Here is a 144179-nt window from a genome sequence, read left to right as displayed (position 1 = left end):
TATTGGTCTGAAAAAGACTGGAGAAACCACAAGACTATGGCCCCCGGACATGCTTTTCATTAAGTACTAAAGTCACTCCTGAGGTTCGCCCTTCAGCCAAAGATTAGACAGGCCCATAAAACAAAATGAGACTAAATGGGCACATCAGCCCAGGGGCAGGGGGTAAGAAAGCAGGAGAGGAAAGGAAAGCTGGTAGCGGGGAATCCAAGTCTGAGAAAGGGAGAGTGTTGACATGTCATGGGGCTGGCAACCAACGTCACAAAACAATAGGTGTATTAATTGTTTAATGAAAAATTAATTTGCTCTGTAAACTTTCGTCTAAGTACAATAAATAAATGGTGCTGGGAAAATTGGATTTCCACATGCACAAAAATGAAACAGGATTCGTGCCTCACACTATACACAAAAACAAATTCAAAACGGGTTAAGGATCTAACTGTGCAAACTAAAACCATAAAATTCTTAGACGAACAAGCAGGGGCAACGCTGTCAGACCTAGCTTTCAACAATGGTTTATCTAATACAGTAACAAAAGCACGAAGAGCAAAAGACAAAATAAATAAATAGGACCTCATAAAAATTAAAAAGTCTTGTTCATCAAAAGACTTTACCAAAAAAGTGAAAAGACAATCTTCCAAAATCTTGTATTGAACAAGAACCTAGTAACCAAAATATGTATACAACTTCAATGACAACAAAAAGACAAATAACCCAATCATAAAATGGGCAAAGGACTTGGATAGACAGTTCATCAAAGAGGACATTTAAATGACCACTGAACACATGGAAAGACGCTCAGTGTCATGAGCCATCAGAGAGACGCAAATCGAAACCACAGTGAGCTACCAGTTCACTCCCACTATGATAAGATAAAACAGCAGAAAATAACAAATGTTGGTGAGGATGTGAGAAAATAGGAACCCTCATCCATTGCTGGTGGGAATGCAAAGTGGTACAGCCATTGTGGAAAAGAGTGTGGTGGTTCCTCAGAAAACTAGAAATAGAAGCAATTCCACTCCTAGGTGTATACCCAAAAGACTTGAAAGCAGAGACTCAAAAAGAGACTTGAACACCAGTGTTCATTGCAGCACTATTCACAATAGCTCGAAGGTGGAAACAACCTAAATGCCCATCAACAGGTGAATGGATAAATAAATGTAGTACATACATACAATGGAATACTACTCAGCCAGTAGAAGAAACGAAGTCTTGATACTTACTACAGTGTGGATGGAGCTTGAAGACATTATGATGAGCAAAATAAGACAATCACAAAAGACAAATATTGGATGACTTCGCTTACATAAAAAGACAAGAAAAGGCAAATGTATCAAGGCCAAAGTTTACTAGTGGTTACCAGGGGCAGGAGGGAGGGGAAAAGGGGAATTAACAGTGATGCAAAAATTGCATTGATTAAGGGTAGGGTTGCACAGCTGATTATTGTAATTGCTGTCAGTAAGTTGTAAAAAAAACCCAGTGCCGTCGAGTCGATTCCAACTCCTAGCGACCCTATAGGACAGAGTAGAACTGCCCCACAGAGTTTGCAAGGAGCGCCTGGCGGATTCAAACTGCTGACCCTTATGGTTAGGAGCCGTAGCACTTAACCACTACACCACCTGTTGTACACCTGTGAAAAGTTGAATTGTCAAAAGTTGTGTGTTAGATACATTCACAACAATGAAAAAAAAAAAAAGAAAAGTAGCTGCTGAGACTGCTTACATACAACCAAACACCTCATGAAACTTGGTTCCTTGGTTTGGAGGTTTTGGTTTGTCATGGTTTCATGGGACATCCCAGTTAATTTGGCCAAATAACATGTTTAGTGCTTCTGTTCTACCACCTAGTTTGTTGAGTAGTGCCTGGGGTCTTAAAAGCTTGCAAGTGACCATCCAAGGCATGACAGTTGGTCTCTATTCACTTGGAGCAACAGAGGAAGAAGGAGAGTCAGGGATAGGAGGAGGATATGGAATGTGTGGCTAATTGCCTCCATGAACAACTGCCTCCTTTGGCATGAGACCAGAAGAATTGGATGATGCCCAGCTACCATTACTGCACATTTTGATCAAAGATTCCATAGAAGAATCCTGATTAAAATGGAAAATGCAGAAAAGAATTTCATATTCTCATGGACTCTAGACTTTCTGGAGCCATGAACGGTAGGTGAACCCCTGAAACTATTGCCTTGAGATAATCTTTAGACTGTAAATCAAAAACATCACCTGAAGTCATCTTAAAGTTTAGCTTTACTAGTAAAAAAAAAATATCTGCCTTGAGCATTATGCTTTTTTAAGAACTATCTGTATGGGATGACAACAGCAACTTGAAAGATTAGATAGGAATCTTAGGAGGCTGTGGGTTTATGTTAATGAGGGGGGAGCAATTCAATAAAGGAGGGTGAGAATGGTTGCACAATTCAAAGAATGTAATCAGTGTCACTAAATTGTACATGTAGAAGGTGTTGAATTGGTGTGTTTTGCTGTGTGTATTTGCTGTGGATTGAATTGTGTCCCCCCAAAATATGTCAACTTGGCTAGGCCATGATTCCTAGTATTGTGTGCTTGTTCTCCATTTTGCGATCTGATGTAATTGTCCTATGTGTTGTAAATCCTAACCTTTGCCTGTGGTTAATGAGGCAAAATTAGGTTATGTTAAAGAGAATTAGGGCAAGATGCAAGACCTTACTCAGGCCACAGCCCTGATCCCATGTAAAGAGAGTTTCCCTGGGGTGTGGCCTGCATCACCTTGTATCTTACAATAGATAAAAGGCAAGGGAAGCCAGCAGAGAGAGGGACGTCATACCACAAAAGAAGGAGAGCCAGGAGCAGAGCACGTCCTTTGGACCAGGGTCCCTGCACCGAGAAGCTCCTAGACCAGGGGAAGATTGATGACAAGGACCTTCCCCAGAGCTGGCAGAGAGAGGTCTTCACCTGGAGCTGGCACCCTGAATTCAGACTTCTATCCTCCTAAACAGACAAACAGAAGTGGGAAACACTTCTGTTTGTTAAAGTCATTTACTTGTGGTATTTCTGTTATAGCACACTAGATAATTAAGATTTCTAAACAACAACAAAATAAATAAATAAAATTTAGAAAAAAACCCAAGTAATCACGGACATTCTCTTTATGGATACAGTCATAAAAACTATGTTTGCAGCTGGTTTAAACTGCTTCTAAGGTTTCAAGGTGAATTCAATAATCTGAGACTGCAAAAGCTTTTCTCCAGCATATCCTTCCTTGGCACAGCCACAGAGAGCAGAGCTAGTGCTTTGAGCCAGAAGGCACTGGGCTGAAACCTGGTCGCCTCAGTTATCAGCCATGTGACCTTGGATACATTTCTTACCTATTCTGAGCCTCACACAGGTCTGAAGAAACCTACTGCTGGAGTGTTCTGAGATTTAAGTGAGATCATTCATGTCAAGCACCTACTGCAATGCCAGGATTTCATAGAAGCTCAAGTTGTTATTCTTCTTCCTATAATTTTCCTGAAACCCAGATCAGCTCCACTGGTACTGTATCAGTCAGAGTTCCACCACAGAATCAGAACTAGTAGGGCGTATGTGTATACAAAATGAGAGAGGAATGGCTTATGTGATTGTGGGGGTTGGCTAGGTACATCTGAAACCCGTATCACCGAGCCAAAATCGAAGTGTCTGCAGGGCCATGTGCTTTCTGCAGAGGCTCTAGAAAAGAATCCATTCCTGCTTTTTCCAGCTTCTGGTGGTTGCCAGCATTCTTTGACTTGTGGCCATATCACTCCATTCTTCAAGGTGAGCATGTTCACAGCTCTCTCTGCTGTCTTCACATTGCGTTCTGCTCCATGTGTCATCAAATCTGCCTCTGTCTCTCTCTCGGAAGGACACTTTTGATTGTAGTTGAAGCCCACCTGGATAATCCAGGACAATCTCCCCATCTCAAGATCCCTAATTCAATCATATCTACAATGACTCTTCTTCCATATAGGGTACCATTCACAGGCTTTGAGAATGAGGATGTGGGCATCCTTGAGGTCTATAGTTTAGCCTACCACAGGCACATACTCCAGATGGATGTTTTTAGCTCAGTTATCTGCCTGGTACCTGTAGTTAGCTGCTCCTTCCACAAGGCAATTGTTTGGTGAATTCACTTCCAAAAAATTGAGTTTGGGTGAATTGAGTGCTTCCACACTGACTTCAGACACAGAGGCCTTGGGACTTTCTCAGGATTTTCTCCAGATCTCACTCATCCTTAGCAGACAAGCTCCTCTGTGGATCATGCAGCCTTAGCCAGGGGTGTTGGGGAAATGGTGTTTGTCTAGGTACCTGTCTTAGGCTGGGTTCTTCAGGAGAAGCAAAGCCAGTTAAGCATATATATATATATATATATATATATATATATATATACACACGCAGAGAGAGAAATTTATATCAAAGAAATGGCTCACGCAGTTGTAGAAGTTGGAAAACCAAGTCCAGGGGTCAGACTGAAAGCTGAAGGCTTCTGACTCACATAGCTGCAGGGGCTGACAAACCCAAGATCAGCAGGTCAGAAGGCAGGCTGCTGGCTTAAGTCCTAAGAGCCAGAGTTCTGATGATGACAAGCCAAATGCAGGATCCAGGGCGGAGCAAAAGCCAGCAAGCTTTGCCAGAAAGTTCATACATATTGGATGCAGGCTACAATCCCAAGGAAACTCCCTTTCAAATGATTGGTTTCTCACAGCGGATCTCATGATGGAGGTGATCACATCATTATATAACTGCCAAATTACAGCATAACTGCCCAGCCACTGGGAGTCACGGCCCGGCCAGATCGACACACAACCGGACCGTCGCAGTACCTAGCACACAGAAAAGGCACTCGATCAACTACTGTCTATGTGAGTGTGTCTGAGGGAAGCCTTCCAGAGACTGCACTTAAAAAAAAAAGCAGTTGTTGAGTCGACTCCAATCATGGTTACATCATGTGTATCAAAGGAAACTGTGCTCCACGGGGCTTTCAATGGCTGAATTTTTGGAAGTAGATTGCCAGGACTTTCTTCTGATGTCCCTGTGAGTGTACTTGAACCACCAACCTTTTGGTTAGCAGCCAAGCGCATTAACCATTTGCACCATCCAAGGACTCCTGGGCTGTACTGCAGCCCCGCCGATGCCAGTGCTGTGGAGTTGCTGTATTCCAGGATGTTTATTACCGTCCATGCATCATTTTATTATTAATCTCAATTCTCCCCAACCTGGTCGAATGGTCTGATTCCTTTTCAGAGCTGAGAGAACTATCTACCCCTTCCCCATGCCCTGCCTGCTTGGAACCAGGCAGCACTGACAGTGGGCAACCTTGGGCAGAAACCTGGGAAAGCTTCGGCCCCTGTCCTTGTCCACACGTGGCCAGCACTCTGCCGAGGACTCCAGGATGGCTCTTCCTGAGCCTTAGTTGGCAGTGGCCATCCCACCAGGCAGCTGGCCCACAGCACACAGATACCATCTGGCTCCTCTCCCTGTACCAACCCATCTGCTAGATCAGGGTGACATCGGGAGAAGCTGGCCAACATACAAGAGGGGACTAGTGTGTGTGTATATTGCACACATGATGAGAGAACAGGGAAGGGAGCTGTTGGTAAGGACACCTTGCTTTCCCCAGAAAAACGGGCAGGAAAGTCTCCCTTTCCATTCCCCTTTCTAGACAAGCTGATACTCGAATTCTACCCTTTGGGAAACTTACTTACCTGTCTGAGCCTGAGTTTTAAAAGCTACGGAAGATCTTAATTAAAATTCATGTTATTAGTACTCCAAACAAACAATATTAGTACTCCAAACAAACAATAAATATTCACGTTATTAGTACTCCAAGCAAACAAGCCAAAGGTTGGTTTTCCGAATTCCTACCACCTTGAAGATAGATCAATGAGACCTATTAAGTTTATTACAGATGATGGAGCAGGCAAGGGCTACAGACAGCCGACTCCTGCCAAGGTAAGGTACCGAGGTAAGCCCATCATGACCTTGGATAACTCTAGGGGAGGAAGGGGCTGGGAGAAAACTGCAGGCTACCTGCAAATTTCCATCCCCAAAGTCTTTCGGGCAGGGGCCATGAAATATGCTGCCATTAGGCTCCAAGCAGATAAGGTAAATGAGAGAAGCACGCTAGGGGTTTGCATGGTGAACACCAGCAATCTTCCTCAGTCCCACAAAGATGCTTTCTCCCACTTGCTGGTGTGTGTGCACTCCTCTGGGCATAGGTTTTGTTTCCTCACTCTCACTCTTCATAAATTCATAGGCACAGAGGAATATTTCCGTACTATAAAAAAAAACCCACTGAAAGACAGGCTTAAGTAATGACTGCACCAGGAGGCCTGGAGAACTGTGGGGCAGAAACTGTGAAACCCCAGCTAATCGTTGTGTGGGGATGGGAGCCCAGCGTCACCAGATCTACTTTTTTTTAGCTGAAACAAGAAATCCAGATTTAAAAAAAAATATAGAACCTCCAGTTTTTGCTGTTCCTTTTTTTTCTTCTCCTGTTTTGAAGGTGTGATTTTGGTTGTTGTTTTTCTCTATTTTTTTTATTGTGGTAAATATGTAAGTAACAAAACATATTCCATTTTAACACTTTTCACATGTGAGAGGGTCAGTGGCAAAGTATCACTACTAGGGTTCCAGTTCATATATGCAGGGGTTTCTTCTAAACAAAACGTGTTTAAACACGTCTCTGCCGTCAGTGGATGGCTGCAGACAAGTTCCCTCAGTGATACACTCGTCTTAGTCTCCTTAAACCAAATCTTAAACCAAGCCATCAAGTCGATTCCAATTCATAGCAACCCCATAGGACAGAGTAGAACTACCCCACAGGGTTTCCAAGGAGCAGCTGATGGATTCGAACTGTCCACCTTTTCGGTTAGCAACCATACTCTTAACCACCGTGCCACCAAGGCTCCCTGCTGGGGCGCCTTCGAAAAAAGGATAATTTTTGTGCCATGGAAAAAAACGATTTTGAGGTTAGGGCTAATATCAAATTTTTAACAAAACTCAAGTGGGCATCTTTCCAAACCATTGAAGCTTTGCAACAAGTTTATGGCAATGCTGCCCCACATAGAACAACAGTTTTTAGACATTTTAAGGAAGGTCGGGAAGACTCAAAGATGAGCCAAGACAGGAAAGACCTCACAGGAGGTTATGGTGACTGTTTTTTGGGATTTCAAAGGGGTAATCTTGATAGCTTCTCTCAAAGGACACGGGACGATCACAGGGGCATATTCTGAAGAAGTTTTAAGAAAACTGAAAACTGCACTGGTGAGAAAAAGGCCAGGAAAGTTGCACGACACTGCATCTGCTCATTCTTCAGGGGTAGCAAGGGCTGTCCTACGAGAATTTCATTGGGAAACTTTACCCTATCCACCCTACAGCCCTGATCTTGCCTCTTCAGACTTCTTTTTGCTCCCCAAACTCAAAGAACATTTAAGAGGATCGTGATTTGAGTCCCTCAAGAGTGCCAAAACTGTCGTTTTTGACTTTGTGTAAATCCAAGTACACAGAAACCCGTCATTTTGACTTTGCTTAAATCAGAGTGCGCAGAATTCTTCGGGGAAGCGTTAGAAATAGAAACACTGCCTTCAAAAGCGTATAGAGCTAGATGGAGGATATGTTGGGAAGCAATAGCTTCACATTTTGATATTTTTGTTTAATGAAGGTTTCTATGATTTTGTAGTAATATTTTTTGACTTAGCCTTACAGGGCAGTGACATTAACTTATATTCTTCATGTTGTTCAGCCATCACACTTATCTGTTCCTAAATTTTTCCATCAGATAGAAATTTGCATCCCACCTTTTACATAGCACCTTGAATGTTGGAGGGTCCTTGCTAAATTATTCCAAACTTGGCTTTGGGGGTAATTCTCCTCATGTAGCTGGGAGCCTGTGGAATTCTCAGTGGCTGGGAGGGCCATGTCTTTGGCCTTGACTTGTACCTGTGTCTTCAGGGGATGTGAAGGAGCTGGTGCAGCCTGGACAGAGGTGTAATCTTTTCTCAGCTGAATTTCCTTCCCAGTGTCTTTATATCTTTCTGAGTAGGACCTCCTTCTGCAGCCCACCCCCTGGCCTATCCTTGCACAGAGTCTTGAAACCCTGACTGACTTCATGGGAGAGATGACAGACCAGTAGTGCTGGGACGAGCCTTAGAGGAGTCTAGGTCAACAGCTCATCTTACAAATAAAAAATTGAAATGCAGAAAGCCACAACTTCTTCCTGGGATCCACAACTGGTCAGTGACAGGTAAGGGGTGACATCCTGGACCTCCTGCCTCACCCTCCAGTGCTCTGGCTATCGCCCTCTGAGGCTCTGGCTCCACCATTGAATACACTTGGCACCTCCTGACCATCTTGAGAGTTTCATTGGGTATTTGCACTGACTGAATAGATGAACTTCCGAGCTCAGGCAGGGAAACTGGATAAAGCCAGAGGAGAAGCTGAAATGGGGAAAAATGTGGACTATCTTCTTCATTTTCCTCTAGATGTGAGCAGAATTCACCTGAGACCCATCCAGCAAAGGGACTGTTGCCTATCTTGTCACCAGAGTCTGGGGTCCCCCATACCCATGATGCCTGCGAGGCCACGCCTGGCAAACCCGGCCTGGGCGCAGGGCCGGTGGAGGCACTTCCAAGAGTGTCCACCTGCATTCCCAGGACTTCTCCAGCAACCAGGCCAGGGAGAGGAGACCTCTCCAGGCCTCTCCCTGCACCCTCGAACCTCAGAGGGCCTTCGCGTGCTTGAGATTCAAATCCGCACAGCTCTCTCTCCAGGTGAAGGATTTGCTCCCCTGGTGGAATATACTGTGGCAGGGAAGTTAGGCCTAAGAATTGCCTGTGCTGCGCCTGCTGGCCTGTCTCGTTGTTAGTTGCTGTCCAGCTGGCCCTGACTTGCGAAGAGTTTATGTATAACAGAGTGAAATGTTATCCGGTCCCGTGCCATCTTCATGATCATCGGTATGTTTGAGGCCGGTGTTGGCAGCTACTGTATCGGTTCATCTCATCGAGGGTTTTTCTCATTTTTGTTGGCCCTCCGCTTCACCAAAATGATGTCCTTTTCTAGTGACAAGCAAGTTGAAGTCTCACCATCTTGGCTTCTAAGGCACATTCTGGTTGTATTTATTTTAAGACTGATTTGTTTCTTCTTTTGGACGTCCACAGTATATTCAATGTTCTTCACCATCTCCACAGTTCAAATGCGTCATTTCCTCTTCTGTCTTACTTTCTTGTTATCCAGCCTGCGTGTTGCTGTGATGCTGGAAGCTATGCCACTGGTATTTTAAATACCAGCAGGGTCACCCATGGTTGGCGGGTTTCAGCAGAGCTCCCGGACTGAGAGAGATGAGGAAGAAAGCCCACGTGATCTACTTCCAAAAATGAGCCAGTGGAAACGCTGTGGATCTGCTATTTAATCAAAATACATCATTTAAAAAATTACTGTGGGAAAACACATAGAACAAAAAGTTTGTCATTTTAACCATTTTTTAAATGTACAATTCAGTGATATTAATTACATTCATCAGGCTGTCCCACCATCATGAATATCTATTAACAAACGTGTTTTTGTCACCCCACTCAGAAACTCAGTACCCCTTCAGCAATAACTCCCATTCTCTCCTTTTCCAGTCTCTGGTAACCACTAATAAATTTTGTCTCTATGCATCTGGCTATTCTAGATAACTCACGTGAGGTGATACGATATTTGTCTGACTTATTTCACTTGTCATAATATTTCAGGTTTCATCCATGTCTTAGCATGTATCAGAACTTCATTTCTCTTTATGGCTGAATAAAATTTCATTGCATGGATATATCACATTTTGTTTATCCCTTCGTCTGTTGATGGACACTTGGGTTGTTCCCACTTTTGCCTATGAAGAATAATGCTGCAATGAACATTGGTGTAAAAGTATCTGTTTGAATCACTGCTTTCAAGCCTTTTGGATATATTTCTAGGTGTAGAATTACTGGGTCATACGGTAATTCTATTTTAACTTTTTGAGGAACCACCAAAATTTTCTACAGCAGCTGCACCTATGTAACTCATTTTTAAATCAGAACTTCAGTTTTCTATCCAACAAGACCTTTTTTTTTTTAAGAAACTAATAAGAAAAGGGAAAATGTATGGATTTAGATTTTTTTTTTCTCCTTATGATTGGGCTGAGAGAGTAGCATTTATTGAGCTCCTAGTTGTACTCTATTGTTCTTGTTGTTAGTTGCCATTGAATCAATTCTGACTCATGGCGGCCTCCTCCTGTGTGCTAAGTAGAACTGTGCCATAAGGTTTTCAAGGCTGTGACCTTTTGGAAGCAGATCGTCAGGCCTGTCTTCCAAGGCTTCTGGGTAGGTTCGAACCGCCAACATTTCAGCTAGTAATCTGGTCCTTAACCATCTGTGCTACCCAGGGACTCTGCTATATTTTACCAGGCACTCTTTTTTCTTTTTTGAATATTTTATTGTTGTTCAGGTGAAGGTTTACAGAGCAAATTAGTTTCCCATTCATTGGCTGCACCCCCCTGGATGTGTCAGCACTCTCCCCGCTCCCTCTCTGGGTTCCCCATGTCCATTCACCTAGCTTTCCTGCCCCTACCATCCTTCTGAACTTTGCTTTTGGGCAAATGCTGCGCTTCAGGTCTTGTATAGTTGATTGTTCTGAGGTTTACATTCCTCACTGGTGTTATTGTTCATTTTATATGCCTGTCTGTTGTATGGCTATAATATGATCTCTGGGACTGATTTCAGTTCCAAGTTTGAAGGGTGTCTTAGGGCCATAGTCTCAGGATTTCCACCAGTCTCTATCAGACCAGTAAATCGGGTCTTATTTATGAGTTTGAAATTTGTTTTACATTTCTCTCCCACTCCGTACCTGACCTACTATGACCTACTATTGTGTCCCAATGAGAGCGGTCAGTAATTGTAGCCAGAAAAAAAAAAACACCATTTAATTCTTTTGTTGTCAGGTTAGTGGAGGGCGTCGCTCATATGGTTCATTAGTCCTTGAGTCTTTGGTTTTCTTTACTCTTCTTTGCTCCAGACAGGAAGAGACCAATTGTATCTTGGATGGCTGCTCTCAAGCTTTTAAGACCCTAGTCGCTACTCACCAAGGTAGGATGTAGAACATTGTCTATATGGATTAGGATAAGGCAATTCACCTAGATATCCCCCAAGATTATGGTCCCTAATCCTCAAGCCCAGTATCTGAGTCCCCGGAGGCATATGGCTATGGCTAAGAAGTTTTAATGACTATGTCCCCTGTGTGCACTATTACATACATGGGTATATTTGCAGCATTTACATATATATGTACATGGGTGTACTTCCACATGCCCTCTTACCCCTGTTCAGCTTACACATCTACCTGTGTACCCACTTTCACGTTAGTTATTACTGTTGTTGCAGGATTGTATACATATTAGTATTTACCGTTGTTGCCTTTTACTCTTGAGTACCTTTCAGTGTCTTCCTTTGCCTTGATTATGTAGTGCTGACTTCTACCATATTGTGTATTATCTCTCCTGTCACCAAAGTTAGTGCGTGTCTGCTATCTAGTTGGTGGTCCCCTCCCCCACCTTCCAACCCTGGCAACCATCAAAGAATGTTTCTATCTTTATGAAAAACTTTTCTTGATTTTTTATAATAGTGGTCTCTTACAATATTGGTCCTTTTATGACTGCCTCATTTCACTCAGTGTCATGGATTGAATTGTGTCTCCAAAAACTATGTGTACCAATTTGGCTAGGCCATGATTCCCAGCGTCATGTGCTTGTCCACCATTTTGTCATCTGATGTGATTTTTCTATGTGTTGTAAAACCTGCCTCTATGATGTTAATGAGGGGGGATAGGCAGCAGTTACGTTAATGAGGCAGGGCTTAATGTACAAGATTGGATTGTGTCTTGAGCCAATTTCTTTTGAGATATAAGAAAGAATTGAGCAGAGAGACAGGGAGGCCTCATATCACCAAGAAAGCAGCACCAGGAGTAGAGCGTGTCCTTTGGAATCAGGGCTCCTGCGTGGAGAAGTTCCTAGTCCAGGGGAAGATTGATGAGAAGGACCTTCCTCCAGAGCCGACAGAGAGAAAGCCTTCCCCTGGAGCTGACTCCCTGAATTTGGACTTCTAGCCCACTAGACTGTGAGAAAATAAATTTCTCTGTGTTAAAGCCATCTGCTTGTGGTATTTCTGTTTAAGCTGCACTACCAGTCAGCATAATGTCCTCCAGGTTCATCCATGTTGTGAGATGTTTTGCAGAGTCATCATTATTATTTAAAAAAAGAAATTATTTTCTTTTTTTTAGTATTCTATTGTGTATATGTACCACAGTTTGTTTATCCACTTATCCGTTGACAGGCACTTAGTCTGTTTCTGTCTTTTTGCTATTGTAAGTAACGCTGCAGTGAACATGGGTGTGTATATGTCTATTTGTGTCATGGCTCTTATTTCTCTAGGATATATACCCGGGAGTGGGATTGCTAAACCATACGATATTCTTATTTCTAGCTTTTTGAGGAAATGCCGTATCATTTTCCATAGTGATTGTACCATTTTACATTTCCGCCAGCAGTGCATGAGAGTTCCAATCTCCCAACATCATTTTCAGCATTTGTTGTTTCCTGTTTTTTTGATCAGTGCCATGATTACCAATGTCAGATGGTATTTCATTGTAATTTTGATTTACATTTCTCTAATGGCTAATGACCACCAGCATCTCTTCATGTATTTGTTGGCTGTTTGGATGTCTTCTTTGGTGAAATGTCTGTTCGTGCCCTTTGCCCATCTTTTATATGGGTTGTTTGTCTTTTTGTTGTTGAGTTGTTGTTGGAGTTTTCTATAAATTTTAGAGATTAGACCCTTGTCAGATATGTCAAAGCCAAAAATGTTTTATCAGTCTGTGGGTCCTTTTTTTATGCTTTTGGAAAAGTGGTATGTTAAAGCCTCCTACTACTATCGTGGAAATGTCAATTTCTCTTTTCAATGCTGTTAGAGTTTGTTTTGTGTATTTTGGACCTCTGTCATTGGGTGCTTTGATATTTATTATGGTTATGTCTTCTTAGTGAATTATTCCTTAAATCATTATATGATGCCCTCCCTTGTGTCTTATGATGAATTTTGATTTAAAGTCTATTTTATCAGAGATTAATATTGCCACTTCTGCTCTTTTTTGGTTACTGTTTGCATGATATATATATTTTGCCATCTTTTGACTTTTAGCCTATTTATGTCTTTGTGTCTAGGGTGTGCCTCTTGTGGGCAACATATTGATGGGTTATGTCCTTTATCCATTTTGACACTCTTTGTCTCTTGAATGGTGCCTTTAAACCATTTACATTCAGTGCGATTTTGATAGGTATGAATTTGTTGTCACTTTGTTATGCTTTTAGTTGTGGTGTTGCCATTTTCCTTGTTCTATTTAATTTTTCTGTGCTGAGTTCTTTTTGTTTATGTATTTTCTTTTCAATTCCTTCATTGTTGATTTAGTGTTTAGTGAGTCTTGATGGTTTTCTTCTTTATTTTGGTGAATAAGTTTATTAACTTTCTTTGCGGTTACTCTGACATTTACCTTTATCTTCCTACATTTAAAAGAGTGTTATTTCTTAATATCATCATGGCTTCCTCTCCATATGGAAGTTCTATTTCTACACCATTTATTCCCCCTTTTAACTTTGAAGTTGTCATCACTTACAGATTGTCATCTCTGGATCCCTGATTTTGGTTCTGTAACTTAATTTCATTTTTTGAGGTTTTTCTACCTGTGTTGGCATCTTGGTGATGCCATCATGCGACTTACTCTCAGATTGTTGTCTGATGTCATTGATTCTCTATCCAAAGGATTCCCTTTAATATTTCTTGTAAGGGTGGTCTTGTTTTTACAAATTCCCTTAATTTCTGTTTATTTGACAATGTCTTAATTTTGCCACCATATTTGAGAGACAATTTTGCTGGGCATATGATCCTGGGTTAACAATTCTTTTCTTTCAGGGTTTTATATATTTCACCCCCATTGCCTTCTTGTCTGCATGGTTTCTGCTGAGAAATCAAAGCTTTATCTTTATTGGAGTACATTTGTAGGTGATATTTCATTTTTCCAATGCTCCTATCAGAATTCTCTTTTTATCTTTAGACTTGAAACTTGAAAAGCTTGGTTAGGATATGTCTTGGTGATTTTCTTTTGCGGTCCATCCCATATGAGGTTTGTTGAACTTCTTAGATGGAAATCTCATCTTTCATGATATTGGGGAAATTTCCCTCCAATTGTTGTTAAATTGTTAGGTGCTGTTGAGTCAGTCCCAACTCATGGTAACCTCATGATCAGTCCTGTGCCATCCTCACAATCATTGTTATGTTTGAGCCCATTGTTGGAGCCACTGTGTCAGTCCATCTTGCTGAGAGTCTTCCTCTCTTTTGCTGACCCTCTACCAAGCATGATGTCCTTCTCCAGGACCTGATCCCTCCTGATAACATGTCCAAGTATGTGAGATGTAATCTCACCATCCTTGCTTCTAAGGAGCATTCTGGCTGAACTTCTTCCAAGACAGATTTGTTTGTTCTTTTGGCAGTCCATGATATATTAAATATTCTTCGACAACACCACAATTCAAAGGCATCAGCTCTTCTCCGGTTTTCCTTATTCATCATCTAGCTTTCGCATGCATATGAGGCAACTGAAAACACCAGGGCTTGGGTCAGGTGCAACTAAGTCTTCAATGTGACGTCTTTGCTTCATAACACTTTAAAGAGATCTCTTGCAGCAAATTTGCCCAGTGCAATGTGTCTTTTGATTTCTTGATTGCTGCTTCCATGGATGTTGATTGTGGATCCAAGTAAAAAGGAATCCTTCAGAACTTCAATCTTTTCTTCATTTATCATGATGTTGCTTTTTGGTCCAGTTTTGAGGATTTTTGTTTTCTTTATGTTGAGGTGTAATCCATGAGGAAGGCTCTGGTCTTTGATCTTCACCAGTAAGTGCTTCAAGTCCTCTTCACTTTCAGCAAGTCCTCTTCACTTTCAGCAAGCAACAGAGGCTGTTAATGAGTCTTCCTCCAATCCCGATGCCCTGTTCTTCATATAGTCCAGCTTCTCAGATTATTTGCTCAGCATATAGATTGAATAAGTATGGTGAAAGGAAACAACTCTGATGTACACCTTTCTTGACTTTAAACCATGCAGTATCTTCTTGTTCTGTTTGAAGGACTGCCTCTTGATGTATGTACAGGTTCATCATAGCACAATTAAGTGTTCCAGAATTCCCATTCTTTGAAATGTTACCCATAATTTGTTATGATCCACACAGTTGAATGCCTTTGCATAGTCAATAAAACACAGGTAAACATCTTTCTGGTATTCTCTATTTTCATCCAGGATCCATTTGACATCAGCAGTGATGTCCCTTGTACCACATACTCTTATGAATCTGGCTTGAATTTCTGGCAGTTCCTGCCTATATACTGCTGCAGCCACTTTTGAATGATCTTCTGCAAAATTTCACTTGCATATGATATTAATGATGTTGTTTGATATTTTCTACGTTTGATTGGATTCCCTTTTAGGCATAAACATGGATCTCATTCACTCAGTTGGCCAGGTAGCTCTCCTCCAAATTTCTAGGTGTAAATAAGTGAGCACTACTAGCGCTGCATCAGTTTGTAGAAATATCTCAGTTGATATTCCATCAATTCCTGGTGCCTTGTTTTTTGCCAATGCCTCCAGTGCAGCTCAGACCTCTTCCTTCAGTACCACTAGTTCTTGATCATATGCTAACTCCTGAAACAGTTGAACACCAACCAATTCTTTTTGGTATGGTGACTCTGTGTAACCCTTCCATCTTCTTTTGATGCTTCCTGTATTGTTTAGTATCTTCCCTATAAAATAGAGTCCTTCGATATTGCAACTTGAGGCTTGAATTTTTTCTTCATTTCTTTCAGTTTGAGAAATGCCGAGCGTTGTCTTGACTTTTGGTCTTCTATCTCCAGGTCTTTGGACATGTCATTATAATATTTGTTTTGTCTGCTCGAGCTGCCCTTTGAAATCTTCTGTTCAGCTCTTTTATTCATATTTTCTTCCTTTCACTTTAGATATTCAAAATTCAAGAGCAGGTTTCAGAGTCTCTTCTGACATCCATTTTGGTTTCTTCTGAATTTTTGAAGATCTACTGGAATTTTTGAAGATTTCTTCCACTAGATCTTCAAAAATTCTCTCTGTGCTTCCTTTTTTTTTTTTTTTTTGGTCTCCTCCTGTTCTGAGATTCCAATCACATGTAAATTATTCCTCTTCATAGTGTCCCACATAACTGTTAGGCTTTCTTCATGTCTTTTCATTCTTTTTTCTGATAGCTCCTTGAACAAATTGGAATCAAGGATTTTGTCCACTTTTTGCTAATTCTTTTTTTTCCCATTGTTTCAATTCTACTTCTATGTCCTTCTTATTGAGTTATCTATTTTTGATAATTTATTGTTAGTCTTCTGGATTTCTAGTTGCTGTTTTGTATGATTTCTATTTGTCTATTTAATTTGTCATTTTGTTCTTGTATTGTTTTCCTGAATTCTTCTAGGATTTTGTCTGTGTTTTCATTGATCTCTTTGAGGACCCTGCATATAAGCCTTTTCAATTCCTTGTCGGACAATACTATTACCATCTGTTCCTCAGGAAGGTTTTCTGCCCCTTTATTTTGATCACTTGGTTGAGCCATATTGTCTTGTTTCTTTCTGTGATTTGATATATTCTGCTGTCTCCAAGGCATTAAGGTGCTATTTTATTTATTTATGATTTTTGTTTTGATATATCAGAGTGGGTACTCTCTCCAGTGGGGGAAGCGTAGGACCAGCAGCCAGTGGTCATGCACGTGCTCTCTCTCTGGTGGGTGAGAGGTAGGGCAGGTGGCTGGGGCTGTGCAAATGCTACCTCCAGCTGGGGATCACGTGGGCCCTTTTTGGTGAGAAGGAGGTGGGTGGATGGCTGGGAGGTGCATGGGCACTCTCTCTGGTGGGTGTGAGGGGGGATGTGGGAAGGGTGGGGCAGGTGGCCTGGGGGTGCACAGGTGATCTCTGGTAGGGGAGAGTGTGGTGAGTGGCTATGGAGGGGGGAGAGAAAAAAAGGGGATGGGGCTTGTCTATTGCTGCATGTTTGCCACGTACCGTATTGGTCAGCTACCTCTGCTCTCTCTGTGCCCTGATTTCCTCCCTGCTGTGTGTACACTAGGATCCCCGAAGCTCTTGTCCTCCTTCCCGTTCTCTCCCTCCTTAGCTCCAGTTCACGTCCTGCTCACCTTGCTTCAGTCTAGGTATGTCTTTGCAGCTTCTCTGTCTCCTGTTGGGAATTCCGTTATGTCGTCTTCCTATGCTCCTCACGCAGGGTCACTGCTGGCTTTGTTGCAAGATGCCCATGTTGTGCCAGGCTGTCTTGCAGGGCTCCACCACTCTGTATCTCTCTTCATTCACTGCTGTCATTCAGTTTCTCTTTCCAATTGGTGTTTGATTTAATTCTATATCTTTTCATTTGATGCTCAGAGTTCCAGGGTTGTCATCTTTATCTATTACACTTTGTTTCTTGGGTCTTTGCCGTAGTGGGACACTGTGAGGTATCTGACCAGGCTACCATCTGGAATCAATCTCTCTACTAGGCATTTTATTTATTCCTCAAAACAGTTCTGGAAGGTATGTATTATATATTTACTTATTTTTCCCTATGTAACAAATGAGGGTATCAAGGCTCAGAGAGAGTAAGAAACTTACTAAATTCTATACCTCATCTAGGGTGGAGACTACATCTGTCTGGTCCTGCCTGCATTCTTGGGCCCTTATAATACCAGGCATGGAAGAAGTACTCAACATGTAGTTGCTGATAATATTACTTGCCAGGGGAAAAGCCAGTAAGTGTTGAGACATTCATGAAAGATGAAAAGAGCCCTTGTGGGATGAAGATGGAAAGAAAGGGGTTTGCATAGTTAACAGTAAAAAAAGAAAGAAATTGATTTGTATGTCATCACATTTTCCTTCCAAGAATTCTGAGATACTTGATATTTCACTTGTTTCATCAGTCCTGGCAATATTCATGGTAAGTGAGGAGAAATGAGGTAAGGAAATGATTTAGTAAAGGCCAAACACACAATTCAAGGACTAGGCGCAGTCATCTCCTGCTCTTGGTCCAGCTTATTTCTGCATCACTGGAGTCTTCAGGAAAAACTCTTCATGCACCTCTAGGGAGAGGGACTTCCACCTGCTATCCTGATCTACCACCTAGGATCACACCAGCATTAAACTCAGCATCAGGATTAGCCCAAATTTCACCTTAGGCCATGTATTGGTTTCCTCATGCTGCTATATTATTATTGTCACAAATTGAGTGACTTAAAACAACAGAAATTTATTGTCTCACAGTTCTGTAGGCCAGAAGTTCAAAATAAAGGTGTCAGCAGACCATGACGTTTTTCAAGACTTTAGAGGAAAAGCCTTCTTTGCCTCTTCCTAGCTTCTGGTGGTTCCATCAATTGTTGGCATTTCCTGGCTTGTGGATGCATCACTCCAATCTCTGCCTCAGTCTTCACGTGGCCATCTTCCCTCTACGTCTGTGTCTCTGTGTCTCTTCTCCTTTTTTTGTAAGTACATTAGTCATATTGGGTTAGTACTCACCTTACTCCACTATGACCTCATGTCAACTTAACCGATAACATCCTCAAAGATCCTATTTCCAAACAAGTTCACATTCACAGGTACTGAGGGTTAGGTCTTCAACATATCCTTTTAGGGGAAACAATTCAATCTATGAAAAGCTTTTAGTTGATGGGCAAATAGAGAGAAAACAGCTTAGAAAACTGACTGGGTAAAATATTTTCAAAAAGCAGGTAAAATATTTTTCAAATCTGTCCGCTCTCAGATATGACCTTCAACACATACCATAATGTCTAGAACATTGCAAGAAACTCATCTGAAAAGAAGCAAAACCACAAATATTTTTCTCAGCATTTCTTTATTTTTTATTAATTAAAAAAATTTTTTTATTGTGCTTTAAGTGAAAGTTTACAAATCAAGTCAGTCTCTCATACAAAAATTTATATACACCTTGCTATGTACTCCTAGTTGCACTCCCCCTAATGAGACAGCACACTCCTACCGTCTACTCTCTCTTTTTGTGTCCATTTGGCCAGCTTCTGATCCCCTCTGCCCTCTCATCTCTCCTCCAGACAGGAGCTGCCCACATAGTCTCATGTGTCTACGTGATCCAAGAAGTTCACTCCTCTCCAGTATCATTTTCTATCCCATACTCCAGTCCAATCCCTGTCTGAAGAGTTGGCTTTGGGAATGGTTCCTGTCTTGGGTTAACAGGAGGCCTGGGGACCATGACCTCTGGGGTCCTTCTAGACTGTCAGGCCATTAAGTCTGGTCTTTTTACGAGAATTTGAGATCTGCAACCCACTGCTCTCCTGCTCCCTCAGGAGTTCTCTGTTGTGTTCCCTGTCAGGGCAGTCATCCGTTGAGGCCAGGCACCATCTAGTTCTTCTGGTCTCAGGCTGATGTAGTCTCTGGTTTATGTGGCCCTTTCTGTCTCTCAAGCTCATAATTACCTTGTGTCTTTAGTGTTCTTCATTCTCCTTTGCTTCGGGTGGGTTGAGACCCATTGATGCATCTTAGGTGGCACTTGCTAGTGTTTAAGACCCCAGACGTCACTCTCCAAAGTGGGATGCAGAATGTTTTCTTAATAGATCTTATCATGCCAACTGACTTAGATGTCCCCTGAAACCGTGGTCCCCAAACCCGTGCCCCTACTACACTGGCCTTAGAAGTGTCCAGTTTATTCAGGAAACTTCTTTGCTTTTGGTTTAGTCCAGTTGTACTGACCTCCCCTGTATTATGTGTTGTCTTTCCCTTCACCTAAAATAGTTCTTATCTACTGTAATTAGTGAAAACCCCTCTCCCTCCCTCCCTCCCTCCCCAGTCTCATAACCATCAAAGAATATTTTCTTCTCTGTTTAAACTATTTTTTGAGTTCTTATAATAATGGTCTTGTACAATATTTGTCCTTTTGCCACTAATTTCACTCAGCATAATGCCTTCCAGATTCCTCCATGTTATGAAATGTTTCACAGATTCATCACTGTTCTTTATCGATGCATAGTATTCCATTGTGTGAATATACCATAATTTATCCATTCATCCGTCGATGGGCACCTTGGTTGCTTCCATTTTTTGCTATTGTAAACAGTGCTGCAATGAACATGAGTGTGCATATATCTGTTTGTGTAAAGGCTCTTATTTCTCTAGAATATATTCCCAGGAGCGGCATTGCTGGATAGTGTGGTAGTTTTATTCCTAGTCTTTTAAGGAAGTGCCAAATCAATTTCCAAAGTGGTTGTACCATTTTACATTCCCATCAGCAGTGTATAAGTGTTCCAGTCTCTCCACAACTTCTCCAACATTTACTATTTTGTGTTTTTTGGATTATTGTCACCTTCTAGGAGTGAGGTGGAGTTGCATTATAGCTTTGATTTGCATTTCCCTAATGACTAATGATCATGAGTGTTTCCTCATGTATCTGTTAGCTACCTGAATGTCTTCTTTAGTGAAGTGCCTGTTCATATCCTTTGCCCATTTTTTAATTGGGTTATCTTTTTGCAGTTGAGTTTTTGCAGAATCATGTAGATTTTAGAAATCAGACACTGATCGGAAAAGGCATAACTGAAAAAATTTTCCCAGTCTGTAGTTAATCCTTTTACTCTTTAGGTGAAGTCTTTGGATGAGCACAGGTGTTTGATTTTTAGGAGCTCCCAGTTATCTAGTTTCTCTTTTGCTCTGTTACTAATGTTTTGCATACTGTTTATGTGATGTATTACGGCTCCTAGCATTGTCCCTATTTTTTCTTCCATGATCTTTGTTTTAGATTTTATATTTAGGTTTTTGATGCATTTTGACTTTTTTTTCATGGTGTGAGGTATGGGTCCTGTTTCATTTTTTTGTATATGGATATACAGTTATGCCAGCAACATTAGTTAAAAAGGCTGTCTTTTCCCCATTTAACTGACTTTGGGCCTTTGTCAAATATCAACTGCTCGTATGTGGATGGATTTACATCTGGATTCTTAATTCTGTTCCATTGGTCTATGTGTCTGTTGTTGTACCGGTACCAGGCTGTTTCAACTACAGTGGCAGTATAAAAAAAAAACAAAAAAAAAAACAGTGGCAGTATAGTAGGTTCTAAAATCAGGCAGAGTGAAGCCTCCCACTTTGCTCTTCTTTTTCAGTAATGCTTTACTTATCCAGGGACTCTTTCTCTTCCATATGAAGTTGGTGATTTGTTTGTTTCTCCATGTCATTAAAAACTGTCATTGGAATCTGGATCGGAATTGCATTGTATCTATAGATCACTTTTGGGAGAATAGACATTTTTACAACCTTCCTATCTATGAGCAAGGTGTGTTTTTCCACTTATGTAGGTCTCTTTTGGTTTCTTGCAGTAGTGTCTTGTAGTTTTTTTGTATAGGTCTTTCATGTCTCTGGTAAGATTTATTCCTAAGTATTTTATCTTTTGGGGGGCTACTGTAAATGGTATTCATTTGATGATTTCCTCTTTGATATTCTTTTTGTTGTTGTAGAGGAATTCAACTGATTTTTGTACGTTTATCTTGTATCCTGATACTCTACTGAACTCTTCTATTAGTTTCAGTTGTTTTCTTGAGGATTCTTCAGGGTTTTCTGTGTATAAGATCGTGTCATCTGGAAATAGAGATACTTTTACTTCTTCCTTAGCTATCTAGATGCCTTTTATTTCTTTATTTAGCCTAATTGCTCCAGCTAGGACCTCCAGCACAGTGTTGAATAAGAGCGATGATAAAGGGCATCCTTGTGTGGTTCCATTCTTAAGGGGAATGCTTTCAGACTCTCTCCATTTAGGATGATGTTGGCTCTTGGCTTTGCATAAATGTCTTTTATTATGGTGAGGAATTTTCCTTCTATTCTATTTTGCTGAGAGTTTTATCATGAATTGGTGTTGAACTTTGTCAAATGCCTTTTCTGCGTCAATTGATAAGATCATGTGTCATAGATCTTGTCTTTTATTTGCGTGATGGATTACATTGTTTTTCTAATGTTGAACCATCTCTGCATACCTGGTATGAATGCCACTTAGTCATGGTGAAATTATTTTTTTGATATGTTTTTGAATTCTATTGGCCAGGCTTTTGTTGAGGATATTTGCATCTAAGGTCATGAGGGATATAGGTCTGTAATTTTCTGTTTTTGTGGTGTCTTTACCTGGTTTTGGTATCAGGGATATGCTGGCTTCACAGAATGAGTTTGGGAGTATTCAGTCCTTTTCTATGCTCTGAAACACTTTTAGTAGTAGTGGTGTTACCTCTTCTCTGAAAGTTTGGTAGAGCTCTGCAGTTGGGCCAGGACTTTTTTTTGGGTGGGGAGGGGAGTTTTTTAATTACCTTCTCAGTTTCTCCTTTTGTCATGGGTTTAATTATTTGTTCTACCTGTTTGTGTTAGTTTAGGTAGGTAGTGTGTTTCTAGGAATTCATCCATTTCTTCTAGGTTTTCAAAGCTGTTTGAGTATAATTTTTCATAGTAGTCTGATATGATTCTTTAATTTCAGCTGGGTCTGTTGTGATATCACCCATCTCATTTCTTATTCTGGTTATTTGCTTCCTCTCCTTTTTTTCTTTTCTCAGTTTGGCCAATGGTTTATCAATTTTGTTGATTTTTTCAAAGAACCAGCTTTTGGTCTTGTTAACTCTTTCAATTGTTTTTCTGTTCTCTATTTAATTCTGTACTAATTTCTATTATTTGCTTTCTCCTGGTGCCTGAGGGTTTCTTTCGTTGCTCTCTTTGTTTTTGTCCTAGTTGTAGGGATAATTCTTTGATTTTGGCCCTTTCTTGTTTTTGTATATACGCATTTATTGATATAAATTGAGCTCTGAACACTGTTTTAGCTGTATCCTAAATGTTCTGATAGGAAGTGTTTTCATTCTCATTGGATTCTATGAATTTCTTTATTTCAGCCTTAATATCTTCTAATAATGCAGACGTTTTTGAGCAGGGTATTGTTCAGTTTCCAAGTGTTTGATTTCTTTTCCCTGCTTTTTCTGTTATTGATTTCTACCTTTATGGCCTTCTGGTAAGTGAATATGCTTTGTAATATTTTGATGTTTTGGATTCTGCTAAGGCTTGCTTTATGACCTAATATGTGGTCTATTCTAGAGAACATTCCATGTGTACTAGAAATGAAAGTATACTTGGCTGCTGTTGGGTGGAGTGTTCTGTATATGTTCATGAGGTCGAGTTGGTTGATTGTGGCATTTAGATCTTCCATGTCTTTATTGAGCTTCTTTCTGGATGTCCTTCACTGAGAGTGGTGTGTTGATGTCTCCTAACATAACTGTGGAGTTGTCTATCTCACTTTTCAATGCTGTTAGAGTTCATTTTATGTATCTTGCAGCCCTGTCATTGGGTGCATAAATATTTAATATGGTTATATCCTCCTGGTATACTGCGCCTTTAATGATTATATAGTGTCCTTCCTTATCCTTTGTGGCGGATTTAAGTTTAAAGTCTATTTTGTCAGAAATTAATATTGCCACTTCTGCTTTTTTTCAGTTGTTGTTTTCTTGATATATTTTTTCCATCCTTTGAGTTTGTTTGTGTCTCTAAGGTGTGTCTCTTGTAGGCAGCATACAGATGGACTGTGTTTTTTTTATCGATTACGCCATTCTCTGTCTCTTTATTGGTGCATTTAGTCCATTTACATTCCGTGTAATTATGAATAGGTATGAGTTTAGTGCTGTCATTTTGATGTCTTTTTTTGTGTGTGTTGACAGTTTCTTTTTCCCATTTAATTTTTTGTTGCGGGTAGTTTATATATCGTCTTTTCCTCTTATTCGCTTTTGACTTTGTTTCTGCTAAGTGTTTTTTTCCTGTATTTTATTTTGATGAGCAGGATCGTTAGTCTCCTTTGTGGTTACCTTAATATTTACCCCTATTTTTCTAAATTTAAACCTAAGTTTTATTTCTTTATATCACCTTGTCTTCCTCTCCATATGAAAGACCTATGACCACATTTCTTAATCCCTCTTTGTTTTAATGTTGTTTTCTTTTACATAATGACATCGCTGTTTCCTTGTTTTGAGTGTTTTTTTTAATTTTGATTTATTTTTGTGATTTCCCTATCTGGGTTGACATCTGGTTGCTGTGTCCTGTGTTCTAGTCTTGTGTTGATATTTGATATTATTGATTTTCTAACCAGAGGACTCTTTTTAGTATTTCTTGTAGTTTTGGTTTGGTTGTAACGAATTCCTGAAACTTATGTTCATCTCGGAATGTCCTAGTTTCGCCTTCATATTTGAGATACAGTTTTGCTGGATATATGATTCTTGGTTGGCAGTTTTTTTCCTTCAATGCTTTATATGTCATCCCATTGCCTTCTTACCTGCATGGTTTCTACTTAGTAGTCTGAGTATATTCTTATCGACTGTCCTTTGTAGGTGACTTTTCTTTTATCCCTAGCTGCTCTAAAATTCTCTGTTTGGTTTTGGCAAGTTTGATTACGTCTTGGTGACTTTCTTTATAGATCTACCTCATGTGGAGTTTGATAAGCAGCTTGGATAGGTATCTTCTCATCTTTTGCAATATAAGGGAAGTTTTCTGCCAACAAATCTTCAACAATTCTTTATTTTCTGTTATCCCCTGTTCTGGAACTCCAATCACTCTAGGTTATTTCTCTTGATAGAGTCCCACATGATTCTTATGTTTTTTTCATTTTTTAAATTCTTTTATCTGATTTTTCTTTAAATAGGTGCCAAGTGCTTTATCTTCAATCTCACCAAGTGTGCCTTCCACTTGCTCAATGCTGCTCGTCTTTTGAGTTGTCTAATTCTGTAATTTTATTGTGAATCTTCTGAATTTCTGATTACTGTCTATGAATTCTTGCAGCTTATTAAATTTTTCATTATGTTTTCTAATTTCTTCAAATGCTTTACCTGTGTGATCCTTGGCTTGTTCTGTGTATTGCCTGGTCTCTTTCCTGATCTTGTGCCTGATGTCTTGAGGAGTTCTGTACATTAATCTTTTGTATTCTTCATCTGGTAATTCTAGGAAGGCACCTTGATCCAGATCCCTTCTTTGTTTTGAGAGCTTGTTGAAGTGACCATGGCTGCTTCTGTATGTGATTTGATAATGACTGTTGTCTCCCAGCCATCTATGTTATTATATTTGTTTAGTTTGTTTGCTTACTGTATCCTAGCTTCTTGGTTTATTTTGTTTTGATCTGCCCTGTTTGCTTGAGTGAGCTAGCTTATTTTTGCCTTTGAAGCTCTAACCTCCTGTCACCAGATGGCTAGAGCTGTTATCAGCATGTCAGCCTAGAACTGCATTCACTTTTCTTGTATGGATTCAGCTCAGGTGTCCAGGTAGTTGGTCATCAAGTGTTTGGTATGGGGTCTATCCTACAGTCTTAAAGGGGCAGGGGTGATTGGTGTAGGTACCTGTGTCTGCTTGCAGCAGAAGGTCATGCTCTAAACAAGGCAGGGGGCTCACAACTGTCCCGAGTGTTTATGAGGGAAGTGTGTCCCTGTTCCCTAGAGCGCACAGGTGGGTGGGTTCTGCAGGCAGACGATGGACACCCAATACTTTCAGTTGTCAGGACTGGGAGATATCAGTTATTGTTGGATCCCTGTCGTGGGTGGTTGGGCGACTTGAGTGGAGCCACCAGTCCTTAGGCCCCTGATGTTGGTAGGTGAGGACCCTGTTTATCAGACAAAGTGGTGTCAAACATCAAACACCCACCTCTCCACCGCACAGCTGAAACTGCTGAAGTCTGCCAACAAGGGCCTATTCTCCTGAAATAGGCCCACACATGTCCATGCAGGGGGGAAATGTATTCAAAGCTCAAGGACCATTTATTCCTGGACAGGAGCCACTTCTGTCCTAAGCTTCCCAAGTTAGTGGAGCTGGCAGATTATCTTTCCCCCCATTTGGGAATTTATTCCTTCTCCAAGGCTGGGAGAATGGCTCAGGACACTGAGCAGGGCCTATCTCAGGCCCAGCTAAATCAACAGCCACTGAAGCCGGCTTGGGGGCTGAGGGCACGTTAAAATATATGCAAATACTTACCGTTTGCTAAGAGAGTGCCATTCTTCCTTGGTTCTGGAGGTGTGAATAGATTATGTGGCTGCCTGTTTCTCCCTGAGGAAACTGTAGCCAAACGCTACCACCAGCCCGCCGCCGTCACTCCCGGGCATGGTGTCTGAGGTTTCCCGGCGATTCAGGTCCAGCAACTCCTCTCTGCTTCTGAACCGTCTCTCCCTCCCCCTGCCAGTCAGTCCATTTTCTAACCTTGCCTTTGATGTTCAGGGCTCCTAGCTTGTCATAAATATACTCGTTTCACTTGTTTTTTTTTTTGGGTGTTTTTTATAAAAGGGTCCACTAGAAGGGTCTGACTACTCTGCCATCTCGGCCACGCCTCTCCGTATTTTTTTAAATCAGAAAAGTAACAACATACCAACTATAGCTATAGATATCAGCTTTATGTAGATATTAGCCAAGAGTTGATTGAAAGCTGCAGGAGAAGTAGCTTTAGAGTCACAATACTTCTAGGATATTTCTATACCCAAATTGGAGATCTGTAGGCATGTAACCTGGAATTCAATGGGAAAGTTTGTATAAGACTCCTAAATATATCCTTGCCACTACCTATCTTAAAAGCTTGAGTAAGACACAGAAGTGTTAAGTGCTGGTGACAAGATGTCCTGGCTTGATTTTTTCTCATTTAATATTTGACTTTCTTGATTTAAGTGGCTCAGTAAGAAAAGAGAGATAATTGTGTCTTGGTATAACTAGTTTCACTAAGATATTGCTTAATTTTCATGATTGCTTTTTAGTTTTGTTAAATTTCAATAGAACATTCTTGTTAATCTTGCTTCAATGAAATTAGCGGTACTGTGTTTCTTTTTAGTTTTACAGTTAATTCCAATATAGAACCAATTTATGGTTTTTATTATTCACAACATCCTTACCACTGATAATTCATCGATAATGGCACAATTCACAGTGTATTTTTATTTCAGGTGGAAGGAAGTGAGGGATTGGTCTGGAGAAATATCCTTCACCTGATAGCACAGAGTGGTGATGTTCCTAATGAAGGGCAAAGTGCCCGCTCTTTGACATAATTACAGTGCTGTGATTGGCTCTTTGTTCTCTCAGAGACAGATGACAAGACTAAGAAAAGACTCCAGGATAGTTATTACATTTCTGAACACCAAACAAACATAGACAGTGAAACATCTTTTAATGGACTTCACACTGATTCACCACATTTCTCCAGCCAAGTTGGGAGACGGGAGCTAAAACACTAACATATTAGAACAGCTCAGATTCCCTCCCTATGGAAGGTATATAATATCGTGAGCTCTAAAGTCTTAATGTAAAACCTCATCATGCATTAAAGGCCTTTAAGGAGGAGTTCTGTAAAGCAAGTTTCTGCACTCCGCTCCAAGGACTTATGTGAGTTAGCCTGCTGTGGCATTTTGCTCCTTCCTGAACTGGGTATCATCCGTGGACATACGAGTGGACCTGGGAAGAAGTAAACAGAAGCAACTTCCAATCCCCAGCATGTTGCCAGCTACCCTTTTTGCTTTCTGTAGCCACCAGGAGGACTGATGGAGCAAGGACTCTAATCATTTTAGAGAAGAGAGCAGGCTGATTACAGTATAACTGAAGCCTTGTCAAAAGCCCCCAACCAATATTCCTGTTTATGAAATAATATTTACTAGGCCTCAATATTTTCATAACCCATCTCCGCTCCCATATACTTGGACTTCGTTTGGGCTGGTTGCTAGCCTAAAAACAGCCCTAAGTTCTTAGTCATGTTCTACCTAGTGTGATGGACGGCCTGATCTTAACACATTTTCAGAAGTCTTGAAAATCAGTCATTAGCATGGAGGAATAAATGAAGGAGCTTGGTACTGCTGGCAGGAAGAATGGAGTTCCAGTCCAAAGACCCTCTGTGCGCTCTAAAGATGGGCTCCTCCCCTTTCACCTCCTTTGCATTCTAGTAAAGGGCAAATAGTATTATCCAGTACCTTCGTCTTATATCACCTCCTGTTCCCTGATTTTGCTAGGGAATCAGAGGATGTCCTGACGTGAATATTGTGCTTGGAGTAAACCTATCTCCAGTGTAGCCATATATGTTGTATCATTCTACACTTCTAATTGTTGAATGTTCTATTTGCTTCTTTGGCAATGACCCAGCAGGAGGAATACATATTTCAGTATGTTATACTCATCTCTCCATCACCCATCTGTCAGTTTGTCATACTATGGTGGCTTGAGTGTTGCTGTGATGCTGGGAGCTATGGCACTGGTATTTCAAATACCGGCAGAGTCATCCACAGTAGACAGGTTTTAGTGGAACTTTCTAAGACAGACTAGAAAGTAAGACCTGGCAATCTACTTCTGAAAATTAGCCAGTGAAAGGCTTATGGGTCAAAACTGAATGTTGTTTGACTCTCTTGCTTTGGACACATCATTAGGAGGGATCAATCGCTGGAGGAGGACGTTGTTTGGTGAAGTGGAGTGCCATCGAGGGAAAGGGAGACTCTCAGTGAGATGGACTGGCACAGTAGCCACAACAATGGACTCGAACATGCCAGCATTGTGAGAATGATGCAGGACCAGGCAACATTCCCTTCTGCTGTATGCAAGGTCACCATGAGTTGGAGCTGATATGATGGCAGCTATCTATCTATCTCTACGCTCATCACTAGGCTCCGTTATGCTGTTTTTTTTTTTTTTTTGTTCCCTCCTCAGTTGATATTTAGTAATAAGAAAAAGAGAAATAGTTCACACCTACTGACTGCTATGACCCTGTGTATGCTGCTTCTTCCCTTACTGCCCGAGCTCAGAGCTGCTCCAAGGCACTCTGAAGAGGTGATATTTAGAAGCATAGGAACCATCTCTAGGCCAGAGAAAAATTAACTATTACCAGGAACCATCGAAGCCTCTATGGGCTTCTTTAAGGGAAGGAATAAATGTGCTGAAATATCCTTCTAGGCCCTAACGGCTGGGTTGCAGAACACCACCACAGCTATTAGTTTTCCAATCTAACACTTGGCCGGTTCTTTCTTTTCTTCACTTTCAGGCTAATAATATTTAAATCTCTGACAGGACTTTAAGCATCACCCCAGGGGGTTCTAGATTTCTTTACTATTGCTTGCAAAAATTTCATTTTAAAAAAGCTCTTTGAAACTATAAGTTACACTCAGCCACACTTTGAAAAAATCTATTACCTTGTTGTGTCTTTTGAACACATGCTGCTCTCTCCCTCTTCACCTTGAGAGATCAACCCTTTCTTATCCCCAGTTTGAAAAATAAGAATACCCAGGAGGACCAGAGAAAGCAGACTCATAAAATGCTGTTTTCATCACACCGGTGTCACTGCCAGGTTATTTTGGATAGTGTCCAGGGTCTTAGAATGTGTTGATTTAGGAATTTTATTTTGCTTTAGGTTTTTATTTTTCTAAATTTATTTTCTACATGTAGTGGAAACCACAGTGGTGACTTTCCTTCTCAGGGGAAAATAACCATTCTTTGTATGAGTAAATTAATCTCTTGATCTACGTGCTGGGTTGTTTTGAACGAGGCTTTTAGGGACAAGGTTTTGCATGGAGCTGTTTACCCACCCTTGCTCTGCTCTCCTTGCCCTCCCTCCCCCACTGGTTGATGAGAGTACCAGGGGGGCTGTAACATGGAAAGAAGCTTTTCTCTGTGCAAGGATACCTGACCCAATCTGGGCCCTTTAAGGCTTTTGAAGAACAAGACAAAGAAGTGTAAGTAAGTAACTGGCCCAGGTGGGGATTAACAGGTAAGGCTGGCCTCATTAAAACCAAAAAACCCGTTGCCATCCAGTGGATCTCTGCTCACAGGGACGCCTCATTAGCACATGTTAAAGCAACTCCACCGCTTCCCTAGAGGCCCAGCCACTCAGGAAAACCTGTTCTCAGACTTTTCCACCACGTTGTTAGGAGCTTGTTTACAGAATCCTAGTTGCTTTTGAAGAGGTGGCAAAGGGCTTAGTCTCTCTATTAAGTCTAGTTTATCCAGAAGGAAAAGTGTTTCTACCTGGAAGCCCCATGGATGAGATCTGGTGAACTATTTCAGCCAATGTTTTTCCAAAAGAATGCGTTTTATACTTTTCCAGAGACACAAAAATAGTAATAATAAACCCGTTGTCGTCAAGTCGATTCCAACCCATAGCAACCCTAGAGGACAGAGTTGAACTGCCCCTTAGGGTTTCTAAGGAGCAGCTGGTAGATTTGAACTGCCAACCTTTTGGTTAGTAGCCATATCACTTAACCACTGCACCAGTATAATATAAGGATGTTTAATTTTTATTAAATATACTTTTGAAGAAACAACAGAAAAAGCTTTTTGGATAATTTTAGGCAAAATTATTTTAGGCAATTAAACAATGCCTTATAGACTTATCAACTAGCTTAAACCACAAAGATTTCATAATTTTCTGACAACTTTCTTGGAACATAAGTGAAAAAAAATTGATACTTGTTAATTCTTTCAAATACATTTCTGCATAGGAGCCAGAATAATCTTTTGGGTTCCATTTAGTAACAGTTGTTACCAGAACAACCCCTCTCGACAGGCAGACATACAGCTAAAGACCTGAGGAGATGTGGGCTTTATTGAATCCATGATGAATAAATAAATACCTATCCAATACAACTGTGAAAACTCAACACTTGATAATAGCGCAATAAAGGAAGGTTTCTTCAAGTGACCAAATATATGCAGCCTCTAACTTGCAAAAATTAGGTTTACGAACATTACATTCTAAAAATATCTGGTCAAGCCGGGGGTGGTAATGCCCTGGAGTGAGCAGCATTCCTAGACTGAGTTCCATGTCCTCTTCTCTTCTCATCAGGAGCTGGGGAAGGAGGTGTGCCATGCTGGGAAGAGGGCTACGGCGGCAGGAAAGCTCAGGTTCCAGTACTTCCCGGGTGCCCTCAGCAAGCCAGTGATGTACTTTCCCTGTCTGTTACAGGTGATGGGGATGTGCACAAAGTTCACTCCACCCATAATGCACCTTTACTACAGCACCCCCAAACAAACATCAGTACTGAGTCCAAAGCCTTTGTGAACAGACCTAGGGAGTATAATTTATTTAAATAGATTCGAACCAGCAGCCTGTAGGTTAGTAGGTTAGTAGTGGAGTGCAAATGGGGTTCGACCACCCAAGGACCTTATCAAGTAGGGAGCTTCAGTGGAGGATATAGTCCACGTTCCTACCAATACATTTAAGCTGTTCAAACAATTCATTTGTTTAGAATGTTCATTAGCTTATATGTTGCTACTTTAACCTCAAGGAATTTTTCCAGCAATCCAAAGAAAATCTGGAAGCAAAACTATATCCGTTTTCTTTTGGGGGGGGGGGGCAGGTCTATGATCAAACAAGAGTATTTTAAGTAGAGGAGCCCAGAAAGCCTAGTATTAGGCTGTGGTGCTGCAACGTCTGTCCCTGAAGACAGCAATAGCCGGTTTTGCAAATTCTGCAAAGCTACCATGCTCTCCGGCATCAGAACTGACATCACACTGCAGATTTCAGACTTTTATCATGTCTATCCAAACTGCACTCCTTACCAAGCATTTCTTGTCCAAATTGGGAAAAGATACCTGCTCTTTCTTCCACAACTGGCTATTGGCACAGCTGCAAAGCAGCTGCTTTCTAGTCAAATGATTAATTGCTAATTAAGTAAATAGGATGTAAGTTCTACTCACTAAGCCCACCACCACCTCTATGCGGTCTGTAATGCTGTTTTCAATATGAAATAATCCATCCAACTGTACGTAATTTGAGATTTAATACTTTTGTTTCCCTCTGATTTGATCAATGGGAACTTCGGCATGACACTTACCCAAAATAAAGACTGAGTGTTAAGTCTGGCCCAACCTCACTTCTAACTGCCAGTTTTGCTAAATCCCTGAGCTACTGGTCCCTGCTGAAAACCTGTCCTACATGGATGGTGTCACCATAATCCATTATTGTCTAGAGCTGTCAAACTAGAGACTCTGGGTTGGAAAGGGGCCGCACAAAGATGAAATCCAGCGGCACTGGGAGGCCAGCAGGTCTGGGGAGGTCTGCTCAGGTGGGGTGCAGCTCTGTGCTCCGCAGGCAGCTTTCCGTGCAGGACGTGGACCATTCAGCACTTTCCCAGCTCCATTAGTTATTCCTTCTGAGAGTGAAAAAGTCCTCATAAACGCATACAAATTAAATTGCCTGTGAGGTAAAGAATGAGATGGTATTTTGCTGACAAGCATTATTTTCCATTCAAATGGTCTATAATCGCACATATGATGCCAGAGTACATGCCTGTAAGGAATGCAGCCATGGATGGGAGTCGTGTGCTCAAAATCCTAAGGACATCTCATCATCTGATAATGGTCCTCTCATGGCTTTGGGGAACTTCCCCTCTGGCCCCCCACTATGCCCTTCAGACGGTGCTGACAGCTTCAATTCTAGGATGGATATGGGGCGCAAGCCAGCTCACGGAATCCGGGACACATGGCCAGAGATCGTGTCAGGGATGGCATGGGACCTGGTCAGAGCACCGAGGAGCCATCTCCAGCTGCAGAGGACAACTGAGAGGGACGTGCTCTTTTTCCCCTCTGCTCACCCTGCATCTGTCTGGAGGACAGGCCCCGGACTTGGAGCAGCTCTTCTGCCATTCTCGCACCCTGTGAGGGAAGGCAACATGGAGGAGAGTGTACGTAAGCTGGAAGTCCGTGGGACGCTCGCTGTTCCTTCAGGTGCTTTCCCGGATCCCAGAATCCAGATGGACACCTGAATCCTCAGTTACATGGGCCAATGACTCCTCCACTGAGTTTTATCTTTCACTTGCAATCAAAATAACCCTAACTGATAACCAAGTAGAACAGAGAACCGTATGTTTTAGTCTATAAAATGCTAACTTAGTCTACAGATGAAGAGCTATGGATCAGTGGCTTGCCAAAGTCCTCTGCTAATTTGCAGCATAGCCCAGGACAGAACCCAGGCCTTCTGCTTTCTCATGTCATGTTGTCACTCTACCATGGGAAAGATTAATTAAAAAAGTAATCATGGAACACAATGGACTTGTTTAAACTTTTAACTAAAACTCTGCTTCTATTAAAAGTTACTCTGCATCGTTACCTAGAATATAAACAACTTGAAAATACATTAATAAACTAAATTTGAGAAGTTTTTTTTTAGAGGGTTTATAAATTTGATATTTTAAGTCTCTCTTTGCACTGTTACCTAGAATACAGGCAACTTGAAAATATGTAATAAATTTCTGAGAATGTGCTCGTGGTCTGCTGTAGAAGCAACAGAAATAGCCCAACAAAATAGCTTAAAATGTTTTATTAAGTGTATATAATAATACAGGGCAATATTTACAAAGTTATGTTGTTTAAATAAAAAAAGTATCTTGGCAAAGATCGCAGATATTCAAGGCTTCAAACAGTGATAAATTGATTTAATACATATTAAAAAAAACCTTTAAACAGTAACAACACAGCCATAAAACAACTTTGGTCTTTAAATCACTGCAAAAAATGGGTACTGACAAATAGCACACCTTTAATTGCTATCCAAAAGAGCCCCCAAGGGAGGATCCTGCATGTAGCAACACTGGAGTTTTCTTCATTTAGAATGGTTAATGGATATTTATACCATGTGGGATCCAATTCTCAGCAACGGCTTTTTGTAAATAATGCTCCGTTTAATAAAAACAAGAATGTTTTCCTTTCTCTCACCAACCATGATAACAACACTTTTAAGATTCCACTGATGTTGCCTTACAGAAAAGCTTATTACAATCTTTTTTTCCAAAAAGGCTGTATTTATGGGAAAGCTGATCTTACACAATCACAGTAAGAGCTCTCAAAGGCCAAAGGCATAAAAGCTTCCCGTTCACTCTCTTAAAAGTTACTTGGATTATCTCTATAGCCACTGAAAATGACTTAACAAAGGACCCCAGTGGGCGATGGCTGTTAGTGATTTTGCAAGTATGACACGTGTAAAAAACTAATATTGCCAAACAAACTTTCAATCAAATGAAATACAATAAAAAGATACAGGGTTGCTCAGCATCATTTCTCCAGTTTCCAATAACAGATAAAGAAGTGCCTGTTTCCATGCCCGAAAGACAGGTCTCCATTTCTGAATACCCGCCTCAGGACAAAAGGGATCTGTAAGTTGATATGGAGCTGAATTCTTACTGGTCAGACGGGGGGTAAACACCACTCGTGGAGCCTCGTTAACTCAAACTGTGACTTGGCCGGTCGATTATTAAACAGACTACAGCATCCTGAAAAGCGCAGTATTTCCCTTTGTCAGAGAGCCTCACCGATTCCATTCCGACATCAACAGGACTTTAAACAGAACAGACCTGGAGTTTCCAGGTGAAAAATCATCACCTTGTAAGGTTTCCAGAATCTGTAAAATTTGTCAAAAAAGAACACTCTCTAGCTCACCCTATTACAAACTGCGGGGAATCTAATTACAGCCAACTCTCAATCATCAAACTTACGTACTGAGAGTCTAATGTATGCAAAGCACTGCGAGAGAAGAGAAAGGAAAAAAAAAGTTCTTGCTGTGGAAGGAATTTTAAAATTGACTGGGAGACACAAATTAAAAACCAACAGAGCTAAGCAGAGAGAGACGACGCACAGGACAGGTGAGGGGGAGACGACAAAGGCAGCCAGACAGACGGAGGGAGATGGCAGAGGAGAGCCGGTGAGGAGGAAGGCCTGGTGCAGAATGTTTTGAACGGGAGGAAAATTTTCATTTGGCCAAAAGGGCTGGAAAAGTTGTTGCAGAAAATGACAAATGGCGTCACTCCAAGAATGTACAATAAATAAAAATGAAGGGAAGAGTCGACAGCAAAAACTGGCATCAGTGAGTAAAACGCAGATTGTGGAAGAGAAATGATGCGCCAAACATTGTTAGCAATTTTCATTTGGTGTGACAGAAAACGGGGAGCCATCACAAGCCTGAGTCACGGAGAATGAACCGGCCCTAAGATGCCCAGCAAGATGATCCTGCTGCTTTGGCCCCTTTTCCAGAGACGCTGATACTGGAAGAGCTGACTGCATCTGGCATTCTGCCTGCTACCTTCTGAGGGCATGGTTTAGGGCAGTGAATGCCTCAAAAGACAGGCGGCATTACACAGGAAGCAGGGGCTGCATCATTCCCACAACTAAACCCCAAATAATGGAGTACACTGCATGTTAAAAAGTACTTTAGTTTATAAAAAAATGTTACTATAAAGATTTTCATACCTGACTTTTTCTTAATAAAGAGTAGGAATTTGGATCTATTTCAAATCCATCTGCTTTTTTCCTCCTTTCATCAGAACTGATTTCCAAAGTAACAAACCATGTTGGCAAAACATAAACATCTTCAGAAGAAAAAAGAACAGCAGGAGACATCAGATTTACGTAAGGGAATACAGCTCCCTCCACATGTGCTAATATTCTGGACAGCGACACAATTAGGGAAGAAAGGTATTTTTTCTTTTTCTCAAGCTGTCTCCATAGTGTGTTCCGCTTTTGGAGAGGCATCAGCAGGTCATTAAATTTGGGTTTGGCACGGACAAACCACTTGGTCCCAACATGAAGTACAACAATTAACTTGGCATAAAAGAGGCACATGAGAACATTCGGTGGACTCAGAAATAACTATTATTAAAGCAACTACAAACATGAATGCCTTATTACTACACAAACAGGAAGAATTACTAGTATTTTAAGAGGGTACTGGTGAGCAGTGAAAAAGCTTGACAAGTTACCTAGAAGTTCTTTAAGTTTTAAAAGTGATCAAATGTTTGAGTCAAATGTAATTTCACCCAAAAAAGATCTTTATTTTTTGTCATATTTTTACTAGAAGCATGGAATTCACATTTGCTCTTCTGTAGGTACCCCACTTTGTCTATACAGACAATGCATGTGCCTATCTTACACACACACAAACACACACAGATGAGGTAAAAAACCAGTGCTAATAACCTAAAAGTACTCCAGGCGATCACAACTGCCAGAAGGTTAATCTTCTCTAGCTAAGGTAGGAATGTGGGGGTTTTCTTTCACCTTTCAATCTCAGAGTAAGGGAGTACGAGGCAGGACTACAGGAGGGAGGTTGAGTGTTTTTCATGCAACAGAGACACAACAGTAATAAAACCACCCTGGCAAGGGCCGGCCTGTGGGCCTGTTGGTGACACACATTATGCTGCCATGCAGAAGACTCATAGCTCGAATTTCAATCTTTGTTTTTCATGCCCTGGGTCAGAGAAGAAGTGAAGAAATACTGCAGATTTTGCCTTCAAATCAGAGGAAGGGAATACATGTTATAACCATAGCCATTTTTGCTGAGAAGTGTTAACACAGTGCCCTCAGAACAAGTTTGGCTTCTTTCTGCAACTGTTGCCACCATGTCCCTGGACCACGTTCAAAGAGGAGAAAAGGGGCTACGTCTTGTACAATAGAAGCAAGGAACAGCAGGACAAGAAAGGGCTCAAAGGGTTGTGCAGATAAAGAAATCACATCCATCAATAAAAATACCCTCAACTGGAAAGGATCTGTTATACTGTAGGCTGAAGGAGAAATGTACAAATGGCAACACCCAAGAATGAAGCCCACTATCTCCATGGGTATCACATTACACACAGGTGGCATAGAAGATATTCCCAACCAAATTCCTACCTGCACATAAATTCACTACTCCCTTGACCCAGAAGTGGCAGGCATGTAATCCAGCTAACACAGTATTTGCCAAAGCTGCTGTGACCCTGAATTTCAATAAAACCCACTGTTTTTCACAGACATTCGTGGACATCACCAGGTTGGGGCTCAGTAATTTTCACTTTGAACCAATTTCAACAGATGACTTCACGTCAGGAGGCCCTAGAATCTGAATGCATCATTCTTGGAAGTTGTCTACTCTATTTTGCCCTAACTGAATAAAAATAAAAATAACAAAACAAAACAAAAAACTTGGTCTCAATTGGGCAGACAGCACAAATCATAATCCTTTTATTAACTAAATTACAGTTTCTTTGAATGAAAACTTAACCAGTTAATTTTCTTGTCTTCTCTTCCCCAGTAGTGAGTCATGAAGGCCATGGTGCTCAGCTACAAGTGTACTCCTTTAATGTCGCACCAGTCTTCACATCACAGTCCATCACTCCACTTCAGTTATTCTGGGAAAGTGAAAAATGAACATGTAAACACTAGTCATGTCTATTTCCTATGCATTAATAAGTTGATACGTTTAAAAATTGGGCATCATTTCAGATATACAGTATCTAGAAGAAAAATAAATAACACACAGATCTGCAAAGGTCAGAGACATAAACCAGGGAAACCATTACTGTTTTTAGTGTTAATATGTAAAAGGGCAATGTCAAGTAAAAATAAAAATCAACACAGTTTAATAATTTCCTTTGAAGGGCCAAAATCAAAGCATTAACCCTACAACTCAAACAGAGAGCAGCAAAAGAAGCCCTAGGGTACCAGAAGAAAGCAAATAATAAAAATCAGAGAAGAATTAAATGAAATTGACAATATAAAAACAATTCAAAGAGTTAACAAGACCAAAAGCTGCTTCTTTGAAAAGATTAATAAAATCGATAAACCACTGGCCACAACGACAAATGAAACACAGGAAAGGAAGCAAATAACCCAAATAAGAAATGAGATCCGTGATATCACAACAGACCCAACTGAAATTAGAAGAATCATAGCAGAGTATTATGAAAAACTGTACTCTAACAAATTTGAAAACCTAGAAGAAATGGGACAAAATTCTAGAAACACGCATCCTACCTAAACTAACACAGAGACAGAACAACTAAATATATAACAAAAGAACACAATGCAAAGGTAATTAAAAAACTCCCAACAAAAAAAACCCCTGGCCCTGACGGCTTCACAGAAGACTTCTACCAAACTTTCAGAAGAGTTAACACCACTACTACTAAAGGTATTTCAGAGCATAGAAAAGGATGGAATACTCCCAAATTCATTCTGTGAAGCCAGCATAACCCTGATACCAAAACCAGGTAAAGATGCCACAAAACAAGAAAATTACAGACCTATATACCTTATGAGCTTAAGATGTAAAAATCCTCAAAAAGATTCTAGCCAAAAGAATTCAACAACATATCAAAAAAATAATTCACCATGACCAAAAGTGGGATTCATACCAGGTATGTAGGGATGGCTCAACATTAGAAAAACAATCAATCTAACCCATCACATAAATAAAACAAGAAACAAGAACCACATAATCTTATCAATGATGCAGAAAAGGCACTTGATAAAGTCCAACACCCATTCATGATAAAAACTCTCAGCAAAATAGGAAAAGGCAGCGAATTCCTCAACAATAATAAAGGGCATTTATACAAAGCCAACAGTCAACATCACCCTAAGCGGAGAGAGTCTGAAAGCACTCCCCTTGAGAACAGGAACTAGACAAGGTTCACACAATGGAATAATATGCAACAATAAAGAACAATGATGAATCTGTGAAACATAACATGGATGAATATAGAAGACATTATGCTGAGTGAAATTAGTCAGTCCCAAAGGAACAAATATTGTACGAGACCACTATTATAAGAGCTCAAGAAAAGGTTTAAACACAGAAGAAAACATTATTTGATGGTTATGAGGGTAGGGAGGAAGGGAGAGGGGTATTCACTAACTAGATAGTAGACAAGAATCATCTTAGGTAAAGGGAAGGACAACACACAATACAGGGGAAGTCAGCACAACTGGACCAAACCAAAAGCTAAGAAGTTTCCTGAATACAACCAGACACTTCAAGGGACAGAGTAGCAGGGGCAGAGGTCTGGAGACCATGGTTTCAGGGAACATCTAGGTCAACTGGCCTAACAAAGTTTATTAAGAAAATGTTCTGCATCCCACTTTGGTGAGTGGTGTCTGGGGTCTTCAAAGCAAGCAAGCGGCCATCTAAGATGTACCAATTGGTCCCAACCCACCTGGAGCAAAGGAGAATGAAGAACACCAAAGACACAAGGAAAATATGAGCCCAAGAGACAGAAAGGGCCATGTAAACCAGAGACTCCATCAGCCTGAGACTGGAAGAACTAGATGGTGCCTGGCTATCACCAATGACTTCCCTGACAGAGAACAAAACAGGGTCCCTGATGAAGCAGGAGAAAAGTGGGGTGCAGAACTCAAATTCTAATAAAAAGACCAGACTTAATGGTCTGACTGAGACTGAAGTGGCCCCAGAAGACACGGCCCCCAGACACTCTGTTAGCCCAAAACTAAAACTATTACTGAAGCCAACTCCTCTGGCAAAGATTAGACTGGACGATAAGACATAAAATAATACTAGTGAGGAGTGTGGAGTGTGCTTTTTTTTTAAAATTGTGCTTGAGGTGAAAATTTACAGAGCAAATTAGTTTCTCACTCAACAATTAATACACAAATTTTTTGTGACACTGGTTGCCAGCCCTACAATGTGTCAACCCTCTCCCCTTCTCTACCCTGGGTTCCTTGTTTCCATTTGTCCAGTTTCCCTATCCCTTACAGCCTTCTTTTTTTGTTTCTTTTTGATTCATTTTTTCCCATTGTACTTTAGATGAAGGGTTACAGAACTAGTTTCTTATTAAACAGGTAGTCCACGACACGTCAACAGTCTCCTTTCTCAACCTTGGGTTCCCAATTACCAGCTTTCTTGCAGTCCTTGCCCCAGGGCTGGTGTGTACCTTTAATCTCATTTTGTTTTATGGGCCTGCCCAATCTTTGGCTGGAGGCTGAACCTGAGAAGTGACCTCCTTACTGAGCTGAAAGGGTGGTCAGGGTCCATCCTCTGAGGGTTTCTCTAGTCTCTGTCGGGCCAGCAAGTCTGGTCTTTCTTTTTGAGTTAGAATTTTGTCCTACATTTTTCTCCAGCTCTATCCAGGACCCTCTATTGTGATCCCTGTCAGAGCAGTCAGTAGTTGTACGGGACTCTGTGTGGTGGAGGCCATCGTAGATGTGGTCCATTAGTCCTTGGACTAATCTTTCCCTTGAATCTTTAGTTTTTCTTTATTCTTCCTTGCTCCCAAAGGGGAGACCAGTGGAGTAACCTAGATGATCGCTCACAGGCTTTTATGACCCCAGACACTACTCACCAAAGTAGAATGCAGAACATTTTCTTTACAAACTATGTTATGCCAACTGAGATAGATGTTCCCCGAGACCATGGTCCCCACAGCCCTCAGCCTAGCAATTCGGTCTCTCAGGGAGTTTGGATGTGTCTATGGAGCTTCCATGACCTTGCCTTGTACAAGTTGTGCTGGCTTCCCCAGTGTTGTGTACTGTCTTACCCTTCACCAAAGTTACCACTTACCTATTGTCTATTTACTGTTTTTCAATTCCCACCCGTCCCCTCCCTCATAACCATCAAAGATGGCTTCTTTCTTTCTTCTCTGTATGTAAACCTTTTCAGTACAGTAGTGGTCTCATACAATATTTGTCCTTTTGTGATTGACTAATTTCACTCACCATAATGCCCTCCAAATTCATCCATGTTATCAGATGCTTCACAGGTTCATCATTGTTCTTTATCGTTGCCTAGTACTCCACTGTGTGTATGTACCATTGTTTGTTTATTCATTCATCTGTTGATGGGCATCTAGGTTGTTTCCATCCTTCTGCTTTGGTGAACAATGCTGCAATGAACGTGGGTGTGGATATGTCTTTTCATGTGAGGAGTCTTTATTTCCCTAGGATACATTCCTAGGAGTGGGACTGCAGGATCATATGGAATTTCTATTTCCAGCTTTCTAAGCAAGTGCCATATAGTTTTCCAAAACAGTTGTATCATTTTGCATTCCCACCAGCAGTGCGTAAGAGTTTGGATCTCTGCGTAGCCTTTCCAACATTCGTTATTTCTTGTTTTTTTGATTTGTGCCAGTAATGCCAGGGTGAGATGGTATCTCATTTTCATTTTGATTTGATTTGCATTTCTCTAATGGCTAGTGATCACGAGCATTTCCTTATGTGTCTGTTGGCTGCTTGAATGTCTTCTCTGGTGAAGTGTCTGTTCATTTCCTTTAACCGTTTTTTAATTGGATCGTTTTTTGTTGCAGAGGTGTTGGATTTTCTTGTAGATTTTAGAGATTAGACCTTTGTCTGATGTATAATAGCCAATTTTTTTTTTTTTTTCCAGTCTGTAGGTTCTCTTTTTGCTCTTTTGGTGAAGTCTTTTGATGAGCATAAGTGTTTAATTTTTAGATCCCAGTTTTCTAGCTTATATTCTGGAGTTTATGCGTTGTTGGCTATGGTTAGGATTTGTATGCCATGTATTAGGGACTCTGGCATCGATCCTTTTTTTCTTCTACGAACTTCATAGTTTTTGGCTTTGTATTTAGGTCTTTGATCAATTTTGAATTAGTTTTTGTATATGGTTTGAGCTATCGGTCCTCTTTCATTTTTTTGCAAATGGACATCCAGTTTTGCCAGCACCATTTGTTAAAAAGACTGTCTTTTCCCCATGTGATGGACTCTGGACCTTGTCGAAGATCTGGTGACCATAGGTGGATGGATTTACATCCGGGCTCTCAATTTTGTTCCACTGGTCAATATATCTGTCATTGTACCAGTATCAGGCTGTTCTGACTACTGTCACTGTATAGTAGGTTCTGAGGTCAGGTAGTGTGAGTCCTCCTACTTTACTCTTCTTCTTCAATAGTGCTTTACTTATCCAGGGCTTCTCCCCTTTCCATATAAAGTCAATGGTAAGTTTTTCCATCTCTTTAAAGAATGTTGTAGGTATTTGGATAGGGATTGTGCTGTGTTTGTAAATCACTCTGGGTAGAATTGTCATTTTCACAATGTTGAGTCTACCTATCCATGAGCATGGTATGTTTTTTCATTTATGTAGATCTGTCTTGGTTTCTTGCAGTAGTGTTTTGTGCTTTTCTTTGTATAGGTTAGTTAAATCCCTGATTAGACTTATTCCTAAGGATTTTATTATTTTAGGGGCTATTATAAATGGTAGTGTTTTCCTGATTTCCTTTTCCTTGTTCTCTTTATTGGTGTATAGGAATCCAACCGATTGTTGTATGTTTACCTTGTATCCTGCCACTCTGCTGAATATTTCGATTAGTTCCAGAATTTTTCTTGTGGAGTCTTTTGGGTTTTTTATATATAGTATCGTATCATCCACAAATAGGGACAGTTTAATTTCTTCATGACTAATTTGGATGCCCTTTGCTTCTTGCCTTATTGCTCTAGCTAGGACTTCCAGCACAATGTTAAATCGGAGTGGTGATAAAGGGCATCCTTGTCTTGTTTCTGTTCTCAAGGAGAATATTTTCAGCCTCTCTCCATTAAGAGTGACGTTGGCCGTTGATTTTGCACAGATGACCTTTATTATATTGTGAAATTTTCCTTCTATACCTATTTTATCGAGTCTTTATCAGGAATGGGTGCGGGACATTGCCTTTGCTGTGTCGATTGAGATGATAAAGTGATTCTTTCCTTTTACCTATGTGGTGGATAACGTTGATAGATTTTTCTAATGTTCAACCATCCTTGCGTACCTGGTATGAATCTTAGTTGGTCATGGAGTGTTATTTTTTTTTATACGATGCTGAGTTCTATTGGCTAGAATTTTGTTGAGAATGTTTGCATCTGTATCCATGAGAGATATTGGTCTGCAATTTTATTTTTTGTGGTGTCTTTGCCTAGTTTTGGTGTCAAGGTCACGCTGGATTCATAGAATGAATTTGGAAGTATTGCTTCCTTTTCAGTGTTCTGAAATACTTTGAGTAGTACTGGTATAAGCTCTTCTCTGAATGTTTGGTAGAATTCTCCAGTGAAGCCACCCGGACCAACACATTTTTTTTTTCTTTTTAACCTTTTCAATCTCTTCTCTTGTTATGAGTCTGTTCAGATTTTTCACATCATTTTGTGTTAGTTTGGGTAGGTAGTGTGTTAACGAATTTGTCTATTTCCTCTAGGTTTTCAAATTTGTTGGAGTACAGTTTTTCATACTACTCTTTTATGATCCTTTTTATTTCAATTGGGTCTGTTCTAATGTCTTCCATTTCACTTCTTATTTGGTTTATTTGCGTTCTCTCCTGTTTTTCTTTTGTCAGTTTCGCCATTGGTTTGTCGATTTTGTTGACCCTTTCAAGGAACCAACTTTCGGTTTTGTTGATTCTATTGTTTTTCTATTCTCTATTTCATTAATTTCTGCTCTGATCTTTATTATTTCCTTTCTTCTGGTGGCTCTGGTCTTCTTTTGTTGCTCTATTTGTTCAAGTTGAGTAGGTCATGTTTTGATTTTGTCCCTTTCTTCTCTTTTGATGTGTGCATCTATTGCTATAAATTGAACTCTGAGGACTGCCTTTGCTGTGTCTCAAAGGTTTTGGTATGATGTTTTTCATTCTCATTTGATCCTAGGAATATTTTTTATTCCATCTCTGATTTCTTCTAATACCCAGTGGTTTTTTAAGCAGAGCGTTATTCAATTTCCACGTAGTTCATTTTTTTTCCCTTGCTTTTCCCGTTGTTAATTCCTATTTTGCTTGCATTGTGGTCAGAGACAATACTTTGTATTATTTCAATGTTTTGGGTTTTGTTGAGGGTTGCTCTATGGCCTAAGGTGTGGTCTATTCTGGAGGACATTCCATATGCCCTGGAAAAGAATGTATACTTTGCAGCTAGCTGTTGGGTGGTGTCTTAGTCATCTCAGTGATGCTATAACAGAAATACCACAAAGTGGATGGCTTTAACAAAGAGAAATTTATTCTTTCACTGTCTAGTAGTCTACAAGTCCAAATTCAGGGCGCCGGCTCGAGAGGAAGGGTTTCCCTTTCTGTTGGGCTCTGGAGGAAGGTCCTTGTCATCAGTTTTCCCTTGGTCTGAGAGAATTTCTGCACAGGGACCCCAGGTCCAAAGGACATGCTCTGCTCCCAGCACTGCTTTTTCTTGGTGGTATGAGGTCCCTCTGCCTGCTAGTTTTCCTTTTATCTCTTGAGAGATAAAAGATGGTGCAGGCCACATCCCAGGGAAACTCCCTTTACACTGGATCAGGGATGTGACCTGGTAAAGGTGTTACAATCTCACCCTAATCCTTTTTAACATAAATTACAATTAAAAAACGGAGGGCAACCACAGAATACTGGGAATCATGGCCTAACCAAGATAATACACACATTAAAAAAAAAATAAATTTTTTACACACATTTTGGGGAGACATAATTCAATCCATGACAAGTGGAGTGTTCTATATATGTCTATGAGGTCAAGCTTGTTGCTTGTGCCCTTGAGCTCTTCGGTATCTTTGCTGAGTTTCTAGATGTTGTCCTTTACTGAGAGCGGTGTGTTGAAGTCTCCTACTATTATTGTGGAACTGTCAATTTCTCTTTTCAGTACAGTTAGAGTTCGTTTTATGTATTTTGGAGCCTCGTCATTGGGTGTGTAGATGTTTATTAAAGTTAAGTCTTCATGATGGATCATCCCTTTAATCACTATATAGTACCCTTCTTTGTCTTTTATGGTGGATTTTATTTTAAAGTCTATTTTATCTGAGATTAGTATTGCTACTCCTGCTCTTTTTTGGTAGTTATTTGCTTGATCTATTTTTTCCATCCTTTGATTTTTAGTAAGTTTATGTCTTTGTTTCTAAGGTGTGTCTCTTGTAGACAGCGTATTTCTGAATCCTATGTTTTTAAATCCATTCTGTCACTCTCTGTATCTTTATGAGTGCATTTAGGGCATTTATATTCAGTATAATTATTGATAGGTATGAGTTTACTGCTGTCACTTTGTAGTGTTTTTTGTTTGTGGTGCTGACATTTTCTTTGTTCCGCTCACTGTTCTGTGCTGAGTTCCTTTTGTTTGTGGATTTCTTTTGTTTTTAGACACTCTGTTTTTCTTCTTTATTTTGATGAGTAGATTTCTTAACGTTCTTTGTGTTTACCTTGAAACTTATCCTTATCTTCCTAGGTTTGAACCAGTCTATTCTTACTTGCTATTGCCTTGCCTTCCTTTCCATTAGAACGTTCTATACCTACACTGTTTATTCCCTCTTGTATTGTTCTGACATTGTTGTCATTTACAGATTAACCTCTTTGGTTCCCTGCTGCAATTCTTTTGGTTTTGGATAGCCTTGAGAGTTCATTTCCTAGGTTGGTATCTGGCTGGTACAATCTTGCATCCTAGATTCAGGTTGTGGTCTGATGTTTGTTCTCACACAGAAGAACTCCCTTTAATAATTCTTTTAAGTTTGGTTTGACTTTTACATATTTCCTTAATTGCTGTTTATCTGAAAATGTCCTAATTTCACCATCATATCTGAATGTGAGTTTTGCAGAATATATTATTCTTGGTTGGCAATTTTTTTCTTTCAAGGTTTATATATGTCATCCCATTGCCTTCACGCCTGCGTGGTTTCTGTCGAGTAATCAGAGCTTAGTCTTATTTTTTCTACTCTGTATGTGACTTTTTGTTTTTCTTGAGCTGCTCTCAGGAGTTTTTGTCTTTGGTTTTAGCAAGTGTGATTATGATACACCTTGGTGATTTTCTTTTGGGGTCTATCCTACATGAGCTTCTTAGATGGTCAGATAAATGATCCTCTCTGTGTTTTCTGTTTTCTCCTGCTGTTTTGGATCTCTGATCACTCTCAAATTTTTGCTTTTGATTGTATCCCACATAGTTCTTAGGGTTTCTTCTTTTTTTTTGTTGTTGTTTTTCCTCAGAGTTGTATCCAAGTATTTGTCTTCAATTTTGCTGACTCTATCATTACTTCAAACCTGCTCCTCAACCCTTCGATGATACTGTCCATTTCTGAAATCTTGTTCATCTTTTGGATTTCTAATTGTCATTTTTGTATGATTTGTAGTTGTGAATTTCTTTTGGCATTTTGTTCATGTATTGTTTTCCTGAATTCTCCCATTTTTTTTGTATTTTCCATTAATTTTTCTGCCTTTCCCATAAATTTGTCTATTTTTCCTCATTCTTGTCTGCTTTTTGCTTCAACTCTTGATAGCTCTGAATATTAGAGATTTGAATTCCCTGTCAGGTAGTTCTAGTGCCTTTTCTTCTACTGGATAGTCATCTGGAGTTTTATTTTGGACACCTACTGGAACCATCCTATCCTTTTTTTTTTTAATATGTTTTGATATTGTCTGCTGTCTTTGGGACATTGAGTAGTTATTTTCTCCATTTATTGACTGTAGATCTGTTTGTTTCATCCTGCTTTTTTGTTTTATTTGGTTATGTCTGAGCAGGCGGGCTGTCCGTTCTTTTCTGTTTACTTCTCTGTGGTCATACTTTTCACCTCCTTGTCCAATGGGCAGGGCCAGTCACTCAGCTATGGTGCAGCAGGGCAGGTCCAGCTGAAGTGGAGGGGCCGGGATGGGTTGTTTGCGGCATGTACTAGGGCTGACAGGTCCAGCTGGGAATCAGTGCTGCACAGGGTCCAGTAGGCCATGCCTGTGCTGCCTGGGAGTGTAGTGTTCAGTGTATGGTGCAGGCAGGCAGGAAGGAGTGGGGAGGTTGTGATGTGTGTAGCTAATATGGGTATGGGAAAGAGGAGAGAGAGGAGAGAAAAACTGGAGCCAAAAGAAACAAAGAGTACTAGGGAGCTTGCCATTGGAGTGGAGAGATGAGAAACCAAGAAATGGAGAAAAACAAAAAAAAAAAAAGGAAAAGGAAAAAGAAAAAAAAACAGATAAAAATTTGGGGAAAAAAAAGAAAAAAAAAGGAAAAGCCCCCAGGTGTCCTGCTGGTGCAGCTGCAAAGACCAGGGAAGTTGCTTTCAGGCTGTGCAGTATACCCTGGCAGAGGGAAGTACAGATGTCACATAGCACTAGGTATTCAGGAGACAGGAAAAGAAGTATAGAGAGAGGAGAACTTAGAAACGAAGACAGGAAGGAAAAAAGGGAGAAAAAATAAGAAAGAAAAAGAAATGCCCGCAGGGGTTGCACAGACTGGGGAAGTAGCTCCTAACCTGTGCTGTGCTGCCAGCTAAGAGGGGCTCCCAAGTTGTGAAAAGAAAGAAAACGAGTAGGCCCCCAGTTGAGCAGTGCTTCAAAGGTTTTTAAGGAGAAGCAAAGATGGCACATGGAGCCAGGTGAGTGAGAGAAAGGAGGGGGAGGTGGTGGGAGGCACAGAAAAAACCAAAAGAAATGGAAAAAAGCAATATCAGCAACAGACAAATGGCACTCAGGGAGCCAGCCAGTGTGGATGGGGTGAATTCAAGCAGCCCAAGGCTGAAGCAGTTGGCTTCTGGCCAAGAGACTGCAGTCAGTGGGAAGCAGAGGAGACCAAGGTGGTGGGGGGAGGGCAAGGCTGAGGGGTGGAAAAACATATATTGCTGGTTACCAGGTGCTCTGTCTCCTGCTAGAAACTTCATGAAGTTGCTTTCCTGTACTCCCTTTTCGCTGATGTCTGATGTGGGTGAGGTGAATCCAAGCGGTATGGATGCTGCACTTCCTGGCCGGCCAAGCCACCACTACCAGCAAGGAAACCCGGAGGTAGAGCAGTGGGGAGAGGATGGAGCGTCAGAAAGTGTGTATCGCTGGTTACTGGGTGTTCTGTCTCCTGCTGGGAGCTCTGTGAAGCCGCTTTCTTGAGCTCCCTGTGTGCCAATCTCTGACAAGAGTCCAAGATGGCAAATCTGTGCTGTGGTAGCTGATAGGGGACCTCCACAAGTATCTCTCCTTGCTCTCTGTCCTCTGTCAGTTTCTTATTCCATTCAGTGTTTGGCTGAGTTTTTATCTCTTCATTTGACACTTTAGGTTTCAGGAATGATGTTTGTCTCTGTTTTACTTAGTTTTTCGGGTCTTTGCTGTGGAGGCACAGTGTGGTGCTTCTGTCTATGGTGCCATGTCGGCTGGAAGTCCCAGAAGTGTGCTTCTTGCCTCAAGTAGACACATGAGACTAAGTGGGTAGCTCCTGTCTAGAGGCGAAATGAGAAGGTAGAGTGGGACAGAAGCTGGTTGAATGGACATGGAAAATACAGGGTGGAGAGGAGGAGTGTGCTGTCACATTACAGGGAGAGCAACTGGGGTCACATAACAATGTGGGTATAGGTTTTTCTATGAGAAGCTGACTTGAACTGTAAACTTTCACTTAAAGCACAATAAAAAAAAAAAAAAACTCCTTTTGCTGGGTTAGTGAGGAAAAGCCAAGAGATATTGATTTTTCAAAACAAGATATTGATCCTCGAATAATGTTCTATTACATTCACTTTCCATCTGTATCACTCAGTCAATGTAAGTGAAGTAAACTTATGTTTGGGTCCACGTGAAATATGCAATGCCAAGTACCTTGAACCTCATTCACTGACATGGCAATATACACTGTGAGCACTGAGCAGGTGTCAGTAGAAAGAACCCACCAGAGAGACATTAAAAAAATCAAATTTTGATCAGTAAATAATAACAAAATTTAGGGAACTTCAAAGGTCATCATAGATTTCATGTGCTACAAATACACAAACATTCAAAGCAAAACTGCTTTATAGTATTTCCACACACAGTGGTTAAAAAAAGTCATGTCTAAAGGGAGTCTATCAAAAGAAGAGACACTCAAGGTTCTTATATTGCTTTTCTGAAATAGAGAAAAGGGGCTTAGTTTCTTCATACGACTACAGAAGAATGACACCACAGTAGGAAAAGAAAGAACAAAGAAAAAATACAACCGCAGAATGTAAACATGGACAGACCACGCTACAAAGCCAGCCATCAGCAGTTCTTTTTTTAATGTCTTTATTCCTAATAACTCCAGTTCTTTTTCAAGAGAGTGGTGACTTAGATAACAAAACAAGCATTTCTGTAACAAGGGCTGTGACATGGACCTGCAAAAGTGGGAGCATTCTATGATTTCTTGTTGAACACAAACCTAAACACTGTTTGCAAATTAATCCACCGATAGGTGATCGGAGTATTTTTAATCATATACAAAAATTAACTGCACTCAGGGGAATACAGCCTCCTGCACTGAATGCTGCACTTGGCTGTGGAGCTAAGGAGTTAGGTCATGGACTTTAAGACAGCGAAATGTAAGTTGACCATTTAAAATACAAAAACAGCTATTTACAAGATCAAGGTATGACTATAAATATTAAAGGCATGCGGAACTTTTTCGTAAGAACACAAACATAATTATTAAAATATGACCAGAACTGAAGAGTCATAGCATATCAATGTAAAATCAGAATGAATGCTTGTGGCGCTCACTATCTCAGACTAAAGTATCTTTAAAGTATCTTTAGCTGCTAACAAACGTATGTCTTTGAAATATTCAATAAAGGTTAAAAGTTATCATTAGCCCAGGTTTCCAAAAAGAAAAGAGAAACAAAAGCTGGATTAACATCTCTATTTTTTAAAATCCTCTTTCTCAAAAGGTTAGAACCACGTTCCCGCTTAGAAAAGCAGAGACATTAAGTCCTCACAGGTCACATGCAACAGAAACACCAACACAAACAAAAGAAACTCTGTCAAAATGATAAAAGATTTGTGCCAGATTTACCTATGTCTTATAAAAAGCATTTTAAAATTACAGTCACAAGACACTGAATCTCTCAGCTGTGAGCTATATGAATGGTTTAGTGACACCCTGTAACTTTTATTTTCCTAGTTTTATAAAATTTTAAAAAACAAAAAATTTGAATCTTTATGATTTGACAGTGTCTCTTTTAGTTAAAATTTTAAAAAAGGCCATACTTTCAAGAAGCTATTTTCTTTTCTGTGCCCATATTTTAACCAATCTAAAACTGTAGGTACATTTTATACTTACCATCATTCATCATTCCTTTCGATTCCTTAAACGCTAAGAATTAGTAACAAGCCAAACAAGCAGTTAGTATGGTTCCACAATAAGAAATCAGTTCTAAATAAACAAATCTGCAGCAATATCATGCTAACTGCTCCACAACTATATGGACAAATTAATTTTAAGGCTATCATTTTATTATAATGGGTCTCGCACACACAGCCATCCTCCAAAGATTCAGTTGGAAACACAGAACTAGATTTAGGAACAATGTGAGAAGTTTCAGTCTCACTTTGTGGTGATGGCCTATGTCTTTCCGAAAGTTATAAATCAGGAATTAAAATTACTTGGGATTATTCTCTACTGGGGGTGTTACACTTCATCTTGGACAATACAAAAAGTGAATGGTACTCTTGTCCAAATATTCTGTGGCTGGGGCAAGCAACTACAGGTGACACACAGAACAGTGACTTTTTCTCAGAGGTGACAATGTTACAAAAGCAACACTCGTAATTCTTGATGAGTAATCAGGAAAAGGTTGGGTCAAGGAAGGGGAGAAACAAGGTTCTTCTCAAGGCATACATGGAACATTTTAACGGCTTTGGGGACCCATTCGAACCACCATCTGGTGATGGGTCAAGCACATACAAGTCTGGAATAAGCACGTACCATTAAGGGGTTCCTCTACAGCTTTCTGGAAAATATTTAAAATATGTTTACATAAAAATAGAACTTATATCCTTTTATACTAAAATGTATAAACACTAATATTTCAACTATAAAGTAAGCTGTTAGTCCCATAGTCTGAAAATAAAATATGGCAGTAAACACAGGTTAAAGCAAGCTTGCCAAGTCTAGTTAACAGTTTAATAACAACTAGTTTAATCTCTTAATATCATCTTTCTATGCAGAATTTCCACCCCACTCTGCCTACCCAGCTCAAAAAAATTGTTAAGGGCAAACGTAAATAGCAACAACAGAATAAATAATACATTTAAACAAGAGATGGGAGCAAAAGAGAGTCATTTTCTAGCCATGCAAACTGAAGTCGAAAACAAAGCAAGAAAATTTGTTAGGATTTAAAGGTCCAAAGGATAAACTACGTCTAACAGAAGCACTTCAAAAGCTGTTGGCTGTCTGTTACCAATATAGCTATGATACCAACCTTTTTTTGAATAATCACCTGCGGAAGGGTGAGCCCCCGCCCTCAGTGCCTTTTAGGGATGCTATACTGAAGCCTGCCAGCCGTGGAAGCATGTGTAACCTCCCCTTCCTGCCACAGACAGGCTCTCACTTTCAGCATGCCAGACTAAGCAAACACGTTCGTATGCTATCATGAATCCTTTATAGGAAGCTGAGTGCAATATAGTCCTTTCTAGACCATATTTCCATAAAATATCTCTGTTTATAAAGGTTTTTTCTTCCTCATTTATCCCCCTCAGTTTATCTCCTAAAGTTGCTCTTTTTCTTGGGATTTTCTCAGATAGCTTATTAACGTATCGAAGATACAGTAAAACTTGCAGTACAGTATTAGGGAAGAAAAATATTTATAAAAGTGGAGGAAAGGGGGAGCGAATGAATCAAATTCAGAATAGATATTTTTCAGCAATAGTTTATTTTATAGATTATAATTTTTTAATGAAATCAATTTAATATAACCTCTCGTCCTTCTTTTTAAGTCTGACATTGTCACTGTGTGTATGCACACCAAATGTGCAACAGGTCCAACAGGGGAGGACACTATATTGGTGTCAGCTTCCTTCTGATCACACATGGAAGAACCATCACTCTCTCCAAAGCCATTAAAAAAATTTCACTTACCCTAGGAGGTGGAGTAGTTGTCTGATTAGGGGCTGATACAAGTAAAAAAATAAAAACATGAATGTAATAAATGAAAGAAGCTAAGGCAATATAATACTTAACTATAAAACAAACTATTGGAGCCAGAGACTTCACTGAAGGACTCCTGGCTTTGTTAACAGAACATTATTGATCATACGCACTGATAGAACAAGTGACGCAAACAATGCCCTTACATGAAACAAACACACACACACACATTCTCTCATCCGTGCACACCATCTCTCCAGTCAAATACACTACTTCTTAAGCTTCTTGGTGGACAAAGGCTGCCATCTCTCCACCCCCAGCGTGGACTCTATACTCCTCCCTGCTCAGCCCAGCCTGCGCAGCCTGAGCACAACAGGAGGCAGCGATGACAGCACTGCCCTTGCTCCATCCCTCTCAGCTCACTGCTCATGTTCCTTGCAGCCTAGTCCTTTTTTCTCATCTTTCTAGTTTTCAGAGCTCCGGATATCTAACCAACTAAAGAAAATATTCGGACCTCTCTGAGTGTATAGAATTATTTTAGACAGTTGGTCATAGCCACAATTGAGTCCTCTCTTCCTTTCTCAGCTTTCTGAGTTACCCTTTGCCCATACTGCCTCTGAATGAAGTGGGTCAGCAAAGAAAGATGAGGGAACACGGGGCATGAAGAGAGTGAAGAGAGGCAAGAGAAAAGAGTTACTCCAGTTAGGTAGGGAAGAAGTGATCATCTGTCTTAGCAAACCTGAATGAGGAGGCCCCATAGCAGCTAAAGTCAGCCCTAACACAGAATCAGAGTCCTACAGTTCTGAAAGCATCAGCTGATTCCATTGCACCCTGGGCTGGATGATAGCACTGGGCAGACCAAGGCAGGCCCCAGGGGACCGTTTTTACTTCCCAGCACCTACTCCAAGGCCGACAGAAATGGGGCTGGTCTTGACCAAGGGCAGCCAATCTATGGGCTAGCCAGAAGCCTACAAGGCTCTCTCAAACAGAGAAAATGGCCTGATAAGATTCTGAAAGGAGAAAGAGGAAACTGGAATGTTGGTGATAGGAGGGAAGGTAAAAAAGAGACAGAGAAAGCAGATGAGCTTTGAGCTTAGAGTTACGGGTTAGAAAAAGCGATGAGTGAGTGATGAGTGAGAAGATATGAACAGGATAAAAAATATGGACCTAAAGGAGAGAGTGAGCTTGCTGGCTAGTAGGAAAAAAACAAAAACAGAGGAACTAACTATAATGGACAAAAAGGTACTGATTAAGTTTTGTTGTTGAGAGGGCAACATGGCCGCTTAATTCTCAGAAAAGCACTGGATACTCCAGTTCTTAAACTATATACTCTTCCATCTCTGTGAGGCCCAGTTACTCATCTACTCTCAGAAGAGTCCTGTGTGTTACGGCCATGTGTGGCTTTAAAATAAACCTTCCTTACTGAATCCAACTTGCGGGGAGGGATTTTGATTCTTGCAGTCAAAGAAGAAGGCAACCTCTTTTTAAAACAGTATGGAGTAAAATGGGTTGGCAATACAGAAGCCCCACATCCAGCAGCCTCCCAAATAAGCCAAGTAGAATTATTAGGGATCACCATGACAGTTATATGTATATACAACCCACTTCAACTAAACCATGCCCTGTATCTACTTCTACAAACGATTAGGGAAACTAAACTTCTAATTGGTAATGTGAAGGGTCAGAGACAAAATTTGAGTTATAGCTCTAAACTCACAAATTTATTACCAGAATTGATATTAAGGATTGCCAAGTAACCCCTTCCCTTCCCTAATAATGTGTAAGGAATAGTTTCGAAGTTCTAATTCCCAGGTCACAGGAACATCCTACCTGGAGAGCCCACTTGAAAAAAGAGACTGTGGAAGAACAGTGATTCAAGGGGATATCAGTCAGGGGGACCCAGCAACAAGCGCCCATCTTCAGAGCTCGGCTGTGGTCTCGCTGACATTACAAAACTAAACAGTGCAGAAGTTCGTTTCACTGAAGTTAATCCTTTCCAACAGGGATACAACCCCAAGTGAGAACAGAAAAACTGATTTATCAGCCTAAGGTAATGACAGCCAGAGTTTCTGTGAACCATAAGCCTTGGGCATTGCATCTGAGCCTCGTTTGCAATGCTGCTTCTTGGCACAGGCCTTGATTTGCTCTTCTCTCCCTGAAACACTTGATCATAAACCTATTTCTAGGTTTTGAATTTTCAGGAACACTTTTTCTAGTGGTACCAGATTCACTTCTTCACAACAATGGGAAAGAAAATATCACTGACTTTTATATACGTACACACACACACACACACACACACACACACACACCATATCATTCTAAAATATCTGCAATGTTATGGTAAATGTGGTTTCTGACAGCTACTAGATTATATGCCTTTGTACGGAGCTAAGGAGCCCTGGTGGTGCAGCGGTTAGGAGCTTGGCTGCTAACCAAAAGGTCGGCAGTTCGAATCCACCAGCCGCTCCTTGGAAACCCTATGGGGCAGTTCTACTCTGTCCTATAGGGGTGCTATGAGTCAGAATCAGCGCGACAGCAATGGTTTTTTTTTTGTTACTGAGCTAATAGGAGCCCTGGTGGACAGCTCTCAGCCGCTAACCAAAAGGTCAGTGATTTAAACCCACCAGCTGCTCCGAGGGAGAAAGATGTGGCAGTCAGCTTCCGTTAAGATCAATCACAGCCTTGGAAACACTATGGGGTAGTTCTACTCTGTCCTATAGGATCGCTATGAGTTGGAATGGACTCAACAGCAGTGGGGTTTGGTACTGAACTAACTGGTAATGGCTTTAAGAAATGAAAGTGTTAACTTATACAGGTTGCAATGAGCTGGAATCAACTCGAGGGCAACTTTTTTTTTGGTGTACATGTAGTAAGCCCAACCTTAGCGAGTTTAGTTAGTTCCTCTTATTTATATGTTCTGACATTTATTGTTCCCAGTCCCTTATCTCATTTTATAAAATTAAAATGCTTCCAATAAAACAAAACAAAACAAAAAGTACCACAGTTAAAAAAAAATTTAAAAAGTCCACAGAAAATGAAAGTAAAAATTCTACTCTTTAACAATTAAGGCTACAAATTTAAATTTTGAAATAATAAAACTTAAAATTCTCAAACATAGGAACATTAACTCTTTTTTTTTTTTTACTATCTGAGGATTTCACTGTATTTAGTTCAACACACATTTATAAGGCTCTTCTAAAAGATAGCATCTACAATGAATGAGAATTATTTCAGAAATTTACAATTTTTACTTCCTGATACAAACGCTCAAATTTGCAACCTTAATGTTACTGACATTTGCACATTTAAATTACAGAAGAAAAAACACATCAATTTTCCTGGTCTACTACATTACCTAAAGAGCAACTTTTCTGTACCTTTTCTCTTCTGGCCCTTCAACTGACCGAAGGTGTGCCTCTCAGCTCTGGCATTAGACAAGGTGTTTGAAAAGTTAACTTAGAGTATTCTCAAAATGTCAATAAAATTGGACTAAATTCTTATACATAGAACAAACGAGCTGGAATTGACTTGACGGCAATGGGTTTTTTTTTTTTTAACTAGGTTAAAGAACAAAAATAATTTTATGATCTTTTCAGGATTTTGCTTTAATTCAATGTGAGAACAGTAACGTTTTTAATTATACAGCCTTCTTAGGGATGTAACTTATGGAGAAGGGAGAGAAGCATGGTCAGAGGGTGGCAGCTAGGCAGCACTTCTGCCCACCTGAGTCAGCGTCCCCAGGCCTGCGGCAACTGTACCACACATCATTCTTTGCTAGACAAGGAAGGCATGTGGAAGCACGGGAAGACAATGAAGGGCAATACACATAATGAGGAAAAATAAGGATAAAGAGTTGCCCGTGAGTCAAAGACACCCAGCACTATTTCATAACAATTGTATGAATCCTGCAGGTTGCGTACTGTTCCCAGGGACTCACGTGAAGCAACAAAATCAGCAGTGTCATCTTTGAAAACAAGACACACGGCATTTAGGTGGCTCCACAAAAACAGAATACGCATCAAGCTTCCTGACGCTCTATCGCCACAAAACGAACGCCATTCGCTAAGTCCTCCTTGTGTTTCATGCGCTTATCTTGCATGAAATAAAATTTCATTGGGAAACAACTCTGACTTACAAACACATAAAAAGTCGGTAGACTGTAGTTAAGTATTTTAATTGTTTATCTAAGAAACACTAGTAAAAGAAATGAGGACAAAGAATAGATCACAGAATCAAACTAAATCATCACTCACCAAGAGCTGAAGTTCACAAATAAAGGGTAAAATTTCTTTGGAAATATTATGCAAGTCATATGGGAAATTATTTGACTATAATAATTCAAGTTTTACATCAAATTTTAGAAACACATACAGTAAAGTTCACCAAAAGCAAAGTGAAAACTGGTTTTTTATACCATTAATTTGAAATTTTTTATTATTTTGACAGACGTTAAAGAGTTTGCTTTACTTTATACACAAGGAAAAAAAAGGGGAGACTAGCGTAAATGAGATTGTAGGGAACTATTAAAAACACCTATCTTTACGTATGTGTTAAAAATAAGAATATATCTAGGAGTCTGTTATTTGAAACTTGGTAGATTACATACAAACTTTAGTAACAATGAAGCTAATTTCACACTTAGTAAGAACTGACTTTAAAAGTAGTAAAAGCCTAAAATTTGAAACCCAATGTTGTTATTATACTGGTTTTAACTAAAAATGTTTTAAAGCCATGTTTCAGAGGTCACTACCATTTAAATTAACAAAAATGATGGTTTTTGTGTTTCTTTTCCTTTCTACCTAGGGGACCAGGTCTGTAAATAGTCTGCAAGGAGAAGAACAACTGGCAAGGAAATAGGTCTCTGCAAAAGAGCTCTATCATAGCAACAGTGGGCCCGTTAAAGATGCTTTTCTGTAACAAAGTGGCTCCTCAAATATCTCTCTGCATAACTAGCATAAGAAATTGATACAGTCCAAATAGAAAGCCATTTTCTGTTAAATTAATTTATAATCTAAATTTGTCATTACTTCATATGCTATCTATCCTCTTGACTCAAAATCATTCCAATTTTATTATTTGAAAATACAATAGTCTTGATTTTATTTTCTCATATTTACAGCCATCAATACATTTCTTTGGCCCTAAACTGTAAGAACCAACCAGAAGCGTTTTCAAAGTAATACGTTTGAAACTGGCGTAGGCTAACGAAAGTAAGATCAACTTACCCACAAATTTCATATAAACTAGTCCGAGTAATTCTGCTAGAGCTATGATACCCAAACCTGAAATCAGAAGAGGGCCCTGCACTGGGACGCACTCTGTAAAAACAAACGGAACTTCATGTTAGAAGTTCACAGAACAACAACTAACATTTTTAAAAGATTTAACAGTAACAGCAATAATATCAAGTCTGTACGGAGATTAATTCTTCTTCTAATTATCAAGAAACAAAAATTATCTACATGTTTTCATTATTATTAACTCAATCAGTACGATGACTCCAAATTATTCAAGGAAAAAAAGCCTTTGTTTGCGTAACACTCACGTTATTACTCCAAGACTAATGGAAAATAGGGTGTAAAGCTTAAGTTTGCTGCTTTAGGCTCCAACTGGGGCCTGATTATTTGAAAAATTCTCCCACAAACATAGGCATAGCGGTTTGGCTGCAAAAACAATCGGCCCAGAAGTTACGTACAGCCAATATTCTAACAGCAATGTGGAACACACTATTCTCAGTGGGGGAAAAATGGAGTTACAAATGAAAAGCTCCATCCAAGAGAAATCTCTAGTAAAACAAATTGGGACAACAGAAGGTGACTCTTACCGGAGACACAGAGGCTGAATCCAACCACAGCAAGTACAAAGCCCAGCACCTGAAGAATCAATATGGCAATGGCAAAGTAGTTCATCTCAAAGCCTGCGGGAGGGAAAAGGATATAATACAAGTGTGTTAAGAGTATTTAAAATTCAAACACTCCTACTTGTGTTTTGTGCAATCAAGAAAAACTGTTGATCTTGGAGTTCCTTGTCAGATAAGAGAACCAAACCTGTTGCCGTTGGACTCACAGCAATCCTACAGGACAGAGCAGAACTGCCCCACAGGGTTACCAAGGAGCAGTTCGTGGATTGGAACTGCGACTTTGTGGTCAGCAGCCATAGCTCTCAGCCCACTGCACTGCCAGGGCTCCCCTTTTCAGGTAGTAGATGCTTTTTCTGTGACCCAAACCTTCCACATAAGTAGCTCCAGGTTCACACTCATTCAGCAGCATTTTGTTTGCGGTCAGCTGAGCTGGACTGGTAGTTTCTACCCTAAATCCTACTGGAACTATGCTGCTTTCACCACACTCCTGTGTCTGACAATATGAATGGCTATCATACATGGTTTCTCCACACGCATGTAACACTGCTCTGGCGGAGGGAAGCATTATGCAAATATGCCGTTTGTAAACATCATAACCTCTACCTTGTACATGTGTAAGATCTTTGATTTTCCAACAAACCAACAACTTTCCAATGTACAGCAAGCCAGGGATAGGCTCTAAGACAAAAAGTAAAGTGTGCAAACAGAAAAAATACTCTTTAATAATGATAATAAAAATATGCTAGTGATTTACTCCCAAAATGCAGCGAAACTGATACGGGTCATAGTTGGATAGCCACAGCGATTTTCGTTAAAACACTGTGCTAACGTTTGCCAATAACTATACAGAAATACATTATTATTTGTGATTCATAACCCTGTTTTTTTATAGATTTAGTCTTTTTTAATGCAGAGGGTTAGCAAAAGAAGAGAAATGGCGTGTTTAACACCTACTTATAGCGTCAAAACATTGAAAAAAGAATATAAAGAGAATCATTAAGCAATTATATGGCATAATTTAAGATCTACCGACTGCATCAGAGGTCTACTGACTGCATAGAGAGACCCCTGTTTACAAAGTAATTCAGTGACCTGAAAACTTAAAGATAGCCTTAAAATTAATCCATACGGGAAAATGTCTCTAGGAATCATTTGGAAAATCTTTCAATAAATCTACTTTTATTGAGTTGTAAAAAAAAATACATATGTCTAAGAATATTTTCACCAGAAATGCTGTTTAATGAAAAAGGTAGGCAAAATCATGCTATAATAAAAATACTCACTTGTCTTAAATACAAAGTACTGAAGTACTTGTAATATCACCATAGGAATTACAATTAAACCAAGCCCAGAAGCATTCTTTGTTGAATATTCACCTAATAAATAAAAATAAAATGTAAGATATTTTCCTACATATATCCTATTAAAGCACTTAAATTTTAAATATATTAATCTCAATACTATTCTTATAAACTGTGAAAAGGTTAAAAAAATACAGCTCCCCACAAAAAGTAAACGAAGTAACTATTTTTCATTATTTAAGACCAAACTTAAGACATCTAAGTCTTAACATCTAAGTTTCAACATGCAGAAACCTTAAATTGGCTCTAAGTCCTTCCTAGCCACCCTACAGAACTTCGGTGAGGCACTGGAGTCATCTTTTACTATCCGTTTCATTTGATTTCCTTGGGTCTTTCAAGTTTTCTTCTGAATTTGCCTCCTTCCTCTCTTTTGCTCCACTCCTTACAGCTGCAAAAATAGCTGTCAAATTGATGTTCCTAAACATTACACCTATATTGCTTTTTTCTCAGGAAACAATGGCTTTCTACTGTCTACCACTCTAAGTTCAAGCCCGTCTTTGTTTTTCTTTCTAGGAGCTCATACCCTTAACTGCTACTGCACCCTCCCACTTCTACATGCAGGTGTCACTTCAGGCAGACTTGTTTCCCATGTGCGCTCCCACTTCTATGTCTTGGCCAATGAACTCTGCTGCTGTAGTGGGGCTGAATGGTGGCCCAAAGACACGTCCATGCCTTGTCTTCCAAAAGCTGTCATTATTAGCTTACATAGCAAAAAATATGATTAAAGACGAGCTTATCCTGGGTTATCTGGGGTGGGACCTGAATCCAATGGCAAGTGCCCTTACAAGACAGAGACAGAGGGAAATCTGAACAGACACAGAGAAGACACTGAGACCATAGAGCCAGGGTGAAGCGATGTGGCCACAAGCCAAGGAACACCACTAATGAAAGGCTTTCCCCTAGAGCCTCCAGAAGGATGTAGCCCTGCTGAGACCTTGACTTCAGACTTCTGCCCTCCAGAACTGTGAGGGAATTTCTGTTGTGTTAAGCCACCCGGTTTGTGGTAATTTGTTACAACAGCCCCAGGAAAATAATACAGGTTTTGACACTGGGAAGTGGAGTGCTGCTGTAACAAATATCTAACCATGTGGAAGCTACTCTGGAACTGGATAATGGGTAGAAGGTGGCAGAATTCTGAAGCACATGACAGAAAAAGGTCTAGACTGCCTTGAACAAAGTGTTGATAGAAATATGGATGTTAAAAGCATTTCTGGTGAGGGCTTAGAAGGGAATGAAATGAGAACGTGTTATTGGAAACTAGAAGAAAGGTGATCCTTGTTAGACAGTGGCAGAAATCTTGGCTGAATTATGCCATCTAGTTTTTTTTTTAGTTGTATGGAAAGCAGAACTTGTAAGTGATAAACTTGGATATTTAACTCAGATTTCCAAGCAAAGTACTGAAGGTGTGACCTGGTTTCTTCTTGCTGCTTATAGTAAAAGGTGAGATGCAAGAGATAAATTGAGGAAGGAAACTGTTAAGCAAAAAGCAAACAGCACCCAACGATTTGGGAAATTCTCAGCCTATGCAGACTATAAAAGATGCTAAAATCAGGAGATTCACTGTTAGGAAACCATGCTCTGGAGGGAAGGCCAACGGTGTATAGCTAGACAATCTTTTCCTGAAAAGTTATGCGCGTGACTTATGGATCTACTCAACCATCTCAGAAGTCAGGAATAGAGACGGGATATTCCAGGAGAGATCTGTGGGAGATTCTCTTGTCTAATGGTGTGAATCCCTGTGCCATACACAGGAGAGACCCACAAGGTTTTTGAGAATGTCAGATCAACAGAAATACCGGCAGCTTAGACCAAAGGGACTGAGAAAGGATGCAATGAAAGAAGGCCATCAGACTCCCAAAATTCGATGGGAAGAAGCAGGCCAATAAAACTATTCCTCTGCAAACATATGCCACCTTCAAGAAAAAGGAAGAATAACTCTAAGGGCAGCGCCTTGAGCCTAGAGGGCAAAGCCCTGAGTTACACCGATCAGTCTTAGGCTTTGAAACCTAGCGGAATTTGCCCTGCTGGATTCTGAACTTGCTTGGGGCCATGATTTCTTTATTCCTTCCATGTTTTCTCTTTTGGAACACGAATATATAAGCATCATTCTATGCCTGTGTCATGGATTGAATTATGTTCCCCCCCGCCCCACAAAATATCTGTCACCTTGGCTAGGTCATGATTCCCTTGTATGGTTGTATGACTGTCCACCATTTTATGTGACTGTTCACCATTTTATGTGCTTTTCCTATGTGTTGTAAATCCTATCACTATGATGTAATAAGATGGATGAGCAGCAGTTATATTGATGAAGTCCAGAAGATTAGGTAGTGTGTTAAGCCAATCTCTTTTGAGATATAAAAGAGAGAAGTGAGCAGAGAGACACAGGGACCTCATACCACCAAGAAAGCAGCACCAGGAGCAGAGTGTGCCCTTTGGACTTGAGGGTCCTGTGCTGAGATACTTCCAGATCAAGGGAAGAGTGATGACAAGGACCTTCCTCCAGAGCCGACAGAGACAAAGCCATCCCCTGGAGCCTGGGCTCTGAATTCAGACTTCCAGCCCACTGGGCTGTGAGAGAATAAACTTCTCTTCGTTAAAGCCATCCACCTGTGGTATTTCTGTTATAGCAGCACTAGATAACCAAGACAGCCCATTACCTCACTGAATTTTGGAAGCAGGTAACTTGTTTTCTGGTTTAAGGCCATAGATAAAAAGGAATTTTGTTTCAGGATGGAGGTTCACACATACCTGATTTAGATTGTGAAATCTGGAACTTTCGAGCTGATGATATTTAGACAGAATTTTGGACTTTAGGTGATACTATTATGGGTTGAGACTTTTGAGGATGGTGGGATGTGGTGTATATATTTTGCACATGAATCTTTGGGGGCCAGAGGGCAGACTGCAGTGGGCTCAACAGTGACCCCAAAGAACCTTACATAGAAAAAAGAGTTATTAAGAACCTTGAAAGGAGGAGCTCATCCAAGATTATCTGGGAGAATCATAAATCCGATTATCTGGGAGAATCATAAATCCAATGACAAGGGTCTTTATAAAAGAGAAGCAGAGGGAGATCAGCACACACACACACACACAGGCAGAATACACAGAGAAGAAGAGGAGGCAATGTACCTATGGAGTGATGGAGCCACAAGCCAAGGAATACCTATAGCCACCAGGAGCTAGAAAAGGCAAGGAATTAACCGTCCTGTAGAACCTCAGAGGGAGTGAGACCTACCAACACCTTGATTTCGGACTTTTAGTCTCCAGAACTCAGATAATCTGTTTTAAGCCACCTGATCTGTGGTAATTTGTTACAGAAGCTTAGGAAACTAATACAACCCTCCCTTGGAATTCCCTCATCCACATTAATCCTGCCCTCCCTTACAGTAACTGTACATCTTACCTGGGGCGAAAAGAATGGCTCCGACAATAACAACCATGGTGAGAAATAGTCCAGCAACAAGCACAGAAATGGTTTCCTGATTCATACGACTGGATTTCGAGTTAAGTACTTAAAAAAAAAAAAAGAAATTACATGAACTCAATGACAAGAAGTAAAGCCATTTCTGTAACCTGTGAAGTGCAGAGACAGACTGACTAACTTACTAGAACTTATTAACCTTTGAGAAACAATTCCTTCATATCATGTCAGGCCACTTCAGATCTTTTTTATAATAAACCAATGGATGAACAGTGTCATTACAATATAAATATGGATACTGAATTCAGAGTTGAAGCTTTATTCCCTCACACTTCAAAGAATAAAGCTGTATATACCAGACATTTTCAATATTAGCATTATTAACATTTTGCGTTAGGTAAGTCTTTGCTGTGGGGGTCTGTCCTGTGTGTTATAAAATGTTTAACAGCATCCCTGGCCTCTATACTCGATACCAGGAACAACTTCCTAGTTGTGTAAATCAAAACTGTCTCTCTAGACATTGCCAAATGTCTTCTGAGGGGCTAAATCACCCAAGGTTGACAATGATGGTATACATAATGCTGGTGGGAAATAACTGGAAAAACTGAGAAAAAGAGAGGTTTGCTCTACATCATACAGAATTAGTAAACACTGGGAAATGTAGATATTATGTTTTGAAAAAAAAAGGATAAACATTGGACAAATCACACATTAGTGAAATCGTTAGGGGGCAAAAAGCTTAAATTGATTCAAATAAAATAATTTAACAAAAATAAACTACGAAGATGCAATAAGAGTCATCATACATGTTATTGTTTCTGATACTAGCTCTGGCGTTAAGCATCTTGTACCTTCTGTGCAAGCGTAATATAACAGATAAGCCTAAAAATATTATTTCCTTTACGATTCACCTTCTTGGTTTTATTTGGTTAGTATTAAAATTGATTTTTCACCAAGACCGTTGTTAAAGGTAACCACAAAGCAGACTGAATAGCAGAGAGAAACCGTGTGATTAAAATTCTGCTGGGTGTCATCCACAGAAGAATATTCTACATGCCAGTAATCAATGGGTAACTGTCCTGAGGAGGGACAAAAACAAATTTAATGTTATAGTTCGCAGTTAATTTTTCCCCTAAAATGACAAGCAGATAAAATGTAGTAAAAACAATAAATAAAACCCTAAACGACCTTGATAAAAATCTATGTTTAGGGAATACTACAGACACTTGGAAGATTTTTAAATCTCTTCCTACTCATACTTTAGGTTGTTACCAGAACTTTATTCTCTTTAGGAGGAGAGGGAAAGTTAATAAATTATGAATCCTGAAGCTAACGGAAACCCACATTAATCTGAAATGAATGAGAAACATCACATGGCAAGTTCCTCAAGATTTTACTTGATCTGTTACCTCCTCCATTCAGCCTTGGGATTGATGTGGCTTCTATGCAGTCATACCCCTGCCTTCTGAGAAGTCACAGAAAGAGTTCTCACAGTTTTTCTGTTTCCCAGGTTTAAACACCAGCTAGGATGACATCAACTGTACACGTCACAGAAGGCACAGGCATAGGGAGAAAATGGAATTTTATTGAGACATACGGCATGTTTTCCATTTTCATTCCATGAATACTGTTACCTCATAGAGCTTAAAGGTGCTGCAAAGGGTTATAAAATAGAAGCTGTTTCAAACGTACCTCACAATTAATCAAATGTTCACGAGAGATTCTTTCAGGTTTAATTCAACACATAAAAGAGCTACTAAGATCAGGTAGTAAGAATTCACCTAGGAGTCCAGTAGAATTTCACGCAAAAATGGCTGATTTCTACCATTATTAACAAAAATAAAGTGTGTGAACTCATATAAAATTCAACCACTTCCCAGTAAACCCAGTGCCGTCGAGTCGATTTAGAAGACTTACAGGAGAAAAATAATGCCAACACCACCAACAAAAACAAAACAACAAAATATACTACTATTAACAGTGTTCTACCATATCTTTTCTCTTAATGGATGTAGTTTTATTACTGCTGACTGCTTCAGCTACTATTTCTTCTCAAGGCTGCTGTAAACTCTTCCTTAAATTAAGCAGTCATTTCCAGCAAATATATTAGTGAGATCTACTTAAGTAAACCGGAGGTTATAAAACATTATCTCCATGTTTTCTTTAGGAAACTTTACAAAGAGTTTCTTTTGGCCAACTTACTAGCTTACAATGGCCACATTTTAGCAGGGCCCACAGCAACTGTGGGCTAAGCTTGTTGTTTAGTCTAGTTGTCAATTTTGCCAGTGTAGGTAAAGGGCAAGGTATCTGATATAGATCCATGCCGTTGTTGTTGTCAGGTGCCGTCGAGTTGATTTCTGACTCATAGTGACCCTACGTACAACGGAATGAAACGCTGCCTGGTCCTGCGCCATCCTCACAATCGTTGCTATGTTTGAGTCCACTGTTGCAGCCACTGTGTCAGTCTGTCTCATTGAGGGTCTTCCTCTTTTTTGCTGACCCTCTATTTTACCGAGCATGATGCCCTTCTCCAAGGCCTGGTACCTCCTGATAACATGTCCAATGTATGTGAGATGAAGTCTCTCCTTCCTTGCTTCTAATGAGCATTCTGGCTGCATTTCTTCTAAGACAGATTTGTTTGTTCTTCTGGCAGTCCATGGTATAGTCCAATATTGTTCGCCAACACCAAAATTCAAAGGCATCAAGTCTTCTTCAGTCTTCCTCATTCATTGCCCAACTTTTAAATGTATAAAAGGCGAATGAAAACACCATGGCTTGGGTCAGGTGCACCTTAGTCCTTAAGAGTGACAACTTTGCTTTTTAACACTTTAAAAAGGTCTCTTGCAGCAGATTTCTCCAGTGCAATGTGTCGTTTGATCTCTTGACTGCTGTTTCCTGGGTGTTGATCGTGGATCCAAGCAAAATGAAATCTTTGACAGCTTCAGTATTTTCTCCATTTACCATGATATTGCTTATTGGTCCAGTTGTGAGGATTTTTTGTTCTCTTTATGTTCAGATGTAATCCATGCGGAAGGCTGTAGTCTTTGATCTTCATCAGTAAGTTCTTCAAGGCCTCTTCACTTTCAGCAAGCAAGGCTGTGTCATCTACATACTGCAGGCTGTTAACGTAGTGAGTCTTCCTCCAATCCTGATGTCCCGTTCTTCATATAATCCAGCTTCTCAGATTATTTGCTCAGCATACAGACTGAATAAGCATGGTGAAAGGATACAACCCTGACACACACTTTTCTTAACTTTAAACCGCTCAGTATTCCCTTGTTCTGTTTGAATGATGGCCTCTTGCCATAGAACCCCATGATTTCCATGACCTTTTATTGGTGATCTTTTCTTGTCCTTTAATAAGTGGATTTTACCAATGAAATTTAACAAAATGTTGAATGTAACAACAACAAAAAAATTCAAGTGATTCCCAAAACGCTTAGTATTAAAGGTAATTTAATGTGCTTTTAACAGCAGGCTCTATCAAATGTCCTTCTATGATTTTCTGTCTGCTTGGCAAGACATTCTATTTGTACAATTTTAAAAATCTGTATGCTTTTAAAGATTTCCCTCAGCTACAAGTACTGGAAGTCAACATGCAAAATAAAACATATGAGGAACAATCATATTTACATTTTTAACAAAAATAAAAAACCTAAGTACTGTCTGACAGAGAAAGAGCAGCAAAAAAGGTAGACCATACCACATTTTCGTCTGGTTAGGAATTCTAAAATTTTCCCTTTTCTATGAAAACTAAGTTTAGTAAGTTATTACACAGCAATAAACCAGGCTGACTGATTCATCTGCTCTGTAAATTTACTGTGTGCCTATATCAGGCTTTCTTACTAGTCCAAATCAAGGTACAAGTGGAAGATTCCTTCCTTCATCAAATAATGATTGAGCACCTACTACATGACAATCGCTATGCTAAGTGCACACAATGAATAAAAAGGCAAACACACTCCTGACTCAGGGCCCTTACACTCTAATGTGTGAGTATGTGTGCTGGGAGATGGAGGTGGTGATGTACGTTACTCCCAGATTCTCTTTTCCAGTTAAATAAAAGGTGTGGGTCTAATCTAGCCTAAGAAAGTCCCTCCATGTTTAATCTTTCCAATTCAGGGGAAAGAAAAGCAGTGCCAGGTTTCTCTAGCCACCTGAAACAGCCAATGTTATGAACAGCCACCACATTAAGGTTTTCTTGTATACTTGTGACTGATATAAAGCAAATATAAGACAGAATGCAGGTTGGAGCTGATAAAATCTAGTGAAACTGCCAAGTCAACTTGGGGATCAAGTCTATCTATCACCTTAGTTTTCCTGTTACTACAAAGACTGAATCTGATCAACCCATACAGGCCCACACAGACTGTAGTCTATGCCAACAAAAAACAAAAATCCAAGAATTCAATGTCTAAAGGAAATATTGGGCATGTTCAAAGGCATGACATTTATGGTCCCTTACTTAGTGATTAGTGAGTAGAGAGACATATACAACGTGTATCAGATAAAGAACAAATCATAAAGGGAAGCATGTGTTCGGTTTTATTATTACAGTGTTGTTTTCTGGTAACTCCAGGACAGTAATGATGGAAGATAAAGTGCATCTGATGACTTGTAAAATTTCAAATTTTTAAATTGTTTAAGTTGTATTTATTATTTTAAAAATATTTAATGCACCATAGTGGAAAAAAAAAAGAAGGCTTTGTAAAATCAGTGCTGAAGAAAACTAAATATTGGTGCCAATTCTAAACCGGTTACTTGCCAGAAGGCAAGTAAAGTAACTTTATGATAAATTCCACACACTATCCAACTTCCTTGGATGAAATAATTTGTTACGACAATGAATACTTACACAAGAAATCACATTCTCATTCTATAGGACCTAGGAAGAAAAGAGCCTAGCCTTCCGGCAGGCAGTACTTTGAATATAAAAGATTAAAGAAGGGTGTGTGACACTAACTTCCTTTTCTTAATGCCCAACTTCCCTGGGATTTGTGGATAAGGTACATGCAGGAAGTTGAGATGTTTGGATTTGGAAAAAGGGTCAGGGGAATAGGAATTAAATTGTTACAAAAGCAAAAAATGCTGAGCTGTAGTTTTGTTTGGTTCCTTCTACAACAAAATCAACATACAATCATATTATTTAATAACTGAGGGTGATAATTATGTGGATAAGACCGAGAAAGTACTGGGAGTTCAAGACTGCTGCCCAGAACCACAGCTACCTCAGTAACATCAACTGTTCTGCGGAATGAGTCTTTGTAATAATATTTACTGTAATGACATTTTACCTTCCTGTATAGACTTTTCCTGGTGAATAACATATATGTCTTCGCTTCTTCAGAATGGTTTTTCTAATCTACAAAGAAATTCCCTGTTCTATTATTTCCTTTAAATTTGCTTTCACGGCCCAATTGCTTTGAATGCATACCTAGTCCTCAAGACTGGACTTAAGGACTTAGCAAGAGCTCAAGGCTGTTGTGATGGAGAAATTTTTTCCTCTGAATATCTCAACAATGACACCTACAGAGACACCCAACCAGACACCTCTGAGCAGTAACCAACGTCCTTGTGGAATAATCTTTGGTAGGGACTACTAGAAAATTAGAAAGGACATGAAAGACGCCTAGGAGGTACCAATCTGAAATAAATGAGAGCCAATCCTCACTTTGCATGCTTCTACTATGTATGAACGCATCTTTCAGTTTGTTGTACCCTGGTGGCTTGCATGCTGCAGTGATGCCAGAAGCTTTGCCACCAATATACCAGCATATGCCAGCAAGGTCACCCTCGGTGGACAGGTTTCAGCAGAGTTTCCAGAATACAACAGACTAGGAAGAAGGACCTGACAGTCTACTTCTGAAAATATGAAAATACTAGCCAGTGAAAAATCTTACGAATAGCAGCAGAACATTGTCTGCTATAGTGCCAGAAGATGAGCCCCTCAGGTTGGAAGGCACTCAAAGTGTGACTGGGGAAGAGCTGTCTCCTTAGAGTCTTAATGACGTGTATGGAGTCAAGCTTTCAGGCACTTCATTTGCTGATGTGGCATGACTTAAAATGAGAAGAAACAGCCGCAAACATCCATTAATAATTGGAATGCAGAATGTATAAAGTATGAATCTAGGAAAATTGGAAGCCATCAAAAATGAAATGGAATGCGTAAAGATTGACATCCTAGGTGTTAGTTAGCTGAAATGGACTGGTATTGGCCATTCTGAATCAGACAATCAAATAGCCTACTACTTGGGGAATGACAAATTGAAGATGAATGGCATTGCACTCATTGCCAAAAAGAACATTTCAAGATCATGCTTGACAAAGTATAGGGTCAGCAGAAAAGAAGAAGACCCTCAACAAGGTGGACTGACACAGTGGCTGCAACAATAAGCTCAAGCATAGCAACGATTGTACGGATGGCGCAGGACCGGGCAGTGTTTCGTTCTGTTGTGCAGAGGGTGGCTGTGAGTTGGAACCAACTTGACGGCAACAACATTCTGAAACACAAAGCTGGCACAGATAGGAAAATACCCATATGACCATAAGGAAGACCAGTTAATACGATTATCAGTCAAGTTTACACACCAACCACTAAGGCCAAAGATGAAGAAAGAGAAGATTTTTACCAACTTTTGCAGTCTGAAATTGATCAAACATGCGATCAAGACTCACTGATAATTACTGGCGATTTGACTTTGAAAGCTGGAAATGAAGAAGGATTGGTAGTTGGAAAATATGGCCCTGGTCACAGAAACAATGCCGGAGATCACATGATATAATTTTGCAAGATCATGGACTTCTTCATTGCAAATACCTTTTTTCAACAATATAAACGGTAACTACACATATGGACCTCACCAGATGGAAAACACAGGAATCAAATTGACTACATCTGTGGAAAGAGATGATGGAAGAGCTGAATATCATCAGTTAGAACAGAACCAGGGACACACTGTGGAACAAACCATGAACTGATCACATGCAAGTTCAAGTTGAAGGAAATTAGAACAAGTCCACAAGAGCTAAAGTACAATCTTGAGTATATCCTACCTGAATTTAGAAACCATCTCCAGAATAGATCTGACACACTGAATGCTAATTACTAAAGACCAGATGAGTTGTGTATGACAGCAAGGACATCATGCATAAAGAAGGCAAAAGCTCATTAAGAAGACAGGAAAGAAAAGACTGAAACGGATGTCAGTAGAGACTCTGAAACTTGCTCTTGAATGTAGAGCAGCTAAAGTGAAAGGAGGAAATGATGAAGTAAAAGAGCTGAACAGAAGATTTCAAAAAAAAAAAAAATTTTTTTTTTTTAAAAGGGTGGCACAAAAGACAAAGTTAAATAATATTTCATTATGTACATTTCCTTATGTACAAAGATTTGGAGATAGAAAACCAAAAGGGAAGAACATGCTCAGCATTTCTCAAGCTGAAAGAAGTGAAGAAAAAATTCAAGCCCAAGTTGCAATATTGAGAGATTCTACGGGAAAATATTCAACGACCTAGGAGGCGTCCAAAGAAGATGGAAGTAATACACAGTCACTGTTCCAAAAAGAACTGGTCGACATTCAACCACTTCAGGAGGTCCCATATGATCAAGAACTGACGGTACTGAAGGAAGAGGTCCAAGCTGCACAGAGAGCATTGGCGAAAAACAAGTCTTCAGGAACTGACAAAATACCAATTGAGATGGTTCAACAAACGGATGTAGCACTGGAGGTGCTCACTCCTCTATGCCAAGAAATTTGGAAAACAGCTACTTGGCCAACCGACTGGAAGAGATCCATATTTGTACCCATTCCAAGGGAGGGTGATCCAACAGAATTTAGAAATTATCGAACAGTATCATTAATATCACATAGAAGTAAAATTCTGCCAAAGATCATTCAAAAGCTGCTGCAGCAGTACATCAACAGGGAACTGCCAGATATTCAAGCCAGATTCAGAAGATAATGTGGAATGAGGGATATCATTGCTGATGTCAGATGGATCATGGCTGAAAGCAGATAATATCAGAAAGATGTTTACCTGTGTTTTATCGACTATGCAAAAGCATTTGACTGTGTGGATCGTAACAAATTATGGATAACATTGTGAAGAACAGAAATTCTAGAACATTTAATTGTGCTCATGAGAAACATGTACATAGAGGCAGTTGTTCAAACAGAACAAAGGGATACTGCATGGTTTCAAGTCAAGAAATGTGTGTGCCAGGGTTGTATCCTTTCACCATACTTAATCTGTATGCTAAGCAAATAATCGGAGAAGCTGGGCTATATGAAGAAGAATGGGGCATCAGGATTGGGGGACGATTCATTAACAACTGTGACATGCAAATGACACAACTTTGCTTGCTGAAAGTGAAGAGGACTTGAAGCACTTACTGATGAAGATCAAAGACTACAGCCTTCAGTATGGATTATAACTCACAATAATGAAAATAAAAATCCTCACAAATGGACCAATAAAAGCAACATCCAGATAAACCAAGAAAATACTGAAGTTGTCAAGGATTTCATTTTACTTGGACCCACAATCAACACCCATGGAAGCAGCAGTCAAGAATCAAATGACACACTGTATTGGGCAAACCTCCTCCAAAAGACCTCTTTAAAGTGTCAAAAAGCAAAGAGTCACTCTTAAGGACTAAGGTGCACCTGACCCAAGCCATAGTGTTTTCAATCGCCTCATACACATACAGAAGTTGGACAACAGATAAGGAAGACCTAAGAAGAATAGATGCCTTTGAATCATGGTGTTGGTGAAAAAGACTGAATATACCATAGGTGAACAATTCTTTCTTGGAAGAAGTACAGCCAGGATGCTCGTTAGAAGCAAGGATGGTGAGACTTCGTCTGACATACTTTGGATATGTTATCAGCAGGGACCAGTCCTTGGAGAAAGACATCATGCTTGGTAATATAGAGGGTCAGTGGAAGAGGGGAAGACCCTCGAGGAGATGGATTGACACAGTGGCTGCAACAACGGGCTTCAACGTAGCAACGGTTGTGAGGATGGCACAGGACTGGGCAGTGTTTCATTCTGTTGTCCACAGGGTCGCTATGAGTCAGAACCAACTCAATGGCACCTAACAACAACTATGGATGAATTTCAGTTACCACAGTATAATTAAATAACATCAGTCCCTCACAAAAACATGGATCAAATTTTAGTTAACAAAAGATACTAACTGCAATTGTACAAAGTACAAACTTCGCTGCTCTCTCTTTAGCCCACAGATCACTACGTAAACGAGAGATGTGCATCCTGATCCGGACAGTAGTCTCAGATCTTTCAAACATGTGGAGGATGGCCACTGCACAACTATTCAGTTCATGCACAGACAACAAGCGTGTGGTTATGCTACCTTCTCGTCTCCCAGTGATAAATCCATGTGGCATTTTAAAACAGATAATCAAATGAGAAAACTGGGCAACAAAGATGAAAAAGCAAAGAAACAAAAAGTAGTAACAATACTGGAAGTAAAAGAGAACATAAATGGAGTTACAGAAGAAAATAGCTGACTGTGGGAAATTTGACACTACTGCCACTCAAGAGGCTCTAGGTATGCAGTCAGAAGAACTCAGTGAAGGCACACCTACTGGCATGCATGAGAAAAGCAGCTGTGACAAAAAGAATGCAGAGTCCCAGAGGAACTCAGAGATATTTCATGACATTGAAAGTACAAGTGACAAAATGTTAAGCTGGTCCAGACAACTTTCGCCATGGCACAGAAAAGATGCTTGCTGTGTATCCTAAGTTATACAATGAGCAGAAGGGACTCTTGTTAAATGGCTCGTGATACGTGTTCTACAGAAAATAAAATACTTTAATCGTAATGTTTCTATGTTTTAAATTAGTATACTAAACATTAGTTTCAGTATTTTTTAAAATTTCTCTACACATTTATAACTGAGAATTTTTAGTTTCTTGGCAAAAAATTTTAGAGGTCATGGAACACTAGTAATTTTTCCCGTATATTACTAAGATTACTTTGCATAGCTTCAGCTTGCACAGTCATTTTTACATTCCCATAATTCTGTGCAAAGTGAGGATATCCTGTATACGACCAAAGTTAGAAGAAAGGAAAAGGAAGAACAGGTAGCCCTATCTCATAGAATTCTGGGGTGCTAGCCAATTTTCCATGTGCAGTAGAACCTTAATTCTGTAGGAACTACAGGAGTTGGTGGGCAGTACTTAAAGTCATTTATCTAGCATATAAGTGACGGAAAGATCTTGTCATGATGTTGAAAGAATGAAGAAGCACTCTGAAAATAAGCCAGAAACTTCATTGTCAGTAGAGTGGGAAACCGAGTTGGTATAGTTTTCAAAATACAATACCATTAGAGACTTGTTCCTTCCATTAAGTCTCAGTGTTTGATTCTGGTAATCTTGAAGCTGTATGCCAAGCACAGAGATCCACAAGTTAAAGGCGAAGGTAGTTAGGAACATTTTTCTATAAGAAACCTTTATTTTCAAAATATCATCCACAGCTTGCCAAGTCCTGGCTTGGCTTCAGGGGTCTGGAAGTCTTCTCATGCTTCTTCAGTAGGACTAGTGACATCTTGAGATATAGCTCAAGATATAGTTCTACTATAAAGAAACTAACATCACACTCAATGTAGGAAGACTGAGAGCTTTCCTATTAAGACCAGGAACAAAACAAGGATGCCCACTCTAATGACTGCTATTCATCTTTGTAATGAAGTCCTAGCCAGAAGAATTAGTCAAGAAAAAGATACAAGAGGTATCCAAAATGGGAAGAAGGAAGTAAAACCATTCCTTTTTGCAGATGACATGAATATATGTACGTATGTGTATATAACCTATACATACATACGTATACATATGGAAACCCTGGTGGCATAGTAGTTAAGTGTTAAGGCTGCTAGCTAAAAGGCTGGCAGTTTGAATCCACCAGGCGCTCCTTGGAAACTCTGTGGGGCAGTTCTACTCTGTCCTATATGGTTGTTATGAGTCAGAATCGACTCAACAGCAATCGGTTTTTATATATGTGTGTATATATATACGTGTGTATATGTGTGTGTACATATATATATATATTCCCAAAGATTCCACAAGGAAGTTATTAGAGCTAATAAATGAATCAGCAAAGCAGCAGGATACAAGGTTAACACACACAAATCAGTTGGGTTTCCACATACTAGCAAAGAACATTCTGAAAAGGAAATAAAGGAAAAAATTCCATGTATTACAATAGCACCTAAAAAAATAACTAGTAATAACTTTAACTAGGAAGATGAAGATTTGTACACTGAAAACTATACACTACCAAAAGAAATTAAAAGTAGATAAATAAATAAATAAATGGAAGGATATTCCATGTTCATGGATTGGAAGACTTAATATTGTTACGATGTCAATATTACCCAAGGCAATCTATAGATTCAACATAATCCCCATCAAAATTCTAACCACCATTTTTGTAGATATGGAAAAAAACATATAAATATCCCAAATTTATATAGAATGGCAAAGGGCCTCAAACAGACAAATCCTGAAAAAGATGAACAATGTAAGATGACTCACTCTTCTCAAAACATACCATAAAGCTACAGAATCAAAAGAGCTTGGTGCTGGTATAATGATAGACACACAGGCAAACTGGATAAAATTGAGAGTCCACATACAAACACATATATCTATGGTCAAATGATTTTTGACAAGGGTATTAAGCCCACTCAGTGGGGGAAAGAATAGTCTCTTTAATAAATAGCGTTGGGAAAACTGGATTTCCACATGCAAAAGAATGAAGCTGGACCCATACCTCATACCATATACAAAAATTAACTCAAAATGGATCCAAGACATAAACATAAAAAATAAAGCTGTAAGACTTTTAAAAGATAACACAGGGGTAATGCTTCAAGACCCAGTTTTTACTAATAGATGCTTAGATATGACACCAAAAGAACATTCAAAGACAAAATAACTTGAATTTTACCAAAATTAAAAACTTTCCTGTATTAAAAGATTTTATCAGCAAAGTGAAGAAGGGACAACCTAAAGACTGAGAAAAAATTTGGGGGGACCATAGATCAGACGAAAGTTTAGTATCTAGAATACTTACTGTAAAATATAATATTCTACAACAACAAAAACAACCCAATCTAGAAACAGACAAAGGAATTGAACAGAACACTTCACTGAAGACTATGTACAAACAGCCAACAAGCATATATAAAACTGCTCAACATCATTAGTCATTAAACCCATTGGGATTCCAACTCATAGCGACCCTGTAGAACAGAATAGACCCGGCTCACAGAGCTTCCATGGAGCACGTAGTAGATTCAAACTGTCGACCTTTTGGTTAGCAGCCTTAGCTCTTAACCACTATGCCCTCAGGGTTTCCAGTCATTCGGGAGATGTAAATTGAAACCACAATGAGATGCCACTTCACCCCTACTAGAATGGCTGTGATAAAAAGAAAAAAACAAAACAAACGAATTAACTAAACGGAAAATAACAGGTGTTGGTAAGGATGTGGAGAAACTGGAACTCTCATCTATTGCTAGTGGAAGCGCAAAATGGTGCAGCGGCTGTGTACAATAGTTTTGCGGCTCCTCAAGAAACTTAAAAACACAGAACTACCATATAACCCAGCAGAATACGCAAAAGAACTGAGAGACACTTGAATACCAACGTTCACTGCGGCATTGTTCAGGATAGCCAAAAGGTGGAGACAAACGTTCATCAACAGATAAGAAACAAAAGGTGCTGTATGTATCTATGTAATGGACTATTACTCAGCCATAAAGAGAAATGAAGTCCTGATAAATGCTACAACATGGACGGATCTTGTAAACATCATGCTGAGTGAAGTCAGTCAGTCACAAAAAGATAAATACGGTATGATCCCACTTGAAATAGGCAAATGTACCGAAACCAAAGTTTACTAGTGGTGACCAGAAAGGGGGTGAGGGGAAGTCTTTGCTAAGAGGGCAGTAAGTTTCTGCTAACGATGGTGGAATAACGTGGAAATGGAGTGATGGTCGCACAACATGATAAACATAATCAATGTTATCACTGCATTGTACATGTAGAAATGTTGAATTCGCAAATGTGTTGTAGTATATATTTTTACCACAGTACAACAAACAAAAAACCTGTCTGTACTCAACATAAGGGCATAACCTTAGACAACAAGAGACTCACAGGCAGAGTAAGAAAAACTACTGAGATAAACTCCCTGAAGTTAAGTTTAGACGATAAATTGTAATCGGGAAAAGCTAAGGGAAACTAGAAACCTGGAAAGTGAAAGTCATGGATTTGAGCTACTATTTATACCTCTGGGGCTGAAACACACTAGATTCATTAAAAAAAAAAAAAAAAAAGTATAACTAAGCATCAAAAATAGAGGTGCATTTCTAAATAGACAATAGATAAGTGGTAGCTCTGGTGAAGGGTAAGACAGTACACAATACTGAGGAAGCCAGCCCAACTTGTACAAGGCAAGGCCACGGAAGCTCCATAAACACATCCAAACTCCCTGATGGACCAAACTGCTGGGCTGAGGGCTGTGGGGACCACGGTCTCAGGGACATCTAGCTCAACTGGCATAACATAGTTTATAAAGAAAATGTTCTACATTCTACTTTGGTGAGTAGTGTCTGGGGTCTTAAAAGCCTGTAAGGGGCCATCTAAGATACTCCACTGGTCTCACCCCTTTAAGAGCAAGGAATAATGAAGGAAACTAAAGATACAAGGGAAAGATTAGTCCAAAGGACTAATGGACCACAGTTACCATGGCCTCTACCAGACTGAGTCCAGTACAACTAGATGGTGCCTGGCTACCACTGACTACCCTGATGGGGATCACAACAGAGGGTCCCGGACAGAGCTGGAGAAAAATGTAGAACAAAATTCTAACTCACAAAAAAAGACCCGACTTACTGGCCTGACAGAGACTGGAGAGACCCCAAGAATATGTCCCCAGACAACCCTTTAGCTCAGTAATGAAGTCGATCCTGAAGTTCACCCTTCAGCCAAAGATTAGACAGGCCCATAAAACAAAACAAAACTAAAGGGGCACACCAGCCCAGGGCCAAGGACTAGAAGGCAGGAGGGGACAGGAAAGCGGGTAATAGGGAACCCAAGGTCACGAAGGGAGAGTGTTCACATGTCATGGGTTGTTCACCAGTGTCTGGGGTTGTTAACCAATGTCATAAAACAATGTGTGTACTAACTGTTTAATGAGAAGCTGGTTTGTTCTGTAAACCTTCACCTAAAGTACAATTGAAAAAAAAAAAAAAGCGGTGCTTTCCTATTTGGTAGAATTCCAGGCCGTAGGCAGGGAGCCTCTTACAAAGCGAATAATAAGAAAAATAGACTTAGATCCATGCCTACCCCCAAAGATGCCCCTGAAGCAGACTGCATGCTCTCCACTACTGAAATGTGAGTGCTACAAAGCCAGGGACAACATGGACTTCACTTCCAAGGTGAGTGCTACAAAGCCAGGGGCAACGTGGATTTCACTTCCAAGGCTGCGGCATGTAGACCAGTTCCTAGCCAACAGTAGGCACCCTGTAAATACATATTTACTGAATAAACAAACAAATCAGGTCCACACCAGGCTTAATCAAGACCAGTCTCATCTATTCTGTGTTATCCAGATACAAGTGGCAGGTCCACCCTTGATGGAAAGTTTCTCAAATTCCAGAGAGGGAGGCAGCATAGTATAATGGTGAACAGCACTGATCCAAATCCCTGCACTTTCAGCAAACAGCTGGGTGACTGGGCAAACTGCCTAACCTCACTTTGCCTCAGGCGTTTAATCTATACAATGGGAATGATAACAACAGTACCTACCCCTACAGAGTTCCTGGGAGAAGTAAACACGATTTCAGATGCAGAGTGCTCTGCACAGTGCTCTCACACAGATCAAGACCTTGACAAATGTTTAGCCACTGTTACCCTCAACATCAGAGGTCCCTGGGTGACACCACCAGTTTGTTCTCGGCTACTAACCAAAAGGCTGGTGGTTCAAATCCACCCAGCGGCTCCATGGAACAAAGGCCTGGAGATCTGCTTCCATAAGATTACAGTTAGGAAATCTTTTGGAGGGCAGCTCTACTCTGAAGCACATGGGTGGTCAGGAGTCATAAGTGACTCGATGGCAGTGAGCTTGGTTTTGGTTTTTCTCTCCTCAGCATAAATGTGAGTCTACGCTGGGTGAGCTGAGTATACAGGTATGCCCCACACCACGTGTACCTGTCCTAAGATGAACCTATGTAGAAATGTCTACCAAAATGTTCCTTCAGCAACTTCATAAGCACCTTCCTGAAAATACAACCTGTAGAATAAATATAAAAAAGAACATTCAACCTCACTAACACAAAAAGGAAAATTAAAGCAAGATATCTTTTTCACCCATTAAAACAGCAAAGACTTCAGAATTGTAACACTGTCAGGCTTATGAGGCGAAAGACAGTTATTCTCATTGGCAATACGGTTAATACAATGTTTCTGGAAAACACTTTGGCAGTATGTGTAAGGAGCCTTAAAATATCTCTGCCATTCCCAGTCTTACATATCTTTAGCTGAGTTACTTTCAGAGTATCAAAAACAAAAAACAAACAAAAAAAAGGAAACACCCTTAATATCCATGGAGATGAGAGTTAGTAAATTACAGTGCATCCACGGAAGTAGAGCACGGGCAGCTATAAAAAGGGTTCTGAAGACATGAGGGAAAATCAGGATGCGCAAGGACATAAGCTGTACGAGTCCAATTATTTTTTTAAAAAGATAACAAAAATGTGTGAAAAAAGAAAGAGAAGCAGGAAATTAACTAAAACACGCCAATAGTTTATTTCTAGGTTGTGGGACTAACAAGGATTTTTGTTTTTTCCCCATAGCTTCCTGTATTGTATAAGGTGTTCTAAAGAATTACTTTTTTAATTCAGGAAAAAAAAAAAAAAAAACCAATGCTTATTTTGTAAAAATATTGCTGAGAGTGAACAGATGGAACTAAGTTAACCATACCACTCATGCCTGGTTCATTTCACAAACAGTAACGTCACTAATGATAATGTCGTCATCAGCAAACTTGATCAACCCAGACTCAACAAACCACCTACCGTGAAATAATTCCACCATCTTAAAAAGAGGCTGTTCCCCACACAAATCACGTGACTGCGCCCTCGCTGTGGCTTACCAACACTCTCCAAGGTTCTCCCTAACATCAGTGAAGGCTGAACAGGTCTGGAATGCCATTCTTTTTCTTGATGTAAAAGGCACACTGAAATTCTAAGAGAATTTCCTAAAGAAGTCTAGACACTGTCTTGAAAGTCAGAGTTGTGAAGTGTCTTGACAGCTGCCACTGTCAGTCCATTCTTTCCCCTTTTCTCCTTTTAGACAAAAGCTGCGAACATCTCTGAAATCAAAGAGCATTTCCAGGGAGTGCCTCACACTGAAGAAAGCTCTTAAAATACACAGTCACCTTTCTTTCATTGTATATACCACTGGAGCTGTACACAGCCTAAATTTCAGAGTAAAAGTAAGATTTGTGAAATATATAAGACACCATTCTACTACAATATCTAGCTTTCACTTTTCTAAAGGGGCAAAATAAATGAAATCAGCATTATTTATCCTTCAATGACTATTTCAGTGTTCTATAGGGAGACTGGGGCTAAATGTTACATTTTAAAAGTTTAAACACCTGTCATCTCAGGACTTCACTAATTCAGCAAGTTTCTTTTACCATGCTGGCATGGAAATATGGTTGAGTATAAACGTCACCCAGAACACACATTACCTGACCATGACGATTCTCTGTCACGGATGCTGAATCTACGGCAGCCTCAACACCTACCCTAAGAAGTGGAGTCACAGGGCTGACACTGCAGAGTGTGACCACAGAACACAACTCTCCCGTGGCTGCTTCTTAGAGGCCTTAAAACTACAGGAAGGTGACAAAACACGGGCAAACGGGGATTTTCATGGGTGAACACATGTATGGAGAGAAGCTCAAACCGGGAAAACAAAGAGAGTGGAATCTTAACGTTGAAAAGCATAATGTCATTTCTTAACACTAATGTAGGCTGTGACTATTTGTTTACAAACAAACACGTGTGTACATGTTCTGAAACATTAAAATAGTGTATGAGTTTAAAACATTGTAATCATAAGTATTCCCACTATTTATCCTTACAAGGTGTCTTAGTTACCTAGTGTTGCTGTAACAGAAATACCACAAGTGGATGGCTTTAACAAACAGAAGTTTATTCTCTCACAGTCTAGGAGGCTAGAAGTCTGAATTCAGGGCACCAGCTCCAGAGGAAGGCTTTCTCTGTCAGCTCTGGAGGAATGTCCTTGTCATCAATCTTCCCTTGGTCTAGGTTTTCAGAGCAGCGACCCTGGGTGTAAAGGACCTGCTCCGCTCCTGGCTCTTCTTTCTTGGTGGTAGGCGGTCCCTCCTCTCTGCTTGCTTCTTTTGTATCTCAAAAGAGATTGACTCAAGACAAAACCTAATCTTGTAGATTGAATCCTGACTCATTAACATAACTGCCTCTAATCCTGCCTCATTAACATCATAGAGGTAGGATTTACAGCATATAGGAAAATCACATCAGATTACAAAATGGTGGACAACCACACAATACTGGGAACCATGGCCTAGCCAAGCTGACACACATTTTTGGGGGTACAATTCAATCTGTAACACAAGGCCAAATACATAAATAACAACCAACTTCTAATGAATTAAAGGTGAGCTTCAGTAAAATATAAGTTAGCAAAATATGGGGACAATATATACTTCAAGGAGAATATAAACATTAATATTCAAAATTGTATATTCTTATTTATCATAGTAACATTCTTTTTAAGACAACTCTTCTGTTAAAGTATTCCACTAGTATTGCCTCCCAGAAATAACCATTTCATCACTAAAGTATTAATAAAAGATAGAAATAAATACTTACTCAAAACACCAAACTGTCCCCAGAATAGAAGTATAGCCAAAATTGGGAAAATGATGATGAGAATATTTTCTTTTTGAAAAAACCATGAAACTGGGGAGAAAGAAGACAAAAATCACTGTTAATATTTACTATGATCACTTTAGTCCTGGTGGCACAGTGGTTAAAGCACTCAGCTGCTAAGCAAAAGGTCAGCAGTTCGAACCCACCATCAGCTCCTTGGGATAAAAATGTGAGTTTGCTTCCGTAAAGATCTACAGCCTTGGAAACATTACGGGGCAGTTCTACCTTGTCCTACAGGGTTATTATGAGTTGGAAAGGACTCTGCGGGAATGGGTTTTTGGTTTTACAATCACTTTAAGTTCTGCTGAGGGATGTTCTATAAGGAGCCCTGGTGGCACAATGGTTAAGTGCTCAGCTACTAACAGAAAGGTTGGCAGCTCAAACCCAGCATCCAAAAAAGACCTGGTGATCTGCTCCCATAAAGACTTACAGCCTTGGAAACCCTATGGAGCAGTTCTGCTCTGTCCTTTAGGGTCGCTATGAGTCAGAATCGACTTGACAGCATGCACAACAACAATGAATGTTTGATACCATATTTTTTTGTGGAAATGGAAATAAAATAACTAAAGTTGTGGCCTTAAAATAAATAGGCTGTGTATTATACATGTAACTTACTAATATGACAAAATTTATTCACGAAACAAAATGCTATAGTTACATTTTCCCTAATCTATCCCTTTACTGGAAGGAGGTAGTATGACATAGTGGCTGAAAACAAAGCTATGTGACCACAATGCCTGGGTCTAACACACTACGTGACCCTGGACAATTTCTAAACATTTCTCATCTTTAGAACAGAACAGTTGTTACCTGGGTATAACACAGCGTCTACTCCTCAAAAGACAGCTGTGACTACTAAGGAAGCTAAAATATGCAAAGGGCTTAAAATAACATCTTGGCACTTACCTAGGTCTCAATAACTACAGTTATTATTAATAGCAGCAGTCAGTTTGGCAGGTAGGTGGACAATACTAAAATACCTTCAACTTGACTATAGTATGTTCCTCTGTTGTATACTCAGCTGTGTACCATGCCAAGAATTTACCTTAAAGTAACAATGAAGTCTCCCTGTAGACGGACTCAGGGGACCTAGGTGAAGAAGCTGTATGAATGGGTATTCCTGTCCCACTGTGGCTAAGGCCGAGACAGATGTGAGCCCTGCCTTTTCTCAAACTTACCCTGAAAGACATACTCATGAATAAGTAGACTTCAAGAAGACCGCTGACCTATAAAGTAACATAAGGGGCCTTCGGGATTCAGGAAGCGGTGGGTCATGTGTTACCTACACGGTGAAAATATATCTACACTTCATATATAAGGGAAACTGGGATATTAAGACTTCAAATAAGATTCGTTGAGAACCTCAAGAAATTAAGTCTAATTGCATCTTGTAAACTTATTAGAAAAGAAATTTCATACTTTTATCTGAAATTTCTTTTCTAATAATTAAGCTGAGTAAATACACTGAAAGCATTTCAAAGTTCACATGTACGGGGAGGATTTGCTCTCTGAAGAGCACGTCTGAATACTGCTTGGAACAAGTACTGGTGTGCCTCTAAAGTCAGCTCTATTCCAGTGCACACTGCTCTGTCCTTCAGTACCAGCACGTGTGGGACCTGTGGGCTTTCACATCATAATGACAGCCACGTAGCTTCTGAGTTATGCTCACGATGTTAAACCCTGGGAAAATGCTCACACTAATCCCCAGCATTTATGAACACACTGTAATTCTATCTTAGAGGTATCAGCTTTTCAGAGCCTAGCATTTTTCCCTATACATAGTAGAGACTCAATACGTTTGCTGTTGAAGGTTACAATGGTCATGAGACAGTTTACTGAGCAAATGGAAAATGGTTTTTTGATGTTCCTGCAGTTGGTGATTTCTACAAAGAGATGGATGTTTTCAGATATTATGTGAGTTAATACTTTAACTTCCAACTGCATCTTCCTACACCAAAGAAAGCCCAGCTCAATTTGGTCTAAAATACTCCCAGGAAAAAATGTGTGAATTGTGCTTAGATTTTCGCATCTATGTTTCACCTTACTACATTAAGAAAAATAAGCTTATCCAAAAATGATACTTTAATTTGCTCAATATTTCAATTTATTAGGATACAAACCTGCTATGTATATCATGTGATATTAACACTTCTAGTTTTAGAAAGTCACTCCAGAGGCACTGCTTGTGGCAAGAAACATTATTTTCCTATTCTTTTTTGGGGGGGGGGGAGGAGGGAGATAGTAGCAGTAACGGTAGAAGATTAAGGAGCCACTGTTTCAGTAATTTAATCTGACAAAATCTTTCATGATCTCCGTGTGGACAAAAATGGAGAAATATGAGCAAGATGGCAGGAGAGATACGCAGCTGACTGAACAGCAAAAGCTACTGCGTGTTAATTAATGAATCATTTTCCGTCTGGAGAGTGGTCGCCAACGATACGGCAGAGTGCCCTCCTGGCAGCAATATTATTAATAACTTGAACATATCAAGGGCACACTTACCAAATTTGTGGATAACTCAAAGTTAGGGGGAACAGTGAAAGAGATGGAAGACAAAATTAAGACTCAAAACAATTTTAGTAAATTTATCAGCTATAAAATGGCAAGAAAATGGGAAAAATCTAAATGTACAACAATAGGGAAATGGCAAGATACGTTTTGGCAGAATCATACAATAAAATCAAAAACCTGTTGCCGTCGAGTCGACTCCAACTCATAGCAACCCTACAGGTCAGAGTAGAACTGCCCCATAGGGTATCCAAGGAGCAGCCAGTGGATTCAAACTGCCGACCTTTTGGTTAGCAGCTGTAGCTCTTATCCCCTGTGCCACCAAAGCCCCAACAATAGTAGCCAACATTTACTGCGTGTTTATGGAATACCAGGTACCTGTTAAGCTCTTTGCATATATTAACTCATCGAATTCTCACAAATATTATACAAGCGGTTATTAATCCCTCATTGTAGTTGAGGAAACTAACACACAGAGGATTAAGTAACTTGCCCAAAGTCCTTAGTCTTTAAGTAAAGAAAGTGGGATGGAACATTACGTATCTAATAAACACTATGCTTGACACGACTTTAGTGATATAAAAATTTCTACAAAAAAAATCAGTGGACAAACAGGTTACGATACAGTATGTATAATAAGATGCCAATTATTTTTTGAAAAGCTACATTTTCTTAATATTAATAAAATTATGTCACCATAAAAATATGAGCTCTTTCATGGTGGCAGAATTTGAACGGTTTTAATTATCTTCTGCGTGGTGCTCCTTAACTATAATGAAAATGTCTTACTTTTGTAACTAGAACAAAACAAAATCCAGTTAAAAGAAAACGGCCATTGTAGAGGGTTTTATATGAAACCAATAAGATGACATTTCACAAAGAATAATATAAAATCCTACTCATAAATTAAAAATATGAGATTCCCACATCATAGGGAGGTTCGTCTTAAAAGGAGTTTACCAAATCAGTAAGTCCTAGGGGTTTAAATTGATCTCACATTTAAGATGAGCCAACAATGAACTGTCGTTCCACTGGCCTCCCCCTCTCCATCTATACAACAAAACAATGTCAGGATATATTAACAGAAGTCTATTCAGGAAAATAAGAAGAGAATTAAACCCCAGTCTAACCACCCACTTTTTACGTATTCTACAGACATTTATTTAAAGCCCACCATAGGTCAAGTACTTTTCTTAGCATTTAAAGTTCCAGCAGTAAACAAGGAAGGCCAGGAAAGGCCTCTGGGGAGAGGAACTGATGCTGAGACTTGGATGGGAAGGAGTCTGCCACATGAACGCAGGGAGGAAGACGGGCCAAAGTAACAGCAAGCTCAAGGAATCGACTGATGGGATTTAGTGATACAAGATGAGATGGGAAGAGTCTTCTGGGGCAAAATCATGTTGGGTCTGGACAGAATGTTAAGAGTCTGGATTGCACTCAAGTAACTAGAGGATTTCTGGGAGGAAGAAAAATAATCTGATTTACTTAAAATCTTCTTTGGCAGCTATATGGAAAATAGATCACGAGAAGCAAGACCTGTCAAAATACTGCTGCAGCATCTGAGTGAGAAATGACAGTGGCTTTCGCCAAGGTGGTGGCAGGGAGGTAGAAGGATGTGGCCCACAGATAAGGTCCTGAGTTCAGTTTTACTCATCACATTGAACAACATAACAGGACCTTGTTCCAAAGGAAGGGTGAGCAAAGGCTGAAAGAACTGGGGATTTTTATCCTAGAGAAGATACAACTTTGGGAAATACAATACCCCTCCTAGTAAGGGAGAAATTGTAGGATAGGAAGTTTCGGTTTTACTTAAGGAAGAACTGATTTTGTATGACAGAAGAACAAGTTACTCTGGAAATTACAAGTGTCTTTTTTTCTTTTAAACATGCCAAGCATTTAGGTGAAGTCTGAATGACCAACTACCTGGGGACAACTAGCAGTTATTCTTGCATTAGATGGCAAGAGAGACTAGATGACTCCAAGATTCTATGCAGAAATAATAGGAGGGTGAGAGACATTTCAATGACAGAAAACAGGTGGCAGGTGGCATTACAGAACAAGAAGTAATATTATCTAAATGGTTCTTAACTGGAGCTTATCAAAATCACCTATGGGCTTATTCACACTTCACACACACTCCCCTCTCAGTTCCCACCTCAAGATTTTAATATGCCATCCCCCACCCCCCGCAAGGTAAGTGTGTATGCGTGTGTTTGGTGAAGGGGTGCGCAGTGGTGGTCCATGATTCTCTGAGTTTAAAATCACGGCTGTAAATCACCACCTCCTCTCACGAACATGAATGTGTTACCTCTCTCTAATTTGTTATGGTGGACAAAGTTTGAAGATCACTGCACTGAACACTTAAGAACCAACTGAAATGTTGGAAAACTCTTATATGCCCATTAAGCCACTCATTTGCTAAGGTAATATCATCAGATGACTTTAACTCCTGAGTTTTCCCACGAGGAGAATAACACAAGGTATTGCTCTAAGGCTATTTCAGCTCTGAATTTCCACAGAGCTAAGGAAATAAATTATGCTTAAAAGGGACTAAGAATAGTATCGGGTATTTTTCCATTCTGGAGTAAGAAGGGAAATCCATGGGCATGCACACCCTTACTTCAGCTGTGGCTAACGGCTTTGTCCATTAAAAAAAAAAAAATTTTTTTTTTTTTGTCCATTACGCTCCCTCAATTCCTGGTCAGGGAGCGTGGTCTACCAGTAGGATAAACTTACAACTGGAAAGACAGATGATGTTAAGATGGTGTGGACTATGAACGAGTGTTTAAATTTTGCTTCCAAGTCTAAATATTATTTAAAACCCAGGACCTTGTTTCCCCATCACTATGTAGAAAATGGGACAATCTAAGAGTAGAGACCATTCAAATCAACTAAGCATGTGTCTCCCTTAAGTATATACATGCAAACCTTCTCACGTACAGAGAGCACAGTTTCTACCAAAGAAGATCACAATGAAATTTGCAATACTAAAATTCAAATCAAATTTTGATTAGATGTTTCCAGATCATGATGGCTTTTTTGATGTGTCAACTTAGTTAGGCTATAGTCCCCAGTTATTTAACCAAACCCACAATTCTAAGTTGGCCCCCCAAAATCTCTGCTCCCTGATGTACATGCCTTATACAATCCCCTCCCCTTCTGCTCCCCACGGGCAAGACTGAGCATGATGGAGTGCGCTCCCATGGCTGTTATACCATACGACAAAAGGGATTTTACTGATGTAATGAAGATCATAAATCAGTTGACTTTGAAAAAGGGAGATTTTCCATGAGGGGTGGCAGGGACATTTGGTATATTGAGGTGAGCCCTTAAAAGGGACTGGGGGAAGCAGAACCAAGAGGGCGGATTAGTCAGACACACCTTATCATTCCCTTACAGCGACGACCCAAAAAACTAAGTGACACAGATGCAGACAAAAATCCTAGAACCCTAAACATCAGAAAGAAGTGAATCAAACACCAACTGGAAGGAAAAATTTAACAAACCCAGAGAACAGGGAGTAACACGAAATGAAGGAATCCAAGAACTGCCCCAGCTCAATGTGGCCATCTTTAAGACAAAGCCAGAAGCGACCCCAGGGGAAGAACACATGGAGGCAACTCCACACCAGTCTCTTAAGAGACAAATGATATAGACATACTGGGAGAGAAGCAAGAGCAAGGAGAGAGCTGAGATCCAGAACCAGATACCCACAAGATCCCTGACCTCGGGGGTGAGTGGCACACACGAGCCAGTGGAGACGCAGAGTGGCAGCCCATCCCCTCACACATGCGCGGGAGCAGGTCCCAACTACTGGCTGCAGGGGATGTGAAGGGCCTAGGCACCCACATCCGCTAACCAGAGGGGTACACCCCCCTACTCCCACTGTTGTGATCGGAAGTGGTGGGGGGACCCCATACTCCGGACATCCCATCTGACCAAGGACTATAACACGACTCCCCTCCCCACACACCCTTCTACCATACCTCTCTGCCCACCTAATGAACAGCAGAAGGCACCCTCCCTTGTGCACATCCACCTGCCATCCACAGCTCCCCAGGGCTCCCGGAGCTTGCGGCTGTGTGCACCCACACACACACCTACCCTATGCCAGTGCCTGGCTCAGCCCAGTGACCAGCAGCGGAAGCACAACTGCATGCATGTTTGCCCACCACTCCCTCTCCCCTCCCCACACTGGGTGAGAGGCCCAGGTAGTACTACCCTGTGTGCATCTGCCTGCCTCTAACCCAAGCCCGGCCTTCAGGCAAGAGGCACCCATATCGCAATTGTACACGAGCCTGCCTGCTGCTCCATCCCTCATCCCTGCCTAGTGAGAGGCCCTGGCATAGAAGCTATGCGTGCACCCACCTGTGACTCCCTCCCCCTCCACCCACCCACCAAGAGGCACTGGTGGCATGTCCGTGCGCACACCCACCACTCACTCTGACCTGACAAGAGGCACAGGCAGTGCAACTCCGCACACACCCACCCACTACTCCCCCCTGCACCCTCAGCCTGGAGAGAGGCACATGTATCATGACCATGCACGCACCTGCCTACTGCTCCCTCCCTTCCCCCTACTGGTGAAAAGCACTGGCAATGCAAATGCACAAGCGCCCACCTGCTGCTCCCTCTCTCCTCACCTTGCCCAGCGAGAGACACCGGAGACCTGTCTGACACTTTCCCATCCCCCCACATGGCGTGAGGTGCAGCCAACACGGCTGTGCCCATTTCCGCCTGCCATGCCCCCGCCTCACACGACAAGTGGTGCTGGCCATGCTCCCGCTCGTACAACACCCCCACCACACCTGCTGCCTCACCCACTTGGCGTGGACCACTCCCACTCCTGCACCACCGGAGCAACACCGGATGGTGGCCAATCCCCACCCAGACCATCCTCAGCTGCCCGACAACACCAGGGAACACAGACCCATGCTCAAACATCCAGCCACTGCCACACCCACCGGGAGGCAGATGCCGAGCACAGACTACAGACCACAGACCAGAGTGGCATGCCAGCACCTCCTGCCCAGATACATCAAAACAGAACAACAAATCAGGACGTGGTAAACAAATATACAATTAATAAATAAATATAATAATACTTTAATGCCTCAGAGACAACAGACAGTATCGAATCACCTGAAAACACAGGACAAGATGGCTCAAAGGACCAAACTGAAAAACCTGAAAACCTCACTGAGGAGGAAGAGGTAATCAAACTACAGCTAAGAAATTCAAAAGACTTATATACACAGCCTTCCAAGAGATCAAGAAAGAGAACAAGGAAAACACAGACAAAACCAAGGGAAACATAGACAAAACACTAGAAGAATTCAGGAAAACAATACAAGAACAAAATGACAAAATAAATAAGGAACCATACAAAAACAGTAATCAGAAATACAGAAGATTAACAATAAATCTCAGAAAAAACAACTCAATGGACAAACACAGGAATAGAATTGAATCAATGAAAGGCCAAATCACCAAAACAGAGGACAAATTCCTTAACGTTAACTTGTTTGAGGTACAATCAGTAAAAAGAGCAAAGAAAAATGAAGAAAGCCTAGAAGTTATGTGTGACACTATCAAGAGGAATAATCTACACATGACTAGAATCCCAGAACAGGAGGAGACAATAAAAAGCACAGAGAGAATCTGAAGATTTGCCAGTAGAAAACTTCCCTAATATCATGAAAGATGAGAAGATATCCATCCAAGAAGCACAATGAACCCCATACAGGCTAGATCCCAAAAGAAAATCATCAAGACATAATTATAATCAAACTCTCCAAAACCAAACACAAAGAAAGTCTCCTGAATGCAGTTAGGGAAAAACAAAAGATCACCTACAATGGGGAACCAATGAGAATAAACTATGACTTCTCAGCAGAAACCATGCACTCAAGGAAGCAATGGAATGAAATATATAAAACCCTGAAAGAAAAAAATTGCCAACCAAGAATTATTCATCCAGCAAAACTGTCCCTCAAATACAAGGGCAAAATTAAGACATTTTCAAATAAAGAGAAATTAAGGGAATTTATAAAAACCAGACCAACCTTACAAAGAATATTAAAAGGAGTCCTATGGACAGAGAACTAACAACGTAAGACAACAACCTAAGATTAAGACATATAACAACATCAGCTAGACACCAACCCAGATAAAGAATTCTCAAAAACAAAATACTGCTAAAAGACTGAAAACAGGAAACCAGAGACGTCAATCTGTAAACGATGATAACTTCAAAACAAAAAAGGGGAATAAAAGGTGTAGTTACAGAAGTTCTGTATGGAGAGAAGGCAAGGAGATAACAAGAAATAAATGACTGCTTTAAACTTAGGAAGACAAAGGTGAATCTTAGGATAACCACAAAGAAAATTAACAAACCTATTCATCAAAATAAAAAGAAGAAAAGCATAAAGGCTCAGTAAACAAAAAATCAACAAAAATGAAGGAAATGAAAAGAAAATCCACAAACACAAAGAGCTCAGCACAAAAAATAAAGTGGAACAAAGAAACCATCAACACCACAAAAAAGGCATGAAAAAAAGATAGCAATAAACTCATAACTATCGGTAATTATACTGAATGTAATGGCCTACACATACCAGCAAAGAGACAGAGAGTGGCAGTACGGATTAAAAAACATGACCCATCAATATGCTGTCTACAAGAGACATATCTTAGAGACAAAGATATAAATAAACTTCAAAGGATGGAAACAAATATATCAAGCAAACAACAACCAAAAAAGAGCAAGAGTGGCAAAATTAATCTCTGACAAAATAGGCTTTAAGGCAAAATCTACCATAAAAGACAAGACAGGACATTATATAATGATTAAAGCATCAATTCCCCGACGCGTCTGTCAGAATGTTGTACTGTGGGGGCTTGTGTGTTGCTGTGACGCTGGAAGCTATGCCACCGGTATTCAGATACCAGCAGGGTCACCCATGGAGGACAGGTTTCAGCTGAGCTCCCACGCTAAGACAGACTAGGAAGAAGGACCCAGCAGTTTACTTCTGAAAAGCATTAGCCAGTGAAAACCTCATGCATAGCAGTGGAACATTGTCTGATACAGTGCTGGAAGATGAGCCCCCCAGGTTGAAAGGCACTCAAAAGATGACTGGGGAAGAGCTGCCTCCTCAAATTAGAGTCGACCTTAATGACGTAGATGGAGTAAGCTTTTGGGACCTTCATTTGCTGACGTGGCACAACTCAAAATGAGAAGAAACAGCTGCAAACATCCATTAATAATCGGAACCTGGAATGTATAAAGTATGAATCTAGGAAAACTGGAAATCGTCAAAAATGAAATGGAACACATAAACATCGATATCCTAGCCATTAGTGAGCTGAAATGGACTGGTATTGGCCATTTTGAATCAAACAATCATATAGTCTACTATGCTGGGAACGATAGCTCGAAGAGGAATGGTGTTGCATTCACTGTTAAAAAGAAAGTTTCAAGATCTATCCTGAAGTATAATGCTGTCAGTGATAGGATAATATCCATACGCCTACAAGGAAGACCAGTTAATATGACTATTATTCCAGTTTAACACGCCAACCACTAGGGCCAAAGATGAAGAAATAGATTTTTATCAGCTGCTGCAGTCTGAAATTGATCAAACATGCAATCAAGATGCATTGATAATTACTGGCGATTGCAACGTGAAAGTTGGAAACAAAGAAGAAGGATCAGTAGTTGGAAAATATGGCCTTCACGATAGAGACAATGCCAGAGATCGAATGATAGAATTTTGCAAGACCAACGACTTCTTCGTTGCAAATACCTTCTTTCACCAACATAAACGGCAATGATACACATGGACCTCACCAGACGGAACACACAGAAATCAAATTGACTACATCTGTGGAAAGAGACAATGGAAAAGCTCAATATCATCAGTCAGAACAAGGCCAGGGGCCGACTCTGAAACAGACCATCAATTGCTCATATGCAAATTCAAGCTGAAACTGAAGAAAATCAGAGCAAGTCCACAAGAGCCAAAATATGACCTTGAGTATATCCCACCTGAATTTAGAGACCATATCAAGAATAGATTTGACACACTGAACACCAGTGACCGAAAACCAGACGAGCTCTGGAATGACATCAAGGACGTCATCCATGAAGAAAGCAAGAGGTCACTGAAAAGACAGGAAAGAAAGAAAAGACCAAGATGGATGTCAGAGGAGACTCTGAAACTTGCTCTTGAGCGTCAAGCAGCTAAAACAAAAGAAAGAATTGAAATAAAAGAACTGAACAGAAGATTTCAAAGGGCCTCTCGAGAAGACAAAGTAAAGTATTGTAACGGCATGTGCGAGGAGCTGGAGATGGAAAACCAAAAGGGAAGAACACGCTTGGTGTTTCTCAAGCTGAAAGAACTGAAGAAAAACCTCAAGCCTCGAGTTGCAATAGTGAAGGATTCCATGGGGAAAATATTAAACGACACAGGAAGCATCAAAAGAAGATGGAAGGAATACACAGAGTCATTATACCAAAAAGAATTAGTCAATGTTCAACCATTTCAAGAGGTGGCATATGATCAGGAACCGATGGTACTGAAGGAAGAAGTTTAAGCTGCTCTGAAGGCATTGGTGAAAAACAAGGCTTCAGAAATTGATGGAATATCAATTGAGATGTTTCAACAAACAGATGCAGTGCTGGAGGTGCTCACTCGTCTATGCCAAGAAATATGGAAGTCAGCTTCCTGGCCAACTGACTGGAAGAGATCCATATTTATGCCTATTTCCAAGAAAGGTGATCCAACTGAATGTGGAAATTACAGAACAATATCATTAATATCATACGCAAGCAAAATTTTGCTGAAGATCATTCAAAAACGGCTGCAGCAGTATATCAACAGGGAACTGCCAGAAATTTGGGCAGGTTTGAGAGGAGGACGTGGAACCAGGGATATCACTGCTTATGTCAGATGGATCCTGGCTGAAAGCAGAGAATACCAGAAGGATGTTTACCTGTGTTTTATTGACTATGCAAAGGTATTCGACTGTCTGGATCATAACAAACTATGGATAACACTGCAAAGAATGGGAATTCCAGAACACTTAATTGTGCTCATGAGGAATCTTTACATAGATCAAGAGGCAGTTGTTTGGACAGAGCAAGGGGATACTGCATGGTTTAAAGTCAGGAAAGGTGTCCATCAGGGTTGTATTCTTTCACCATACCTATTTAATCTGTATGCTGAACAAATAATCCCAGAAGCTGGACTATATGAAGAAGAATGGGGCATCAAGATTAGAGGAAGACTCATTAACAACCTGCATTATGCAGATGACACAACCTTGCTTGCTGAAAGTGAAGAGGACTTGAAGCACTTACTAATGAAGATCAAAGACCACAGCGTTCAGTATGGTTTACACCTCAACATAAAGAAACAAAAATCCTCACAACTGGACCAGTCAGAAACATCATGATAAGCAGAGAAAAGATTGAAGTTGTCAAGGATTTCATTTTACTTGGATCCATAACCAACAGCCATGGAAGCAGCAGTCAAGAAATCAAAAGACGCATTACATTGGGCAAATCTGCTGCAAAGGACCTCTTCAAAGTGTTGAAGAGCAAAGATGTCACCCTGAAGACTAAGGTGCACCTGACCCAAGCCATGCTATTTTCATTCATATCATACGCATGTGAAAGCTGGACAAAGAATAAGGAAGATCTTGTTTATTGGTCCACTTGTGAGAATTTTTGTTTTCTTCATGTTGAGGTATAATCCATACAGAAGGCTGTGGTTTTTGAGTTTCATCAGTAAGTGCTTCAAGTCCTCTTTGCTTTCAGCAAGCAAGGTTGTGGCATCTGTATATCGCGGGTTGTTATGAGTCTTCCTCCAATCGTGATGCCACGTTCTTTTTCATACAGTCCATCTTCTCGGATTATTTGCTCAGTATACAGATTGATTAAGTATGGTGAAAGGATACAACCCTGACACACACCTTTCCTGATTTTAAACCATGAAGCATCCCCTTGTTCTGTTTGAATGACTACCTCTTGGTCTAAATACAGGCTCCTTATAAGCACAATTAAATGTTCTGGAATTCCCATTCTTCGTAATGTTACCCATAATTTGTTGTAATCCACATAGTCGAATGCCTTTGCGCAGTCAAAAAACACATGTAAACATCTTCCTGGTACTCTCTGTTTTCAGCCGGGATCCACCTGACATCAGCAATGATATCCTTTGTTCCAAGACCTCTTCTGAATCCAGCTTAGAATTACAGTTGTACCCTGTTGACGTACTACTGCAACTGCTTTTGAATGATCTTCAGCAAAGTATTTTACTTGAATATGGTATGAATGACATTGTTCGATAATTTCCACATAATGTTGGATCACCTTTCTTTGGAATGAGTACAAATATGGATCTCTTCCTGTTGGCTGGCCAGGTAGCTGTCTTCCAAATTCCTTGGCATAGATGAATGAGCACCTCCAGTACTGCATCCGTTTGCTGAAACATCTCAATTGGTATTCCAACTGGAGCCTTATGTTTTTCACCAATGCCTTCAGTGCAGCTTGAATGTCATTAAGGTCACGTCTACTTTGAGAAGGCAGCTCTTCCTCAGTCACATTTTCAGTGCCTTCCAACCTGAGGGGCTCATCTTCCAGCACTGTATCAGACAATGTTCTGTTACTATTCTTAAGGTTTTCACTGGCTAATTTTTTCAGAAGTAGATTGCCAGGTCCTTCTTCCTAGTTTATCTTAGTCTGGAAGCTCCACTGAAACCTGTCCACCAAGGGTGACCATGCTGGTATTTGAAATAGTGGTGGCAAAGCTTCCAGTGTCACAGCAACACGCAAGCTTACAGGCATGTGGTGCATGGAATACTATTCAATAATAAAAAAGGAAAAGCTATGGATACACACAAAAACTTGGATGGATCTCAAGGGCATTAAGCTAAATGAAAAAAAGTCCTCCTCAAAAAGTAACATACTGTATGATTCTATTTATATAACACTGTAGAAGTGACAGAAGTATAGACATGGAGAAGAAATTTGTGCTTACCCTGTTACGGAGGGCAGGGGGTGTGGGGGCAGCACAAGGGAGATCTCTGTGGTGATGGAAGAGTTGTCATCTTGAATGCAATGGTAGTTACACAAACCCATACATGTGACAAAATGACAGAACCATACACATATACTGTACCAATGTGAGTTTCCTATTTTTGATATTGTACTACTGTTGTAGATAAAACTATTGTAGGAAACTGGGTGAAGGGTATATGGGATCTCTCTGTTTTATCTCTGCAACTTCTTATGAGTCTATAATTATTTCTAAAAAATAAATAAATAAAAATGAGTGCAAAGCCAAATATCTGATACCCCATGGGAGAGTTTTCTACATTTTCTATAGCAAAACAATACTTTCCCATTTTAATGGCCCAAAGAGTAAGCAAAGGTCACAGTTTTATATGGCACCTTAAAACAAAGAAAGATAAAACCACACGCTCTGTCTTTACCTCGGATTCTGGTATCGCTCTCCTATTCATCTTCATTTCACCTTCTGGCCTTTCGATCCTCATATCCTGAGTTTACCTCTCAGTGACCTACATTACACTCCAAAATCGCTGCTCCCCAAGTCTTTTCCCTTCATTTTCATGAAATTTTATATTCCCTCAGAAAAACGTCAACTAAGTATTAACCAAAAACCAAACCCACTGCTATCAAGTTGATTTTGACTATAGTGACCCTTCAGGATAGAGTGGAATTGCCCCAGAGGGTTTCCAAGAAGCAGCTGGTAGATTCAAACTGCTGACCTTTGGTTAGCAGCCAAGCTCTTAACCACTGTGCCACCAGGACTCCAACTAGATAACAGATTACGTAATTTCAGTAATTCATAGTGTATATGAACTGATTGATTAGACCTCTCCTAAAAGGTGTATTGCAGGAGAAAGATGTGCCAGCCTGCTTCCATAAAGATTACAGCCTTTGGAAAGAGGGCCTGGATAAGTAAAGCATTACTGAAAAAGAAGAACAAAGTGGGAGCCCTCACACTACCTGACTTTAAAACATATTATATCACCATGGTAGTCTAAACAGCCTGGTACTGGTACAACAACAGATACACAGATCAATGGAACAGAATTGAGAATCCAGACATAAATCCATCCACATATGGGCAACTGATATTTGACAAAGACCCAAAGTCTGTTAAATGGGGAAAAGACAGTCCTTTTAACAAATGGTGTTGGGATAACTAGATATCCATCTGCAAACAAATGAAACAAGACCCGTACCTCACACCGTGAACAAAAACCAACTCAAAAAGGATCGAAGACCTAAATACAAAATCTAAAATGATAAAGTTCATAAAAGAAAAAATAGGAACAATGCTAGGAGCCCTAATACATGGCATAAACAGTATACAGAACATTACTAGAACTGCAAAAACAGCAAAAGAAAAATTAGATAACTAGGAGCTCCTAAAAGTCAAACACCTATGCTCATCCAAAGACTTCACCAAAAGAGTAAAAAGATTAACTACAGACCGGGAAAAAAATTTTAGCTTTGACATCTCTGATCAGCGGCTGATCTCTAAAATCTACATGTTACTGTAAAAACTCAACAACAAAAAGACAAACCAATTAAAAAATGGGCAAAGGATATGAACAGGCACTTCACTAAAGAAGACATTCAGGTAGCTAACAGATACATAAGGAAATGCTCATGATCATTAGCCATTAGAGAAATACAAATCAGGACTACGATGAGATTCCATTTCACTCCAACAAGGATGGCATGAATCCAAAAAACACAGAATAATAAATGCTGGAGAGGTTGTGGAGAGACCGGAACACTTATACACTGCTGGTGGGAATGTGAAATGGTACAATCACTTTGGAAATCAATTTGGCACTTCCTTAAAAAGCTAGAAATAGAACTACCATGCGATCCAGCAATCCCACTCCTTGGAATATATCCTAGAGAAGTAAGAGCCATCACACAAACAGATATATGCACACCCATGTTCACTGCGGCACTGTTTACAATAGCAAAAAGATGGAAGCAACCAAGGTGCCCATCAATGGATGAATGGATAAATAAATTATGGTATATTCACACAATGGAATACTATGCATCAATAAAGAACAACGATGAATCTGTGAAACATTTCATAACATGGAGGAACCTGGAAGACATTATGCTGAGTGAAATTAGTTGCAAAAGGACAAATATTGTATGAGACCACTATTACAAGAACTCAAGAAATAGTTTAAACAGAGAAGAAAATATTCTTTGATGGTTACGAGATGGGGGGAGGGAGGGAGAGAGGTAGGGAGTGGGGGATTCACTAATCAGATAGTAGACAAGAACTAATTTAGGTGAAGGGACGGACAACACACAATACAGGAGAGGTCAGCAAAACTCGACTAAACCAAAAGCAAAGAAGTTTCCTGAATAAACTGAACTCTTCAAAGGCCAGCATAGCAGGGGTGGGGTTTGGGCACCATGGTTTCAGGGAACATCTAGGTCAACTGCCACAATAAAAACTATCAAGAAAACATGCTGCATCCCATTTTGGACAGTGGCTTCTGGGGTCTTAAATGCAAGTAAAGCTGCCATCTAAGATGCAACAATTGGCCTCAACCCACCTGGTGCAGAGAAGAATGTAGAACACCGAAGACACAAGGTAACTATGAGCCCAAGAGTCAGAATGGGCCACATAAACCAAAGACTACATCGGCCCGAGACCAGAAGAACTAGACGGTGCCCAGCTACAACCAATGACTGCCAGCAGGAGAGCAGTGGGATAAAGACCCCAAATTCTAGTAAAAAGACCAGACTTGAAGGTCTGACTGAAACCAGAGGGACCCCAGAGGTCATGGTCCACAGACCTTCTGTTAGCCCAAGACAGGAGCCATTCTCGAAGCCAACTCTTCAGACAGGGATTGGACTGGACTAAAAGACAGAAAATGATACTGGTGAGGAGTAGGCTTCTTGGATCAAGTAGACAATTGAGACTACCTGGCCAGCTCCTGTCTGGAGGGGAGATGTGAAGGCCGAGGAGGGCAGAAGCTAGTTGAATGGACACAGAAACACAGGGTAGAGAGAAGGAATGTGCTGTCTCATTAGGGGGACAGCAACTAGGAGTATACAGCAAGGTGGATACAAGGTTTTGTCATGAGAGACTGTCTTGATTTGTAAACTTTCACTTAAAGCACAATAAAAACTTAAGAAAAAAAAAAAAAGACTACGGCCTTGGAAACCCTATGGGGCAGTCCTACTCTGTCCTACAGGGTCACTACAAGTCACAATCAACTCGATGGCAGTGGGTGGGTGGGTAAAAGGTATATGTTAAAATAAATAAATAAATTCTTCAGCCCAAATTAATATCAAATTACTAAAAATTAGAACGTAAGAGAGAATTGTGAGCAGAAAAGCCTGCCAAATTCTCCTTGCCTATCTGAGCCACATCCTGCCCGTTCCTCACTGCACACCGTCCCTCTCACAATATCCCAGGCCAGCTTCAGCAACCTTACCTCATAAAATAAACACCCCAGAAAAACAACTAACATTTGCAAAGCACTGTGGTTTACAAAGAACTTTTACACAAGGGATCTGATTTGACACTCATTAGACTCTGTAGACTACATAAAAGCATTTCATTTTAGAGAAGAGATAACTTGGATTCACAGTGAAGTAACTTCTCAAAGTCATAAAGGTGAGTACTAAGTTGCAGAATTTTAGAGAACCTAACTCAGATCTCCCGATTACCAGTCCTAAAAAGTGTCAGAATATTTCACCAAACCAAACACCCCATTGCCAATCTGGTTCCAGACATTTTACAACAGTAAATTAATGCTCCAAGAATAGAAGGCAAACAGTTGATCCAATTGAACTGTTCCGATCCCGTCTAAAGCAGAGGTACTTGAAGTACGGTCTAATCCCAAGATCAACATCTGGGATGATTCTAAACTGAGCTTCTAAAAAAAAAAAGAGTCAGAATGCACTTGTATCTGGTTGAAGAAATCAGCCAGCACAGCAAGAAATAGAAAAGAATAGAAACAGTTAACTTCAGCTAACCTTACTGCTTTATATGACTCACCAATAAGCCTGTGAAGACGGGACAGAATCATGGTGCTGTAACCAAATCCGAATTTAAAGGAATTAAGTTGGACTCCTAGCTCTTCAACATCTTGGCCACAGGAAAGAATATCAAGGCAAGGTGAAGCCCAAGAAACCTCAAGGAATCTTCCATGATACTCCAATCTTTAAACCCCAGATTCTCCTTCTAATCCATTCTTTCCAGAGGTAGCATAGCTGAGACTTGCCAACCCTTGATCAAAGAGTAAGGTTGAAAAAAAAAAAAGCTAACTAACTGAAGAGGCTCCAAAATTAATCCAGTGAAAGAAAGTACTTTTGAGAGCAGCACACAGAAATCCAGAGATGACGACCCAGGGCCACAAACCACAACAGAATAGCCCTTCGACCAAAAGTTTGAGAATCATACAATACATAAATTAACAAACAGCGAATGAATTTTACCACGCAAAGTAGAAGAGCGAGTAAGATAAAACTCGTGATCTGAGAGCTGCTAAACATTCTATCAACATTTATTATTAACAGCCTCCTTCGGTTCACAGGTGTTCCTAGCTCCTACTTCCTCCTTTCTAGTAGGATCAGGGTACTTAGGAACAAATAAAAAGGAAGCTTTTAGACAAGTCTTACCGACACGGTATTTTAGTTGTATGGTTGTTTCGCCTTCTCTGGATAACTCTGTTACTTCACATGTGTAGTTCCCAGGGACGGCATCCTTCTTTTTCATCTTCAAAGAGGCAATTCCACGTAGTAATTCTTCTGGTGTGATCTCCGCACTTGTAAAATTACTGCTGGGAGTAGACTGATTTCTACTTCCATCAAAGATAAAAATGTCTTTTCCTTTAAATTTCCACTTTACATACAGCTCTGCAAGCTGTTTCGTTTCCACGTTAGTAGCGAAGCATGGGATAACAAGAGTTTCATTGCAAACGGTGTATTCCACAGATTTGATTACATTAAATGTTATCTGAGCCGAACCTGGAAAAGAAAAAATAAAAATTTCAAATAACTTCTAGAATTCTCTAAGATCACTTCTGCAGTTCTGTGCTATGAGATCTTAGATATGCTACATATCCCTAAGATGATAAGCAATGCTCCCATTGTTCACTTAAGTAAGCAACGTGGCAATACAAAAGAGAAGACAGGCAAGGTGAAAAACAAATTATTTTAATATCAATGCCCACGGCTGATAGGCAATACTATAACTTATTTTTACTTATCCTTATTAATACGAACTATACATTCGCATGCATCTTGGGAATAAATTCAGCAACTGTGTTGGAAAACACAGGCGTAGTATCGGCTCTGGAAGCTCTGAAGGAATTACCACTGCCCAGTAACACACGGAGAAAAACATTAACCTTACCATGGAATAATTGTGAACAGAAGATCAACATAAATATTACATTCAGTCTCACCTTCTACATACCTCCTCTAAACAGAACTTGCTAAAGCTGAGAGGAAGTTTATCTCTATCCTTATGCTACATTTCCGAAAAAGTGCCAAGTCCTCCTGTACTTTATATTACACAAAATAAATCAGACAAACGACATCACATCTTTCCACCAGGATAGAAGTCTTATAACGTTAACAAGAAAAAGCATGCTCTGTAGGGTCGCTCAGAGTCGGAATCGACTTGACAGTCGTGGGTCTGGTTTTTAATGGTGGCTGTTTTCCCATGGCAAAATAACAGACAGCAGCAGACATTTTGTATGCAAGTACCATAAAGAGTACATAACCAACTAACTACACGGATGAAATACTCAATATAACAAATCTGTATCAACAGTCATTTAACGCCTGAAGAATACGGAAGACAACTGCAGTTTCCCTACATCCTTGCACGTTTCAGATGAACGATGACCGGCTGCACTGACTTTCCCAGTCCCTCTTTTGTAAGGCCACAAATGGTTGTCTTTCCCAGTCCCTCTTTTGTAAGGCCATGAACGGTCCTCTATTCTATGGGGAAGAATTGATACCATATACCCTACTTAGGTGGAAACCCTGGTGGTGTAGTGGTTAAGTGCTACAGCTGCTAACCAAAGGGTCGACAGTTCAAATCGGCCAGGTGCTACTTGGAAACTCTACGGGGTAGTTCTACTCTGTCCTACAGGGTTGCTATGAGTCATCGACTCAATGGCACTGGGTTTGCTTTGGTTTGGTTACCCTACTTAGGAGCAGAGTCTGCTCTTGGCTTCAACTTGTTTCTTAGATTTATTTTGAGCAGTTTACGGTTTTTTGGAGGAAGGAATACCTGCAATACCTGTTTGGAAATCACTGTTCAATAGTTACAATGGAAAGTAGGGATAGTTTTTCCTTCAAAAAGCAAAGCACCAACATACATAAATAAGAATATCAGCTTTGTTAATAATTCATCTTTAAGTCTTCTACGTTTTTACGTATACTGGGGGGGAAAACAACTAAGGACATGTTATTATTCTAGGAACATAATGACTGTTCAATAAATGCCCACTGAACCTAGAGCTAGGATGCATAGCAGAATGTGAACTGGACAATGTTCAGAGAGCCTGAATCCAAATCCTGTACCTGCCACTCTGGGATGTGACCTTAAGCAACTCTCGTAACTTTTCTATGCCTTGCTTTACTCTCTGTAAATAAGAGGATCAGTAAGGAATATCGGGACTCTACACAGAATTGTGGTGCGCGGCCAGGGAGAAAACAGAGGTACAAGGGCTCGATACACAATGCTGTTACAAAAATAGAGAGTGATACTGTAAAAACTAGACAATAGGTATTTTAATGTAACGATCTCCATCTTCTCTGACTGCCAGGTCCAAATTGTTACAGTTGAGATAATCGGAACCCTGAACCAATCTTGCGAGTGTCTACAGCTCACCTCTTCCCAGCTCTCTCAATTTCTAGCCACCCAAATATTTAGGAAGCCCCTGGCAAAACCCAGACTTCCAACTGCAATCTTCCAAAACCTTGGAGCTGTGAATTACTCTTAGTCTGTACTAAATTCTACATTTTTAGCAGGAATTATTTCCCCTGGGAGAGAAGTCTTGAAGGGGGAACTGTAGTATACAACAAGGAAAGAAGAAAGGGGTTTGATGTCGGAATTATAAAGGAAGGAAAGTGTCAGTATGGTGAAAGATTTTTGCAATGGACAAAGAGACTACTGGGTGTCCTCTCAATGGAATGCTGGGCTTTGGCTAACAGATCCGATCGGAGTATCTGATTCTATTAAGTGTCTGTACCTTTCATTGTCTTCAACTAGATTATTTTACAATTCTGTAAACTGTAGAAAAATTGAAGGTAATGCAAATGATGCATGTCCACAGAGACGCAAATAAATTTTGTTCTGCAGTCGATGTCCACCCTGTGGAAGAGGCAATTCCAAAACATGGTATTTTACTGCCCTGAGAATACTGACCAGTTTTGCATCTATTAGCAAATTTATTTCAGCATTCCTGATTGCCTATAAATGTATCTGCTCTTCCAATTTTCTTTTGAAAGGGTTTTACCATATTACTGGTTCACTCTTTAATGAATGAAAATCTTTGACATGTGTTCATTTTATATTTATATGAATCATGATTTTACCTTTAAAGAAATTATCCTTTAGTAAAAAAAAAAAAAAGACATTAAGAGCTCAGTTATCCATTCAAACTTTAATTTTTAGAAGGTTTTAGTTTAAGTACGGAGTAGTCTGCAAACACCCCACAATTTTATAACTTAGCTTTAAAAAAAAAAAAAAGAGAATGAATTTTCAAAGGAATGCAGGCAACACTAATTGTGCTGAATTATTTCTCGTAATAAAGAATTTTTATAGCTGAAGCAATATAAGAAAAATAAATGCTGTCAATAAAATTCAAAGTAAAATTGACCTGGATAACCATAATGTGAAGAATCCTTACATTAATAGTAATTAATAAATAAGGGTGGTCCAAAAACTTCACTCTAGTTGTTAACTACAACTTTACCCTCTATAAACATTTACAAAGAACTATTAAGTAGTAAAATTATCTGATGTGGGTGTTTTTTTTTTTTTTTTTTGCCTACTGCCTTCTGATGAAACAGCAAAGTGAAGATCAAAAATACAGAAAGCAAATAAAGGAACATGGATAATTAACATGAATAAGAAAATTCTGAATACTCAAGATATGCTTAAAGCAGTCTAAATCAGGTAAGAATTGATAATTTTAACCAGCCGTAATGCGAGTTACATATAAATTTGCAAATGAAATGGAAAAATTATTTTGGCATTATAACCTCTGTGAACACAGGACACCAACCGAAACCACAGTCCTGAAAACAGCCAGGCACCTACAAAAAGGCCTTGGCAGTCACGGAAGGCAGGTCCAGCTCAGAGTTAAAACATGCAACAAACATTTGTTGAGAATTACTCCATATGAAACACTGTGATAGGATGAGGGGATACAATGGTGAAAATAAAATGTAGGAATTACTTGTAAGCAGCTTACAGTTGTCACCGGAGAAATGCCTGTTTTTATAACACAAGGTCCTAAGTGCTGTCATTCCTGTATGAATAAAAGAGCTATGAACGGGCAAAAGAGCAGTCTTAGAAGTTACTAAGAAAACCTGTGCTGCTACTGGGGGACCAACAGAAGATGACCGTCGTAATCCCCCCCCCATCCTGGCCTTCCATCTTTTACCTTTCACATGTTCCATGTAAATTTTCTCTTCATTTTAGCAACTCTTAAGCCACTTTCCTTTTGCCCTGTCTCCCAGACTCTCCGAAGGAGCCCCCTCCTCCTACCTTTTGATTCAAACTGAGTCCTTCAGATAAGAAGTCAGAGCAGTTTCCTATACTCCCCGTCTACAAACTTCCCTATAGCCTCAACCATCCCCATCTCTTCTCCCGGATCCCCACCTCAAAAATGAATCCTTCACCCGTCAGCTAATTTCCGTTTCTGCCTCCACACCCATTAGCCTCCTCAGGGACTTTCCTTAGTTGATGATTAGCTTTCACATCTCCTTATTTATAATCTTTCCATCTTCCAGGGTTTTGTTCTTAAACCTTAGTGTTTAAAAAACAAAACCTGAATCTTCACTAGCTTTAAAAAAAAAAAATCCCTATCATCCCCAAACAATACTCTATATGCATTTCATCCCCTCCAATGGACTCCTTCATCCTCTGCCTCGCGGCCTCCGCCCCCTCTAATCCTACTTCTTCACAGCAGCAGCTTTTGCCAAGGTCGCCCATAATGCCACGGGGAGAGTCTGTGTGCACTGCTCACTTTCACCCTGCTCGCTTCTCTGCAGCTCTTCACCCAGTGGGCAGCTCTCTTCTTGCTGTTGGCCCTCGGCCACTGTCACATCATTGGATTCTGGATTTCCTCTTACTGCTTTGCCTACCCCATTCCAGTTTCCCTTCTTTAATGAAATTTACTCCTTGACTCACACTAAATGTTAGTGTTCCTAACAGCTTCAGACTCAGCACCCTCTGCCCCCTCGTATTCTCTCTTACTCCCGTGATTTCACGACTTGCACCTTCTTCCTTAACCAGGCCCCACCTTCCTTCTTAATCACAGACCTTTGGAAGCCACTGTCTGCTTCAATGTGCTAGTTACTTCAAGATCAACATGGCCAAAGCTCTCCTCACTTCTCCCTACCCTCCTCCAAGGTCCTCACCTCCCCAAAATACTTCCTAATACCTACCTCCCGGCCAGGCCTGGAACCTAGGAATCAGGCTGGATTCCTCCCTCTCCTCAGCCACGGAGAATCCTGGCTCAAGCTGTTTAACAGTTCTTAAATCCAATACTGGTGGAGTGAATGAATGAACACACTCATCTTTTCTCCCTTGAGAATTACTGTCATGCCGTCCTAACTGGTTCCCTGCCTCTAGCCTCAATGTTTCCCCAGCCTAGCCCCAATATATTTTCCACAGTTCCCCAGATAATTGTTCTAATTGCAAATGCGGACTCATTTGCCTAATATACTTTAGTAACACCTTCCCCCCCTTTCAGGCTAAATTCTAAGAGCAACAGCACAGAATACAAACCAAGTCCTTGAAGATCTTTTCCAGCCCCACTTCCTGTACTCCTATCCCCAAAACTAAGCACAAATCACAATGACCATGATCATGCAAATGGCTCTCATGCCAAAACTTTGCACATGCTGTTCCCTCTGCCCAGGCAAGAGCACAAACTTTGAAGCCAGACGTGGGCTCAATCTCAGCTCAGGTACTTCTGATTGGAACCTTAGGCAAGTACTTAGCCTCTGTACCTAATTTCTTCATCTATGAAATGTCAACAGCAATGCACATACCTCATACAGATTTGGTTAAGTTTAATAAGATGAACATGAACTTCTTATTGTCCTGTCTTTCACATGCAATAGAAACTACTTAGATTTCCATTTTAAAAAGTAGCATTGACAGCAGTATGGAGGATGCATCAATGGTAGGAAGAGAAATGAGAAACGGCAACCCATTTAGAGACTACTGCATAGTCCAGGTAAACGGCAAATGGAGAGAAGCCCTAAAATTTACAGTAAAAAATGAAGTAATATCAACACGAGTCAGACCTGAGAGATGTGGGAGGAGAGAGAAGAATTAAAGTTGCTATCCAAAATAGCACTGGTAACCAGTTCAGACTGCAGATAACCATAAAGAAAGGCAATTTAGGAAATCTGGGAGTAACACTCTTCAGTGTTTAACAGGCTGAGTATTTAAGTGTCTATGATAAAATGAAACGGCTCTGTCCAGTAGAGCCCGGGATATATGGCACCTCAAGAACTTTGTTGTTAGGTGCCATCGAGTTGGTTCCTACTTATACTGACCCTATCATACAACAGAAGGAAACACCGCTTAGTCCTGCACCATGCCCACAATCGTCATTATGCTTGAGTCCATTGTTGCGGCCACTGTGTCAATCCACCTTGTTGAAGATCTTCCTCCCTGTCCAAGACAGATTAGTCCGTTCTTTCCGCAGTCCATGGTATGTTCAATATTCTTCACCAACACCACAATTTCAAAGGTGTCAATTCTTCTGTCTCCCTTATTCATTGTCCAGCTTTCCCACGCATGTGATGCTATTGAAAACGCCATGGCTTGGGTCAGGCGCACCTTAGTCTTCAAGGTGACATCTCTGCTTTTCAACACTTCAAAGAGGTCTTTTGCAACACATTTGCCCAATACAATGTGTCTTTTGATTTCTTGAGTGCTGCTTCCATGGGTGTTGATTGTGGATCCACGTAAAATGAAATCCTTGACAACTTCAATCTTTTCTCCATTTATCATGATGTTGGTTACTGGTCCACTTGCGAGAACTTTTGTTTTCTTTATGTTGAGGTACAATCCATATTGAAGGCTGTGGTCTTTGATCTTCATCAGTAAGTGCTCCACAGGGTTTTCAAGGCTGTGACCTTTTGGAAGCAGATTGCCAGGCCTTCCTTCTGAGGTAACTTTGGGTGGGTACAAACCACCAACTTTCATGGTAGCAGTACAGCACTTAACCACTCGTGGCACCCAGGGACTCCTAGTACTTAATAGGAGTTAAGGGAAATTTTTTAAAAAGCCCCTACCTTCTATGAAAGGAGCCTTGATGGCACAATTAAGCACTGGGCTGCTAACCAAAAGGTGGGTGGTTTGAACCCACCAGCTGCTTGGAAGGAGAAAAGACCTGGTGATCTGCTACCGTAAAGATTAAAACCAAAACCAGACCCATTTCTGTCAAGCCGATTCTGACTCATAGCAACCCTATAGGGCAGGGGAGCACTGCTCCATAGGGTTTCCAAAGAGTACCTGGTGGATATGAACTGCCGACCTTTTGGTTAGCAGCCAAGCTCTTAACCACTGTGCCACCAGGGAAGCTTAAGAATCTCTATGGGGCTGTTCTACTCTGTCCTATGGGGTCACTATGAGACAGAATCAACTCGACAGCATAAAACTCTCTATGAATGACATTTCAAGTTACTAAGAGGCCTACAAGGAGCACTGGTGGCACAGTGGTTAAGCACTCGGCTGCTAACTGAAAGGTCAGTGGTTGGAACCCACCAGCCGCTCCATAAGAGAGAGATGTGGCAGTCGGCTTCCGTAAAGATTACAGTCTTAGAAACCTTATGGGGCAGTTCTACTCTGTCCTAAAGGGTCGCTATGAGTCAGAATCAACTTGCCGGCGGTGGGTTCGCTTTTTTTTTTTTGTACACATGCCAAACCCTCTGCCTTGCCTATTAATCTATAGGTCTGACGTGTATTCAGACGTGTACCTTCATTCTCCTACTCCAATCTCTCAAATCCTGAGATGACCAGATTCTGAGTCTCCTGCAACTGCTCCATGGATTTGAAATGAAACGTTCAGAAAAGTGTGTGGCTTCTAATTTCCTATTTCATCTCCATGAAACCACAAAGAGGGAAAATCCAGGTTCCACCGTCTTAGTCTAGGTATATCAGAATCAAACGTCCCGGTGCTCTACATTTTAGCACTACAATGAGTTTAGTAAAATTGGTTCTCCACTAAAAAATGCACAAAAAAGGTGTCTGAAAACTAGTTTCACAAAAAGAACATTAATTTATAAAATCAATGCATGTCTATATTAGCTATGGAAGGTAAACTTTACATTTTGGTAATATGAGTGATTGTTTCGGATTTAGAATATTTACCAGCGTGGGGCACCTACGTTTCCATCTTCAGAACCTGGCCTTCTAACTCTCCATTAACCGCCCCACAGCAAAGATACCCCAAGTGCCAAAACACACACGACAGTGTGAGCAAGCACCCTAATGGTGAGCATTCAGTGCAGGGTTTTAACACACTGCTACCGGACTGCTGGGGCGGCCCCGTACGTAAGTACTTTCCAACAGGCATTTATTTCCTTAAAATGGCAGCTTCTGTTTAATAGTAATATATTCTTTAGGAGAAAACATTTTCATTTAAACCAAATTACTACTAGACTTAGACAATAAAGGTTTTTTTTTTAATCACATGTACCCTAATTTTAAAAACTCACTTTGAACAAAGAAAGATCACTCAACTACTGAAAAGGGAGTTCACATCACTAAATAAACAACTAAGGTGTTATTTGCAAGGTAGTAAAAAACACTGGAATTGTTGATACAATTTTAAACAAAGTGTAATTGGACATAAGGGTGGGAGGGCAAAGTAATTCATCACACATCTTATAAATATATTGGGCTGCAGTTTGCCTGTAACTACAGGGATGCAGTATTGCAGAGAACTTCTTCTTTTACTAAAAGGTCACTGAAACTGTAGGATTAACCGGGAAACACCCTGCTTTACCGGTCCTTTATAAGTGAAACTGAAAACAAACATAAACTTCAATACAAATGAATTTACAATTTTATGCCCCTCTTAGTCACTTTAGTTTCTAAGTTGTCTACAAAATCATTTGGCTATAAGTACTTCGGTTCTGATATGAACATCTCTTTATTCTCCTCCGTTTGAAGACACATAATCAAGCATATGCGAAAACACCCATTTATCTTATAACAAACACTATCACTTTGTTTCATATTCAACACCGAATAAAACTCAAATGCTTAATGCCTTTGTTTTTTCAGGTTAGTATTTACTACGTACAATAAAATACCATAAATTCTGAACTCTATGATTCTATGGGGATTTGGGCACATTAACACTGTATGTAAATGAGAGCTAATTATACACGACCTTAACTACTATTAAAGGAAGCCTAACGTAACTCCTATCCCCAAAAGTATCATTGCTGCAGTTCTTTCTAACAGACTTTAAAATTGGGCCCTCACTTTTAAAACAGTTCACAATTTCTACTTTTTATTATTCAGCCTAGCTTTGACGCCAACAGTCTGAATTAGTGATATTTTACCAGGAATTTACAATCTCAATATGAAGGCTTTCTGATTATACAACAGGTATCTGAAAGCAGTATTATTTTAGCTATAACGATGGCAACAAGCGCATTAGCAATGATGACAGGAAACACCTAACACCAACCCTTCAGAATAGAGCTCTTGACTAGTTTACAGCTCCAACGTCTCAGGACGCTTGGCCGCGCGGGGGTGAGGAAGGTGGTACCTAAGGACTTAAGGGCATCTTGCAAGCGCCTCCAAGTCACAAGCGTTTATGAATAGCACACCGAGGCTAACCATCAGCTTAAAATCAAATTAACCTAGTGTTCTACAATTAAAAGTAACAACTGTCAATCTCAATTCTGAACCTTACAAACAGCTCACAGGAGGCTCAACATATAAATGTGAACTGTGACGGACACTGTGGAGCCACGAAAATTCCTATTCCTTTCTTATTCTTCACAGCGGAAACACACATATTAAAAAAGGGAAATGGATTCCAAAAAATTGGCGGGGGGGGGGGGGAGGTGACAAAACGGCTCTGCTGTCGAAAGACACCAAATCCCACGCTGCTGCAAACGTGTTTTGACTAGAGGTTACTTTCTTCCTATTGCAGGCGAAATCTGGAATACTTTTTAAACAATTCACCAAATAAAGTGGGAAAACTTGAACGTACAATTTGGAATAAAGCGGCTGAAGGCGTGTGGGGGTGTCAAAAAGGAGTTTGGAGAAAAAGATTATTTCTAGGGTTTATGGTGGGGGGGCAGAAGATACGTCTGATTAAATGCTGGGTTGAAAATGAAACTTACTCGTGCCCTTTGTGCCCCTTCTCTCCTCCGTTCAAGCGGGAGATTAATCAGCAGGACCCCCCCGGTGCCGACTTGGCCCAAAGGCGCACTTCCACAGCAGGAGGCCCGGGCCCTCCCCCACTCCCTCCTTCACCCCTGGGCGCCTAAGCAGAGAGAAGGGAGAAGGGCGCCCAGAGAAGTGGGGAGCCCCTGCCTCTCGCCTCCCTCCCGTTACAGCTGACCTCTAAGCCAGGGGCAGAGTTTGGAGTCCTCCTCGGCGTGCGCATCGGGGACCGGGAACGGGGGGACGCAGCCGAGCCCCGCTCCTCGCTCGGGGAGGAAAAAGACGGGGGAGAGAGAGGGTGGGGCGCCCGACCGCGCGGGCCCTCCCACGTCTGCACCGGGGCGCGCAGGGCCCGCGGGTCCCGCTCCGGCCACCCTCCCCGGGCGCCGCCGGGCCGAGGCGCAGCCCACCGGCCGGCGCGGGCGGCGAGAGACCAGCCGCGGGGCCGGGAGCCAGGGGCCACTCACCGCAGCACGCCGAGCCCAGCAGCAGCGCCGCCATAAGGGGCCACATCTCCGCGCCCGCCGGGGAGCCGCCGTGCCTTCCGGGCCGCCGCCGCAGTCCGGTCCCAGGCAGGACCCGCCGCCCTCGCAGGTGTGGGTAGCAGCCGCCGCCACAGTCCCGTCCCAGGGCCACGGTCCCGTCCCAGGGCCACGGTCCCGTCCCAGGCAGGACCCGCCGCCGCCGCCCGTCCCAGGCAGGACCCGCCGCCGAGGCTGCCCGGCCGCGCGCGCGCGATGCCGCCGTCCCCCGCCCGCTCCCCGCCCGCGCCACGGCGCACGCGCACTCGCCCCCGCCTCCGCGCCGCCGCCCGGACAGTTGACGCGCCCCCCCCGCCGGGCTCGGTCCCGACACCGCCCGCTGCCACCCCGGTGACGCCCCGCCGCACGCGCCCCTCCTCGGGGCGCGTGTCCCGGCCCGCGCCCCTCGGCCTCCGGATGCTGAGCGAGCGCGCCCACGCCCCCCGAGACCTGGCCGCCCGCCCCTCCGCCGGCTCTTCCTGCGTCGGGCCCGGCCGGCGGCCCCGGCTCCACGCTCCCTTTCCCAGCTCGCCTCTCGGCCTCCCTGACGCCTCGGGGGCGCCCCAGCCCGCAGCCGCGATCCCGCTGACGCCGACCGCCGAGTCCCGGCCCGCGCCCCCGCGCCGCCCGCACAGCCCTCGCCCTTCTCCTCCCCGGGGTCCGCCGGCCGCCTCCTCGCCGCTCACCTCGGCGCGTGCCCCCGGAGCTGCAGCCGCCTGGCCCACACCCGCATGGGGGCGTCTCCACGCCTCGCACGCCGCCAGGGACCCCGGAGGCGCCACGCCGAGGACCCGGAGGGGGCCCGGCCCGGCCCGGCCCGGCCCGGCCCGGCCCGACCCGGCCCGACCCGCAGGCGGGTGCCCTTCGCTCGCCCCTCGTGCGCGCTCGGTTCTCTCACCCGGTCTCCACGTTTTACCGACGCGCTTCTCTGCCCTTTCTCACTTTGTCCTTTAGTGTTTTCGTTCTCCGAACAGGGTTACGCCAAGTTCCACCCCCCAGTGGCAAACGTTTTTAGATAGGGTTAACACTGAAGCCCCAGGAGCGATCAGACGTTGTCGCAAAGAGATGGGTTCACGAGCACACCCAAGACACCCCTCCAGCAGCGGCACAGAGCATAAACAGCCGTCTTCGCAGCGTTTGGGTTCAGCGTGCTTGAAATATGGGTTCAAAACGTGCCTCCAAGCCGCACTGTGGACAAGGCCTTTGAATGTCTCACTGAATCGCATCGGCCACATCATTCAACCTGAAGCAAAAGCCGTTCTAAAACTAACATTTAAGCTAAATGATGAACTCTCTTGTCAAAAAGTCAGGCTCTGGTGACTGCTCTAATGGGGTGCACTCTCTTGGCTGTTTTTCTCACATGCGGGAAAAGAAAGTAACGTCCCACCACAATATACCGCTTCTCCAAACCCTGTACCCAGGGCACCTCCATCGCAGCCTAGGCTCACGACAGTAAAATCCAGGAAACAAATGCCACATCGCTCCGACCCACTGTAGAGGAGTACTATATACCATGTAGCTTTTCCCTGTAATTGTTTCTCTGTGAACCTCGCTCCCCTACAACATCAATTCTTTAAAATCAGAGAGAGCACCTTAAGTATTCCCTCCTCCAAGACTTTCAACTGAGCAAGACGGAGGAGCTTAATAATTGTGTTGATGTGATTTAAGGCAAACATTGCTCTGGGTTAAAAAAATTTTTTTTAATAATTAAAAAAAGAAAAAAATTGTTTGGCAGATATCTCGCTAAAACAATGGCTATTTATTATGGTGGTATTGATTTGAACGGCAGCCTTGACACCCTGAGGCTACCAAAGGGACTGATCAATTCTCCTCCAACTGCTGCTTAAACAGACACAAAAGAATGCCCTGCTAGACTTTGAGCATCTGGGGCATCCGGGTACCACAGAGTGGCTGGATGGCTAAATAAGGCTGTCAGCTGTCCCTGAGATGGACACCCCTAAAACTGAAGAGTGACTGGGCAGAACAGCCCCCAACCTTCAGAGGCAGAGATTGGGTGATGCTCTTATTTTTGTACCTCCAGCTGCTGATGAGACCTGCTAAATGTAGCTTTGTGCAGAAAATGGAATAGGCTTAAACCAGGTGAATGAGAAGGCTTCCCGGCTGAACACCTCTGCTTTTGGGAATCCAACTGAATCGTTTTGAAACATGAAATAAGCAGGAGGAGGCTATTCTAGGAGAGACAAGCCCCAAGATTGCTTATCTTCGCTTTTGAACTAGCCTTTCGTTCTTTTCTCTAGTATCTTACTTTAATGCTTCCTTTTAACTTTCCCTAGCATTTTTACTTGGTTTTGAGGTCATTTTATCTTTTAGTTAAGGGGATTTGGGGGAAAATGGAGAGAGGATGAGGTCATTATGTGGCTCAAAGGGTTTGTGCTCCATTTTTTTACGAACCTAAAGGAGCCTTGGAGGTGCAGTGGTTAAAAGCTCAGCTACTAACCAAAAGGTCGGCAGTTTCAATCCACCAGCTACTAGTTAGAAACCTCGTGGGGCAGTTCTACTCTGCCCTATAGGGTCCCTATGAGTCGGAATCAACTTGACGGCAATGAGTTTTTTCAACAAATTCATTGCTGTCGAGTCTATCCTGACTCGTAGCGACCCTATAGGACAGAGTAGAGCTGCTCCATAGGATTTCCAAGAAGCAGCTGTCCTGTAGGGTTGCTCTAAGTCAAAATCGACTCAATGGCAATTGGTTTTTGTTTTTGTTAGTTTTCATAAAGATTGCAGCCCTGGACCCTTCTGGGCGGTTCTGCTCCGTCCTATAGGGTCACTGTGAGTCATGGCAATGGATGATTTGGTTTGGTTTCCTAACCTAAGGATTGACAATTCGACCCCACCAAGCGCAGATCTATTTCCCTAAAGATTACAGACAAGATAGCCCTATGGAGCAGTTTTAGTCTGTAACATATGGGGACACCATGAGTCGGAATCTTCTCGTCAGCAACAGTTTGGGGGTGGGAAATGCATATTAAAACATTTTGAGCAGAGATAATGGGCGTTAGTTATATTACCTAAATTAATCTTCACAACAACCTTGGAAAGGGTAAGTATTATGCTCCCCATTTTAGAGATGAAGAGACAATGAGGAAGAGGAATGATGACTGCTTTGCCCACATTATACATGTATGTTGATAATTCTCTCTCATTTATGTCTGTCTCCCTCGTCCTCCCACCACTTGTCTGTCGGTTGGTTGTACCATGGGGGCTTGCGTGTCGCTGTGATACTAGAAGTTAAGCCGCCAGTATTTGAAATACCAGCAGGGTCACCCTTGGTGAACAGGTTTCAGTGGCGCTTCCAGACTAAGACCTGACTTGTGGTGTATTTCTAAAAAATTGCCCAGGGAAACCTTATAAGAGTAGCGGAACGTTGTCTGATATAGTGCCAGAAGATGAACACCTAAGGATGGAAGGCCCTGAAAGTACAACTGCAGAAAAGCGGCCTCCTTATAGTAGAGTCGACCTTAATGGCGCAGATGGAGTCAAACTTTCGGAATCTTCATTTGCCGATGTGGCACGACTCAAAATGAGAAGAAACAGCTGCAAACATCCATTAATAATTGGAACGTGGAATGTATGAAGTATTAAAAAAAAAAAAAGTTGCCATCGAGTTAACTCTGACTCATACCAACCCTAAGGACAGAGTAGAAGTGCCCCACAGACTTTCCAGGGAGCACCTGGTGGATTCGAATTGCCAGCCTTTTCGTTAGCAGCCATAGCTCTTAGCCACTACACCACCAGGATTTCTGTACGAAGTATATATCTAGGAAAATTGGAAGTTCATCAGAAATGAAATGGAACACATAAGGATCGATATCCTAGGCGTTAGTGAGCTGAAATGGACTGGTATTGGCCATTTTGAATCAAACAATCTACTATGCCAGGAATGCCAAACTGAAGGGGAATGGCATCACGTTTATTGTCAAAATGAACATTTCAAGATTTATCCTGAAGTACAATGCTGTCAGTGATAGGATAATATCCATACACCTACAAGGAAGACCAGTTAATATGACTATTATTCAAATTTGCACAACTACTAAAGGCAAAGATGAAGAAATTGAAGATTTTTACCAACTTCTGCTGTCTGAGATTGATCAAACATGCAATCAAGATGCCTTGATAATTACTGGTGATTGGAGTACAAAAGTTGGACACAAAGAAGGATTCATAGTTGAAAAATATGGCTTTGGTGGTAGAAATGCCACCTGAGATCACATGACAGAATTTGGAAGGCCAACGACGTCTTCATTGCAGATAGCTTTTTTAAACAGTGTGCATGGCTACTATACACGTGGAGCCCTGGTGGCATACTGGTTAAGAGCTTGGCTGCTAACCAAAAGATCGGCAGTTCAAAGCCGCCAGCTGCTCCTTGGAAACCCTGTGGGGTAGTTCTCCTCCGTCCTATAGGGTCGCTATGAGTTCGAACTGACTCAATGGCACCTAACAACAACTATGCACATGGACCTCACCAGCTGGAAAAGACAGGATCACTATCATCAGTCAGAACAAGGCCAGGGGCTGACTGCAGAAAAGACCGTCAATTGCACACATGCAAGTTCAAGTGGAAGTTGCAGAAAATTAAAACCAGTCTGCAGGAGCCAAAACACAACTTTGAGTACATCCTACCTGAATTTAGAGACAATCTGAAGAATAGATTTGACACATTGAACACTAATGACCAAAAACCAGACAAGTTATGGGATGACATCAAGAACATCATACATGAAGAAAGAATCCCCTGCTAGACTTTGAGCATCTGGGACATCCTGTGTCACAGAATAGCTGGATGACTAAACAAGGCTATCAGCTGTCCCTGAGATAGACCCCACCTAAAACTAAAACTGAAGAGTGACTGGGAAGGATAGTCCCCAACCTTCAGAGGCAGAGATTGGGTGATGCTCTTATTTTGTACCTCCAGCTGCTGATGCGATCTGCTAAGTGTAGCTTTGTGCATAAAATGTCATTAAAAAGGCAAGAAAGAAAGAAAAGACCAAAGTGGATGTCGGAAGAGACTCTGAAACTTGCTCTTCAACGTAGAGTAGCTGAAACCAATGAACGAAATGATCACATAAAGAGGTGGACAGAAGATTTTTCAAAGGGCAGCTTGAAAAGACAAAGTATTTTAATGAAATGTGCAAAGATCTGGAGTTAGAAAATCAAAAGGAAAGAACATGCCTGGCATTTCTGAAGCTCAAAGAACTGGAGAAAAAATTCAAGCCTTGAGTTGCAATATTGAAGAATTCTACAGGGAAAATATTGAATGACACAGAAGCATCAAAATAAGATGGAAGAAATACACACAGTCGCTGTACCAAAAAGTATTGGTTGACTTCCAACCATTTCAGGGAGAGGTAGCATATGATCAAGAACTGATGGTACTGAAAGAAGTCCAAGCTGCACTGAAGGCATTGGTGGAAAAAAGACTCCAGGAATCGACAGAATACCAATTGAGATGATTCAACAAACAAATACAACGCTGGAGGTGCTCACTCATCTATGCCAAGAAATTTGGAAGACAGCTACCTGGCCAACTGACTGGAAGAGATCCATATATGTGTCCATTCCAAAAAACAGTGATCCAACAGAATGTAGAAATTCTCAAACAGTATTAATATCACACACAAGTAAAATTTTGTTGAAGATCATTCAGAAGCAGTTGCAGCAGTACATCAACGGGGAACTGGCAGAAACTCAAGCCAGATTCAGAACAGAATATCATTGCTGATGTCATGTATCTTAGCTGAAAGCAAAGAATATCAGGAAGTTATTTACCTGTGTTCTATTGACTATATAAAGGCATTTGACTGTGTGGATCATAACAAATTATGGATAACATTGCAAAGAATGGGAATTCCAGAACACTTCATTATGCTTATGAGGAATGTGAACATAGACCAAGAGGCAGTCTTTGGAACAGAACAAGGGGATACTGCATGGTTTAAAGTCAGGAAAAGTGTGCATCAAGGTTGTATTCTTTCACCATACTTACTTAATCTGTATGCTGAGTGAATAAACTGAGAAACCGGACTATATGAGTGATTTAGTCACCTCGTGCTGCTATAACAGAAATACCACAAGTAAGTGGCTTTAGCAAAGAGAAATTTGTTTCTTCATAATAAAGCAGGCTAAAAGTCCAAATTCAGGACGTCAGCTCTAGGGGAAGGCTTTCTCTCTCTGTCGGCCTTCTCATCAATCTTCCCCCAGACTAGGAACTTCTCCTCACAGGGACACCGGGTCCAAAGGACCGGCTCTGCTTTATTGGTAGTGTGAGGTCCCCAACTCTCTGCTTGCTTCGCATTCCTTTTGTCTCTTATAAGACAAAAGTTGATGCAGGCCACACCCCAGGGAAACTCCCTTTATACTGGATCAGAGCTGTGACCTTAGTAAGGGTGTTACAATCCCATCTAATCCTCTTTAACATAAAATTACAATTACAAAATGGAGGACAGCCATGCAATACTGGGAATCATGGCCTAACCAAGTTGACACATATTTTGGGGGGACACAATTCAATCCATGACAATGAGAAAGAATGTGGCATCAAGACTGGAGGAACATTCATTAACAACCCTGGATATGCAGATGACACAATCTGCTTGCTGAGAACGAAGAGAACTTGAAGCACTTAACTGATGAAGATCAAAGACCACAGCCTCAGTATGGATTATACCTCAACATAAAGAAAACAAAAATCCTCACAACTGGACCAATAAGCAACATCATGATAAATGGAGAAAAGATTGAAGTTGTCAAGGATTTCACTTTACTTGGATTCTCAATTAACACCCAGCAAAGCAGCAGTCAAGAAATAGTATTGCATTGGGCAAATCTCCTGCAAAAGACCCCTTTAAAGAGCTAAAAAACAAAAATGTCATCTTGAGGACTAAGGTGCACCTGACCCAAGCCATGATATTTTCAATTGCCTCATGTACTTGCGAGAGCTGGACAATGAATAAGGAAGACTGAAGAAGAATCGATGCCTTTGAATTATGATGCTGGTGAAGAACACTGAGTACACCGTGGACTGCCGGAAGAGCAAACAAATCTGGTTTGGAGGAAGTACAGCCAGAATACTCCTCAGAAGCGAGGATGGTGAGACTGAGTCTCACATACTTTGGACACGGTATCAGGAGGGGCCGGTCCCCAGAGAATGACATCATGCTTGGTAAAGTTCAGGGTCAGTGAAAAGATGAAGACCCTCAACAAGATGGATCAACACTATGGCTGCAACAATGGGCTCATGGTAATGACTGTGGAGATGTTGCAGAACTGGGTAATGTTTTGCTTTATTAGGGTCTCTATGAGTCAGAACCTACTGGACAGCACCTAACGACAACTGCCCTTGTCCTTTTTCTCTGCCTTTTCTTCTCACCACCCTTTAACAAAGTCGTCATAGTTTTCACCCTACAGATTTCTTCCTTTTTTTTTTGTTCTTGTGTCTCCCTGGTTTGTTTTTTTCTTTAATTTTATTTTTTATTGTACTTTAGGTGAAAGTTTACAAAACAAACTAGTTTCTCATCAAACATTTAGTACACATATTGTTAACAACCTGACGACATATAAACACTCTCACTTCTCAACCCTCATTTCCCTATTACCAGCTTTCCTGTTCCCCCCTGCCTTACGGTCCCTGCCCCAGGGCTGGTGTGCCCCTTTAGTCTTGTTTTGTTCCATGGGCCTGTTCAATCTTTGGCTGAAGGGCGAACCTCAGGGGTGACCTTGTTACTGAGCTGAAAGGGTGTTCAGGGGCCATACTCTTAGGGTTTCTTCCATCTCCATTAGGCCAACAAGTCTGGTCTTTTGTTTTGAGTTAGAATTTTGTTGTACATTTTTCTCCAGCTCTGTCCTGGACCCTCTATTGTGATTCCTGTTAGAGCAGTCAGTGGTGGTAGCCAGGCACCACCTGGTTATACTGGACTCAGTCTGGTGGAGGCTGTGGTAGATGTGGTCCATTAGTCCTTTGGACTAATATTTCCCTGTGTCTTTAGTTTTCTTCATTCTTCCTTGGTCCCAAAGAGGTGAGACCAGTGAAGTATCCTAAATGGCTGCTCACAGGCTTTTAAGACCCAGACGCTACTCACCAAAGTAGAATGTAGTATGTATTCTTTATAAACTATGTTATGCCAATTGAGCTAGATGTTTCCCGAGACCATGGTCCCAACAGCCCTCAGCCCAAAGATTCGTTCCCTCAGGGAGTTTAGATGTGTCTGTGGAGCTACCATGACCTTGCCTTGTACAGGCTGTGCTGGCTTCCCCAGTATTGTGTATTGTTTTACCCTTCACCAAAGTTTCCACTTACCTATTGTTTATTAAGTGTCTTTCCATCCCCACCCCTCCGCCCCGTCGTAACCATCAAAGATTGTTTCCTTTTGTATGTAAACCTTTTCATGAGTTTTTACAGTAGTGGCCTCATACAATATTTGTCCTTTTGTGATTAACTTATTTCACTCAGCATAATGCCCACCAGATTCATCCATGTTATGAGGTGCTTCACAGATTCATCATTGTTTTTTCTCGTTGCCTAGTACTCCATTGTGTGCATGTACCGTCATGTTTATTCATTCATCTGTTGATGGGCATCTAGGCTGTTTCCATCTTTTTGCTATTGTGAACAATGCTGCACTGAACATGGGTGTGCATATGTCTATTCGTGCGATGACTCTTATTTCTTAAGGATATATTCCTAGGAGTGAAAATTTTTTCTAGTCTGTAGGTTCTCTTTTTACTCTTTTGGTGAAATTTTTTGATGAGCATAAGTGTTTAACTTTGAGAAGATCCCAGTTATCTAGCTTATCTTCTGTTGTTTGTGTGTTGTTACAGTTTGTATCCTGTCAATGCCATATATTAGGGCCTCTAACGTTGATCCTATTTTTTCTTCTATGAACGTCATGTTTTTTGGCTTTATATTTAGGACTTTGATACATTTTGAGCTAGTTTTTGTATATGGTGTGAGGTATGGGTCCTGTTTCATTTTTTTTTGCAAGTGGCATCTAGTTTTGCAAGCACCGTTTGTTAAAAAGACTCTCTTTTCCCCGCTTGATGCACTCTGGGCCCTTGTGGAAGATCAGGTGATCATAGATGGATGGATTTACATCTGGGTTCTCAATTCTGTTCCGTGGGTCAATGTATCTGTCCTTGTACTGGCACCAGCCTGTTTTGACTACCTTAGGTGTATAGTAGGTTCTGAGGTCAGGTAGTGGAAATCCTTCTTCTTTATTCTTCTTCTTCAATAGTGCTTTACTTATCCAGGGCTTCTTCCTTTCCATGTAAAGTTAATGATAAGTTTTTCCATATCTTTAAAGAATGTTGTTGGTATTTGGATTGATATTGCATTGTATTTGTAAATCACTTTGGGTAGAATTGTCATTTTTACAATGTTGAGTCTACCTATCCATGAGCATGGTATGTTCTTCCGTTTATATAGATCTCTTTTGGTTTCTTGCAGTAGTGTTTTGTAGTTTTCTTCGTATAGCTCTTTTATATCCCTGGTTAGATTTATTCCCAAGTATTTTATTTTTTTAGGGGGTATTAAAAATGGTATTGTTTCATTGTTCTCTTTATTGGTATATAGGAATCTAACTGATTTTTGTATGTTTATTTTGTTTTCTGCTACTCTGCTGAGTCTTTCTACTAGTTCCAGTAGTTTTCTTGTGGAGTCTTTTGGGTTTTCTATGTATGGTATCATATCATCCACAAATAGGGAGAGTTTAACTTCTTCGTTACCAATTTGGATGCCCTTTATTTCTGTTTCTTGCATTGTTGCTCTAGCTAAGACTTGCAATACAATGTTAAATTGGAGTGGTGATAAAGGGCATCCTTGTCTTGTTCCTGTTCTCAAGGGGAATGTTTTCAGCCTCTCTCCATTAAAAATGATGTTGGCCATTGGTTTTGCATATATGCCCTTTATTATGTTGAGAAATTTTCCTTCCATACCTATTTTATAGAGAATTTTTTATCAGGAATGGGTGCAAACTTTGTCACATGCCTTTTTTGTATTGATTGAGATGACCACGTGATTCTTTTCTTTCCTTTTATTTATGTGCTGGATTACATTGATTGATTTTCTAATGTTCAACCATCCTTGCATATCTGGTATGAATCCTAGTTGGTCGTGGTGTATTTTTTTTTGATACGATGATGAATTCTATTGGCTAGAATTTTGATGAGAATTTTTGCATCTATATTCATGAGAGATATTCACCTGTAATTTTTTTTTGTGGTGCCTTTGCCTGGTTTTGGTATCAGGGTTATGCTGGCTTCATAGGATGAATTTGGAAGTATCACTTCCTTTGCTATGTTCTGAAATAGTTTGAGTAGTACTAGTATAAGCTTTTCTCTGAATGTTTGGTAGATTTCTCCAGTGAAGTCATCTGGGCCAGGGCTTTTTGTTGTTGTTGTTGTTAGGAGCTTTTTTACTACCTTTTCAATCTCTTCTCTCTTGTTATGGGTCTGTTCATATTTTCCACATCATTTTGTGTTAGTTTGGGTAGGTGGTGTGTTTCTAGAAATTTGTCCATTTCCTCTAGGTTTTCAAATTTGTTGAAGTATAGTGTTTTGTAATTCTCTGTTATGATCCTTTTTATTTCAGTTGGGTCTGTTGTAATGTCTCCCATTTCATTTCTTATTTGGTTTATTTGCATCCTCTCTTGTTTTTCTTTTGTCAGTTTGGCCAGTGATTTGTCAATTTTGTTGATCCTTTGAAAGAACCAACTTTTGGTTCTTTCTTTTCTTTTTCTATTCTCTATTTCATTTATTTCTGCTCTGATCTTTATTATTTCGTTTCTTCTGGTGGTTGTGGGCTTCTTTTGCCTAACTCTCTTTTTATTTGTTCAAATTGTGCAGGTAATGTTTTGATTTTGTCCCTTTATTCTCTTTTGATGTGTGCATCTATTGCTATAAATTGTTCTCTGATGACTACCTTTGCTGTGTCCCAAAGGTTTTGATATGACGTATTTTCATTCTCGTTTGATTCTATGAATTTTTTTTATTCCATCTCTGATTTCTTCTATTGCACAGTGGTCTTTAAGGAGGGTGTTACTCAGTTTCCACATAATCAATTTTTTTTCCCTTACTCTTTCTGTTGTTAATTTCTACTTTGATGGCATCATGGTCAGAGAAGAAACTTTGTATTATCTCAATGTTTTGGATTTTGTTGAGGGTTGCTCTGTGGCTGAAGATGTGGTCTATTCTGGAGAATGTTCCATGTGCGCTGGAAAAGAATGTGTTCTTTGCAGCTGTTGGGTGGGTTGTTTTATATATGTCTATGAGGTCAAGTTGGCTGATTGTGCTCTTTAGCTGTTCTTTATCTTTGTCGAGTTTCTTTCTAGATGTTCTGTCCTTTACCGAGCATGGTGTGTTGAAATCTCCTACTATTATTATGGAACTGTCACTTTCTCTTTTCAGTGCTGTTAGAGTTTGTTTTATGTATTTCGGAGCCCCATCATTGGGTGCATAGATGTTTATTATGGTTAAGTCTTCATGATGGATTGTCCCTTTAATCATTATATAGTGCCCTTCTTTGTCTTTTACGGTGGATTTTGTTTTAAAGTCTATTTTATCTGAGATTAGTATTGCCACTCCTGCTCTTCTTTGGTAGTTATTTGTTTGATGTATTTTTTACCATCCTTTGATTTTTAGTAAACTTGTGTCTTTTTTTTGTTTCTAAGGTTCATCTCTTGTGGACAGCATATTGATGGATCCTGTTTTTTTAATCCATTCTGTCACTCTGTGTCTCTTTATGGGTGCATTTAGGCCATTTATATTCAGTGTAACTATTGATAGATGTGAGTTTATTGCTGTCATTTTGTAGTGTTTTTTTGTGTGTGTTGCTAACATTTTCTTTGTTCCTCTTACTCTCCTGTGCTAGGTTTCTTTTGTTTGTGGATTTCTTTTGTTTTCATAGGTATTGTTTTTATTGAGACTTTGTTTTTCTTGTTTATTTTGGTGAGTAGGTTTGTTAACTTTCTTTGTGGTTACCTTGAAATTTACCCTTATCTTCCTAGGTTTGAACCAGTTAGTTATTACTTGGTATTGCCTTGCCTTCCTCTCCATCAGAAAGTTCTATACCTACACCGTTTATTCCTTCTTTTATTGTTCTGACATTGTTGTCATTTACAAATTAACCTCTCTGGTTCCCTGTTGGAATTCTTTTGGTTTTGGATAGTCCTTGAGAGTTCATTTCCTACATTAGTATCTGGCTGGTACAATCTTGCATCCTAGATTCAGGCTGTGGTCTGACGTTGTTTGTTCTCAGACCAAAGGACTCCCTTTAATAATTCTCGAAGGTTTAGTTTGGTTTTTACATATTCCTTTAATTTCTGTTTCTCTGAAAATGTCCTAATTTCACTATCATAGTTGAACAAAATTTTTGCAGGATATATTATTCGTGGTTGGCAATGTTTTTCTTTCAAGGTCTTATATGTATCATCTCATTGCCTTCTTGCTTGCCTGGTTTCTGCCAAATAATCAGAGCTTAGTCTTATTGTGGAAACCCTGGTGGTGTAGTGGTTAAGTGCTACAGCTGCTAACCAAAGGGTCGGCAGTTCAGATCCACCAGGTGCTCCTTGGAAACTCTATGGGGCAGTTCTACTCTGTCCTATAGGGTCGCTATGAGTTGGAATCAACTTGATGACACTGGGTTTGGTTTTTTGGTTTGGTTAGTCTTATTGTTTCTCCTCTGTATGTGACTTTGTTTTTCTTGAGGTGCTTGCAGGATTTTTTCTTTGTCTTTTGTTTTAGCAAGTGTGATTATGATGTGCCTTGGTGTTTTTCTTTTGAAGTGTATCCTATATAGGGTTTGTTGAGCTTTTTGGATGGTCGGCTTTTCATCATTCATGATATTAGGGAAGTTTTCTGTCAGCAATTCTTCAATGATCCTCTCTGTGTTTTCTGTTTTCTCTCTCTGTTGTGGAACTCTGATCACTTGCAGATTTTTGCTTTTGATTGTATCCCACATATTTCTGAGGGTTTCCTCATTTTTCTTTGTTCTTTTTTTTGTCTTCAATTTCACTGATCCTGTCTTCCGTCATTTCAAACCTGCTCCTCAGTCCTTTTGTGACACTCTCCATTTCTGAAATCTTGTTGTTTATCGTCTGAATTTCTTATTGTTGTTTTTATATGATTTCTAGCTGTGAATTTATTTTGGCATTTTGTTCCTGTATTATTTTCCAGAATTCTTCCATTTTTTAGTCTGTATTTTCCATGCATTTGTCTGCTTTTTCCATAAATTTGTCTATTTTTTCCTCATTTTTGTCTGCTTTTTGCTTCAACTCTGGGATAGCTCTGAATATTAGAGATTTGATTTCTCTGTCAGGTTTCTCTAGTGCCTTTTCTTCTACTGTAAAGTTTTCTGGTATTTTATTTTGGATGCCTACTGGAACCATCCTGTCCTGTTTTTTTTTTTTAACATTTTTGATATTGTCTGCTGCCTTCGGGACATTCAGTAGTTATTTTCTTCATTTCTTGATTGTAGATTTGTTTGTTTCATCCTGCTATTTTGTTTTATTTGTTTATGTCTGAGCAGGCGGGCTGTGTGTTCTTCGCTCTTCTGTAGGTGCAATACTTTTCATCTCCTTGTCCAATGGGCAGGGCCAGTCACTCAGCTGTTGTGCAGTAGGGCAGGTACAGCTGAAGGGTAGGGGTTGGGATGGGCTGTTTGTGGCACGTACTAGGGCTGACAGGGTGGGCCAGGAATCAGAGCCAAGTAGGTTCTGGTAGGCCATGCTTGTGCTGCTCAGGGGTGTGATTTTCATTGGACGGTGTCAGTACGCAGGAAAGAGGGTGGAGATTGTGGTGTGTGGAGCTAACGTGGATATGGGAAAGAAGAGCGAGAAACAGGAGCCAAAAACAAACAAGCAAAGGGAAAAAAAAGGAAAAAGAGTGCTAAGTGAGCTTGTGCTTGGAGTGGAGAGATAAGAAATGGAGAAAAGGAAAAAGGAAAAAAAAAAAGAAAAAGAAGTAAAGAAAAAAATAACTAGATAAAATTTTGGAAAAGAAAAAGAGAAGCCACCAAGGGTCCCACCAGTGTGGCCGCAAAGACCAGGGAAGTGGCTCCCATGCTGTGCAGTATAGCATGGCTAGAGGGGGTATAGATGTCACACAGCACCAGGTATTCAGGAGACAGAAAAGAAGGTAAGTATAGACAGACAAGAATTGAGAAATGAAGAAAGACAGAAAGGGAAAGAGAAGAAAAAAAGAAAGGAAGAAAGACAAAAATGCACCAGGGATCTCGCCTATGTGGCTATGCAGATAGGGGGAGTGGTTCCAAAGCCGTGCAATGGAGCCCAGCTAGAAGGGGCTCCCAAGTGCAAAAAGAGAAAGAAAATAAACAGAACAAAGCAAAACAAACAAATCAAGCAAACAAACAAACAAACAAAAAGCCCCAGGGATCCCACCATTGTGGTGTCGTGGGCCGGGGGCAGTGGTTCCCCAGTTGAGTGGGGATTCACAGACATTCAAGAAGCAAAGATGGCATATGGAGCCAGGTGTTCAAGAGAAAGAAGGGGGATGTGGTGGGAGGCATGGAAGAAATCAGCAGAGGTGGAAAGAAGCAACACCAGCTCAGGGACCCAGCCGTGGGGCAAATCCAAGCAGCATGGACACTGTACGTCCTGGCTAGCTGAGCCACCACAGCCAGCCAGGAAGCTTGGAGGTAGAGAAGCGGGGAGAGGATAGTGGGTGGGAAAGCGTGTATCACTGGTTACTGGATGCTCTGTCTCCTGCTGGGAGCTTCATGAAGCTGCTTTCCCACGCTCCCTGTTCATTGATCCCAGACAGGAGTCCAAGATGGTGAATCCGTGCTGCGGTAGCTAAAGGACCTCCACACGTATGTCTCCTCCCTCTCTGTCCTCTGTCAGTTTCTTATTCCATTTGGTGCTTGGCTGAGTTCTTTATCTCTTCATTTGACACTTCGGGTTCCAGGAATGACATTTGTCTCTGTTTTACTTAGTTTTTCAGGCCTTTGCTATGGAGGGATGGCTGCCTATGGCACCATGTTGGCCAGAAGTCGTGTATACAGATTTCTTAAAACCTCAAAACTACTATGCAAGTTAGCAATTATTGTTTGGTATAGCTGAGAGAAGTAAGGTTTGTTCACAAGCTCAGGAAAGGAGCTATGCTTTGACCTGAAGTTAGCCTCAGTCCAAGGCCAGTGAAAATGTCCACAAGCTTCCTTCCTCACTTTATGCTGCACAGCAATTCTCCTTTCCCCCACTTTCTGACCCAGCAATAAGGCTACTTTTATCCTCCTCCCCAAACTGCATCTACATCGTCCCACAGTAGTAGGTATTGATATGATATTGTCTAAAAATGTATATCGACATGGCTGTGGCCTTATTGTCATTTTTATTAAATAATATTGGTATGCCATACAAGGATATATACAGTGTCTCTTGGTCCTCTTGAGAATTGGCTCTGAACTGAGTGTACCTTAACTATACATGGGCCTAGGCTTTGGGCAGGGCCAGATGCATCTTACTGCTTAATTGTTATTTATGTGGTTAATGATGAGAAAGTCAAAGGATCCCACAGTAGACCAAAGCCCAAGGTAATCCCCAGTTTATGTTAAGTGGCATTCCCTGGGTGGTGCAAACAGTTAAGCATTTGGCTGCTAATCAAAAGGTTGGAGGTTCAAGTCTGCCCATAGGCACCTCAGAAGAAAGGCCTAGTGATCTACTTCTGAAAAATCAACCACTGAGAACCCTATGGAGCACAGTTCTAATCTGACGTCCATGGGATTGTCATGAGTCAGAGCTGACTCGATGGCAGCTAGTTATAACTTAAGAGCCCTTTTTCTGTATTTCAGGAAGTCCCTGGATGGTGCAAACCATTTTCTATCAGCTACTAACCTAAAGATTGGTGGTTCAAACCCCTTTAGCAGTACCATGGAAGAAAGGTCTGGTGATCTACTTCCTTAAAGATTACAGCCAAGAAAACCCTATGGAGTTGTTCTACTCCATAACACGTGGAATCGCCCTGGGTTGGACAACTCACTCGACTTGGCGGCAGCAGGTTTGGTTTTTTCTTTCTTTTTTTTTTTTTTTGGTTTTCTCTATATTTCAGTCACATTTGGTGCATACCAATTATCATATTGTATTGAAATTATGTTTATGCTGCTGTCTTCCCGTTTAATAGTAACTCCTTCCCAGACTGTAAGCTCAATGAGGGAAGAGACACATGAGTCTCATTCTCTGCTAATCCCAGGGCTTGATACATACTTGTTTCTCAACAAATGATTATCAAAAGGATGAATGAAAGAATGAGTATCAATCATCATGCTGATGCCATTCATGAATATTATCTTCTGCTATTTAGTGTCTTTGAATATGTATTTTTCTGTAATAAAGATTCTTATTTGTATTGTTGACACTCTGGCCAATGTGTTCCTAGCTGACTTCTGTTCCATGGTCAGGTCCTGTATAGCGACACCAGATAATTCTATGCCTGGACTACCCACTTTCACACTTCCACACTTCAAGCTTGCTGTTACCTCTGTCTGATATACTCTTCCCCTCATCAGTCTGGAGAATTCTCAGTCACAAAACAGTTTGTGTATAAAATTTTTGAATGAAAAACTAATTTGCACTGTAAACTTTCATCTAAAACACAATTAAAAAAAAAAGAATTCTAACTCATTCTTCAAGGCCATGATCATCATATATTCGTTTCTACACATCTCTCTCCTCTTCTATCATGTTAGCTTAGAAAAAATGTAATTTGCCCTGTGCATATTTGTATCTCCCCTGGTACCACTCCTAGTAGAGACCTAAATGTCAGTGTGCATGTGTTGTTTTGGCCAAGAGAAATTAATGTGTGGGATATCACACACCATTACCGCCAGTTGCCATCAACTTGTTTCCAACTCATAGTGAACCCATGTGTTTCAGAGTAGAACTACTCCATAGGTTTTTCAGTGGCTATGGCCTTTTGGGAAAACCCTGGTGGTGTAGTGGTTAAGTGCTACGGCTGCTAGCCGAAATGTCAGCAGTTTGAGTCCACCAGGCACTCCTTGGAAACCCTATGGGGCAGTTCTACTCTGTCCTGTAGGGTCACTGTGAGTCAGAATCGACTCGATGGCAAAGGGTTTGGTTTTTTTTGGTTTTGGTTTTGGCTTATGGCCTTTCAGAAGTAGATCTCCAGGTCTTCCTTCCAAGGTGTCTCTAATTGAATTCGAGTCAGTAACCTTTTCATACATAGCCAAGCATTTAGCCACTTGTGCTACCCAGGGGTTCCTATGTAGTGTACGGAGTCACTCTAACCTAGGTCTGAGTTATAGCTCAAGCCACTAACTACCTCTTTGCCTTAAAGTATTTAACCTTTCTTGAGCCTTAGTTTAGAAACCCTGATAGTGTGGTGGTTAAGAGCAATGGCTGCTAAGCAAAAGGTCAGCAGTTTGAATCCACCAGGTGCTCCTTGGAAATTTTATGGAGTAGTTCCTCTCTGTCCTATACGGTCACTATGAGTCAGAATTGACTTGACGGCAAGGGGTTGGTTTGAGCCTTTTTTTGCTCATTTGTAAAGTAGGGGTGATAATAGAAACTAACTCTTAGAATTGCCTTGAGAATTTGATAAATTAAAACTTTTACAATTACATAGAACAGTACCTGGGGCACAGTGAACACACAATATATAGTAGCCCTTTTTACAATCTTTCTATGGGGAGATGGGTCTCCTGGAAAGGCAGTGAACATGACTATCAAGAGGATCACCAACTGCGGGTCTGGAGTCTTGAAAGAGCACCATGAATTAGGAAAGAGTCTAAAATTTCAGTTCAAGCTGGAGGCACATGTCTGTGCCCAGTGGGTAGCCCTTAATCAGCCTGCTCTTCTTCATACTTTATTGGAGAGTGAACACTGAGGGGCCCACGTCTGTGATCCTGGACTCAGGGCCCAGTGTCCTGGGGTGTTATTTCAACTTGACCCAGCCTTAAAAGCATCAGAGCCTCAGTCACCAAATAAAGCGGTATGGCAATAAGAACGTGGGCTGTCTGGGTGAGGACCAGGCTTGGATGGTCAGGTAGCTGGAAGATATTGATGCGTAGTCGGAGAGATGGATTTAGCTTTGGGGAACAGAAGGAGGGCTTCGGCAGCAGGAAATGACTTTCTTCCTAGCCTGTGCTTTAGTTGGGGACAAATATTAGAAGCAGAAACCCCCTCAAGGTAGGAGGGTGGTGGGACAGAGGGTTTTAGGTGAGGGATATCCTGCCCAGAGGTGGCTTTCTGGATCTGCTGTGAACTTCCTTCTGGTTGTCAGATGCACACAGGGTTCCTCATTAGGCCAGGGAGAAGCACAGCACCCCTAACCCTCCCCTGGCTGCTGCGGCAGAGGCTGCTTCGGTAGGTGCCCACGCCTGCGGCAGTTTGAAAGCGCTGGAGAAAGCCAGCCTTTGGCTCAGGCTGTAAAATCGCAGCAGGCTTATTTCTTTGAGAGCACATAATGTTTTGCGTCCTGGGAAGGTCCCTGTCTTAGTCATCTAGTGCTGCTGTAATAGGAACACCACAAGTGGATGGCTTTAACAAAGAGAAATTTATTCTCTCATAGTCTAGGAGGCTAGAAGTCCGAATTCAGGGTGCCAGCTCCAGGGGAAGGCTTTCTCTTTCTGTGGGCTCTTGGGAGGGTCCTTGTCATCAATCTTCCCTGTCGAGGAGCTTCTCAGCACAGGGACCCCAGGTTCAAAGGGTGTGCTATTCTCCCGGCTCTTGTTTCTTGGTGGTATGAGATCCCCATGTCTCTCTACTCATTTTTCTCTTCTATATCTCAAAAAAGATTGACTTAAAACACAACCTAATCTTGTAGATTGAGCCCTGCCTCATTAACATAACTGCCTCTAATCCTGCCCCCTTAACATCATAGAGGTAGGATTTGCAATACATAGGAAAATCACATCAGATGACAAAATGGTGGATAATCACACAATGCTGGGAATCATGCCCAGTTGACAGATATTTGGGGGGGAGCACAATTCAATCCATGACACCCCCCTTTGTATTTTGCCTAATTCTTTTCTCTGAGGGCAGATAACGTACGGGTAGGGAGTGGATACTATGCACCAAGGCCTGGCTGTGCACATGTATTCATTTTCTATCACTGCCCCTGATAAATTACCACAAATTGAGCAGCTTAAAACAACTTCCATATATTATCTTACAGTTCTGTAGGTCAGGAGTCCAGTGGGCTGGGCTGATGTCTCTGCTTTGAGTCTCACTGGGTTGAAATAGAGGTATTGGCCAGGCTGCTTTTCCTTCTGGAAGCTCCAGGGGAGAAGCCGTTTCTAGGCTTATTCAGGTGGTGGGCAGTGTTCAGTGTCTGTGGGGCTGAGGTCCCCACTTCCTTGCCAGATGCCATCTGGGGGCCACCTTTGACTCCTGGAGGCCCCTTTGGGTCACTGCATGTAGTTCCCTCCTTCTCAGACCAGCAGAGAAAACAAAAACAAAAAACAAACCAAGCCCATTGCCGTCGAGTCGGTTCTGACGCGTAGCAGTGGCAGGTTAAACTCTCCTCGTGCTGCCATATCTCTTCTGCCTTCTCTCCTGGCACATCTCTCTGACCGACTCTTTTTCCCTCCTTTTTTAAGGGCGCAAGTAATTAGATTGGCCTCGCTCAGGACATACGGGATAATCACCTTGTTATAAGGCCATAACTCTATTCACAGTGAAGCATTGGTGGCTTAGTGGCAGAATTCTTGCCTTTCATGCTGGAGACCTGGGTTCGATTCCCAGCCAATGAACCGCATGCGCAGCCACCACCTGTCTGTCAGTGGGAGCTTGAGTGTTGTTATGGTGCTGAACACGTTTCAGAGGAAGTTGCAGACTAAGACAGACTAGGAAGAAAGGCCTGGCAATCTATTGAAAATCAGCCAGTGAACACCCTATAGATTGCAACTAATCATGGAGACTGCCAAGGATGGAGCCGAGTTTTGTGCCCTTGTGCCTGGGTTGCCATCAGTTGGGGGTTAACTTGAGGGCACCTAACAACAACTTTAATCACATCCTTAAAGTCCCTTTTGCCATGTAAAGTAACACATTTGCAGGTTACAGGAGGTTAGGGTTTAGAAATCTTTGGAGGAGCCAATAGTCTGTCTATCACAGCTCTGTTATTTACATATTTATCTCCATTAATCCTCACAACATCCCAACAAAGGAAGCATTTTTATACCCATTATACACATGAAGAAAACTGAGGTTCAGAGAGGTTAATATCAAATGGTGGAGCTGTGTTTGAATCCTGCTTCTGAGCTCACACTCTTGCCAGAGAGAATGAAAAAGTCAAAGCGATGGACCGAGAACCGTCACTCTCACTGCATTTCCACCAGTGTTGCTTCTCAGCTTAGCCATCTAGTCGCCACTTGTCCACCAAAGCTCCCAGCTCTGCTCCCAGGTACATGACACGTGTATCCATTGAGTACTAGCAGAAAATAAATGGCACACTCAATGAAGTTATTGAGAAAACTTTAATAAAGGAACTGAGACGAGAGGTGGTCAGGGCTAAGAGAAGCTAAGGAGGAAGGATAAAGTACCGTTAGCTAACAACAGCTATTACCCCTAGTCTGAGGGTGTGAGGAGAAGCAACGGTTATAAGAACCCTGAGAGAAAGCGGTAACTGAAGGAGGGGGCTGCCTGAAGGAGCTGTGGCTTCAGTCCAGGAGCACAGCCACCACCATTTGGCTAGGAGGAAAGTGGCAAAGTAAGCGCTCTGACTTCACTTTCCTCCCACCCTCTAATCTCCCACTCTTGGAAAATCTCGACTGGAAGCCAGGGATGAGGGGTCTGTAAATGCCCTGGTTGGTGTTCAAGTTCTCAGGCTCAGAGCAGAGTGCGGGAGGGTAGAGAGTGGTCTGAGGGAATACCCAGCTCTGCAGGCCTGATCTTCCTTCCCTCTTAAATCTGCTTAGGACAGTGGGTCTCGCCTTGGCCAGTGGACTAATTTCCAATTACCACAAACTGGGGGCCTAAAACAACGGAATTTTATTCTCTCACAGTTTATGAGGCTAGAAGCCTGAAATCAAGGTGTCGGCATGACCATGCTGCTTCTGGAACTCTAGGGAAATATCCATCCTTGCCTATTCCTAGATTCTGGTGGCTGTCAGCGACCGTTGGCGTTCCTTGGCTTGTTGCTGCATCACTCCAGTCTCTGCCTCCACAGTCCATGGCCTTCTTCTCTGTGTCTCTCCTCCTCTTAGAAGGACACCAGACGTTGCATTTGGGGCCCACCCCACATCCAGTATGTCCTCATCTTGAGATCCTTAGCTAATTACATACATCTATAAAGACTGCATTTCCAAATAAGATTGCATTCTGAGGTTCTGGGTGGACGTGAATTTTGGGGAGATACAATTAACCCACTACAGCCAGCCGTGTGGGTCTTACTTCTGGGTGGAAGCTATAGACCTAGCATGCAGCTTGCTATCCTCTCTTCCCTGTGCCATGACAATCAGCAGTGCTGCAGCCTGGAGCTGCTTCAGCCTGGGTCCTGGGGTGAGAATGAGGCAAAGCAGAGCCCCAGCTGACCTGGAAAGGAAATGTAACAAGAATGAGAAATAAATGTGTCACTACCCTGACGGATTCCATATGCGGTGTTCATGACTCCGGCTCAGCCTTTCAGAGACGCTCACGGCAGCCCCACTTCCTTCCTCACATGTAGAAACACCCTCGATGCTGGCATCAGCCAAACCAGTTCTGAAGTCCCAACTCCAAAGGCAACGTTTCACTGAACTATTTTTCCTCTCTGAGGCCAAGGTGTAAAAAGAAATGGATTTTAAAGACTCCTTTTGTATGCCTTAGAAGAACAAGTTTTCTAGAAAAAAGAAGGCTAGTTAGTGCGTACGGGTGTTCTTTGAGATGAGCAGCGAGTAGCTGTCTGCATTTCAGGTTCAGATGAGCTCACCACCAGCAAAGGCCAAGAGCATCTGTTGAGAGGACTTTGTTCTCTGCCCAAGCCAAGCCCATTGCCGTCGAGTCGGTTCTGACGCGTAGCAGGGGCAGGTTAAACTCTCCTCGTGCTGCCATATCTCTTCTGCCTTCTCTCCTGGCACATCTCTCTGACCGACTCTTTTTCCCTCCTTTTTTAAGGCTGCAAGTAATTAGATTGACCTCACTCGGAACATACGGGGTAATCACCTTGTTTTAAGGCCATAACTCTATTCACAGTGAAGCATTGGTGGCTTAGTGGCAGAATTCTTGCCTTTCATGCTGGAGACCTGGGTTCGATTCCCAGCCAATGAACCGCATGCGCAGCCACCACCTGTCTGTCGGTGGGAGCTTGAGTGTTGTTATGGTGCTGAACACGTTTCAGAGGAAGTTGCAGACTAAGACAGACTAGGAAGAAAGGCCTGGCAATCTACTTCCTTGCCATGCTATGGTCATTTGTGCAAAGTCACTGGAGAAACGCTGTGCCTGGTGACATTTATTAATTGAGGCTATGTGAATTCTCCAAGGGCAAAGGTTAACCTGATTCGGCGTCCCTTTAAGCCTACTTATCTGTTCTTCTTGGAAGGCAGCCTGGACTTGGTGGCTGGGATATGCTAACTGCTGATGCTGCAACTTCCCTCCCCCACACACATGCACCCAACACAGGCACCTTGACCTGCAGCACTGGGAGAAAAAAACAGTTATACGGACACTGACTTCTCATAGCCGTGGCTTTCAAAGTGTGTTGCCCAGACCAGCCGCATCAGCGTTACATGGGAATTTGTTAGCAGTGGAGATTCTGGGGCTCTGCCCTAAATCTAAGGAACTCTGGTGGCACAGTGGTTAAGTGCTCAGTGCAACCCAAGCTCTGCAGTTCTGACCCACTAGCTGCTCCTTAGGAGAAAGATGTGGCAGTCTGCTTCACAGTCTTAGAAACCTTATGGGGCAGTGGTACTCTGTCCTATAGGGTCGCTAGGAGTCAGAATTGACTCAACGTGTTTGTTTATTCAGGTGATTGTCTTGATTTTGCCTGACAATACTGGATTTCCTAAGAAAGTCAAGTGGCCTCCTTGCATAGCATGAAACCATGTGAGCCAGGGATTTATTTATTTATTTTTTGGTCTACTTGTGGGTGACAAGTACAGGTGCTTGTACTTCTCAACCTTTTTCTCCTCTCTACCCTCAGAACCAGGGTTGGATTATCCAATAGGCGAAGTAAGCACAGTGCTTATCTTTCTTACCAGATCATTTTCACATTTTTCCACCACATCAAAGAATCTTCTAGGTGTGGCTGGCATCTGTCTTCCTCCCAATCCCACAGCACCTTCCTACAGAATCAAAGCCTCTTTTCAAATTTACAATTTCTGACAGAGACAGATGACCCAGTAAGCAGGGTAAACACGGGCTTGCTTGTGTTTATTTACCAATCTGTAGTGACCAATTTCACATGGGTTTCACCTTACCTTGTTTATTGGGTAATCTGCTCCTGCTCAGAACCCCCACTGAGTTTTGGAATGCAGTAAATATGATGCCAGGAGGCCAATGGCACAAGCTTGTGATTTGTGCTCCAATAATCCTCCACCCCTTCTGTTTCTCTTCTTCTTTTGGGCTGAGCCCTATGCCCGTCTAGCTTCCTTCTACTCTCCCAGAAGTGGCTTAGTGCCAGTGGGTCTGTGAGCTACATGAGAAGCACTAAGGGAAGGAATCGATAGTAATATACGTAAGACTGCACATACGTCGCAAGTGACAGGCTCATTTCCATGCAAGGTAAGGTGTCCTTGGTAACTGACAGCCTGCATGTCTGTGCGCGCACACTCCTAGCGGGGGTGTGCATGGATGGACGCACCCAGCAGAGGCCGAGCGGACAGCTGCCCATGGGTTTTGATTTATTTTCTCTGCAGGGACCTCTCCATGACTAGCCAGCTGACCCAAGCCTATTGCTTGCTGAGAATTCACTCACCTCTTTGGATTCAGGCACTGAAAGTTGGTTAAATGTAAATTATTTTCTAGGAGGGACATTATTATTCATTAATATTTGGGCTTTAATGAGCTTGTCAGCTGGGAAGAGAGTAGGCCAGGGTCTTTTAGCAATAGAAGCCAGAGAGATATGTTTTAATAATGACTGGTGGAAGAGAAAGGGTGAGATCTGAAATACTATGGAAGCTACAGCCAGCGACTCAAAGGATAACATGAGGACCCCAGTTACATGGTGAGAAGTACAATGGAGAAGGGAAGGTGGGAAATAAAATGGGACCACAGGTACACGGGCCATGACTGTGTGCAGTTCTCAGCACTTCTCTCCTAAGGAGGACTGTTCATTAGGAAAGCATTGTGTAAACTCTGCTGAGACATGGTACATTTTCCGTTTGCTGTGGCATAATCAAGGATTGATTGATTAAAAAATTGTTATCAAACATCTAGTACATGCTTAGGCACTGTAGGTGTATCAGGAAGACAAAGTAGACAAAAACTTCTGCCCTTATGGAGCTTGTATTTTAGTGGAGAGGTGGGATGGGACAAAAGCCCAGAAAACCAAACCCGTTGCCATCGAGTCAATTCCGACTCATGGCGACCCTGTAGGATACAGTAGACCTGCCCCATAGGGTTTCCAAGGAGCACCTGGTGGATTGGAACTGCTGACCTTTTGGTTAGCAGCTGTAGCTCTTAACCACTATGCCACCAAAGTTTCCAGGGATGGGACAAGAGACACAATAAATAAGGGAAATAAGATATGCTAAATGGTAATAGTTGTTACGGAGAAAAAATAAAATTAAGGGGGTAGAAGGTGAGAGGGGGTACAATTTTAAATAAGGTGGTCAGAGAAGGCTCACTAGAAGGTGTCATTTGAATAAAAAGTGAGTAAAGAGGGAGCAAGCCTTGCAGATGTCAGTGTGAAGATGGATTGAGGTAGAGCTGGCAGAAAATGTAAGGCCCATTGTCAGGAACGTGCCTGTCTTGTTGGAGGACAGGCATGGGGCAGGAGGACGGCGGGAGGAGGTAGGGCGGGGAGTGGGGTCAGCGGGGCCACAGCAGCGCGAGCAAGGGGGAGAGAAATAGTGGGAGATAAGTCAGAAAGCGCGGAAGTCCCGGCCACACAGGACCACATAAGCCTTTAGCCCTTACTCAGCCTGAGAGGATTTTCACCAGGGCAATAGGCTACCGCAGGGGTCGGCAGAGTTTTTCTGTAAAGGGCAGAGGAACTAAACATTTTAGGCTTTGCAGGTCACATAGTCTCTGCTGCAAATATCTGATTCTGCTATTGTGATGTGAAAGCAGCCATGGACAAGGAACACTAATCAGGGTGGTGGCTGTGGGCCGATGAAACTTCATTTACAAAAAGAGGTGCTGGCCAGATTCAGTCCAGGGGCCATAATTTGCTGCCCTTGGGCTTTTGCAGTAATCCAGAGGGGAGGGTGAAAGTGGCTCGAACCAGGGCGTAGGACTGGAGGTATTGAGAAGGGGTCAGATCCTGGCTATATTTTGAAGGCAGAGCCAACAGGATTTGCTATTGGGCCAGATGTGAGGCATGAGAGAAATGAAAGGGTCAAAGGTGACTCTTCAGGCATCTGGCCTGAGTAGCTGGAGAGATGGAGTCTCCATCAGCTGAAATGGGGAAAATGAGAGTGGAGGTTTGGGGGCTTGTGGTGAGGGGTATCAGGAGTAAGTTAAACCCGGTAAAGCGAGTAAGTTAGGGACATGTAAAGTTAAGATGCCTTTAGGATAAAGGAATTAGATTAGATGTCTCCTAACTCTACCGTCCCTGTGTGGCACAAACGGTTCACACTCAACTGCTAACCTAAATGTTGGTAGTTCCAACGCACCCCGCAGCAGTGCAGAAGAAGGTCCTGCTGACCTGCTTGTGTGAAGATTACGGCCAAGAAAACTCTCTGGAGCACCCCTACTCTGTGACCCATGGCGTCACCACGAGTTGGAATCAACTCGATGGGAAGAGGTTTGTATGTCTGTTTGTTTGTTTTAACTCTACTCTGGAGTCCCCGGGCAGCCCAAACAGTTATGTTCTCTATAACTAACTGAAAGGCTTGTGGTTCAAGCCCACCCAGGGCACGTCAGATGAAAGGCTTGGGATCTGCTTCCGGAAGACCCCCAAAAACCAAACCTGCTGCCATCGAGTCGATTCTGACTCATAGCGACCCTATAGGACAGAGTACAGCTGCTGCATAGGGTTTCCAAGGAGCGCCTAGTGGATTCGAACTGGCAACCTTTTGGTTAGCAACTGGAGCTCTTAACCACTATGCCACCAGGGTTTCCTCTGAAAGGTCACAGCCTTCAAAACACCATGGAGCAGTTCTACTCTGCAACTCGTAGGGTCACCATAAGTCAGAACTGACTTGACAGCAACTACTGCTAGCTCTGATATTCTACCGTTCCACAACTGTGAAAGAATAAACATCTACCCGGTGGCTTCTGCTGTGATCCTGTTCTATGTGAAACCTTCTACTCAGCGTTACTCGGCCTTTCCCAAATGCGGTTGGTGATTTTGCTGGCTACAGATCAGTTGCTGGAAGGAAGAAACACGGACAGGGAGACAGCTGCCAGCTGAAACTAGTAGGGGGACTTGGAAGTGTGGCATAGATGGTGGAAGACCTCGAGGAGGCTTTGAGGGCTGGAGGCAAATTCCTGTGCATCTTAGTTTCCTGGAGGTTGTTCTCAGTGCAGGGTTGTCAGCTGATTACCTGCTGTGAAGAGCAAAGCGACTTCTTAAACTTCACCTCCGCTCTACCCTCAGAACAGCCACACATCAGACCCGCTCACCCTCTGCAAAGACACGCCGAGCTGTGGATGGCCTCTGGAGGCCTGCAGCACACAGCCGTGGTCTTTGCCATTAGCTTCTGCAGGCAATTTCCTGCCTCCCTCTCTTCTCTCCTCACTGGCAATGTGTCTTCTTTCTGCCCAAATTCTTTCCACCCAAAAAGTTGCTCTGTGCCAGTGGGGTTGTTTGCTGTACGGGAAGCCATCGAACCGCTTTGGGAGTGAGCTGGTAGTAATGTATTTAAAATAGGAACCTTTATCAGAAGCAGCAGATGGAGGCAGCAGAGTGGAGCTCCCAGAACCCAGGGCAGGGAATGCCTCACTCAAGTGTAAAGTGCACACCATCTAGACTGCTGGCAGCAGCTGATGAAACCAGCGACGAGACAGAGAAGAAAACAGACAACCTGTGTGCGGGGCGTAGGAATCAGACGTTCCTTGACCCTGGGGCCTGGGCGCTTCAAGACTGCATTCACTTTAGGGTGGGGGGGGGTGTACCTCTGGGGTTGCTTTCCTTAGCATTTTGACTACCTTAAATCTTATTAATTTTAATAAAAACTCTGAAGCTCAGAACAAATGGAAATACAGGCCATTTCATTTATGTATGTGCGCAGTAAATCCTTCCACAATTGTTTGTTGCGTTTTTTTGGGTTTTATGTCCTAGACATGCCGGGAGCTGTGGAACATTCTGGAGAGACAAAAAGGAAGGAGGCAGGTATGTATGTTGTAATTTGCAAATATTGGATCTGCCAAAATATTTGTTTTAACTCTTTGTTGAGCTTTTACTAATCCCTGACTGTGATTCCCTGGGGTTACGAAGGTGATTGAGACACATTTTTGCCTTGCAAAGATCCTCTTGCACTCCGAGGGGCTGAGCTAGAGCTACATTTAGGGATGCTGAGAGAGCTCCATTGAAGAAAAGCACCAGGGGTGGAGAAAACCAAAACCAAACCAAGACAGTTGTCGTCACGTTGATTCTGACTCATGGTGACCCCGTAGTGTCAGAGGAGAACTGTGCTTCGTAGGATTTCCAGTGGCTGATTTTTTGGAAGTAAATGGCCAGGCCTTTCTTCCGAGGTGCCTCTGGGTGGACTTGAAACTCCAACTTTTTGGTTAGCAGCTGAGCACATTAATGGTTTGCACCACCCAGGGACTCCAGGGATGGAGAAAGTGACCCTGTAAACTGAGACTGGAAGGAAGCTTTAGAGTGTATATCAGGCAGGCCAACAGTGCTCAGCAGAAGAGGTATTAGAAATTTATGGGGGCATTTCTGGTGGTCAGTCGTTGGGAAATCACTCTGGCATTTAGTGGACAGATGACAGAGCTGCTGGTGTCCTGCTATATGTGTTTTGGCCGATACAACAAAGAATCCTCCTGCATCCAGCAGGCTGTTTGAACGCCCTATCAAATGTTCATGCAAGTAAAAATCTGACTGTAATTACCTGAGTCTAAAACCTAACTCATTTCACATATAAATACAAAGTACATTTTGCACAGTTTTAATAACAGCTGCATTTTTTTCAGGAATATAACTCCCTGTGAGTCAAAGGGAATTTTCATTTTGCTCTCTTTGGAAATTTGCCAAGAGTCCTTCACCATTTCAAAAAATCACATCACTGGCTGTCTCATTGCTCATGGTATTTGTGTCACCCCTACAACACTCCTGAATCAGTCTTCATTTGTATCTGTCACTCCCCACTGATTCTAGGCAAACATTCCATGACTTCATCCAATCTTAGGATGTGGTTGCACCACTCATTTATATGCAGAAATACAGATTTTATTCCATATTGCTTGCCTTTTTTCTCATATTACAGTTAAACTTATATTGGTTTTTAAAAAGTTACGAGTATGAGAGCTAATATTATCTGTGAAATTTATTTCAGGATAGCAAAGACAGGTATACGTCACATATTTGTAATACATGAGGACCCCCAGTGGCATAATGGTTCAGCTTTTGGCTGCTAACAGAAAGGTTGCTGGTTTGAACCCATCAGATGCTCTGTGGGAGAAACGGGCTGGCGATCTACTACCATAAAGATTACAGCCTAGGAAACCCTACAGGGCTGTTCTACTCGGTCATATAGGGTTGCTATGAGTTGGAATTGACTCAATGGCACCCAACAACAACGCCATAAATATGTATAATATTATATACACTATTTATATGTATACACAGATCAGGGGTGAATTACACAATAAGCATATATTGGAAGTGGTAAAAAAAAATGTGACATTGCTCACTGCAGCTTAGGAAGTAAGCACAAGTAAGCCCATGCTTACCTTGTTTACTGGGTGATCCATCCCTGTTATGGGGCAGTTCTACTCCGTCCTATAGGGTCGCTGTAAGTCGGAATCGACTCGAGGGCACTGGGTCCATCCCTGTCAGGAATAGTAAATTTGAAAAGAGGCTTTGATTCTGTAGGAAGGTGCTGTGGAAGAGAGACAGATGCCAGCCATACCTAGAATCAGAATCTTTGATGTGGTGAAAAAATGTGAAATTGTTCAGTACAGATAATCTGGTAAGCAAGGTAAGCACCGTGCTTACCTTGCGTATTAGATAATCCACCCCGATACAGGCATGTATATATATATATATATATATATTTGGGTGTATAAAGCTAAGAACAACTTAGGTAGACAAAATTAGTGTAAGAAGCATTCTAGGCAGTGATTCCCAGACCTCAATGTTCACAAGAAATCACCTGGGATCTTATTAAAATGTGGATTCTGCCTCAGGAAGGTCTGGGGTGAGGCCACCCCCGCCACCACCACCCTAAAGTGAATGCAGTCTTGAAGCGCCCAGGCCCCAGGGTCTGCATTTCCAACAAGTTCTCAGGCGATACAAGAGGCTGCTGGTCCTCGAAATGCGGGCTCTCAGCCCTCACCCCACACCTCCTGAGTCAGAATTCACACTTTGAACAGCAGAATTCTTAACAATTTCTGTTCTCTTGGTTCTGTCTCATGGCGACCCCGTGAATGGCAGAGTAGAACTGTGCTCCGTAGGATTTGTAATGGCTGATTTTTTTTGAAGTAGATCACCAGCCTTTTTTTCCTCAAGACTTCTCTGAGTGGACTTGAGCCTCCAACCTTTTGGTTGGCAGCTGAGCACTTAACTGTTTGCACACTCAGGGACTCCAGCAGAGCTCTGGGGAGGAAGTTGCAGACATGAATGCTTGGAGGCTTGGAAGAGTTTCTCTGGGAAATAGCAAGTAACTTGGTATCATCACAGCATGAAGTACAAACGTTACGTGGTGGAAAATGAGGTTAGACAGGGAGGCAGGGTCAGCCCAGGAAGGACCTGCCTGCCCCGTTTGGGCTTCATTTTGTAAACAGTGGAGTATTCTGAAAGGAGTTTAAGCAGCAATGTTAGATCATCCACTACGTGGGATGTCTTGGGGTGGGCTAGGCCAGACGCAGAGAATCTAGTTGGGAGGCTTTTGCAAATGTGTTGCCAAGAAACAGTGCAGACCTAAACTGAGGAAGCCATAGTACAAGTGGAAGGAAGACGATAGGCTTGGTTTTCCGGAGGTGGGTTTACTGGTACTTCATCAGGGATGACTTGCAAGTTCCTGACTTGTACCTCTGAGTGCATAATGATGCCATTGACCAGCACAGGGAACACAGAAAGAGAAGCAAGCCTGGGCTGGGGCAAGGATTTGGGTAATTGGCTTTCAGATACATGAATTTGAGATGTTTGTCATATCAAAATCCAGAAAGATCTTCAATTGTACTTTTTTTTTTTAATAACTTTTATTAAGCTTCAAGTGAACGTTTACAAATCCAATCAGTCTGTCACATATAAGTTTACATACATCTCACTCCCTACTCCCACTTGCTCTCCCCTTCTTGAGTCAGCCCTTTCAGTCTCTCCTTTCTTGACAATTTTGCCGGCTTCCCTCTCTCTCTATCCTCCCATCCCCCCTCCAGACAAGAGTTGCCAACACAATCTCAAGTGTCCACCTGATATAATTAGCTCACTCTTCATCAGCGTCTCTCTCCCACCCACTGACCAGTCCCTTCCATGTCTGATGAGTTGTCTTCGGGGATGGTCCCTGTCCTGTGCCAACAGAAGGTCTGGGGAGCACGGCCGCCGGGATTCCTCTAGTCTCAGTCAGACCATTAAGTTTGGTCTTTCTATGAGAATTTGGAGTCTGTATCCCACTGATCTCCTGTTCCCTCAGGAGTTCTCTGTTGTGCTCCCTGTCAGGGCAGTCATCGATTGTGGCCGGGCACCAACTAGTTCTTCTGGTCTCAGGATGATGTAGGTCTCTGGTTCATGTGGCCCTGTCTGTCTCTTGGGCTCTTAGTTGTCGTGTGACCTTGGTGTTCTTCATTTTCCTTTGCTCCAGGTGGGTTGAGACCAATTGCTGCATCTTAGATGGCCGCTTGTTAGCATTTAAGACCCCAGACGCCACATTTCAAAGTGGGATGCAGAATGATTTCATAATAGAATTATTTTGCCAATTGACTTAGAAGTCCCCGCAAACCATGTTCCCCAGACCCCTGCACTTGCTCCACTGACCTTTGAAGCATTCATTTTATCCCGGAAACTTCTTTGCTTTTGGTCCAGTCCAATTGAGCTGACCTTCCATGTATTGAGTGTTGTCTTTTCCTTCACCCAAAGCAGTTCTTATCTACTGATTAATCAATAAAAAACCCTCTCCCTCCCTCCCTCCCTCCCCCCTTCGTAACCACAAAAGTATGTGTTCTTCTCAGTTTTTACTATTTCTCAAGATCTTATACTAGTGGTCTTATACGATATTTGTCCTTTTGCCTCTGACTCATTTCGCTCAGCATAATGCCTTCCAGGTTCCTCCACGTTATGAAATGTTTCACAGATTCGTCACTGTTCTTTATCGATGCGTAGTATTCCATTGTGTGAATATACCACAATTTATTTACCCATTCATCCGTTGATGGACACCTTGGTTGCTTCCAGCTTTTTGCTATTGTAAACAGAGCTGCAATAAACATGGGTGTGCATATATCTGTTTGTGTGAAGGCTCTTGTATCTCTAGGGTATAATCCGAGGAGTGGGATTTCTGGGTTGTATGGTAGTTCTATTTCTAACTGTTTAAGATAACGCCAGATAGATTTCCAAAGTGGTTGTACCATTTTACATTCCCACCAGCAGTGTATAAGAGTTCCAATCTCTCTGCAGCCTCTCCAATATTTATTATTTTGTGTTTTTTGGATTAATGCCAGCCTTGCTGGTGTGAGATGGAATCTCATCGTAGTTTTAATTTGCATTTCTCTAATGGTTAATGATCGAGAGCATTTTCTCATGTATCTGTTGGCTGCCTGAATATCTTCTTTAGTGAAATGTGTGTTCATATCCTTTGCCCACTTCTTGATTGGGTTGTTTGTCTTTTTGTGGTTGAGTTTTGACAGAATCATGTAGATTTTAGAGATCAGGCACTGGTCGGAGATGTCATAGCTGAAAATTCTTTCCCAGTCTGTAGGTGGTCTTTTTAGTCTTTTGGTGAAGTCTTTAGATGAGCATAGGTGTTTGATTTTTAGGAGCTCCCAGTTATCTGGTTTCTCTTCATCATTTTTGGTAATGTTTTGTATTCTGTTTATGCCTTGTATTAGGGCTCCTAGGGTTGTCCCTATTTTTTCTTCCATGATCTTTATCATTTTAGTCTTTATGTTTAGGTCTTTGATCCACTTGGAGTTAGTTTTTGTGCATGGTGTGAGGTATGGGTCCTGTTTCATTCTTTTGCAAATGGATATCCAGTTATGCCAGCACCATTTGTTAAAAAGACTATCTTTTCCCGAATTAATTGACACTGGTCCTTTGTCAAATATCAGCTTATCATACGTGGATGGATTTATGTCTGGGTTCTCAATTCTGTTCCATTGGTCTATGTGCCTGTTGTTGTACCAGTACCAGGCTGTTTTGACTACTGTGGCTGTATAATAGGTTCTGAAATCGGGTAGAGTGAGGCCTCCCACTTTCTTCTTCTTTTTCAGTAATGCTTTGCTTATCCGGGGGTTCTATCCCTTCCATATGACATTGGTGATTTGTTTCTCTATCCCCTTAAAATATGACATTGGAATTTGGATCGAAAGTGCATTGTATGTATAGATGTCTTTTGGTAGAATAGACATTTTTACTATGTTAAGTCTTCCTATCCATGAGCAAGGTATGTTCTTCCACTTAAGTATGTCCTTTTGAATTTCTTGTAGTAGAGCTTTGTAGTTTTCTTTGTATAGGTCTTTTACATCCTTGGTAAGATTTATTCCTAAGTATTTTATCTTCTTGGGGGCTACTGTGAATGGTACTGATTTGGTTATTTCCTCTTCGGTGTTCTTTTTGTTGATGAAGAGGAATCCAAGTGATTTTTGTATGTTTATTTTATAACCTGAGACTCTTCCAAACTCTTCTATTAGTTTCAGTAGTTTTCTGGAGGATTCCTTAGGGTTTTCTGTGTATAAGATCATGTCATCTGCAAATAGTGATAACTTTACTTCCTCCTTGCCAATCCGGATACCTTTTATTTCTTTGTCTAGCCTAATTGCCCTGGCTAGGACTTCCAACATGATGTTGAATAAGAGTGGTGATAAAGGGCATCCTTGTCTGGTTCCCGTTCTCAAGGGAAATGCTTTCAGGTTCTCTCCATTTAGAGTGATATTGGCTGTTGGCTTTGCATAGATGCCCTTTATTATGTTGAGGAATTTTCCTTCAATTCCTATTTTGGTAAGAGTTTTTATCATAAATGGGTGTTGGACTTTGTCAAATGCCTTTTCTGCATCAATTGATAAGATCATGTGGTTTTTATCTTTTGTTTTATTTATGTGATGGATTTCATTAATGGTTTTTCTGATATTAAACCAGCCTTGCATACCTGGTATAAATCCCACTTGATCAGGGTGAATTATTTTTTTGATGTGTTGTTGGATTCTATTGGCTAGAATTTTGTTAAGGATTTTTGCATCAATGTTCATGAGGGATATAGGTCTATAATTTTCTTTTTTTGTAATGTCTTTACCTGGTTTTGGTATTAGGGAGAGAGTGGCTTCATAGAATGAGATGGGTAGTGTTCCTTCATTTTCTATGCTTTGAAATACCTTCAGTAGTAGTGGTGTTAACTCTTCTCTGAAAGTTTGGTAGAACTCTGCAGTGAAGCCATCCGGGCCAGGGCTTTTTTTTGTTGGGAGTTTTTTGATTACCGTTTCAATCTCTTCTTTTGTTATGGGTCTATTTAGTTGTTCTACTTCTGAATGTGTTAGTTTAGGTAGGTAGTGTTTTTCCAGGAATTCATCCATTTCTTCTAGGTTTGCAAATTTGTTAGAGTACAATTTTTCGTAGTAATCTGAAATGATTCTTTTAATTTCATTTGGTTCTGTTGTGATGTGGTCCTTCTCGTTTCTTATTCGGGTTATTTGTTTCCTTTCCTGTATTTCTTTAGTCAGTCTAGCCAAAGGTTTATCAATTTTGTTAATTTTTTCAAAGAACCAGCTTTTGGCTTTGTTAATTCTTTCAATTGTTTTTCTGTTCTCTAATTCATTTAGTTCAGCTCTCATTTTTATTATTTGTTTTCTTCTGGTGCCTTATGGATTCTTTTGTTGCTCAGTTTCTATTTGTTCAAGTTGTAGGGACAGTTCTCTGCTTTTGGCTCTTTCTTCTTTTTGTATGTGTCCATTTATCAATATAAATTGGCCTCTGAGCACTGCTTTTGCTGTGTCCCAGAAGTTTTGATAGGAAGTATTTTCATTCTCGTTGCATTCTATGAATTTCCTTATTCCCTCCTTGATGTCTTCTATAACCCAGTCTTTTTTCAGGAGGGTATTGTTCATTTTCCAAGTATTTCATTTCTTTTCCCTAGTTTTTCTGTTATTGATTTCTAGTTTTATTGCCTTGTGGTCTGAGAAGATGCTTTGTAATATTTCGATGTTTTGGACTCTGCAAAGGTTTGTTTTATGACCTAATATGTGGTCTATTCTAGAGAATGTTCTATGTGCGCTAGAAAAAAAGTATACTTTGCAGCAGTTGGGTGGAGAGTTCTGTATAAGTCAATGAGGTCAAGTTGGTTGATTGTTGTAAGTAGGTCTTCCGTGTCTCTGTTGAGCTTCTTACTGGATGTCCTGTCCTTCTCCGAAAGTGGTGTGTTGAAGTCTCCTACTATAATTGTGGAGGTGTCTATCTCACTTTTCAATTCTGTTAAAATTTGATTTGTGTATCTTGCAGCCCTGTCATTGGGTGCATAAATATTTAATATGGTTATGTCTTCCTGATCAATTTTCCCTTTTATCATTATATAGTGTCCTTCTTTTTCCTTTGTGGTGGATTTAAGTCTAAAGTCTATTTTGTCAGAAATTAATATTGCTACTCCTCTTCTTTTTTGCTTATTGTTTGCTTGATATATTTTTTTCCATCCTTTGAGTTTTAGTTTGTTTGTGTCTCTAAGTCTAAGGTGTGTCTCTTGTAGGCAGCATATAGATGGATCGTGTTTCTTTATCCAGTCCGTGACTCTCTGTCTCTTTATTGGTGCATTTAG

At 41.2% G+C, this 144179-nt stretch overlaps 1 protein-coding gene across 10 annotated transcripts; it reads right to left on the bottom strand.

Annotated features, from left to right (window-relative positions):
* Positions 1-34979: 34979 nt before the first annotated feature.
* On the bottom strand, positions 34980-109181 carry CD47 (CD47 molecule). 10 transcript variants are annotated; one of them, XR_010318686.1, is made up of 12 exons: positions 108935-109181; positions 98474-98821; positions 80200-80289; positions 62228-62335; positions 58741-58833; positions 57422-57514; positions 56823-56915; positions 54953-55021; positions 51586-51617; positions 50434-50458; positions 49789-49821; positions 34980-37214 (listed from the first exon to the last, which is right to left on the bottom strand). XR_010318686.1 is itself a non-coding variant. In XM_064273009.1 (11 exons), exons 1-11 carry the CDS (start codon positions 108978-108980, stop codon positions 37210-37212), a joined length of 966 nt encoding a protein of 321 aa, XP_064129079.1. In that variant the 5' UTR covers positions 108981-109181; the 3' UTR covers positions 34980-37209. The 10 variants fall into 10 exon arrangements, 4 of the variants coding, with proteins under 4 accessions (XP_064129079.1, XP_064129080.1, XP_064129081.1 ...); XR_010318683.1 differs by having other exon boundaries at positions 54975-55021; XR_010318685.1 differs by lacking the exon at positions 49789-49821.
* Between the last annotated feature and the right edge of the window lie 34998 nt (positions 109182-144179).

The sequence above is a fragment of the Loxodonta africana genome, chromosome 20 (genome assembly GCF_030014295.1).
Source record: "Loxodonta africana isolate mLoxAfr1 chromosome 20, mLoxAfr1.hap2, whole genome shotgun sequence".
NCBI lineage: Eukaryota > Metazoa > Chordata > Mammalia > Proboscidea > Elephantidae > Loxodonta > Loxodonta africana.
The sequence above is the reverse complement of the archived record's forward strand: the minus strand, read 5'-3'. Positions and strand labels throughout refer to the sequence as shown.

Excerpts from the sequence above, each read along its gene's own strand:
- CD47 (XM_064273009.1), bottom strand. The coding sequence starts at position 108,980 with ATGTGGCCCCTTATGGCGGCGCTGCTGCTGGGCTCGGCGTGCTGCG. Across the intron at positions 50,459-51,585 it reads CAACTACTCCACCTCCTAGG|AAAGCTGTAGAGGAACCCCT; the intron begins GTAAGTGAAATT and ends AATATTTTCCAG. Across the intron at positions 49,822-50,433 it reads TGTAGAGGAACCCCTTAATG|CGTTTAAGGAATCGAAAGGA; the intron begins GTACGTGCTTAT and ends ACTAATTCTTAG.